Source organism: Hemibagrus wyckioides, linkage group LG20 (assembly GCF_019097595.1).
Source record: "Hemibagrus wyckioides isolate EC202008001 linkage group LG20, SWU_Hwy_1.0, whole genome shotgun sequence".
Classification (NCBI taxonomy): domain Eukaryota; kingdom Metazoa; phylum Chordata; class Actinopteri; order Siluriformes; family Bagridae; genus Hemibagrus; species Hemibagrus wyckioides.
This window is the reverse complement of record NC_080729.1, coordinates 11,174,222-11,317,877: the sequence shown is the minus strand read 5'-3', so window position 1 is coordinate 11,317,877 and position 143,656 is coordinate 11,174,222. Positions and strand designations below refer to the sequence as shown.

The 143,656-nt window shown below is 39.3% G+C and overlaps 8 protein-coding genes across 13 annotated transcripts in view; 6 read left to right on the top strand and 2 right to left on the bottom strand.

Moving 5' to 3' along the window:
• The window catches only part of pask (PAS domain containing serine/threonine kinase), a 17,233-nt gene extending 9,105 nt beyond the window's left edge, over positions 1-8,128 (top strand). For all 3 annotated transcript variants that reach the window (XM_058417947.1, XM_058417946.1, XM_058417948.1), the window contains 9 exons: positions 491-1,182; positions 1,434-1,603; positions 1,713-1,877; positions 2,010-2,135; positions 3,148-3,282; positions 3,414-3,613; positions 4,079-4,212; positions 4,811-4,954; positions 7,265-8,128. In XM_058417947.1, coding sequence (XP_058273930.1) covers positions 491-1,182; positions 1,434-1,603; positions 1,713-1,877; positions 2,010-2,135; positions 3,148-3,282; positions 3,414-3,613; positions 4,079-4,212; positions 4,811-4,954; positions 7,265-7,446 — 1,948 coding nt within the window. In that variant the 3' untranslated portion in view covers positions 7,447-8,128. The remainder of the gene's footprint in view (positions 1-490; positions 1,183-1,433; positions 1,604-1,712; positions 1,878-2,009; positions 2,136-3,147; positions 3,283-3,413; positions 3,614-4,078; positions 4,213-4,810; positions 4,955-7,264) is intronic.
• Positions 8,129-8,226: 98 nt separating this feature from the next.
• Positions 8,227-13,201, top strand: mterf4 (mitochondrial transcription termination factor 4). The gene is made up of 4 exons (XM_058417845.1): positions 8,227-8,309; positions 11,045-11,444; positions 12,239-12,423; positions 12,716-13,201. Exons 1-4 carry the CDS (start codon positions 8,280-8,282, stop codon positions 13,124-13,126), a joined length of 1,026 nt encoding a protein of 341 aa, XP_058273828.1. The 5' UTR covers positions 8,227-8,279; the 3' UTR covers positions 13,127-13,201.
• A 97-nt stretch (positions 13,202-13,298) lies between these two features.
• LOC131370525 (probable G-protein coupled receptor 148) lies at positions 13,299-19,562 on the top strand. Its single transcript, XM_058417846.1, has 2 exons — positions 13,299-13,586; positions 18,029-19,562. The coding sequence occupies exon 2, from the start codon at positions 18,084-18,086 to the stop codon at positions 19,050-19,052; it is 969 nt and encodes a 322-aa protein (XP_058273829.1). The 5' UTR covers positions 13,299-13,586; positions 18,029-18,083; the 3' UTR covers positions 19,053-19,562.
• A 713-nt stretch (positions 19,563-20,275) lies between these two features.
• On the top strand, positions 20,276-22,351 carry LOC131370523 (probable G-protein coupled receptor 148). The gene has a single exon (XM_058417844.1). The coding sequence runs from the start codon at positions 20,521-20,523 to the stop codon at positions 21,631-21,633; it is 1,113 nt and encodes a 370-aa protein (XP_058273827.1). The 5' UTR covers positions 20,276-20,520; the 3' UTR covers positions 21,634-22,351.
• A 7,756-nt stretch (positions 22,352-30,107) lies between these two features.
• Positions 30,108-56,356, top strand: klhl24a (kelch-like family member 24a). The gene is made up of 8 exons (XM_058418574.1): positions 30,108-30,348; positions 31,710-32,552; positions 32,941-33,056; positions 34,372-34,556; positions 40,005-40,123; positions 50,811-50,999; positions 52,806-52,994; positions 54,154-56,356. Exons 2-8 carry the CDS (start codon positions 31,752-31,754, stop codon positions 54,352-54,354), a joined length of 1,800 nt encoding a protein of 599 aa, XP_058274557.1. The 5' UTR covers positions 30,108-30,348; positions 31,710-31,751; the 3' UTR covers positions 54,355-56,356.
• A 6,591-nt stretch (positions 56,357-62,947) lies between these two features.
• On the top strand, positions 62,948-102,431 carry yeats2 (YEATS domain containing 2). 2 transcript variants are annotated; one of them, XM_058418095.1, is made up of 31 exons: positions 62,949-63,211; positions 63,960-64,078; positions 64,924-65,021; positions 65,570-65,662; positions 66,472-66,693; positions 67,009-67,121; positions 67,704-67,865; positions 69,199-69,310; positions 70,015-70,059; positions 70,546-70,756; positions 71,069-71,284; positions 71,628-71,777; positions 73,678-73,772; positions 79,090-79,272; positions 79,930-80,185; positions 81,282-81,443; positions 81,971-82,089; positions 84,289-84,432; positions 86,465-86,632; positions 88,691-89,006; positions 89,384-89,518; positions 92,359-92,436; positions 92,610-92,763; positions 94,213-94,289; positions 94,446-94,525; positions 94,698-94,899; positions 96,961-97,199; positions 97,317-97,391; positions 98,099-98,172; positions 99,952-100,029; positions 100,227-102,431. In XM_058418095.1, the coding sequence occupies exons 2-31, from the start codon at positions 63,979-63,981 to the stop codon at positions 100,264-100,266; spliced, it is 4,197 nt and encodes a 1,398-aa protein (XP_058274078.1). In that variant the 5' UTR covers positions 62,949-63,211; positions 63,960-63,978; the 3' UTR covers positions 100,267-102,431. The 2 variants fall into 2 exon arrangements, with proteins under 2 accessions (XP_058274079.1, XP_058274078.1); XM_058418096.1 differs by lacking the exon at positions 86,465-86,632 and having other exon boundaries at positions 62,948-63,211.
• Positions 102,432-102,777: 346 nt separating this feature from the next.
• map6d1 (MAP6 domain containing 1) lies at positions 102,778-130,702 on the bottom strand. Its single transcript, XM_058418101.1, has 4 exons — positions 129,380-130,702; positions 128,397-128,890; positions 115,635-115,863; positions 102,778-104,565 (listed from the first exon to the last, which is right to left on the bottom strand). Exons 2-4 carry the CDS (start codon positions 128,867-128,869, stop codon positions 104,488-104,490), a joined length of 780 nt encoding a protein of 259 aa, XP_058274084.1. The 5' UTR covers positions 128,870-128,890; positions 129,380-130,702; the 3' UTR covers positions 102,778-104,487.
• Positions 130,703-131,432: 730 nt separating this feature from the next.
• acsm3 (acyl-CoA synthetase medium chain family member 3) lies at positions 131,433-142,205 on the bottom strand. 3 transcript variants are annotated; one of them, XM_058418097.1, is made up of 13 exons: positions 141,756-142,203; positions 140,696-140,906; positions 139,127-139,334; positions 138,795-138,938; positions 138,442-138,598; positions 138,074-138,153; positions 137,133-137,256; positions 135,660-135,740; positions 135,405-135,506; positions 133,716-133,843; positions 132,795-132,894; positions 132,414-132,533; positions 131,433-131,746 (listed from the first exon to the last, which is right to left on the bottom strand). In XM_058418097.1, the coding sequence occupies exons 1-13, from the start codon at positions 141,987-141,989 to the stop codon at positions 131,660-131,662; spliced, it is 1,776 nt and encodes a 591-aa protein (XP_058274080.1). In that variant the 5' UTR covers positions 141,990-142,203; the 3' UTR covers positions 131,433-131,659. The 3 variants fall into 3 exon arrangements, with proteins under 3 accessions (XP_058274080.1, XP_058274082.1, XP_058274083.1); XM_058418099.1 differs by lacking the exon at positions 132,414-132,533 and having other exon boundaries at positions 141,756-142,205; XM_058418100.1 differs by lacking the exons at positions 132,414-132,533; positions 132,795-132,894 and having other exon boundaries at positions 141,756-142,205.
• Between the last annotated feature and the right edge of the window lie 1,451 nt (positions 142,206-143,656).

Here is a 143,656-nt window from a genome sequence, read left to right as displayed (position 1 = left end):
AACTGCCTCTGTGCCTGCATGTTGGAGCTACTGTGACTTGGCAGTAGAGAGGTGAGATTGAGATCAGGGTGAAAACCAGTGGGAGCTCTGAACTTTTCTGACATTTAGTGCATCATTTATTTAATCAAGTTTCTTACTACTGAAACTGTTTTACTGGCCAAGTAGCAGAGACGAGGATTTTCATTTTCTATATATAATACTTGTTTAACTGACCAAAGATGCAGAATTTAACAAAGCAGCTTTTATTTCCCCTATTTCCCCTGGCATTAAAATTGTTTAAGTCGGGTGGTTTGAGCTGCTTTTCCCTTACAAGGTGACGCACGGAATTAGACTACAGGGAAGTAGGTTGCCCGGTCAAATTTAAATCATGACCTAAGACAAATTTGAGAAGAATCATAGCAATGTTCTTCATTAGGCTCTGGTTCTAGCTCTGGGTTTGGTTTGTCTATCCTAGTTGTTTATTGATTGATAATGTTTTTATTTCCTACAGTTTGGAGGACACTACAGAGCTCTGCAATGAGGCAGCTGCAGCAGTAGCTCAGTGTGACGAGTCTGTTCCAGCCGATTCCACCACAGCTCTGCTGCACACCTTTGCTTTGCTTGAGTCCCAGGATTGCACAACCCGTCTCCAGAACTCCAGCTTTGAAGTGATCTCCCTTGGCAGTCGCTCATCCTCAGGATTCTGTGAAAAGTGGGCAGGCCTGGAGAAACCAGATGAGACACAACAGGAAGTAGAACTAGTAGATTCAAGCAGTTGCTTCCTAGACTTGGACGCAAACGGTGACACGATTGCACTTGCCTTTGGAGAGCTGGAGCTAAGTGAGTGTGACACGGCTGAGCTCCTGCGCACTCCGTCCCCTTGCATTGTGGAGTCGGAGTCTGAAACCGAGCCCCCTGACCTCCCAAAAGACAAACTTACTGAACAGGAACGTCTGGCTGAATGTTTCAGTCCATCACCGAAAGAGTTATCTATTTTAGAGGGAAATCCAGAGCAGTGGAACACGGAGTGTACTCCATTCTCAGAGCTCTGTAAAAGTGGGATGCTGTTTTCAAATGACAGACCAGCAACCTCCACCCCAAAGAGGCCACTGTCCACCCCTGCTACACCGCTCTGCCCACGCACCCTGATCCAGGAGGGCAGGTTTCAAGCCAACTGCTACCACAGAGATGGAACACCTATAGGTATAGGACTACACTCTATTCTAAGGACTACACTTTATTATTATCCAAAGGTTTCATAATGAATAAATGTTTTATTTTCAATCATTGAACAAAATTGTGTTCTTGTATTTAAAATTTCCCTTAACTTTTTTCTGTTACAAGGAAACTACTAATCACATCTAGGCATTTCTTTACACATATACAAAGTAGTACCTGTCTGGCAGAGTTTGTGTGTCTGTCTCTTACTGTATGCTTGTATTTTTGTCATTTAGAGGTGCAGTGTGATGTGCGCAGAGCTGCTGTCTCTACTGAAGGTGTGGTGTTCTGTGTGTGGTTGAGTGGAAGTCATCTTTTCCTCCACAAGCAGGAGACTCTGCAGAGCACGCAGACTTCCACAGCAGAGTCTTCCACAGAGGATGGCTTAGCGTCCCGCCTGCGAGAGGTGAGACCAAAGGATATCGCGTTAAAAGCAATGGTTTTAAGCTATTTACGTTTATATGGTGCTTGATTTGGTTTGCTTATCTAAAGGGGCTACTCTTATCGTTGTTCAGGTCAGTGAAGTAGACCAGGGTAAGGGTCTGCGCTCCTCCATGAGTCTGGAGCAGTCTGGAGCGTGTGAAGGACAGTTTGAGGCGGTCTACCATCCATTGCAGCCCATAGGAAAGGGGGCCTTTGGTGTTGTTTGGCTTGCTTCACGACGTCACGACGAACAAGAGGTTAGAATTTCTGAATTTCTGAATTTCTGAATTTCTGAGATGCTTAAAATTTCTCATCTGTCGCCTTGTCAATGTTCTCGTTCTTCCTTCCCTTTCCTTAATCTCAAATCTTGTTTTCTCTTTTTCTCTAAGGTGGTAGTGAAGTTTATCAGGAAGAGCAGGGTGGTGGAAGAGTGTTGGGTGGAAGACCCTGAGCTGGGTCAGGTCACTCAGGAAGTGGCCATACTTGCCCGATTGTGCCACCCCAACATTGTCAAGGTAGATTTTCAGCCAAATACCATAAACTGAAGTCCTTTTGACGAGTTTTAGGTACTCTTCTTTTTTTTTTTTTTTTTTTCTTTTTTTTTCTCTCTTTTTTTTTTTTAAATGGATAAGATTTCTACATGTATGCCTTTAGTGGTGATTTGATTTACACTGGATGGTGTGGTCTTTATAGAGATGAGTGTTTTAAAAAAGTTTAATATGTCCTGCATACACTTAATTTTTATATAACTTTTTGATTTATAAATGGCCAATGGGGGGAAAAAAACACCAAAACCTCATAAAAACAGTCTAATCTTTGCACCTTACATGCATTCCCTTAAAAAATGACTGACATAAGAGATTTAAAAGAGATTAAAACCCCACCTCACTTTGTAAAGCTAATCCAGGCCTGGTTTAAGATGGGCTGAGTGCTTATTTTAAAGTCAAGCCTTCTGTATATTTGTGTGTCCTGTCTGCAGTGCATTTCAGAAGCCGTGCACCAAGCAGGCATAACATTATGAGCACTGAGAGGTGAAGTGAATAACACTGATTATCTCCTCATCATGGCCCCTGTTAGTGGGTGGGATATATTAGGCAGCAAGTGAACATTTTGTTCTCAAAGTTGATGTTAGAAGCAGGAAAAATGGACAAGCGCAAGGATTTAAGATTTGAGTTTGACAAGGACCACATTGTGATGGCTAAAACTGCAGCTCTTGTGGGGTGTTCCCGGTCTGTAGTGATCAGTATCTATCAAAAGTTGTCCAAGGAAGGAACAGTGGTGAACCGGTGACAGGGTCATGGGCGGTCTTGGGCTCATTGATGCACATGGGGAGCAAAGGCTGGCCCGTGTGATCCGATCCAACAGATGAGCTACTGCTGCTCAAATTGCTGAAGAAATTAATGCTGGTTCACCCTCAACAGGTCAGGGCTGTTTTGGCAGCAAAAGGGGGACCAACACAATATTAGATAGGTCATAATGTTATGCCTGATCGGTGTGTGTATATAATCTGTTTTGTCTTTTGTGAAGGTCCTGGAGGTGTTTGAGAATGAGAACTTCTTTCAAATGGTGATGGAGAAACATGGAGATGGCCTTGACTTATTTGAGTTCATTGACATGCAACCCAGGCTGGACGAACCACTAGCCAGCTACATCTTCAGGCAGGTGCGTGTAAGCTGGTAAATGTGAGACCCATCATATTAAGAGTAGCTGCTGAAGGAATTATTTGAAAATAAAATAATTTAATTAATAAAAAATGGCAATAATAATCTGAAAGCATGTTGTTGTTTTAACAGTTGGTGTCAGCAGTGACATATCTCCGTGGGAAAGGCATATTGCACAGGGACATTAAAGACGAGAACATCATCATCAACACTGCGTTTCATATCAGACTGATTGATTTCGGCTCTGCGACCCTGCTGGAGCCAGGTTTGCTCTTCCATGCGTTCTACGGCACACTGGAGTACTGCTCACCTGAGGTGCTGCAAGGGAACCCGTATGTACACCGCATTCATATCTGTTCCACTACACATACTAAACATGCTCACACAGTATTGTCCTGCTTTTTGTCTAGTTTTTGGGACATCACATGAGTTTCAGTTAGTGTGACGTTTTTATTTATTTATTTATTTTATTTTGAAGATGGAAATGCATTCATGTTAATAGTATCAGATTTGGCAGCACTACACAAAGCCTGGGTTTAGAAACTGAGAATTCCCTCAGTGTAAAGTTTGGAATAATCACTGAACCATTAGACAAGTTGTGATTAAGTTACAGATGTGTTTTCTAAGCTCTTTCACTGACACCCAGAATACTTGTTAAGTCGAATTTATGTTAGTATTTACTTGTCCAATGTTTCAGTGATTTGAAGTTAACAACTTAACCCTTTGATTGTCATGTAAATTTTTAGTCACAATGTGCGAGATGCTTTCTAGTGAAGTTCTTCTCTTCTGTTGTGTAGCTATAAAGGACCAGAACTGGAGATGTGGTCTCTGGGAGTACTTATATATACCCTGCTGTTCAGTGAAAACCCTTTTTGTAGTGTGGAAGAGACCATCCAAGCCAAACTCAACATCCCCTGTGATATCTCTACAGGTATACTGTGTGTGTGTGTGTGTGTGTGTGTGTGTGTGTGTGTGTGTGTACACCTTGGTTAAATATATAGAAGCCAACCCCAGTGCTCTGTATGTGTGGGTAAAATTTTCTGGTAATGTTTGCCATGTATGAGGTATATCATATATCCTGCAGGTTTCTATAGATGCTGTTCTGTTTCTCCTTGGGCCACTTGAAAGGTCAAAGCTCTACTCCCTGTGTTCTAGACACATACAGGCATGCAGATGACCTCTAGTTTCTGTTGTGCTGACTGACCCTAAGTCAAACTGAAAATAAGGCACAGCAATTTCTTTGTGTAGATTTAAATAAATAAATAAATAAATGGCACTAGGTGGGTCAGGCACCCAAGTATGAGGAGCCTAAACGAGAGCTTTGTGCCATGCTGTGCTGCATTCTGGGTTCTGAAGAATCTTCCATGACGCTTGCGTGCCTAAACAGATAGTCATCAAGCCTGTTCATTAAAATATCACAGTCAAGTGTTGCGTGCTGAACTAACAGGCAAACATTTTGAGCAGTAATTCATTGGTTTAGCAAGCACTGACTTTATTACAGATAATATGGTGAACATATGTGTGTCCAGATTTGCGCAGCCTGCTGGCTGGTTTGCTGCACCCAGAGCCGACAGAAAGAATGACACTGGAGGAGCTCCTGCATGAACCGTGGATTCGGCAACCCATTAATCTAGCAGAGTACAGCTGGAATGAAGTGTTCCCTTGCAATCATGGTAAGCATTCTCTCTCATACACACACACACACTCAGAGCTGTGCTTTTAGTCCTGGTTTTATTTGTGATGCTTGTGGACACAGCAGCAATCTGAGCAGCACTGTCCTATGTACCTTAAGCACATCTGGGTGTTAAAAAGCAACATCCACTAGCATATCACTGACAAAGCAGGCCTGTTCAGCAGGTTGCCAGGTAATCCATTAAAATGTTTAGCAATTGGATGCCATATTTGTGCACCAGCCATTTTTCCCTTTTAAATTTCAGTCACTGTGGCCATAAGCTGCATTGCAAATTGATCAAATGTAAGTATGCCCTAGATCAGAACACAAAATAGTCCTTTGTGTTTAAAGAATATTTTAAGGGTAGTTCGGGAATATGAATTGGTAACCAGTAGGACTAATCTTTGTGGTGAAGACTGCACAAGTTCTACTTGCTTTTTAAACACCAACTATAACAGGAAATGGGAAATCTGATTAATAGTCAAAATCTGTACTGAATTATATACACGTGTTATTTCAGACAGTTTGTTCAGTCTGTTGCAGACTATATCACATTACACTCTACTTCCCCTGCTATTTGTACAAGTATATAGATATACACAATTCCATGTGCCAGATGAACACAGGATATGTGCAGCTGCTATTTCGTGTGCACTTGTTAAAAGTATTAACTCTGCTTGGCATACAGAAGATGTATGTGTGGGCATTTACTGAACCTAGAATACAGACTATTAGTTCAAAAACACTATTTTTAAAGTATTCGGGGTAATGGAGAGTGTGGGAAAGAGGTAAAGAAGCAAGTGCAGACAGGTTGGAATGGGTGGAGAAAGGTGTCAGGAGTTCTGTGTGATAGAAAAATATCAAGGAGAAGGTGTACAGGACAGTGGTGAGACCGGCCATGCTGTATGGTTTAGAGACAGTGTCACTGAGGAAGAGACAGGAGTCAGAGCTGGAGGGAGCAGAGCTGAAGATGTTGAGGTTTCCTTTGGGAGTGACAAGGTTGGAGAGGATTAGGAACGAGTACATCAGAGGGACGGCTCATGTTGGATGTTTGGGGGACAAAGTTATGGAGGCCAGATTAAGATGGTTCAGAGAAGGGAGAGTGAGTATATTGGTAGGAGAATGTTGGACATGGAGCTGCCAGGCAGGAGGCAAAGAGGAAGGCCAAAGAGGAGGTATATGGATGTAATAAATGAGGATATGAAGCTAGTGAAGTAAGTGTTGAGGATGCAGAAGATAGGGATAGGTGGAGAGAGATGATTCGCTGTGGCCACCCCTGAAGGGAAAAGCCGAAAGAAGTAGTTGTTCAAAAACACCTTTTTAATTTAAGCTCTATAATATTGGTGTTTTCTAGCAGAAGTGTATATACAATAACCAGCAGAACCATAATTCAAGATATTGGAATATTGGCTGCTCTACCACTTCACTGAGGCAACTTCTGTCAGCTAGACAGAAGACGGAATTAAGGTTGGCCAAAAAATTTAACAGCAACAAAAATTAAACTTCATGCTCCATTTTTTTTGTATCTATTATTTGAATTCTCATATCTGTTTAATTTATTCCATATGTTCTGTTTATTGTGTGAAAGATAATGCCTTTAAGAGAAGTCAGGTTATGAGAAGAAACTTTTATAGCTTAAAGCATTATTTAAGTGTGTTCATGTGCACTGTTTCAGCTGATTCTGTTTCAGAATGTAATTCCATTCATTATTGTCTGCTCGATTCCAGCTGTCAGAGTTTTTCTGTCTTTGCATCCTTTCCTCTTGTCCTTGGAGGCAGGAGCTAAGAAGCGAAGAAACGAGTGTAGTGTAGTTAAAGAAATGAGAAACATCCCAAACCTCTCCATTTTGAATGAGAATTGGTCCTTTGCTTGATGAAACGTAGACACGTCCCCTGAGCATGTAGTCGCATAAGACCCTTCTTCTAAGCACTATGATGTGCTACTGCTCTTGTCAGACATACACATACAGTATAAATGTAGATAAGTTAAATGTACTGTTAAAACACCATACATCTTGTGATTATAATAAATGACCTGTATCTGAGTTTTCAGTCTTCAAATGGTTAAGACTAGTTTTGTGGACTGTAGCTTCAGTTTCTGTTACAGTTCTGTAACGCTCTACCAGATCCTCCCCGTGAACTCTATCTGGTGTTTGTTTTCTGAGCGCCACTGCTCAGAATACTTTACATGGTTCCTCCTCTCTCAATTTGTCTTGAAAAATCATAAATACATTAAAAACAGCTTGCAGATTTAGTGTACTTATTGTTTTGTCCATTTATTTGACCTGGTTTGTCTTTTTGTGTGATTTCAGACTCCTCTGAGCAAAATGAGTCCAGTCCAGATGTGCAGCAGGAGGCCAGCCCTCACGGTGCTGCTGATGAGACTCCTTTGCAAGACGAAGATGATGAGATGGAGGAAGAAGAGGATGAAGAGCAGAGGAGAACTATGGCAGCACTGGAGTTTGAACTCCTCAAGTATTTAACAGATAACTGAAGATTGAAGAGCAAGGGAGATTTAGGACTGCTTTTGAACAGAGAGCTGCACTTGAAAAAGGTTAAAATGATTAAAAACAGAGGTGGGAAATATAAAAATAACACTGCTGCACTCTTTCTAATTGTTTTTGATGTAGTGCCAGACTACAAGATCCATGATTCCCTGTATGAACACCAACCGTCAAAATACATCCGTCTTCATTTCTCCACTAAATCCATGAATGGCATAGGAGGCAGAGAGAGATGTTAAAAAAAAAAAAGATATGGCTGTATTTGACAGTAGTAATGTGAATCCCAGATTAAAGAAGCATTGAATGTATGAATTGTTCTGCTCTTGGTTTCAGAACACTGTTTCTGAATTGAAGGTCAGCATTACTGTTCACAAAAATGAAGTCTTTTTTTTTTTTAGTAACTTATTCAGTACCCTAAAAGCAATTAGTTGTGGTCTGTGATCTACGTTTTGTTTTTCTAAATAATCTGTGTTGATTGTTCAAGGAACAGCCTTGAAATGCATGGTTTTAAAAAGACACAGTTGACACAAAAGACAACTAATTTTAAATTATTTTTTTAACTAAATTATTTACATTTTAAATATTATATAAAACTTAATACATGAATAAAATGTCTTTTTTTTTTTTACCTTTAATTTTTTATTTTATATTTTTAACATTTTAAAATCTTTTTTTGGCCTTATTCAAGAACTTTTTTTTTTTCTTGATATAAATAATAAATAAATAAATAAATAAATCAAAACACGTGTCTTGTCCTTTGGCATCCGGAACGAGGTTTATAAGCGGGAATGTTTTCAGGGGAACATATTTTGACGTCGGACCGATGAGTAGCCAAGTGCACACTGCTGTAGGGGTGAGTGAGAGACTTCAGAGAATTGAATAATTTGTGTCTCTGATTAATAAAGAATTGAGATCATGTTAAAAAGGGATGTTTCTGAAGTGTCCTAAGCGGAGGGAAGATCATCTGTAGCTGTAACTCGCGACAAGACAGCAGCCGAACCCTGAACAGGAGCTGGTGCAGGACACGGGGTGTAGAAGGGGTTATACTGGGTGTAGTGCTAAAGAGTCATTTAAAATTGACTCAGTGATTCAGTAAAATATAGGAATAGTTTCATCTAACTCGTTTAATCAGAATTTAAGCGATCACTAGATTCATTCCCGTATGATGAATCTTTCTTCAACAAAACGTAGTTGTATTTAAAACCCTTAAAGACATGCGGCAGCACTTCATTATAAATTTACATTCAACACTGGCTCATACTAGATTCGGAGGATTTAGGCTAATAATTATTACGTTAATTATACCTTGGGCTACCTGAATACTCGAATCTGATTGGCTGAAACAACTGTAACCATAGCAACATTCAGTTACTGTTGTATATAAACCGGGAAAGTTACTGTAAACAGTTCCTAATTGTCTTACCTACCGTAATGGATGATACATAGTGATCAGGCATAACATTATGTAATATACTGTAGTAATATTGTGTTGGTCCCCTTTTTGCTGACAAAACAGCCCTGAATACACTAGGTGAGCTGTGGTATCTGGCACCAAGATGTTAGCAGCAGATCCTTTAAGTCCTCTAAGTTGTGAGGTGGGGCCTCCATGGATCAGACTTTTGTCCAGCACATCCCACAGAAGCTGGATTGGATTGAGATCTGGGGAATTTGGAGGCCAAGTCAAATTCAAATTTTCTTGGTAACATACAAAATCATACACAGTGCGACATGTAGTGAAAGGCTTATTACGACTGTCTTACATAAAAAAGAAAGAGTAAAAAAGAAAAATAGGGGATATAGTTAAGAATATATAGGGAAAAGTAGGGAAAATTAAAGGGTAGAAGTCACAAACGAAAATAACTTGAATGTCAAGTGTCAGATATGCATATGCAAATATATGTCTATATATATATACACACATAGACATATATTTGCATATGCATATCTGTGTGTATATATATATATATATATATATATATATATATATATATATATATATATATATATATATATAATGTAGTATCTATAGCAGTAAATATTATAAATAATGAAAAATAATAATAATAAAAATAGTAACAAAATAGTAATATAATATATAATGTATACAAATATAAAACTGCTTTATAAAAACTAAATATAAAAACAAAAATATAATACAGTACAATATAGTGTGTGTGTGTGTATGTATGTATATATATATATATATATATATATATATATATATATATATATATATATATATATATATATATATATAATGTATGTATATGTATATATGTGTGTGTGTGTGTGAAAAATAAAACAATATATAAATAAATATATATGTGTAGACTCTAATATATAGAAGATACAGTATATGCATATATGTAGATAAAATGGTCAACTTTGAAATGGTGTAGCAAATGAATACAGTATGTACAGTGTGCATATGTAAGATAAATATATATGTAGATGTATATATAAGGCAAATATTAATGTCCAATTGAACAGGGAGTAAAGTGTCAGTGCAGTGTGCACACAAAGATGTACAGAAAAGATGTACAGTGAGTGTTATTGTGTGTACAGAGTAGTGCAGAGTACAAAGTAGTGCAATTATTGCATGTGCAACAATCAGCTGAGGTAGAATGTCATGTCATGTGGGGATAAGTCCAGAAAGTCCAGATTCTAGGTCAACACCTCAAACTCATTGTTGTGCTCATCAAACCATTCCTGAACCATTTTTTACTTTGTGGCATGGCGCATTATCCTGCTGAAAGAGGCCACAGCCATCAGGGAATAGCATCTCCATGAAAGGGGTGTACATGGTCCACAACAATGTGATTCATCAGACCAGACCACCTTCTTTCATTGCTCCGTGGTCCAGTTCTGATGCTCACGTGCTTATGGTTGGCACATTCAGCGATGCACAGGGGTCAGCATGGGCACCCTGACTCGTCTGCAGCTATGCAGCCCCATACACAACAAACTGCAATGCACTGTGTATTCTGACACCTTTCTATCAGAGCCAGCATTAACTTCTTCAGCAGTTTGAGCAACAGTAGCTCGTCTGTTGGATCGGATCACACGGGCCAGCCTTCATTCCCCATGTGCATCAGTGAGCCTTGGCCGTCCATGACCCTGTCACCGGTTCACCACTGTTCCTTCCTTGGACCACTTTTGTTAGATACTGACCACTGCAGACCGGGAACACCCCACAAGAGCTGCAGTTCTGGAGATTTGCATCTGGCCATCACAATTTGATCCTTTGTCAAACTCACTCAAATCCTTATGCTTGCCCATTTTTTTTATTATTAATTATTATTTATTATTATTATTATTATTTTTGTTATTTTTATCCTGGCAAGTGACCCTGCTATAAGCGCAATAATCCATGGCTAGGTATGCATTAGCCATGGATTTTTCCTATTTCTCCTTGTATATAAAAGTATATTTAAAATTTCATTTCCTAAATTAGCTGTGTAATTATGATAAATGACAGTAAGTAAGTCCCTACTACTAGCTAACAAGATTTGAATAAGACTTGTTGCGGTCATCTCCATTCATAAAAGAACACTGTTGTAGTTTACTGTTTTTTCGTATTTTGGCCAGATTCTACGATGGACGTGGAAGACCTGCTTACCAAAGTTTGCCCCTGTGAAAGAACTGACCAGGGCACCATTATTTCTCCTTCATCGACCATTCTGTTCATCGCAGCTGGTTCCACCCCTGCCCACTCCTGCTCAGACCATCCAACCAGGCAGGAGAGAGCTAACCATACAGTCTTTGGCTGAAATGGGTTTCTCTGAGAGCCAGGCCCAGTTGGTGTATGAAGCAGCAAATAAAAACCGCTGCAAGCATGACGTGCCAGTGTTAAGTGTCCTCTTCAGCCTGGGCTTAAACCCAGACAGTGTGCTGAAGATCCTGGAGAAATGTCCTGAGCTGTATTCTCTTAAAGAAGCTCAGTTGCAACAGCGGGCTTTGAATCTAAGGAAGCTTGGCCTGCTTGAAGGTGAACAGCTTTTACTTTCACTTACCGTTTTTACTTCATGTTAAATGGCTTTAGTTTATAGCTACTTAAATTATATTTATAGCCAGTTTCGACCTATTATGCAAACTGACATAGCAATAAAATGTCAGCAGTCCTTTACACGCCCAACCTCCAACAGCCCACAAGCTGTGAATGCAAACAAAGCCACAGAGGGATATGAACGACTGTTCTGACACTTATTTTCACGAGAAAGCAGGATTTCAGGATCAAGCATGTGTAAGGGGGATCTCTCCAGGTCAAAGATCATAAAGTGTGTACACTTACATCAACAAAACAATAGATTATGAGTGATTAAAATTATGTGTGTTAATTGGAGCAGAGCATTTATTCAGAAGCCTTTTCTGAGGAGAAATTATTATAGGTCTAGAAACATACTTCGATATAACAAGCTGTACCTTTAAATGTGCCTTTTAATCTTAACAAGGTGCATGAATTTGGACATGAATGTGGAAAATTAGAAACATCTCTGAGGGTTTTAATGTTCACAAATGTGTTGCATTTAATGCTGTCAGGACTAATTTTGCTGTAAATATATCCACAAACATCTTATTTGTACTTGAACTTATGTGTACCCATGAATTCCTTATACATATACATTCCTTATAACGACAGCAAAAAAATGTATTAATAATTTAATCACAGCAGTCATTATGGAAACAGTTATTTATGACTTGGGGATATTGGCTCAGGAGTTGTGAACAGAAACAGAATGGCTGAGTGAAATTAGCTAATAAACCCTGCTCTCTGTTTGTCAGGCAGTTTGCAGAGAGTGATAAGCCACTACCCAAAGATACTGTCATTTCCAGTGAAGAGGGTGAACGCTGTGTCTCGGCTCCTGAGAGAGAAGTGCCAGTTCACGGCTCAGCAGCTGGCAGACATACTCCGAGACTCACCACATGTAGTGGAAGAAGATCCTGCACGTCTGGAGTACATGTTTCAGGTAGGTAGACTTTTCCTATATTATTCCCTTTAGGTTTCTGCAGTATTGTCATGGCAGGAAATGTGCATTGTGCAGTAGATTCATTTGCTTTCAATATTTTCAACATCAGGTCAGATTTCTTACAAGATTTTCATTATTTTCGTCGGAGCCAGACAACAAACCAGCCAGTGTGGAGCAGACTGCACTTTGTCCTGACTTTTTGTCCTGAATTTCACTGCTTACTTTAGTATGCAGCCGATACCCTGATCTCTCTTTCTCTCTCTCTCTTTCTGTCTCTCTCCTCTTATTGCAGTACGTATATTTCCGTATGGGCTGTCGCCAGGCTGAGATGGTGAAAGCAAAGCTCTTCAGACTCTCCCTGGAGGAGCTGCGGTGTCGTCACAGCTTTCTGGAGCGCCGCGGACTGTTCCAAACCCCTGACAAGAAGGGCCAGACACTTATACTCAACCCTCGCCTCAAAGACTTTCTCAGCGTCTCCCAGGAACTTTTTCTCGCCAATATCGCCAATGCTACACAGGAAGAGTTTGATGTGTTTCAGAAACTTGTGGCAAGAGAGCAGGAGGAAGATGAGCAAGGTGAAGAGTACAGCAGTGATAGTGATGATGGTGATGATGATGGTGATGATGAGGCCACTGAGAGACACAATTCTTTCAACTCTAAGAAGAAGAAAAATCAGAGAGCAACGAAGCCACATAGAAACTAATCTCCAGTGCAGCTTCCTATTGATGCTTCTTGTAATATACCATATTAACATCAAAATAAATGTCGTTTTATTGTCTTTTGCATTTTATTGATTTGCCTCTGGTGTAAATTATGATAGGAGGGAAAGCAGGAAGTTGACATGCATCATAAAACTTTGTTTGCTCAAACAAATACCCAGTGATGCCAAAGCATAATGATACTGCCAGTTAGAGTTATCCTTTTATGGTAGATATCTTTGGTCACAGTAATTTGGGCTAAAAACGCTCCAGTGTAGCCATGGAGCGCATGGAGAGCTAATGAGGACGCGTGCGCGTTCCCGCGCCGGGTATAACGCTGACGCACGAGTCGGGTGCGCGCCAGCGTGTTTGTAGTGTGTGTGTGTGTGTGTGGTTTGTCTGTGTATCGATTCACACTTTGGTGTAACTGAAAAAGGACGAAATGGACGTGTAAGGGGGAAAAAGGTAAGGAAGTGGTCGTTATTTCTGTGGAATTGATCGGAGTGTGTGTGTATGAGTGTGTGTATGCGCGTGCGAGCGCGTGTGTTTCGCCTGGCTGAAAGTGATCTAAATCGATAGAACAGACGAGACTTTGACTTAATGACGCTTTCAGGGGACATCATTTTGACTATGTACACAACAGCATGTGGTGGCCTCAATCTAATCTTTTTTCAGTGTTCAGAAGCATAACAGGTCAGGAAGAAGGAAGAGGCTTTTTATACAATATATATATATTTATATAAACTTCATTCATAAAGTAGCTCTCTGTTCTTTCTAAATAAACAAATGAACGGATTTATTGTTAATGACCTGGGATTTATTGTTAATGAGCTGAGAAATGACCTCCAAATTTATTTGAGGTTTAAACAATATATCAAGACATTTATTGTGTATTGAAACACTAGGTTCAGGTACATGTAGAACACCTGCTTATTAAAACACAAAACACACACACACTAGAGCTTAAACAAATATTTATCTTCACGAAAATCTAACACGATATAAGTAAGTTGAAGAAATTAAGAAAGATAAGCCATGTAATCAAGACACTGTTATTTAACGTATACACTAAAAATGGCTTTCATATTACTCTATTACCACTTCTCCGTAATAGAGTCAATCAGACAAGATGTGCCCTACTATGTCTAATATTTAGGTTGTAGTAAGAACGCAATGTGTTATAAGACCAACACACGTGAGAATCAGACCCACCTTTACATCCGCATTTGCCGTAATTCGGACCATGTCTTATCAGAAGCGGATATTCAGGGGAGAGGAGAGAGGGTTAGTCACTTGAACCATATTGTCCATTGTTAAGGTCAATATACTTGAGATAACACAAGTCGCTGAAAGATCTGATATCTCAAACAGCATTACATTACATCTGAATGTTAATAGAGGTGAAAATCTGTTGTGTCTGTAAAGTGTGTGTGTTGTGAAGTCAGTGTTATACCAGACATAAAGAAGATGTTAACATGATGAGTGGCACTGATGAAGTGCCAAAGCAGGTGATCTACACAATGCGAACTAGAATAACAAATGATTTACTAATAACTGATTACTGTTAGTTTTTAAGTCAGCAATCTCCAGCAAAAATAAATCCGCCTTATAGACCTGAGTCTGCTGATAAGGCGATGTTCAAGTCTTCCAGCCCTGGTTTATAATTACAGTATCATATCAGACTCACACTATTTACCAACTGTAAATGTAAATAGGTATTTGATGAGGACAGCACACTGACTTGCACAGTATTTAAGAGTTCTACATAAAGGGCTACATCTATTCAGCACAATATCTACATATAGTGGTGCTTGGAAGTATGGAAACCCTTTGGAAATTTCTGTATATCTGCAAATATGTGACCCAAAACATCATCAATTAGACAAAGAGAACCCAATTAAATAAATAAGACAAAATAATTATACTTGGCAATTTATTTATTGAGGAAAGATTCAAGATTCAAGAAGCTTTATTGTCATTTCAACCACATGTAGCTGATGCAGTACTTAGTGAAATGAGACAACGTTTCTCCAGGACCTGGTGCTACATAAACATACAAGTTCAACACAAAAACAACACCACAGAGCTAGGACAGAAGTTTGTCTTAGCCACATAAAGTGCACAGTGTGCAGCTAGGTGCAAACAGAGACAGTGCAAAAATAATAAATACAAAAAAGACAACACAAAAACACAGGACACTTAGCGCCGGAAAAAAAAAGAAAAGAATGTGTAATGGAATGTAAGTGAAATAAAATAAGATAAAATGAAATGATGTAAAAAATATTGTGCAAAAATACAACAGCAGCGGTTGAGGTAGCGCAAATAGAAATAAACATAAATATAACTATAGCAGCAGATGACAGGTTGAGGTAGTGCAATAAGTAATGAACAATATAAATTGTGTGTGTGTGTGTGTGTGTGTGTGTATGTGTGTGTCCACACAGGTGAGAGAGAGAGTGTGTGTGTGTGTATGTGTGTGTGAGAGACACAGAGGTTTGTACAGTTCAGTCCTGAGTGTGTGTGTGTGTGTGTGAGAGAGAGAGGTTTGTACAGTTCAGTCCTGGGTGTGTGTGTGTGTGTGTGAGAGAGAGAGAGAGAGAGAGAGAGAGGTTTGTACAGTTCAGTCCTGGAGTGTGTGTGTGTGTGTGTGTGTGTGTGTGTGTGTGTGTGAGAGAGAGAGAGAGAGAGAGAGAGGTTTGTACAGTTCAGTCCTGAGTGTGTGTGTGTGTGAGAGAGAGAGAGAGGTTTGTACAGTTCAGTCCTGGGTGTGTGTGTGTGTGTGTGTGTGTGTGTGTGTGTGAGAGAGAGAGGTTTGTACAGTTCAGTCCTGAGTGTGTGTGTGTGTGAGAGAGAGAGAGAGAGGTGTGTACAGTTCAGTCCTGAGTGTGTGTGTGTGTGTGTGAGAGAGAGAGAGGTTTGTACAGTTCAGTCCTGAGTGTGTGTGTGTGTGTGTGAGAGAGAGAGAGGTGTGTACAGTTCAGTCCTGAGTGTGTGTGTGTGTGAGAGAGAGAGAGAGGTGTGTACAGTTCAGTCCTGAGTGTGTGTGTGTGTTTGAGAGAGAGAGAGGTGTGTACAGTTCAGTCCTGAGTGTGTGTGTGTGTGTGTGAGAGAGAGAGAGAGGTTTGTACAGTTCAGTCCTGAGTGTGTGTGTGTGTGTGTGTGTGAGAGAGAGAGAGGTTTGTACAGTTCAGTCCTGAGTGTGTGTGTGTGTGAGAGAGAGAGAGAGGTTTGTACAGTTCAGTCCTGAGTGTGTGTGTGTGTGTGAGAGAGAGAGAGAGGTGTGTACAGTTCAGTCCTGAGTGTGTGTGTGTGTGTGTGAGAGAGAGAGAGGTGTGTACAGTTCAGTCCTGAGTGTGTGTGTGTGTGTGAGAGAGTGTAGAACAGTTCAGTCCTGGGTGTTGAGGAGCCTGATGGCTTGAGGAAAGAAACTGTTACACAGTCTGGTTGTGAGGACCCGAATGCTCCGGTACCTCTTTCCAGATGGCAGGAGGGTGAAGAGTGTGTGTGTGAGGGGTGTGTGGGGTCATACACAATGCAGTTAGCTTTGCGGATGCAGCGTGCGGTGTAAATGTCCGTGATAGAGGGGAGAAAGACTCTGATGATCTTTTCAGCTGTCCTCACTATCCACTGAAGGGTCTTGCGATCCGAGACGGTACAGTTCCCAAACCAGGCAGTGATGCAGCTGCTCAGGATGCTCTCGATGGTCGATGATAGGATATTACATATCTATGACTCTCAAAAGTGAATCTTTGCCCCCAGTAGCTGGTGTAAACCTCTTAAGCACCAATAACTACAACTAAACAGTAATTGTTGATCAGTCCTGCACATCCCACCCCTTTTCTCAGTACACAAAAGCTCCAGCCCTAGGATATTGCTGGGTTTTATCACTTGCTTCTACAAATGTCAGGATTTGGCCATTCCAAAACATTAACTTATTCTTCTGTAGCCATTTTTTGGTGGAACAATTTGTGTGCTGTTGTTTTGCTGCATGGCCCACTTTCTCTTGAGATTCAGTACATGGACAGATGTCCTGATATTTTCCTTTAGAATTTGCTAATATAATTCATTAATGATGGTAACCTGTCCTGGTCCAGATGCAGCAAAATAGGCCCAAACTATGATACTACCACCACCATGTTTCACAGATGGGGTAAGGTTAATATGCTGGAATGCAGTGTCCTCTCCAAACATAGCGCTTTTCATTTACATCAATTTGATCTCAAAACATTTATCTAAAAGCCTTCTGGCTATGTCTACGTGGTGTTTAGCAAACTGCAGTTCTTTTTTCTAGAGCAATGGCTTTCTCCTTGTAACCTGTCATGCTGACAACCCTTTCATTTAGTACCCCTGAGGTGGACTCATGAATGTTAACATTAGCGTGAGAGGCCTGTAGTTCCTGGGTTCTTTTGTGACCTCACAGGCTATTATGTGTCTTGCTCTTGGAGTAATTCTGGGTGATGAAGGTCTTGAATCTGCCTGACTGTAGATTGGTGGAGTCCAAACTCTTTATAAATGGTTTTGTAAACTTTTCCCAAATGATGTGCATCAACCCTTTTTCTGAGGTCCTCAGAAATCCCTCTCTGTTTTGTTGTTCAGTTGTACGTGTTGTTCAGAGCAGATTTCGATTAGATCCCTGTTCATTAAATGAAACAGCATTCACTGACACCTGTCATCCCATTGATTAAAAACACATGACTCTAATTTCATGTCAAATTGACTGCTAAGCCTAGAGGTTCTCATACTTTCTCCACTTAGTTAAGCATTCAGTAGTTAGAATTGTCAGTGATGTGGCTTTCCCTTCAGCTCCAGTTCCCTTTAATTCACAAGGATATCCACTGATAGTCACTGATGCATTTTCATTTTCTATGCAAATGTTAACTTTCCTGTATCTGTCCTTTATCCTGCAGGCAGAAACTGAACCTGTTCATCCTGAAGGCTCCTATCTGAAAAGAAGATACAAAGATGAATTACACCTACCTCGCGAATACGTCTTATAATTGGTTCCAGATCATGCAAAGTGAAAGAATGAATTTCCTCCTCATCCCTGCTGTTCTCCTCACTACCATGACTCTGATGATAAACCCATTAATCCTCTTCTGCATCTTCTGCAGTCCATCTCTCCGACAGGAAACGCGTTACCTCCTCCTGGCCAATACACTGCTATCGGACGTCCTCTTCCTCAGCTTCAACCTCGCCAACATCTCCTGTAATGCGCTGGACATGAAAATTCCCTACATATTCTGTGAGTTCTTAATGGTTGCCACTGTGACTACATACTGTTCCTCAGTGTTAACTGTCACGCTGATGGTCACTGATACGTTTTTGGCTGTGCGTTGGCCACTGCGCTACAATGAAATCCTGCCCCCGACACGTGTAAAGAAGATAGTCGGAGTTGTGTGGGCCCTAGCTATGATGTATCCTCTCTCACTGCTGGTGATGATGGCGGTGGATAATCAGGGCAACCCAGAGAACCTGAGTGTGTGTCTCGTGCTGATCATTCTAGGATTACAAAAAAAATACAGCCTGCATATCTACTTCAGCGTGTGGGCGATTTTCTGCACCGTGCTGGTCCTCTATTGCTACATCCGTCTCTATATGGTCACCAGGAGCTCTGGGATATGGCGCAGTCGCTACTCACGAGCCCGGGTGACGCTGCTAGCACACTCTCTGATGTTGCTAATATACTTCGCACCCGGTTTGGTGTTTACAGTGGAGCTTGCACAGTTTGAGCGGTTAGAAGTTGAGCATCAGCACCTTGCTGTGTGGATCAATACAGTGAATCTGGCTGTGCTGATGGTTGTGCCACGGGCTTGTGCTCCATACCTGTATGGCTTGCGTTACCGGGAGGTTTATGAGACAGTTCGGCTGATGCTGTGGAAAAGATGGTTCAGCCAGAACCCCAGCAGTTCACCAACACCACCAGACCATTAAAGACAATAATAACACAAAAAACATGAACATGAATGGAATCTACTGGTATACAAAACAATGCAGTGGGATTCTTGCCTCACTAATTTCTACTGTTATTTAAAGAAAACTAGCCAAAAATGATCATGTGGCATTGAAAACCAGGTAGCGTTATCTGTGACTGCTTGTGGTTAGTACCAAACCATTTGCCTAAAAGCTATACACCAGGGGTGTCCAATCTTATCCAGAAAGGGCCGGTGTGGGTGCAGGTTTTCATTCCAACCGAGCAGAAGCCACACATGAGTCTACTGAAAGCCAAGATCAGTTGATTAGCCAGTTGGAATCAGGGGTAGCTTCTGCTTGGCTGGAATGAAAACCTGCACCCACACCGGCCCTTTCTGGATAAGATTGGACACCCCTGGTGTATAGCTTTCAATAATTAGCATTTTTAAGGAATGTGCCTCTTTATTTTTACCCCCATGGTAGAACTTCTCTTTTATATTTTTGTTAAGAAATGCTGCTCTCAAGTCTAAAGACTGTCATGTGCTATTCCGGACCTCATGTACTAAATGTACTTGTAATGATTTATAAAACCCTCTGTCTGGGTGGATGGCTTTCCTTTTGAGTCTGATTCCTTTCAAGGTTTCTTCCTCATGTTGTCTAAAGTTGTTTTTTCATACCTCTGGCTTGCTCATTAGGGATCGAAATCTATATCGGGATTTCTGTAAAGCTGCTTTGTGACAATCTGTTACAATTGTTAAAATGCTAGAGAAATAAAAAATTTCATTTAGGAAATTTGAAACAGTATAAGAATTTTTTTTTTTTAAATAAACTGATTACTTTTGGCTCTAATGGGGCCACAGGAAAATGTCCTTAGCAGACACAAAAATGCTTCTCTGAGTGTTTCAGCAGCATGTTGCCGATCATGAGGGGGGGAAAATGAATAAAAACAGAACATGACTACAAAGATAAACATTGAACTGACGCTAGATGTTGTCTGATGCTATTCATAGTCATACATTCACCTTTATCTGCTCATTTTTTTCTTTATTTTTTATCAGGAATGTTTAATTTTTACTTTAAGTTTTACTCTTCCTTTTTAATAATATGGATTTCAAAAATCTTTGCAGTAAATCTCATTGATATTTTATTAATTCCACGTCCAACAAAGCTGTATTTTAAAAAAAATTTCTCAATTACTTTTTTCTAATAAAGACTTGTCAACATCCTTTAGTTTATGTACAGAAGTAGATTAAGTTATACAACAGGCCTAGTTATGGCTAAGCTATCTTTTTTTATATCTCTGTGTAGTGAGAGAGTGCACTCTGCTCCATTTACCTGCAAAGTGATGTTTACCCTCATCTCCACCTCCATGGAAACATGACCAAAACCGTTCGATATCACCTAGCTCACACGCTTACCTGTCATTCTGCAGCGAGGAGAAGTGCGACCTGCCAGCGCTGAACACTTGCTTACGCAGATTTAAGTAGTAATGGAGGCTCTTCTGCAGGGGCGAACAGAGAGGCTCTTCATGGCTGCGGAAGATTTCATACTGTCTCTTTTGTGTACATTTGGTGACTGGTACAACAGCTCGGGGCAGGCGGAGCGCCTCGGAAGACAGTTTGCCCTGACTAACACCTCTCGTACGGCAATGGAGTTGTTTGTTCAAGAGTGGCAGGTTTTTCTCCCTCCTCTGCATATGAGGGTTTTCCAGATCTGCCCCATCCTAGGATTTCTGGCTGTATTTTTAACCACACCAATCATCCTGGCCCGGATCCTTTCCCGAGCTCACTTGCGGCAGCAGACACGCTACCTTCTCCTGGCCAATGCCTTGCTTAGTGACCTTCTCTTTGTGGCTCTCTACATGCTAACTACCTGTTTGAATGCAGCTACTGTGCTGATGTCAGACTTGGCCTGTGCTGCCATGCTGTTCCTAATGGGCATCTTTTACAGCGGTGGGATCTTCAGTGCCACTGCCATAGTACTGGACACTTCCTTGGCTATTTTAGCACCATTACGCTATGCTATGCTGTGGCCGATCTCCAGAACCTATGCAGCTATCGTTACTATCTGGGCCATTTCTATCTTCTTCCCCGCTGCATCTGTGGGTCTCTTCCTGTGGTACCACACAATGAGCCCCTGCGCCCAACACATCTGCTCTCTGCCTCTGGTGCTAGTTCTAACTGTTAGCCACTCAAAGCCCCTCCAGGTGTGCATGTTGCTAACTGTTACTGCTGTACTAATCACCCTGCTGCTGGTGGTCTCTGGTTATGTGGTGCTGTACTGTCATACCAGCAAGTCCGGAGTGTGGAGAGGAGAGCAGTCATCACGGGCTAAGGGAACGTTTCTTGTTCACTATCTCCACCTGTTCCTGTCTGTGTGTCCCATGCTGCTGCTGATCATTGAGTTGCTGCTGTACAGCTACAGCAGTGAACTACATCCTAGTGTAGGCCTTTGGGTCTCGCTGGTGCTCTGCAACATCCTGCTGGTTTTGCCCAAAGCCCTGGCACCCTACCTGTATGGGCTCAGGTACAGGGACCTGCGTGGGGCTCTGCTGGATTTCTTTAGGCTGAATAGACCAAGGGCCATCACACCTGTGATGTGACTGCTAAAACATTTCTAAAACAATTTTTTATGAAGATTGTGTAAAGGAGTTCATTTAAGTTTCCTTAGATTTAACCTTCTAAAGATTTCAGCTGCTGCTAAAAGTTGTATTTTATGCCTTTTAATGCCTTTTAATTTAATACATGATTCTGGACAAAGTTAAACATTAATATTAAACTGATTAACATTCTTATCCTGGGAACATGCACATATTTATAAAATGCTCCATTTAACACCCTTAGTACTGTTTGACTTATATTATATGCAATGGATATAAAGATATACGTCTACACGACGCTGTTAAAATGGCAGGTTTTTATGCTGGAAAATAAATGAAACCAATATCAGAAGTTTTCACGACTTTATTGTAAAAAATGTAAAGTGTACAAATAAAACAAAATAAAAAATAACCCCAGCCTGAAACAGATTTAGGGGGAGGCGAGACCTTCTGATTTTATTCCATGACTCATTCTTTTTGGGTAGGGGTCTTTTAGAAAGGCATGGTGATAATCTAGATCCATTAAATTGTAAGGGTATCTCCTGTGCACAGCCTGCTTCAGTCAGCACACAGGTTTTTAGCTGGATTCAGGTCTGGGCTCTGGCTAGAGTGTTCAGAAACATGGATCAAGTTGGATAAGCCATTCCTTTGTTGATGTGGATGTATATGCTTTAGTTTGTTGTCATGCTGAAAAATTCCTAAATCTAAAATTCCTATTTATTTCCAGCTTACCTGCAGACACCTGAAGCATTCAATTGACTAGTACTGTAATGTTTATGTGGTGAGGTTTTACTCGAGTAATCGGAACACATGTACATTTATTTTACTTTTAAAGCTATGCCATGGTGATGCAAGTCTCTTCAATAACAAACATGAACTGAATAGTCAGTTATTTGCATAACATTTTGATGCCAACAGATGACTGTGGGGAAGGGAATACAAGGTAAGACATTTCCATGAGGAAAACCGGTTCAGCATTCAGAACAAAGTATCTGTACATAATCATTATTATAAACATGACTGAAATGTAAATGTACATATTGAAATCTTTGTGTGTGTGTGTGTGTGTGTGTTTAATTCCAGTGTGTGGTGTCTTGTGGATTAAATGTGAGCACTGTCCAATAATATTATTATTATTATTATTATTATTCAATTAATTTGTATTGCGCCTTTTACAATGGACATTGTCTCAAAGCAGCTTTACAAAAGAAGAGAAACAGAGAAAGGAGAGAGAAAAAATAAATAAATAAATAAATTATTAAATTTAGTGTATGATTGCACTATTTTATCCCTATTTTGTCCCATATAAAATAATATTTTATAATATTATTATTCTTTTTATTAATTTTTTTAATTATTATTATTGTTGTTATTATTGTTATTATTATACTTTAGGGCTTCATCAGTGATGGTGCTGTGGAGTTTCTTTATCTCCAGGAGATGGCATGTGTTTTTTCGAGATTCCTGTCTATCGGCAGTACACACATGATAGGATCTCTTAGTACTGGTTGCTTTAATGTCAGCAGCTGGTTTCTGGTAGCTTTGCTCCTGTATTCTAACAGAGATCTTGCTTGAGATGAAGATAAAGACTTAGTTGATCTGTTGTAGTAGCCATTTTTGCTTTTAGTAGTGGATGACCTTTGACAAAAGCTGTTGGTCGGTGTTGGGTAAAGTTGTACACAGATGCACGGAGACTCATCAGAAGCTGTGTTGGGGATTTGAAATTGTCAATGGAGCTGTTGTGATACTCAAAATGACTCTATACTGAGGGCCATTATCTGATATAACAGTCTCTGGAATACCATGCCTTGAAACCTTGATGCAGGTTTTGTATCACAGCAGCAGACCTTTGTTCTGTAACGTTTGTCCAGCTCAAAATGGTGGGGATGTGGTAGCTCAGTGGTTAAGGTGTTGGACTGGAAGGATGTGAGATTGAAAAGTCCACCAAGCTGCCCCTGCTGGGCCTCTGAGCAAGTCCCTTAACCCTCAATTGCACAGTTGTAAAAAAAAAAAATTGATAAAAATTGTAAGTTGCTCTGCATAAGGGCATCTGCTATAATAATCAACTCTCACTAGATAGTGCTCATTGTTTGAGTTCAGTCATAAGTACAGCCTAACTGGGACTTTGTGTCTGATCTGCTGTGCTGCTGGAGGGATGGAAAGTGAAGCAGATTTTGCACTTGCTTGGCAGTCTTCTTTATTTCCCAAGCCAGAACAAGCCCCCTGTTTACATTTCTCAATGTCCAGGTGACTAGCGTGTATGTGTGACAGCATTTCATGTGTATAACTTCTTTTAATACCAAAAACTGTGGGTCATTTTACATCTGATTTCTGATTAATTCCAGCTTTGATTCACACACAGATAGGCTGCTGTAGACGCTGTGCACGTCTCCATGCCTTCGCTGAGGCTCAGATCCTGATATTTCTGGACAGTGTGTCTGCAGGCGGAATGTCCTTGCCTGGCAGATGTATAATTGTGAAGTAATACTTCTAGAGCTGTAGAATTGTCTGCTGTAATCTTAGGGGAACTGATGCCAGGGACTTTTGCATGATGAACTCTAGGGGTTTGTGGTTACTTTTTATGAATTTATATTGCTGAAAATGTTTGTATCTGAACAATATTGCAAAGAGTTCTTCTATTTCTGTTTATTGAGATTTTGATTCATGCCCAAAAGGTCTTCCTTCTTGCAGCAACACTGCCCAGAGATCAAATTTTGAGGCATCGACTTATAGCCTGAGTTTTCCAGAGGATCAAAATAGGCTAATACTGGGCCTGGTTCAGATGTGAGTTTATTTTCTTGAAAGCATCGTCATGCTGACTGTCCCCAACAAACTCACTTGATTCCTTCAGCAGCTGGTGTAGCGGTGCATTTGCATCGGAGAAGCTACATGCCAATTTGGAGAGGTCTCTTTTGTCTTCAGGTGACTCCATGCCTCTCATAGCAGCAACTTTAGACGTTGGGTCTGTTTTTTGCAGTGAGAAAGTAGCTGATAGAGAGGTAGCTCACTCTACCAGTTTGAAGGGGAGGTATTAGAAACCATAGCAGCTGAAAACTATATCGAATGTTGTCAGTCGTGATGATTCATGAGTGATCATAATAGCCCAATACCCTGATCTAGTATCCAAAACACTGAGGTAGTTGTCTCCAGCTAGCTTGGATGTTATATTTTTGAGTGTAGGTAATGAGTAATGAGGTTACTTGATGGCTTTGTTAAGGTTTCTCAGGCCTAAACACATCGTTAATTTCATTGTTCATGTCTTTTCAGCCACCAACATAGTGTTAACCCATTTAGTTGGCTTTGTAGCCTTGATGATGTTATCTTCCCTCTCCATGCTCTCAAGATGTTTTTGACACGTCTGCATAGTGCTAGAGGAATGCACCATGGCAGGTGAACTACTGGGGTTGCATGTGGGTTTAAATGTATGGTATGCTCACCAACTTGATGTCTCCATGACTCCATGACCAACAGAATAGGTGTGATGAGGCCAAAATCTATGCAGCCTTTAAGACCTATAAATGGAGGTTCATTTGTTTCGGATGTGTTTTTCCCTTTTACAGCTAGGCATTCACCACCATAAAAAAAACGGTAAGATGTCAGCTATAGAAGGCATTGGGGGCTCAATCTGTTGTCCAACTTGAACTCGATCTCAGCATGTTTTGGGCTATGTTAACAAAAGTCTGCTCTACATCTGACATCTGCCTATCATGTGACACTGATCTGTGATTTCTTCACTTGCATGCTTCCCTTTCTCACAGAAGGAGCAGCACATTTGGCATCATGGGTGTTGGAACTCCAGCGCCATCCGTTCTTGTCTTTGTAGTTCTTTTACTGTCACTATGTAATGCTTATCTGTTTTGTAATATTTTACTCTTATAATCAGGATTCTGTGCTTGAAACATGTACATTTATTTGACTTTTATAGCTATGCAGTGGTGGTGCAGGTCTCTTCAGTAGTCAGTTATTTGCATGATATTTTGGCACAAGGTTATGACCAAATAGACCAATTATTACATAGACTTCTAATGGTTTATGACCGACATTAGAATACTACAAGTATATTTAGCTATTCATGAATCCTGCTGTTCTTCTGGTGATGTACTTTTTTCCACCAAACATGTCTTATGTGAGATTGTGGTCACATTCAGAGAGTAGTCAGATATTCCTGTAGCTTCTTATGTTACCATTAATCTCTTGCCAGTCTTTCTGGTAAGTTTCTATCATGCATTATAGAGGGACTTCCTGTTGTTGGTGATGTTAATATGCTGCTCCGTTTACTCTATTTGTTGATGATGACCTGTACAGTATGTTTTGTTTTGAAAATTTGTTTATATCCATCTCCTGAGTGATACCTTTATGCAGTTGGATAAGACTAAAATGATATTAAGAAAATCCTTCAGAAACAGCTAATCTTTTGTTGGACTTAATCAAAATAAAAACTTCATGCTCTCTCCATGAGTTCTCCTTCCAGCTGTTACCCTGGGCACTGGGAAGCCATATACACAGATCAGGCATAATATTATGAACACTGAAAGATGAAGTGAATAACACTGATTATCTCCTCATCATGGCACCTGTTAGTGGGTGGGATATATTAGGCAGCAAGTGAACATTTTGTCCTCAAAGTTGATGCGTTAGAAGCAGGAAAAAATGGGCAAGTGTAAGGATTTGAGAAGGGCCAAATTGTGATGGCTAGACTACTGGATCAGAGCATCTCCAAAACTGCAGCTCTTGTGGGGTGTTCCCGGTCTGCAGTGGTCAGTATCTATCAAAAGTGGTCCAAGGAAGGAACAGTGGTGAACCGGCAACAGGGTCATGGATGGCCAAAGCTCACTGATGCATGTGGGGAGCGAAGGCTGGTCCGTGTGATCCTAATTCAACAGATGAGCTACTGTTGCTCAAATTTCTGAAGAAATTAATGCTGGTTCTGATAGAAAGGTGTCAGAATACACAGTGCATCGCAGTTTGTTGCATATGGGGCTGACCCTGTGAACCACCAAAAGCACCAACAATTGGCACATGAGCATCAGAACTGGACCATGGAGCAATGGAAAAAGGTGGCCTGGTCTGATGAATCACATTTTCTTTACATCACATGGATGGCCGGGTGTGTATGTGTCGCTTACCTGGGGAACACATGGTACCAGGATGCACTATGGGAAGAAGGCAAGCTGGCGGAGGCAGTGTCATGCTTTGGGCAATGTTCTTCTAGGAAACCTTGAGTTCTGCCATCCAGAAGGGTGTGACTTCAAGGATCTGCTGCTAAACTCTTGGTGCCAGATACCACAACACACTTTCAGGGATGTAGTGGAGTCCATGCCTTGACAGGCCAGGGCTGTTTTGGCAGCAAAAGGGGGACCATGGATAATGTTATGCTTGAACTAGAGACTTTAATGAAATGATTGCACACACTGGCACGTATTGCACATTTCCTGTCACACAACAATTCAGTATATATGTGTATATATATATATATATATATATATATATATATATATATATATATAAATATATATATACACTATATTGCCAAAAGTATTCATTCACCTGCCTTGACTCGCATATGAACTTAAGTGACATCCCATTCCTAATCCATAGGGTTCAATATGACGTCGGTCCACCCTTTGCAGCTATAACAGCTTCAACTCTTCTGGGAAGGCTGTCCACAAGGTTTAGGAGTGTGTTTATGGGAATTTTTGACCATTCTTCCAGAAGCGCATTTGTGAGGTCACACACTGATGTTGGACGAGAAGGTCTGGCTCTCAGTCTCCGCTCTAATTCATCCCAAAGGTGTTCTATTGGGTTGAGGTCAGGACTCTGTGCAGGCCAGTCAAGTTCATCCACACCAGACTCTGTCATCCATGTCTTTATGGACCTTGCTTTGTGCACTGGTGCACAGTCATGTTGGAAGAGGAAGGGGCCAGCTCCAAACTGTTCCCACAAAGTTGGGAGCATGGAATTGTCCAAAATGTCTTGGTATGCTGAAGCATTCAGAGTTCCTTTCACTGGAACTAAGGGGCCAAGCCCAGCTCCTGAAAAACAACCCCACACCATAATCCCCCCTCCACCAAACTTTACACTTGGCACAATGCAGTCAGACAAGTACCGTTCTCCTGGCAACCGCCAAACCCAGACTCGTCCATCAGATTGCCAGATGGAGAAGCGCGATTCGTCACTCCAGAGAACGCGTCTCCACTGCTCTAGAGTCCAGTGGCGGCGTGCTTTACACCACTGCATCCGACGCTTTGCATTGCACTTGGTGATGTATGGCTTGGATGCAGCTGCTCGGCCATGGAAACCCATTCCATGAAGCTCTCTGCGCACTGTTCTTGAGCTAATATGAAGGCCACATGAAGTTTGGAGGTCTGTAGCGATTGACTCTGCAGAAAGTTGGTGACCTCTTCACACTATGCGCCTCAGCATCCGCTGACCCCGCTCCGTCAGTTTACGTGGCCTACCACTTCGTGGCTGAGTTGCTGTCGTTCCCAAACACTTCCACGTTCTTATAATACAGCTGACAGTTGACTGTGGAATATTTAGGAGCGAGGAAATTTCACGACTGGATTTGTTGCACAGGTGGCATCCTATCACAGTTCCACGCTGGAATTCACTGAGCTCCTGAGAGCGACCCATTCTTTCACAAATGTTTGTAAAAGCAGTCTGCATGCCTAGGTGCTTGATTTTATACACCTGTGGCCATGGAAGTGATTGGAACACCTGATTCTGATTATTTGGATGGGTGAGCGAATACTTTTGGCAATATAGTGTGTATATATATATATATATATATATATATATATATATATATATATATATATATATATATATATATAAATATAAATATAAATATAAATATATACATACATATATATATATATATATATATATATATATATATATATATATATTAAATAACCAACAGAGGGCGATATGACAGGTAAACTTACACTTGCAGTGAGGTGAATTCCAGTGTTAATGTTTAACATATGCAGGTGTAGAAAGATAAATCTATCACTGTCAAAAACTACTGATGAGAAACTCTCACTTTCACATTAACTAGCCATCAAATCATATTTAGTCAGATGCATGTAATTTACCTTAACCTTAGTTAGTTAGTGAGTCAGTTAGTTAGTTGTTTATGGTCATTGTGTGTACACAGTAGTACAAAACTGTGGAAAGGAATGGGGTTAGCATGTCTTAAAACGCCTAATAACAATGAAAAACAATGAGTTACTAAATAGTTAATAATACCTCTAGTATAAAAGTTGAAAAAGACATTTGGTGTACAGTTGTTATTTGTTTGTTTTTTTAACTAAAGTCCTGCTACAGAATTAACAGCTGGGACACAAGATGGCAGCAGAAACACACCATCTTTTTTCCCTTGAACGTTTTATTCAGGCAAATTATTAAGTAAAATACTGTAAGTGTTTTCAGTGTTTCGGAGAGCAATTGTGATTCTGATAATTAGTTGTATTATTATTATTATTATTATTATTATTATTATTATTATTATTATTGTATATTCTGTCTGGGTTAATATCAGTATATTAAGGTTTTGCTAATCAACAGCCTACAGTATGATGTCATAAATTTCATCCTTCATTGGCATCTTCCCAGTGTTTCATGTAAACAGTAATCTAATCATATCAAATATATAGATAATAAATATAAAATATATTTATTTATAGTGTCACTGTTCTCTGAACTAGATTTTTAAGCAGTTGCACTATTTAAGAATAATCAACTGCTATCACTTGTATGGAAATGCGTCTAATCTGCTCGGTAATTAAACATGAATAATTTAGCTAGTTAATTAATTAATTAAAAAACATTTTAACAGTATCAGCGAAATCACACGCTGTTATGATGCAAATGTTATTCAACCTACAATTTAGGACCGTGGATTAGGTTTACATGAGAAGAAAGGTCAGGAATAAAAATAATCTGTAATGCCTCATATTAATAAATATGAAGGTAAATGATTGTATTGCCCACAATCTAGCCAAATCGCCTGCTCAATCTTATACACACACACACACATGAAGCCTGATTTATCTGAAAACATGTACAGGAAGCTGTATATCCTGACTCTCAGAAAGTTTCTCCATCCCGCTTGTTTTGCTACTGCGACACTACATGAACAAAACCCAAACCACACACGCGGTGAATGTTTTTATTGTAAATCGATCACGCTTTTAGTGTTTTTTTTGTGGGGGATGAGGGATGTTAATCATAAACCCTGACGAAATAATCCGCACTTATTGCAACACATGAGTCAACAATAAGTTTAAGTTAGCACGAGCTGGTCGGGGAGAGGAGGCTGTCCCTGTTTTGTTTGCAAACAAAGTCAGTCACATTGCCGACAAGAATTGTGGGTAATGTTGTTCTTGCGCCTCATTCAGCACGCTTAGCTGGTGCTTTGTAAAAACTACATTTCCCAGTTTCGCAGCGGCCAACAGCTGACCGTTGAGAGATTTGTCATAAAAACTCCGTGCGTTATTGACCTCAACAGACTCCTTTGTGTCAGAGCCGGTGGAAGATATGACGCGGGAAGTTTGGGACCGATATATATTTCGTACTTTTCCGCCAAATTAAACGAACTAGTTAGGCTTGAACACTCAGTTATGTTTCTCCTCTCTTCTGACATATGGACACGCCGTCTTTGTTTCTTTTGTTCATATAATTGTTAACATAGGAACTTTGCCTCTTTTGTTTAAGGTAAGTCCAGCAGCTCGGTTGGGTTTTCAGTCTATCTGATGGATAGAAATACAATATTTACATGATTATGGTTTATTTTTTATTATTATTACTGTTATTATAAGCGTGGCATCTCTTTGTCGGGTTCAAGAGCGCCAGTGTTTCTCAACAGGTGACTACAACGTGTTAGGTAGAAATTGCATAATCGCATCGTTACTTAATAACATCATAATAATATAAATATTCATAGATTTAATTTAATGCTAAGTAGTATAATGGAATTTGCAGTCAATTATCTTAATATTTCGTTCTAAATTTGTATTTGTATTGCACCTGTTGGAACCTGTAGGCCTACACTACTACAGATTAAACGTGCAGCGTTCACAGATCATTAAAAGTGGGTGACATTTGGTTTTCAAGGGAAGGAGAAGTGATGCACAGTACGATTTGTGCTCATGTTTTGGTACCAACCTTCCTCTTTCTTTGGGGTGACAAGCCTTTTGTTTAGATCTGTGTTTCTTGGTCACTAGTAGAATACAACAGCCTTGAATAGTGTACAAGTCCACTGTATATATGGAGGTAATGTATTCTTCAAAAATTTTAATATGAAAACTTAACAATCCTAGTAGTGACCAAGATTATGAAAGATTCTAAAGATCTTGGTCTCTACTAGGATTAAGTTTTTACTAATTGACAGCTAGATGATTAATAAAGTAGTGGAGATAAGACCTTTCCATTTCATCTATTCATTGACTATACCACTACTTATTATGATTGCTTATATATTTCTATCAACATTAGTAATATTACTCAGCATGTTCTGAATGTTCCAAAAAAAAAAAAAAACAACCCAAGGGGACAGTTTAAAAAAAAAAAAAAAAAAGTTGTGTAATTTGCCCTCAGTTTGTTCTCTCTCTCCCTCTGAATGAAATACAGTATTATGCAATTTTTGAGCATGTGTGTTACTGTGCTGAACTGAGGTAGAGGTGTGTGTGTGTCGTTGTAGTGATGCAATAAGCTGGGTGTCCTGTTGGCTTCTCCATGAATCATACACAGTTGTAATGAGTTTAATATTAAAAAAAAAAAAAGGATCAATGTTAGTGTTTCCCAGTATTAGCAGTGTACTGAGTTTGGTGTGTTAGACACTCAGTCCCTAACACTGTGCAGCTCTCAGGTGAGTACATAAGCTTGTAATGAAATTGTTTCTTGGATTGGATGTCAGAAATTTGGTTGTATTGGCATAGTGGTTGAATATTATTTTAGCATTGACATGTACTAGTAAAGAGAAGGATAAAGATATCAGTCAGTAATTAAGAGAAGTTGTCAGGTGTAGAATATTGACTGTTTTAGCTAAGAAATTGATGTACTTTATCACTACACAGGTTTTGTCAGTGATTGATCTGTAGTAGCCTCAGACAGCAGTCATGGTTTTGATTCTGGGACGACGTGTGAACCGCGAGGATCCGGCAGTGGTCCGCGACTTGCCGGCGGTCAAGCGTAAAGTCTTTGAGATGGACCCCAAAAATGTGGACGACTCCATGGATTTCTCTTCAGGCTCGTCACACGCCGAGGGCGTGCTGCACGTCTTCGACGAGTTCCGCACAAATCGTCTGTTCACAGATGTTGTGATCGGTGTGCAGGGGCAAGAGTTTCCGTGCCATCGCGCCATGCTCTCTGCCTGCAGCGTCTACTTCAAGGCCATGTTCTGCAACGACCACCGTGAGAGCCGGCAGACCCTGGTGGAGATCAGTGGTGTCCAAGCTGAGGCCATGGAAGTCTTGTTGCAGTATATCTACACAGGCCGTGCCACAATAACCACACAAAATGTGCAGTATCTCTTTGAGACTTCCAGCCTCTTCCAGATTGGAGCCCTGAGAGACGCCTGTGCCAAATTCCTGGAGGATCAGCTGGATCCGTGTAACTGCCTTGGTATGCAGCGCTTCGCCGAGACGCATTCACTCAAGCAGCTGGCCGGCCGCTGTCGAGGCTATGCGCTGCAGTATTTTCCAGAGGTTGCACAGCATGAGGAGTTCCTGGACTTGCGCAAAGAGGAGCTGGAGGGGTATATAGCGAGCGAAGAGCTGAGTGTGAGCAGGGAAGAGGTGGTGTTTGAGGCCGTCATGAGGTGGGTCTACCACAGCGTGGAGTACCGTCGGCCAATGCTAAAGGAGCTGCTCCAGCACGTCCGGCTGCCACTACTGCACCCCAACTACTTTGTACAGACGGTGAGTAGCATCATTAATGCTGCCATAAATCAGTTCCTCCAGGATTTTGTCATTTTGAAATGAACAATACTCAAATTGTTCTCATCTACTGCAGATTTTCCACAAATTTGAGCAAAGACACATCGTGTAACATCATCTTTTTACGGTTATGATGTATTATGACCTGGTTATAATTTCCCTGCTATGGCATCCTCCTTATCTCCTGTCCTATGCTTTTTGCAACCTTTTTGCTATGTGTAGCATTCTTTTCACAATCTTCTAATACATTTTTATGCCAATGTCACTATTGTAAATACTAGCTAGAATTACTAACATCACTTTTACAGTGTAATATCGATAATGTAGTGTCTGATACAACATTCCTGTTACAATCTCGTCTCTGTGGAAGGTGGAGGGAGATCAGCTGATCCAGAACGCTCCTGAGTGTTACCAGCTACTGCACGAGGCCCGGCGCTACCACGTGCTCGGCAACGAGATGATGTCACCTCGGACCAGGCCACGCAGGTACTGTATGGATACGTAAACGCTGCGGAGAGCATGATCCATGATCACATTTACACTGGATTGTCTTATCAGACGACAATTTAAGGGTATCGGCTAAAAGAGCTGTTCTAATCTCCAACATGTAACATTCTGAATCATCATGATGAGGTAGATAATGTGCAGCAGATGTTATCGGAGTTTTGTTATTTGGAGTAGAGGCGTTCATTTGTGAAACTGTGAAGAGAGAATGTTACTGACATTGTGCGTGTGTGTGTGTGTGTGTGTGTGTGTGTGTGTGTGTGTGTGTGTGTGGGTTTTGTAATGTACTCAGAGCAGTGTGGTTATTGTGGTAAGTGACACCTACAGACACACAGGAATCTTCACAGGAACCTGTGCTACCATAGATTCTGGCAGTGATTTGAAGTTTGCATTAGTATTTGCACTGTAGTCAGGCAGATCAACTGAAGTCATTGTTTTCTTGCTCTGTGTGTGTGTGTGTGTGTGTGCCTAGCCCAGGGGCAATGTCTGCGCTCTCTCTCTCTCTCTCTCTCTCTCTCTCTCTCTCTCTCTCACACTCTCACCCTCACCCTCTTGTGAGTATGTGTGTGAGAGAGAAAGAAAGAGAGAGGGAGAGAGCTGTCTCTCTTCTCATTTGTTTACTTCCTGACATGACCTTCTCCCCACTATCTTGGGCTCTGTCAGTGCCAAGTCATTTGTAGCTCTGCTGTCTAGATCTCTTTGGTTGTTTGTCCTTGCAGCATGTCATTAACTGGTGTGTTCAACTGTTCAAAGCACCCACACACACACACACACACACATTCTTTCTGCTGAATCAAACTCAGGCCATGCATGATCAGATTAAATCATGTTATGCAGGTTGCATTGTTCAGTTCCACTCATAAACCCCATAAGGAAACATTTGTTTCTTTTGCTGTTGGATCTAGAAGTGAATTGAGAACAACTAGTTCCCTAAAGTCCAACAGACAGTAACTGTACCTGTGTGTGTGTGTGTGTGTGTGTGTGTGTGTCTTGCTGTTACCTCTCTAGACGTTTTTCCCCATTCAAACCGGATTATCCGACTTCCTATTTGTTTACTAGGAAGTGCTCTAAATGGCATCAGTTGGTTTATGCAAGAAATTCTTAGTTGATTTTATTCATTTTTATTGCTCTTTGTGTCTTTAATTTATGTGGAAGATTAGCTGCTACTCAGGTGACCGCTAATGGAGATCCTCCTAACTAAACAAATGTCTTCTGTGACTCAACATTTTCCATTAGTCTTAATGATGCACTTGGCTCACTGGTTTATAATCTGACAGTCTCTCTGTCTCTAATGCAGGTCGACAGGGTTTTCAGAGGTCATCGTGGTGGTCGGTGGCTGCGAGAGGGCAGGAGGATTTAACCTGCCCTACACAGATTGTTATGACCCTTTTATAGGCGAGTGGAAGTCGCTGGCCAAGCACCCTGAGTTCACCAAGTCGGAGTACGGCGTTTGCGCCCTGCGCAATGACATCCTCGTCTCAGGTGAGCTCGCTGTCTGTGGGTGTGTTTCCATTCGTCCGACAAGAAAATTTTAAACTGGGGCTGCAATATTATATTATTTTATCAGTGCCTAAGCGTGCTATATTTTGATGATGTTTAAGAGTGTCAATTATTTTCCATCCTAGTTTCCATAAGGAGTATTATTTTATTAGCTTTATTTTAACATATTTTTTACTGAGTTTTTGGGGTAGTAACCTGCCATGATAATCAGCCTTGTGTACTGTTTTGATACAATAGTGCAGAGGTAGTGCTGCTGACTCACAGCTCCCCCATGTTCGATCCTGAGGTCAGGTTACTGTCCCTCTGTTCCATCCAGGATGTATTTACACCTCACACCCAGTCTTCCTGGGATAGAGATCAAAACTGCATCCGAATCTGTACCCTGAATGTGAGAAAGCTGAGCGATGGCCTTGTTATTCAGTATATCATGTATTTCTTTGACAGACAGCATTTTATGTGTCTGTTAATGCTGTTTAGATGCAAATTTAAGATCTGAGTAAAAGCAGGTGGACAATAGGAGTTCTGCACGAAGGGTCAGGTATTCTCTGTTTGTTCACTGCAACATGGGTAAATTTCTATTATGGCTATAACAAAAGAAAAGTCACCACCAGGTCTAATGCGGTGTGGCCGAGTCACAGTTTGAGCAGATTTGCTTTAACTTCCTTAACTAACAGTCAATTACATTTTAAACTGTAGCAGTCTAATGAATCACTATGCCTTTAGAACATCTCTATGAATATTCAGAGATTTCATCTTTATTCCATCTCTGGGAGGCTGTGTGTTTCCTCCGCATTGAAATGAGACGTCAGTAAGGAAGCACCTCTACCAAACTTAACATCAACCACTTCAAACGATTTTATTTATAGGCAGAAACTGCAACTATTTGACTTTATGTTCCTTCATTCAGCAGTGGCAGCACAGAACAGCCGTGCAAAGCTTTTCATCATATCTGTTATCAAATTCAGCCATCAAAACACACAGCTCTGCTCACGAGTTTAGCTCACCAACGTTTTTTCAGAAGCGCTACATTTGCAGAGGGATCTTTTCTCTGACAGGTTTCTATTTTCATACTGTTGACACAGAGGATTTTCAGGCACGTGCAGAACCAGTTTCTGGAAAAAAGGAAACCACATCTGTTTCTGTGAGATCAGGAAAGAGCTCCCTGGGAGTATTCCCTCATGGCAAGACCCATAGACTTATTGGTGTAGATGCAGGCTGGAGTTAACTCTGATTGGCTGTTCACGGGGTCAGTGGAGTTTGGAGTGGGGTTGGGGACGGATGGCCGATTCGAGTTCCAGGCCTCCTCCAGCACCATTCCAAGTTTCCTCTGTGAAAGTGTTTGGCTGCACATTTTGGAGAGGATGGAGCAAATGACATCATGCCTGCCATCCAGAGGTCAGGATTAAGTAAAATATAGCATTGTCCAGGAATGAGTAAAAATGTTGACCACGCATGGATTTGCATATGTTTTGTGCAAGTTTATTCTTAGTGATATTTCTGTGTTGCCATGTAGAAACACAGTGCGTTCATTATCAGTTCAGATGCTATAAAGATCAGTGCTGGCTACTTCATTTAACTGAAATAAATGTTTGAGCTCTGACTCACGGATTGATTGCCTCTGATATTTTTACCTGATTCATCTAGAAATATGAGGAAATCATTCCTCCTGGCATGATCAGGTTTAGATTTTCATTTCTCCAGAACACACAATTTCTGTGGAGCTTAACTAGTTACACCAGTGTGATTGTTGAGGTGTGCAGGAAAAACATGTTCCCTGAAATTCACTGAAATGCTAAAGAAATAAGGCTTAAAATGTTGGATAAAAAAATGTAGTGAACTCCTGTTTACAGTGTGTAAACCAAACCCAGTGTGCTCGTGCCTTCCAAGAACAGAGTTTCGGTGAATTCTGTCCCTCCTCCTGCTTTAGTGAAGTGCCTCGGGCACAGAAAAAAAAAACCCCAGTAAACCAAGTCAGGAGGTCAGCGTTTCCTTTATTACATATTTACAGTCATCTCTAACCAAAAATAAATGAATGCAGAATACATTGTTTACAATAAAAAGATGTTATTAGCATCATATTTTATATTTGTATAATTATTATTATTATTATTATTGTTATTAATAGTAGTAGTAATAGTAGTATTATTATAAATAATAATTTCATTTATTTGTTGGTTTGTTTTTAATATTATTTGGCAGCACAAACCCATACATGACGTTGACCTTATTACCACAGTGTGTCGCGTCACTACTGCATTCAGTAACTAAGAGCTTTATCAGCATAAATTGGTGAAGAATAATGTAATCTTGTTGTAGATAATGTAGTTTATGTAAAGTCTGATTCACACCAAGCACATAAAAGATACACTGCCATTTCAGTCCACAGCAACTCACACAAAACTTGATGCTATCTGGCTAGCTGTGGATTTTTTTTTGTTTGCTCTCGTCTGTGATGATTACATGGCCCAAAAGCATTTGCTGGTAATGATACTCATTTCACCAACCATCAAAAATACACACATGCTATTTATGCCACTGTCCTATGGTCTTTTGTTGTGTGTGTGTGTGTGTGTGTGTGTGTGTGTGTGTGTGTGTGTGTTAGTAAACTGTGTTGTAATTACAGGTGAGCCAACTTCTGCTAGTAAGTTTCTGCTAGGCTTTGCTCATATATGCGCTTACTTTTTCGTATTTCTTGAACGGAAAACTGGCATAGATCAGGTCTTCTGGTTATTGGTTTATGGAACGTCTTCTGTAAACCTAAATAATAAATATAACAAATATTGATCTATTAGTTTTACATAAGCTTAGCTGCATGCCTGGTGGTTACTTTAATTCTCTATATATGTTTACATTTACGGCACTTTGCAGATACAGAGCGAAGTATAAAAGCATCCATCAATGAAGCTGGTTTGCTCGATGAGGTCAAAAACTCACAGAAGTCTAAAACTTTGTTGTGAAGAAATATATCACACGATTTAGAGAATCAACTATGCTATACAATACAATACAACACAACAATTCCAATAATACGAAGCACAAAATTCAGAATGCTACCTTATAGAAGAGAATAAATTCAAGATAAAGAACTTTAAAGCAATACATACAGAAATATTTGGACAGTCAATCTATTTTATAGTTTTCCACAGTGGATTTTAAGGTGTGAGGAATTAGACCGTTAAAAGTAATTGGACAAACGAACATCATTATAATTCGAAGGATTATTATTTAGATGTGCAATATTTTTGTTTAACACCTTGAATTAAATCTTGATTGCGTCATTCCAAATCCGGTGTACAGAAGTAAAGTTTAGGAAGATTGTATCATCGTCCAAATGCGTATGGACCAGTCTGTATGTGCACACCTTTTACCTTAGACAAGTGACGTCTGAAAAGACGTCATACAGAAAATGACTATAGAAAATGTTGCACGTTTTTTACCCAACCCCATCCCTGAAGAATACACATTATATTCTGCAGCAGGTTTGGCTGGTTTGAATGATCTCTTTCTCTAAAATTTCTCTCTAACGTCGGTTTAGTGTGTTAAATAAAGTAATCTCACAGTAGGCAGCAATTACATGAACAATACAGAATAGTGGGGAATGCATTAAAATGAAACGTGTATTAAAAATATACTGTAATATTCTGTGGTCAACGTGGAATAAAATGCATTAGGCTGTAATAGGAAAATAATAAAGTTCAGAGTGATAACAGTAAGAGGACGCTTCACATCAGTTGAGCAACACTGCACACAACTCGAGCTCAGTCAGATCGATCGAGGTACTCGCATTAAGGCTTTCGGATCCATTTGAGCCATCGGTCTGATTACTAACAGATTATTTGGTGTCTGTGTTTTAGAGTCATTGCAGGAGACTAAAACCTCCTGGCGTTTCACCTCATGACCTTAAATGTTCGACACAAAGGAATTTCTCAACGCGTCACAATGATGATTGACAGGCTGGTGCTGATCTTCCTGTGTGTATTCTAGCTATGTTTTAAGGCCAGACAGCTACTCGGTAGTGACATGAAAAGCTTCTGTTAGAGTGTGTTTTGTAAAGGTCCTGAGACGGTAATGCAGTGTGTCTGTGTGGTCTTTTGTGTTGATCCTGCCGTCTGATGTAACAGACACTCACTCTGTCCTTACTGTCCATTTTTGGGAATTATCTGTGACAGGTGTCCATGATCTGAAAGCCCTGGATATAGTCGTCCAATCAGGTCAAAGCGAGTGCATCCGCTCGAGTTACAGATAATAATCTAACTGTGGGAGTCTCACACAGCAAATTGCAGTCAGATATTCAACTCTCGAAATGACCATTTGTGGAAAGACTGTGGGTTTTAAGCACTGTTCTTATTTTACACAATTTTTCCATTTCTTCTTTTCACTTCCTCGTTGCATATGCAATATTTCTTTGTTTTGTTTCTTTTGTTTCCTGTTCTCTGGAACTCCGATAGCAGTCATTCTATGCATGTCTGTTTTCTAGCTATCCAGGGTACATATTTGTGTACAAGAGAGCATAACAAAGAGGCATGAATGTACATATTTATAATACAGAGGAGAACGAGTGGCATGCTTGTATTTATTTATTTTTTTCTTGTTTCAGTGTCACTGGTCATACTGAGGTACTAATCAGATCAACTAACCTGTTATATAACCATCTTAATAAAATACTACACAAATGTAATGGTCTCCATTACATAAAATATTAAAATACAAAATTATTTTTTACACACCTATTGGATCTTAAACAATTTTCTGATTAAAAAAAGGGGGGGTGTAATTATATAGGTTCTGCATCTCTCTACCTCTATATGTAGAAAATATATTTATAGTGAATATAAAAAATGTATTTATTCAGGCAGCTTATTTTACAAATGAACATGTTCTGTAAAGCTGGAGCTGTTACATGAAATAGAAGTATTTGTATGTACTTGTTTACTTGAAAGATAAAGCATTAGTTATTTATTATGTGGTCAAGTGTTCAAATTTCATGTACAGTGATACTCTGGAAAAATAAATACAGACTGTGATCTGCATAGCTTATGTGTTTTCTGGAGGAAATGAAAGAGAACTGCAGTGGAAGAGAAATACAGAGAGGGGAAGTGTCAGGACATGCCTCTGTTACTGGGATTAAAGAATCACTCGCTTGGCAGGAGAGAGCCACAGTGGCAGAAAAACAGTACTGGGCATGCTCAGTCTAGAACTGCTGATTACTAAGAAGTACATGTGAATGTTTCATTAGGAATATTTGAAAGAGTGCTCGATATTCACATAGCATAATGATCTGCATGGATATTACGCAATCTCGACATGTTCCTAGAACTGCAGTCAAATCCTAACATATATACAGGAACCATCAGTGTCCTTTACTGAGGAATTTGTGATTCTTTTTTTTTTATATATATATTGCTGACCGCATCCTTTGTTGTTTTCCAGGTGGACGCATCAACAGTAGTTATGTGTGGATGTACAACTCTCAGCTGAACCTGTGGATCAGGGTGGCGTCGCTCAACAAGGGCCGCTGGAGACACAAGATGTCCGTTCTGCTAGGAAAGGTAAGAGAGGAACTAATAAAGGCTTTTCATTTAATCACAGGTCCAGAGAGACCAGATACATTTTTAAATAGAAGGCCTCAAAAAGGTTTTAAGTTCTGTAGAAGAAGAGAAAGACTCCTTGAGATATCATGTGTATTCTTAAGCTAGGATATAATTATTATCAAATTGTATTCCAGTTTATTGCCCTCCGGTATATTTCAGAAGTTGCCAGTGCATGCAGTATATCTGCTGTTAACTTTCAGTTCGCTTGAGCTGTAACTCCTCACACAGTTTGACCTGTCTGATGTGCAAGTTGCAGCTTTAAAGCCACTAGGATGTGGTGGAAAGTGGTGTTGGTCAAGGCTTGGACCACTTGAGTTCTTCCAAATCAACCTTGGCTAACCATGTCTTTATGGGTCTCGCTTTGTCCCTTAATTCTGTTTCCAACTGTGGCAAAAGTTTGGGGAAAAAGTTTTAGACTCTTCACTTATCTGTTGAACCCCTCTCATATAAACCACTCTCATTAAATATAGTTACAACTTATACACAGTGCTTAGGTGTGGAAAGAATGGGGAAAAGATGTCTTTACCATTACCACTAGTACCAGCCTGTTCTATTTTTTCATAACCGAATTAAAAACCCTTACTGGTTGGTTTGTGGTTTTGTACAGTACTATACGCATTATAGGTTGTGGTTAGATTCTATTATACTGAATAGATTTACTGTATAATTAAATGGATTTTTTTAGTGTTTGCACACAAACGCAAAGAGAATATGAAAAGGTTCTGAAATGGTTAAAGAAAATGTGATCAGATGTATTGTTTAGCAACCGTTGTTAAATGCTTAGGAGCAGTTGTTGCAATCCACCGCCTCTATGCCAGGACTCAAAACTTAGCTTATCTCATATGTTTGTCATTGTTCTTACAATTGTTTCTTAATTATTTCTGCTTTCACTCTGCTCTCTCGTTTTATCATAAGTGTTGCCAGAATGTAGCGTAAGTCTTTTGACAGCCATATACCCAACAGCTATTTTGAAATTTTAGTTCCTGGAAAGAGGCTGCTTTTGTTTTTTCCATAGATTTTTGTATCCAGCACTGACTCTAACACTGGCACACTTCTCCTGCAGTTTGAACTCATCTCCAAGTTCATACATCAGAAAAAGCAGTGTGTTTTTCGTGTAAAGGCTGTAAAACATGATGTGTAGCTTTGCCAGCAATGAGCATCTTGAGCTGTTAGAGGCCCCAACCAGTAAATAAAAAAAAATATGTAAGCTATTAAATTCATGGTTATGTTTGAGTTTAAAAGCAATGGACATGATGGCATTACCGGCTGCAGTGCTAGCTTTTACTATGGCAGGAATGATGTGGAGATGCAAAAGAGGAAAGAGAACTTTGGAATTGCACAGAATTCAAAGTCCATCTGAAACATCCTGTTCACAAGAAGCATGAGAGATATGAAACAAGAAACCGGTTCGAATACCACCGAAAAACCCTGTACCATGTCACCAAATAATATGCAGTCATGCGAGGTTGTATGCCGCTGCCCTGCTCATCAGATGCATGCTTGTGTGTGGATTAGCCGTGCTAAATCGCTCCAGGTCTGAATGAGTGTGTGTGCGCACTTTGATGGCTGTCCCATTCAGGGTGTCTTCCTGCCTCAAGCTGAATTCTCCTGGAATAGGCTCCACACCCCTGTTCATGATCAAATGGTTAGTGAAGATGATTAAATGGATGAATGAGATGTCCTCTGTTGATCCTGAGATGACCTTGTGGGTGACACTGTCTGTGTTTCCTGACTGGCATGTGGTGTTTCAGTGAGTGTTGAATATGTGAGGGAATAATTCCAACATATCTTGGAAAACTCGTCTTTCAGAATCTTCTTTGGTATTCGTTTTCATTTCCCTTCTACACATATAGTGTACTTTGTTTAACCTCTGACTGGTAGCGCAGGAATTTTTCATCTCACTCATTCCTCTGTTCTAAACTCCATAATGACCGTATTCTCTTTACTGTGGCTCAGTGAGCGCTGAGTATAGTGTGTACTGTGTCAAGTGTTGTACTACATTCCCCTTTAACCCCAGAGCTTCATCGTCTTTGAGCAGGACAGACATTGTGTTTCAACTATAGAATAATGGATAGTTGTCTTTTTCACCTAGAGCTCACATCATACATTATTATAATATAATCTCTATCGCTCTCTCTCTCTCTCTCTCTCTTTCTCTCTCTGTATGTATGTATGTATGTATGTGTGTGTGTGTGTGTGTATATATATAATATATAGCTCGGTCTCTTTCGCTCTTTCACTCTCAATCGATCTCTCTATAACTCTATCAATCGATCACGCTCTATCGCTCTTTCTCTCTCTCTCAATCGTTCTCTCTATCACTCTCTTTCTTTCAATCGCTCTCTTTCTCTCTCTCTCTCTCTATTGTTCTCACTCTGTCTTCCTTTCTCTCTTCCTTTAAAAAAAACTGTCATAAACAAATGTATTACTATTTTAACTTCAGATTTTTTTGTTGCAGATTCATAGCATTAGACCAGTTTGAACATGTTCATGCAAAAAAAAAAAAAACCTGAGGCAGCATAACAGTCAGGACAGTTACAAGTTTTTTTGCCTCTTAGAACTTACTGTATTTTTCTCTCTTTTACTCTGTCTCCAGTAGGAGTGTGAATCTTACTATTTCAGGCGATGTAATAGCTCCTCGATGTGTAGTGCGACATACGAGACAAAAACAGTGCACTGTTTTAACTCTTCATCCAGGGTTTCAATTAGTTCTGCATTCTGACTACATTAAACTGGGGGGTGTTGGGTGTCCAGCATGTTTCACTAAAATGCTAACAGCCTGGTATTGTGTAACTGGCTTTGTATCAATGTCTTTTTTTTTTTGGTAACAGTGTAGGGGAGCATGTCTGTGCAAATAAACGTATCCATTGCATCAGCAGGCTGTGTGTGGGGCCATGAGCCCAGAACAGATCCGTAGTGTTATCTGTTAAACTTCAGCTTCAGGCTTCGGTCAGTGTTTGCCCACAACACCCTCACATGTGTATAACATGGTTTGTGATGCCGTCTTACAGGTTTACCATAAAGCAGCACGTTTTTCAAGTCTTCCAGCTGAGCTTTTGGTGAAACCAAATTTGCAAAGTTTAGATTAGATAACAGAGAGCATGCAGCGATGTTCAGATGTCAGTAACGGATTTAACCGTTTTTCTCTTTTATTCAGTCCAGCTCTTGACTTGTAAACTGATGCTGATGCAGAGACCACTGATTATTTCCTCTATAGTCTTTTTGAATAGTTTTTTTCGTTACAGACCTAGTCTTTCTTGCTCACTTTATCTTTTTGTTTCTCTCTCTTTTCTCTCTCTGTCTTGTGTAGTCTGTAATCCATTCTCTCTCTCTCTCTCTCGCTCTCTCTCGTGTAGTCTAACTCATTCATTCTCTCTCTCTCTCCAGTGTAATCTGTAACTCATCCTGTCTCCCTCTCTCTCTCTCTCTCCAGTGTAGTCTGTAACTCATCCTGTCTCCCTCTCTCTCTCTCTCTCTCTCTCGTGTAGTCTGTAACTCATCCTGTCTCCCTCTCTCTCTCTCTCTCTCTCTCGTGTAGTCTGTAACTCATTCATTCTCTCTCTCTCTCTCTCTCTCTCTCTCTCTCTCTCTGTCTTGTGTAGTCTGTAACTCATTCTCTCTCTCTCTCTCTCTCTCTCTCTCTCTCTCTCTCTCTCTGTCTTGTGTAATCTGTAACTCATCCTGTCTCTCTCTCTCTCTCTCTCTCTCTGTCTTGTGTAGTCTGTAACTCATTCTGTCTCTGTCTCTCTCTCTCTCTCTCTCGTGTAGTCTGTAACTCATTCATTCTCTCTCTCTCTCTCTCTCTCTCTCTCTCTCGTGTAGTCTGTAACTCATTCATTCTCTCTCTCTCTCTCTCTCTCTCTCTCTCTCTCTCTCTCTCTCGTGTAGTCTGTAACTCATTCATTCTCTCTCTCTCTCTCTCTCTCTCTCTCTCTCTCTCTCTGTCTTGTGTAGTCTGTAACTCATTCTGTCTCTCTCTCTCGTGTAGTCTGTAACTCATTCATTCTCTCTCTCTCTCTCTCTCTCTCTCTCTCTGTCTTGTGTAGTCTGTAACTCATTCTGTCTCTCTCTCTCTCTCTCTCTCTCGTGTAGTCTGTAACTCATTCATTCTCTCTCTCTCTCTCTCTCTCTCTCTCTCTCTGTCTTGTGTAATCTGTAACTCATCCTGTCTCTCTCTCTCTCTCTCTCTCTCTCTCTCTCTCTGTCTTGTGTAGTCTGTAACTCATTCTGTCTCTCTCTCTCTCTCGTGTAGTCTGTAACTCATTCATTCTCTCTCTCTCTCTCTCTCTCTCTCTCTCTCTCTCTCTCTCTCTCTCTCTCTCTCTGTCTTGTGTAGTCTGTAACTCATTCTGTCTCTCTCTCTCTCCTGTGTAATCTGTAACTCATCCTGTCTCTCTCTCTCTCTCTCTCTCTCGTGTAGTCTGTAACTCATTCATTCTCTCTCTCTCTCTCTCTCTCTCTGTCTCTCTCTCTCTCTTGTGTAGTCTGTAACTCATTCTGTCTCCCTCTCTCTCTCGTGTAGTCTGTAACTAATTCTTTCTCTCTCTCTCTCGTGTAGTCTGTAACTCATTTATTCTCTCTCTCTCTCTCTCTCTCTCTCGTGTAGTCTGTAACTCATTGTCTCTCTCTCTCTCTCTCGTGTAGTCTGTAACTCATTCATTCTCTCTCTCTCTCTCTCTCTCTCTCTCGTGTAGTCTGTAACTCATTCATTCTCTCTCTCTCGTGTAGTCTGTAACTCATTCATTCTCTCTCTCTCTGTCTCTCTCTCTCTCCTGTGTAATCTGTAACTCATCCTGTCTCCCTCTCTCTCTCTCTCTCTCTCTCTCTCTTGTGTAGTCTGTAACTCATTCTGTCTCCCTCTCTCTCTCGTGTAGTCTGTAACTAATTCTTTCTCTCTCTCTCTCGTGTAGTCTGTAACTCATTTATTCTCTCTCTCTCTCTCTCTCTCGTGTAGTCTGTAACTCATTGTCTCTCTCTCTCTCTCTCGTGTAGTCTGTAACTCATTCATTCTCTCTCTCTCTCTCTCTCTCTCTCTCTCTCGTGTAGTCTGTAACTCATTCATTCTCTCTCTCTCTGTCTCTCTCTCTCTCCTGTGTAATCTGTAACTCATCCTGTCTCCCTCTCTCTCTCTCTCTCTCTCTCTCTCTCTGTCTTGTGTAGTCTGTAACTCATTCTGTCTCTCTCTCTCTCTCTCTCTCTCTCTCTCTCTCTCTCTCTCGTGTAATCTGTAACTCATCCTGTCTCCCTCTCTCTCTCTCTGTCTCTCTCTCTCTCATGTAATCTGTAACTCATCCTGTCTCCCTCTCTCTCTCTCTCTCTCTCTCTCTCTGTCTTGTGTAGTCTGTAACTCATTCTGTCTCTCTCTCTCTCTCTCTCTCTCTCTCTCGTGTAGTCTGTAACTCATCCTGTCTCCTTTTCTCTCTCTCTCTTTCTCTCTCTCAATTCAACTGAGTTTTATTGATATGAATGTTACCTGTCTCTTTATTGCCAGGGCACATAAATAAATGAAAAAAAAGTGTAAGTATGAGTTGTATCTGTGTTTATACAGCACACAGACACACACCATGGGTCTGATAGCAGTGTACTCTGGACTGGACGTTACTGCCCCAGTGCTCCAGATACTCACCTGTACTCTGTTTAATGATTTGGTTGAGTCAGTTTCGATGTTGGTGAGCAGTGCTGGTCTGAGACTGCTGTGTGTTATAGAGGATAGCAGAGCGTGATAGAGGTGATAGAGGGGACTGGTTTTAGGGTTCAGTTCTCGTGTGATCAGCCCTCTCTGTCTCATGTTCTCTCTATCTGACTCTCTGAGTGTCTATCTCTATCATTTTGATTCTCTTCTCCCTCTCTGCTTCCTGTTGGACTGGTTTTCTTTGTGATGGCCGAACGTGGACAAGCTGGCTGGTTTTTCTTTAGTTATCATTATATGCTCAATCAAATGCACAGTTAAGAGGAAAATATCAGCTGTGTGTGTGTGTGTGTGTGTGTTTTCAACAGAGCACTCAATTGTTTCTCTGCATAACTGAACACCCCCCCACACACACACGTACACACTCCAGTTTCAGGTAGCAGCTGCATAAGATGATTGTAGATAAGTTTGTTTTAAGTATAACTAAAAAATCGTTGAAATGAACACTTTCCTGTGAACAAAATCATATACATAAGACCAATTTAACAGACTCATTGCCAATTAATTCGTCAGTAATAATAATTTTATGCCTAATGTATTAGCAGATCACAACATATGCACTCACTGAACACTTTATAAGGACCTTTACACCTACTCATTCCTGCTATTATCTAATCAGCCAATCATGTGCTTAAAATTCTGCAGGTACAGGCCAAGCAGCTTCAGATCACACCAGCCATCAGAGTGGAAAAATGTAATCTCAGGCTTTTTAACCGTGACATGATTGTTAGTGCCAGAGGTGTTGGTTTAAGTAACTGCTGGTCAACTGGCATTTTCACAGACACGGGCTACAACAGCAGAAGACCCTGTCTCATGTCGGACAGCTGATTTTACAGTGGCCGTAGACTCTCCAAAACTGGCTAGTTGAAGACTGGAAAAATGTAGCCTGGTCCAGTGAATCTCGATCTCTGCAGAGGCACACAGACTGTAGAGTCAGAATATTTGTGCCAAGAGAATGAATCCATGGACCCAACCTGCCTTGTGTCCAGGCTGGTGGAGGTGGTGTGGGGAAGGTTTTCTTGGCTCACTTTGGGCCTGTTAATCAATCATCGCTTGACTGCCACAGCCTATTTGAGTATTATCTTATATTATATTACATATTATTTTATTTTATAGTGTAGTACAGTGACTTTACAGCATTTGCCAGTTGCCCTTATCCAGAGTTACTCTCATTTACACAACTGAGCAGTTGCGAGTTAAGGGCCTTGCTTACGGCCCCAACAGTGGCAACTTGGTGGTTCTGAGATATGAACCAGCTTACCACATACCTGGTCACAGTTTATCATCTCCTAATGGCTACATCCAGTATGATAATGCACCAAAATGTTACAAAGCAAAAGTCTCAAACTGGTTTCATGACCACAACAATGGCTTTAGTGTTCTTCTTCAGTGGCCTTCCCACTCGCTGGATCTGAATCCCATAGAGCACATTTGGGAGTTGATGGAACAGGAGATGACTGTGCCTGATACAATTTCATGATACAATCAGAGACCAGATCCATGCTATGGAGATTTTGAGAGCAAGGGGAGACCTACAAGAAGTTTTGGTATTGTGTTCCTAATAAAGTTTTTGGTTAGTGTAGATTTTATTGCTAGATAAATAAAGCCTAACATGTCTCCTGAAGCCAGAATACAAAAAAGCAACACTGTTGAAGCCAGCTAAAGGCATTGACTCTACATCTTCACTATAGCAGCTATAATGAGCATCCTATGATGCTGCTCTATTCATACTATATACTACATACTACACTTAAGAAGTCACAAATGCTATTTTATGTGTGTAATAACAGGTCTATTATGCTCAATTATAGAGCTATTACTTGTAGTCTTTTCCTGGCATGTCTTGTATACAGCACGTGATTTCCCATGAGGCCTTCTTGTTAGTCAACACAAATAGCACTTGTACAGAATTGTTAAAAAGTATCCAGTCCTCTTGGCCAGAATGCAACGTACATGGAAACTGGCCATTATTTTTGAGCTATGTTAGGGAGGTTCTAGGAGGACTGTGAATGCTGTGGTTTCTCAGTAATATGAGAGGCTGTTTTTGTGTTTTATTAGCTGCAAGAGAAAGACAAAAGAGAGGATGATGAGGGAACTGTTTATAAACACTGGAACACAAGTGATTACAGGAACTAACATTAGACCTGTCTATAAATGGATTAAAAAAGTATGGCAAGTTTAAAAAAAAAAAAAAAACAGTAAAATGCTATAAAACTAAGAAAACACTTGAATGTGCTGTTATAAAAAAATAATAAGTGATGATATACAGCACAGTTGGATTAACTGAAAGTTTTGCTGCCTTAATCTTAGCACCCTTGGTTCTTTAAGTGCAAAATGAAAAGGGTTTTAAGGCATAAAAACGTAATGCCTGTGTATCCATTTCTTCTACTTAATGAGTAGTGAAAAGAGTTTGGAGAAGGAGACAGCAAGTCCTCAGTGCATGTGTCGGCTTGGATGATGTTCTCATGAAGCCGGCACCAGGGCGACTAGGGCGAGGTCATCTTTGCAGCATTTTGACATTTTGGTTAAAAAGAGAGATTTACAGTTGTTCAGACGATTAGCATTCACTACACACAAATACCTGGAGGAACATCAGTGACTTGATGCTTACTAGTGTAAGAAACTTTCCTTAAGGTTATCATCTTGCCACCTTCGCCTCAGGCTTGCTCATAAATGTAGGGATAAATGTTAGAGATAAGTAATAACTTCATTTTAAACTTTAGGTTTCTATACTTCTGTAAAGCTGATACGAGACCATTTCTATTGTTTAAAGCGCTATACAGATCATTTGAATTGAATGGTGTGCTTACAGGGTTATACTGATCTGTTTCTGCTGCACTGAAAAGCACTGCTTTCTTTTCTTTCTTCATTCACTTTGTCTTTCAATTCGTTATTATTATGAACATTCACTTGGAATGCTCTGCTAAACTATCTGCAACTATTTTTCCAATAAGCCGGAGGGGGTTTGGTGTAAAACGCTAACTCATACCCCATTCATGCGCTCATGCACTCATGACTATGATCTCCAGCCTCCTGAGACTCCACTGACTCTTATCTCTAATGCATTTCATCTGTTCCTTTGTTTTCTGTACGTTCTTGCGTGCATACGCTCTGCCATCCATCAGTCTTTTACATATTAATCATGACACCATTATGACAAAAATAAATACAGTAAGTAATGTGAAAATTGACATCATTTTTTGTATTTTATTAAACCAGATCTGCTTCTGCAGTAAACCTCCAGTCATCTTGATATCCCTCTGCTTCTGGCATTCAAACACAAAGAGGAAAAATGCATAATCCTGACTGGTTAATCCTGTTTCGCACCACAGCAGTTGGTAGCCAATATAATGAGATTAAACAAAGTAAGAGATGCCTGTCTTTGGTGTTTGATGAAATATTTAAAGAATCATCACGATGAATTTGTTCAGCTCACATGGCCACCTTATCGGACCTGGATTTGATGTATTTGTGCTAGAATACCCATGAAGAGCATTTGAAACTGTCCTTAAAAAAAATTTTAGGGAGGTTGTAATCTGAAACGTGTGTGTGAGAGAGAGAGAGAGCTCTTATCAGGTGATGTACAGATAGGAGTGGAGTTCTGTGGAACTCATTTAAACACAATAGTAAGTGAGCTTGCTCTGCCATATATCAGTGAGCATGCCAGTGTGTAAATGTGAGATGACTATCTGGTTATTGAGGTTATGGCTTAAATTAGGGTTTATATCGTGGCTGCTGGTATTTTAAACAGCAGTTGCGAGATGTCACTCCTGTTTATTTTAATTATGATTATGTTCATTACTATAATTATACCACAGCATGGTTGAATTCAGATGGTGTCCATTCCTTTTCTGTAGCGCATGACTATTTAGCACTATAATATAAATGACAGGTTTGTTTCAATGTGCTCATACTAATGTAAGTTACTTTAACAGGGGCTTGTTCAGATGCTCCACATAATCTAAGCCGAGTAATTATATGGATTAAGAACATCTCGTTAACTAAGAAAGAGAAGCATTTAATCGTTTATATGGTGAAGGTGAAATCTTTTTAATGCTTATGAAAGAAATATCAGCCCGATTTTAGTCATCTCATTGAATTATTGCAGCTGTTCCCTTACCAGCCTGTTCTCTACTCTCTAAGAGACAATAAATAAATACAGCTCGTCATATCACAGAGAAACTGGAAAGTGCAGACTCGAATGCCCTGTAGACATCTGGTGGATGTTCTGTAATATTAAAAACTCTGAACAGTTAAAAAGTGTCGTTCATTAATCAAGTAAAAATTGTAATCAGTAGAGGAATGCGCTCTATAACACACTCTACAAACTACTCAAAGTTTTAGGTTTAGGTTATTTATCGTTTGTTTAATTGTACACTGATCAGGCATAACATTATGAGCACTAACGGGTGAAGTGAAAAACACTGATTATCTCCTCATCATGGCACCTGTTAGTGGGTGGGATGGCTAGACGACTGGATCAGAGCATCTCCAAAACTGCAGCTCTTGTGGGGTGTTCCCAGTCTGCAGTGGTCAGTATCTATTAAAAGTGGTCCAAGGAAGGAACAATGGTGAACCTGGCGACGGGGTCATGGACGGCCAAGGCTCTTTGATGGCCCGTGTGATCTGATCCAACAGACGAGCTACTGTTGCTCAAATTGCTGTAGAAGTTAATGCTGGTTCTGATAGAAAGGTGTCAGAATACACAGTGCATGACGACTGTTTTGGCAGCAAAAAGGGGACCAACACAATATTAGGCAGGTGGTCATAATGTTATGCCTGATCGGTGTATATTATTATTTTTGGAAATTGCAGCAGCAATTGGGGGATGCTGGAGCAACCTCAGCACCCCTGCTTCCCTTGGGTTTACGTGTAGCATAACATTAAGTAACTCCATTAACAATTATGTCAATGGTCCTCACAACGATGGTAAGATGTGTGTATGTGTGTTTGCAGGCATACGCAGTTGGAGGATATGATGGTCAAAATTGCCTCAGTAACGTGGAAGTGTACGACTCCTTCTCTAACCGCTGGACGGAGGTGGCTCCTCTGAAGGAGGCTGTGAGCTTCCCGGCTGTGGCCAGCTGTGCTGGAAGACTGTTCGTCATCGGCGGGGAACCCGACGAGAACAGCTGCACAGATAAGGTGAGCAAGTGTGTTACGGTTTAAGAGAAGTACATCTGCTTATGATGGCTCGATAACTGCTTATGCCTTTTAATAAATCCAAGCATCCGTTCCGCTTATCCTGGTCAAGGGGTCAAGGGTACACCCTGGACAAGATGCCAGTCTACTTCAGGGCACAATTGCACATGCACTCACACTCCCATTCACAGACCAATCAGCCTACAACACATGTCTTTGGTCCGGGGAAGGAAACCAAAGTACCCAAAGAAAACCCTGAAGTCCCTAATCCTGGAGGTGTGAGATTAATCGAGCTAACCATTAAGCCACCATGTCCACCTCTTTTTTTTCCAAGGTTTTTTTTTTTTAATTTTTTTTAAAAAACAATGTTAAGATTTTATTTAAAGGTTATATTAAATCTGTCTCTGGATCTGTAATGATTTGTGGTGATCTTGGGAATAACTGAACATTTGGGAACTCGAGAAGAAAGAAAGAGAGAAGGATTTAGAAGAAAACAGTGGGCATTGTAATGGATGGGTGGCTGATGGAGAAGAGCAGCTGCTCTACGCACTAATCTTGTTTGCCACTGAACTTAATGTCGTATTCAGAAAGAACCACTCATGTAGTACTCTGTACTGTAACCGGAGCTGTGCACCTCATTCTGAAACCAACGGAAATTGCCATATTGGGTCTAACACACAAACACACACACACACACACATAATGTGTCCATATTGACTTTCTCTGGTGTCAGGTGACCACTCACACAGGCAGCCCACTTGTGTGCATTGTCTCCAGGATGTTAAAGGCTCTCGCTGTGTTTCTCCTCTGCCCTCATTATTCATCAGCCATCTGCTGCAGAGAAAGTTCAAGAAGGTGATGGAGACAAGCAGGTGATGGAGAAAGATGGGAGAGATAAAGAAAAAAGAGGCAGCGCATGAAAACGGCTTTGCATTGAGCGTGGGGAGAGTGTTTACAGCATGCAAATATCAGTAATTCTTCCACAGTGTTCCAAAGTTTCCAGAACATTTCACCTTCCCTTTAAGTGCTCTATGTATGTTTATTCAAACTCAGAAGCATGTAAATCTAAGTCTCTGTGTGCTCACATTTTTGTTTAGCCTTAGATTAGAGCGCCTCTTTGTTCGCATGGATTCTCGGATTCACCATATCGGCATACTTCCTCAGTAGGAACCATAGTCGGTTTAATTTGTGTCCTAGAGTTTTCTTTGGAATTCTGGTTTTCTTAAGAAACAGATTATTGTTTGCTCAGTCATGTATCCTTTGATACAAGTGTGTTTGTACAAATAGATTGAGCACAAAGAGGCAGTGTGTAACTGACCTGTGCGTGTTGTGACTGTAAAAAGGCATCTGACGGTTATTTTAAAATGTTTGTGTGTCTCTGTTATAATATGAGCCAACATTTCCATTTGATGTTTATTATTGTGGGGTTGCACAGTAGTTTTGTGGTCAGCAGGTGTGCCTCATACCTCCAGAGTTGTGTGTTTGATTCCCTGAGTTTGCATGCTTTCCTCTGTGCTTCAGGGGTTTGATTCAGTTTCCTCCACCAGACCGAAGATGTTTTAGGCTGATTGTCATCTCTAAGTTGTCTGTAGTGTGTGAAAAGGGTTGTGTGTGTGTGTGTGTGTGTGTGTGTGTGTGTGCGCTCTGTGTGATGAGTTGGCACTCCATCCATGCCTTGTACCCCAGGATATGCTCCAGGCACCCTGTGACCCTATGTATTCAGAAAAGAAATAAATGGATTATTATTCTCCTCTATATGTGTTGTGTAAGGCTACGTAGATGTTCATCATGTGTCTGTGTGACTCCCAGGTGCAGTGTTATGACCCGGAGACAAACAGCTGGCTGCTGCGATCCAACATTCCCATTTGTAAGCGCAACATCACGGCCGTGTCTCTGAACAGCCTGGTGTACGTGTGTGGCGGACTAACCAAGTGTATCTACTGCTACGACCCGGCACAAGACTTCTGGATGCCTGTAGTCAACACCTTCAGCAGACAGGTACAAACACACAGACATATCATTAACACAGACTCTGAAACACGTGTCTAAAGATGATAATCCTGTTCATGGTTCTTTAAAAGACATGATACTTCACAAACGGACTCCAAATGTTGCAGCAATTGATCACAACAACATTATCAATGCATTAATAAAAATCTTGATTTTGTATTTCTCACTGACTGCTAGAATCAAAGAGGAAGTTGTATGGGGTGGCGTAACAGAAAAGTGTTCAGTCTATCAAGAGAGTAGTGATGTCTGTGATGGCATTACTCTCTCTCGTCAGTCAGAGCGACACTAGTCAAGTGTAGGCACATGAGACCTACTGTATGCAGGCTGTTCTCACTCCCAGTGTTCAGTCAACCTGTACCCTGTGTCAGACGCATGTCTCAGAGGAATCACATGCTCATGTTTACATGTTTATGTGAGCAATTGAGTTGTAAATAGGCATCCAAGCACTAAAGCTTCAGGAGCTCTGTAGTAATTGCATGGTTTCTTACCACATGCATTTTCAATTTAATGTAAGTTCAGCACACTGATTCAGCCCAAAAGTCTTGGCTTTGCCACTTAAACCCTGTAACCAGCCACAGTGGCCACACATTTCTAGCTATTTCTGTGGAATTGCTCTTAACAGTAGCATCATTCCAATTTTTATATCAATCATTTGAAGGTTGTGATTATTTCTAATTCTGCCATTTTGCAATGATTATCTTGAATTGATGAAAAAAGCAAAGTTTTGTTCTACTGACGCCAAAGGTAGGTAAGTTTAAGATCATACTCCGAGTTTGACACCATGTCAATCCGTAGTGTATATAAAAAAAAAAAACAAATAAAAAGGATCAACTTCCACATCATTATAATGCATTGTGTAGTACGTTGACCCATTAATCAGTGCTAACAGCCATGTTTGGCATTTAAACTGTTGGGATTGGTCACAGTGACACTTGGACTGCCACGAGAGCCCGAGGCACTAGAGTCTTGTTCTTTGCCAAAGTCATAAACTAACTAGCTAATTATGACTTATTAAGTGCAGAGCGAGAACCAATAACTAAACGTTTTTCCTAGGAATTTGTAGGTGCTGTTAGTGCAGGTTGTACTGTGAAAAATCATCCATCACATGACTCTGTATGTCCTGACCTGTGTACCCGTGTCTGTTCAGGAGTGCTGCGGCATGTCTGTGTGTAACGGGAAGATCTTCATCCTGGGTGGACGTGGTGAGAACGGTGTGGCTTCTGATAGTATCATGTGCTACGATCCTGCAACCGGCATACTGACCGGTGTCGCCGCCATGCCCCGTCCCATCTCCTGTCACGGCTGCATCACTATACACCGATTTGACGAGAAGCTGCACCGGACCTGAGAAAGACACTGACGCACACACACACACACACACACAATACTAACACAGCAGGATCTGTTAAAACACCCAGAACAACAATCTGGACTGTACACGTTAAAAAGGCTCGAGTTTGTGTGTTTTTGTTCTGCCGATCTACTGCTTTCACGTCCCTTACGACATTAACAAGTCGCTTTATTTTTACATCATTCTGTCATACACAAGTAGCCCACCTTCTCTACTTCTGTCTGATCTCGAGCTTTTCCGTCTTCCTTTATTTTATTTGATTTTATTTTATTTTATTTTATTTTATTTTATTTTGCTTATTTAAACCTGATGTGTTTTGTCTTAACACATGTTTTTTCTGTTCCAGTTTCACTCACTCTGTTGCAGTTATTTTGGTCATGTATTTTTCTCATTTTCATTACTGTAGCCACATCTGTCTCTCCCTCACCCTCTCTCTCTCTCTCTCTCTCTCTTCCTAGTAAAAGAATGTAAATCACACTTCTTTCCAGATCATTACATGCTGAGGCACTGTTTGCATTCCTATCATGCAACACGCAGCCCTATGCAGTAGTGTTTTCAGCTTCACACACAACTCTCCACAGAACAGTAGCAGCAACAGTCATATATCAGCTGCGTGGATATTTCTTCTTTTGTTTAAAGTTTATTTGTCTGATTTGTTTGTTAATTAGCGTCGTTTTATTACTATCACTTTTTCCTCTTTTTTTTAATTCAACAATTCATTTTATTTGTTATTCATTTATAATTGTATTAATACCATTTGAACTTTTTGATTATTTGTGTTTTATAATGACATTGTATTATGCAGTATGTAAAAGAAACTCCATAGTCTACAGATGAATATGTTTGACCGGTGTCAAAACGTGTGAATTTTACCCTCTTTTATTGACACTTGTATTTTTGTGCTTTCTTTTTTTTTTTACACACTTTCGTTGTGATAATATTGATTTTGAAACTTTATATAGGTTTCTTATTCTAGCTGATCGACAAAACGTTGCCGGACAGGACAGAGTGATTTGTTGGAACTGTATTTACTGTGGTCATGTGGTCAACACAGAGAGATGGACTGTTCTGAATCAGGCGGTGTATTTGCTGTGAAACTTTTCTTCTTCTTTTTTTATCTTTTTATTTAAGCGTGCCTATGTGACTATAACCATTGTGCCTTTGTGTGTGTGTCTGTACGTGTGTGTGTGTGTGTGTGTGTGTTTTAAAGAAACCCCAGTCATGCACTTAATGTCATGTTAATGTGTGTCATTGTCAGTGCTATGATGTCTTAATGTAAATACATTGTTTTCTATATGTGTGTATTTTTTATGTATTTTATTATTGGCATGTTTTATACTTCTGTTTGTACTGGACGCCATTTTCCTTGTATGTTGCCAGACCTAATTTTCAAGTGCTCAGTTTATTGATAATCAAGCAGCTTTAACTTTCCTCAAAATCAAGAGAAGTAAGGTGACACAGATCAATGGATTTCTGTAATGAAAGTGAATGATGAAATAATTCGGTCTGAAAATTAATCTTTTATAATGTCTAAAGTGAAAATAGTCATTACCAAAGCATCAGGTTTGGTTTATCCAGAGTAATCCCATTACATTCGTTGTCCTTCTTGGCACATGCTTTTGCTCCAACTTTGCGCTTAGCTCTATGTGTGTGTGTGTGTGTGTGTGTGTGTGTGTGTGTGTGTGTGTGTGTGTGTGTGTGTGTGTGTGTGTGTGTGTGTGTGTGAACTGAACCGAGTCATTAGGTGAAACCGAGTCATTGAGTGAATTGAATAGACGTCTGTGTTACGAAATATACAAGAATTTGCCTAATCGCTAGTTTTATTTTGCTATAAAGTTAGCAGATTTTTCTTCATGTATCAGAAAGCATCAAGAAAAAGAAAAGATCTGTTTCTGCCGATGGATTCAGTGCAACAAGTTTGATGGTAGTGAGTATAGAAATAATTAGCCTCAAGTGTGGAATGTGAATTAAATAATCCTTTTTTTTTTTGTTTTATATACATTCAGTACATATGAGTGTGTGTGTGTGTGTGGAAGAGATGGAAAGATGTGTTTCTGTATTGTGCTTGCACATCTGTTCTTAATAAAGTTTTTCTGAGAATGCCATCTAACATTGTGTCACTGGTTATTTGAAAGTGTTGCATAATCGTGTAATAGGCATATGTGTGGATGAGCAAAAGTATAGGAACAGGCTTGTGGTTGGTTGTGGGGGGTTTTTTTGGGGGGGGGGGTTGTTATTGATTGTCTGATGATTGACTTATCCAATTAGGTGTTACATCATCAGGCGATGAAAGATCTGTGAGCCTGTTCCATAAGCAACCCCAAGTCATGACACTACTTCTACCACGCTTGGCCTATCACCTAGTATGTTTTGGATCCTGAGCAGGTCCACATATTGGCACTACTTTGGCAGAGGTTAATTTTTGGCTCCAGAACATTTGTGGATCATCTGTATTTTAAATCTCTATATTTCTGCCCACACAGCCTTCTTCATATGGTTGACTGTGAGACGTTGGATTGTGTTGCTGATGTCACTGACTGTAGTTTTTAGTGTATTAGACTGTAGTCATCAAATGCTGTTGCTTTTTTTGGCTAACCTGTTCAATGTCTGGTTGTTCGTGCACCAGTGGCTACATTCCAAATTATTGTATTGGCCATGCCCACTGCTTGTTTAATGCTCAGTTAATGATTTTAGACAGTTCTCAAGTCTTCCTAATGATTTATCCTCTTTAGCAAAATAGGTAATACTCTGAGCTCAAGAGTAGACATTCAAAGCTATAAAATATTTAAACAATCAATCTATCAGGGCACATCTGGCTAACAAGTAACATCTGTCAGTTTAAAAAATTGCCAGTCGCAAAAATGTTCCAAAATTTCTGATCACTTTAGAAAATGGATGGGTTCGAACAAAAGATGTCATCTTCTACGTTGTTTAACACATGTAGGCATAAAGATCAGGAAACGAACGCTGAACTCCTGATAATCATCTCATATTTATGAATCTCAATCTCTTTGGCAGTGTACAGCAAAAAACAAATAAAGTTGCTTTGTTGTTCCAATACTTTTGGACTGTATGTGGAGTAAATATTTTTTTAAATAGTTGCAGAAATAAATAAAGGCAATGATACGCCACATCTGTACAGTATGCTGCAATATCCCTCTCTTAACCAGGAGTCTTACTCGATCAGTTCTAATATACTGCCATGGGTACTAAACTATTCTCACATTAGGCAATATTTAATTAAAATGTTTTGCAAGTTACGCAGTAGGTCTATGCCAGTATTTGTTTTGTTTTTTTCAGTGGAAATGGATGCCAGAGAGTTGTTACAAAGAATTTCAGTGATTCAGATAATGAGACTGACTGGAATTTGACTTCATCCACCTCGATCTACATTCTACTGTAAACAGTGTGATGCTTTATCTGCCTGATTCAACCCACTGCAGCACATTTAAAGCTATCTAAATCTTTATACACACGTTATCAGTGCTACCTTGAAAAATAAAATCACTAATCACCATGGGGAACATCTAATAGCACAAAAAAAGTCACATAATATCTACATAAAGAAGTATTTAATCAGTTTAATGCACCAGTTTGAGCAATCAGGATCACAATCAAATGCCGGAACGAATAAACTTAGCCAGGAACTGGACAGATAAACAAACTGCTTCACAAGAAGATTGTGAGAGGCTGGTCATCATTACCTAACCTCTCATGCTCTTGTGTGTGAATGGACATACATGTCAACAGCCCAGGTCTAAAATCTACTAGAAAGCCTTTTTAGAAGAGTGAAGGTTATAGCAGCAAATTGGGGACTAACTCCATATGTGGGACGTTTTAGATCAGTGGTTAAGGTGCTGGACAACTGCTGAGAATGTTGTGAATTCAAATCCCAGAATCCCCAAGATTCCACTACTGGGCCCTTCAGCAAGGCCCTTGAACCTCAACTGCTCAGTTGTATATAAATGTAAGTTGCTCTTGATAAGGGTGTCTGTTAAATGCTGTAAATGTAACTGCCCATGGATTTGTAATGGGATGTTCAGTGCTCAGGCATCCAAATACCTTTGGTCATGTACTGTGTTAAATCTTCTTCTTCTTTCGGCTTTTCCCTTCAGGGGTGGCCACAGTGAATCATCTCTCTCCACCTATCCCTATCTTGTGTATCCTCAACACTTACACCCACTAGCTTCATATCCTCATTTATTACATCCATATACCTCCTCTTTGGCCTTCCTCTTTTCCTCCTGCCTGGCAGCTCCATGTCCAACATTCTCCTACCAATATACTCACTCTCCCTCCTCTGAACATGTCCAAACCATCTTAATCTGGCCTCTCTAACTTTGTCCCCCAAACGTCCAACATGAGCTGTCCCTCTGATGAACTCGTTCCTAATCCTGTCCAACCTTGTCACTCCCAAAGAGAACCTCAACATCTTCAGCTCTGCTACCTCCAGCTATACTGCATATAGCATAGAGCATATACTGTGTTAAATAAATGAATAAAATGGTCGGAAAGGTGGCACAAAAGAAAACCTATGGTTTATGTACAAGGCTAGTCCAAGGTTCCTCTCCAACCTTAACAGAAAATCAAGAAGACGTCAAGGATGGAGGCGTCACCAAATATTAAACGTTGGTTAACATTAATGTGGGGTACCAACAAATGCACCACATCATGAGATTTGAGATAATTGTCAAAATTGTAAAAACTCAGTTCAACTCCCAATGTGTTTAAGCTTACAGTATCACTGTTTGTAGATGTTATATATTAATTTTAGTTTCATTAAAGGTGCTGTCCTGGTTTTTTTCTGCATCCGGGTTTTCTAGTCATCATTTGTTTGCAATTCTACTTTTTAGTCTATTTTTATAGTTTATGCCAGGTTTACAAGAACATTTATTAATGAAAACTGTGATTTTATCTCCAATGACTTACACTGTACTCTATTTAGAGAGATTATTATTAAAAATTATTAGTATTAGTAAAACCAAGAGACAGAACTGTTCCATATTCCCTGATGGAGCATTTCAGTCATTCCTCTTATATAAAACTGTATCATTAGTGTGTGTGTGTGTGTGTTATTATCTGGAACCTGTAATTTGGAGAGAGAATACTGAAGATGCAGGACAAACAAAATGGTTCACATGAAATTAAGAGACTTGTCATCATGGCAGGATGTATTATTATATTTTGGACAAAATTGTAAGCGACGTGTCTGTGATTTGTTCTCCTCCAGCTGATTTTACTGTGTGAGCAGGTGGTCGTGTGTGTGCTCATGTGACAGCGGGTAAAACAGACATGTGAGAGCTGTTGTAATTGCACAGGTGTAGAGAAACTGTGGGGATGGGTTACTGCAGACAAAACGTCCATTTTACCTTCAAAGCGAGTGAATAACAGCAGATAAAGTAAACATGTAAGAGCTGTCATAACGGCCCCAGGTGCAGAAATGTGTGTGTGTGTGTGTGTGTGTGTGTGGTGTGTGTGTGTGTGTGTGTGTGTGTGGCAGGGTGGGGGGACTACATACAAAATGGCTGTATTAGCTAACACATCAAATGAAAATAGTTTCTAGTCAATTTTTAATTAGTTCACCTAACATTAAAAACTTGAAGAGGAAATATATATAAATATATAATATATAAACTATACTGACACTCACACACATACGTAGCCCAAAGCTACCACAAGGTTTGAAGCACACAGTTGTATAGGACATCTTTCTAGGTTTTAGCATTACAATTACTCTTCACTAAAACTAAAAAACCCAAGCCTGTTCCAGCATGATAATGCCCCTGTGTACAGCCAAGGTAGGTGTGGAATAACTCGAGTGGCCTACACAGAGCCCTGACCTCAACGCTAATGAACACCAATGGGATGAACTGGAACTGCTGGACCCCAGATCCACTTGTCTAGAGCTCACTAATGCTCTTGTGTCTAAATGAACAAATCCTCACAGCCACACAAATCTAGTGGAAAGTCCTCCCAGAAGACTGGGGGTTACTATAATGGCAAATTGGAGACTAAACCTAAGATTTAAAAAAAAAACAAAAAACACATGTGTGTGATGGTCAGTTGTCCAGAAACTTTTGGCTATGTAATTTATTAAAAAGGGGGTTATTTTCTGTTCAACACTATCATCATATCACTGTAGTATAGTAGCTATGTCCTCACTTTTTATAAAATATTAGCTGTTAGATAAATAATAATAATAATAATAATAATAATAATAATAATAATAATAATAATAATAATAATAATAATAATAATGTAAGATACTAAAACACAACAACAGTTCTATAAAAAATCCTAGAGTAGAATACTTTATTATACATATTATGTTAGCTGAATTTTATCATAGTTGTTGATTTAATTTAATTTAATTTAATTTAATTTAATTTAATTTAATTTAATTTAATTTAATTTAATTTAATTTAATTTAATTTAATTTAATATGATTTTTTTCTTGTTATTCTTTGGTTATTTCTGTTTATTTGTTGTTAAAGAAAAAAGTAAAGAACAAATTTGCTATTTCAAGTGTTTGGGCAATGGAAATACTTATTTAGGAAAATATTATTAACTGTGTATTGACCAGGGCAGTTTGTCCAGATGACAGGAGCATTTAAAATAAAATGTGCTTGTGTAGCTACTGTGATAAAGAGCTCAGTTGGTTGTTTTATAATAAGTAAGTCCATGTGAGCCCCAGATGTCCGTCATTATATACATACACTATATTGCCAAAGGTTTTGGGACACTCCTCCAAATCATTGAATTCAGGTGTTGTTTTTTAGGGGTTGGGCTCAGTTCCTTAGTTCCAGTAAAAGGAACTCTTAATGCTTCGGCATATAAAAGACAATTTTATGTTCCTAACTTTGTGGGAACTGTTTGGGGATGACCCCTTCCTGTTCCAACATGACTGCACACCAGCACCAAATTTGGTGTGGAGGAACTTTACTGGCCTGACCTCAACCTGGTAGAACACTTTTGGGATAAATTAGAGTGGAGACTGTGAGCCAGGCCTTCTCGTCCAACATCAGTGCCTGACTTCACAAATGCGCTTCTAGAGGAATGGTCAAAAAATCCCATAAACACACTCCTAAATCTTGTGGAAAGCCTTCCCAGAAGAGTTGAAGCTATTATAGTTACAAAGGGTGGGCCAACTCCATATTAGATTCATGTGCATGTAAAGGCAGACGTTGGAATTCGTCCCGAAGGTGTTCTATCGGGTTGAGGTTGTGTCTTTATGGACCCTTTATGGACCAATATCTTGGTATGCTGAAGCATTAAGAGTTCCTTTCACTGGAACTAAGCAGCCAAGCTCAACCCCTGAAAAACAACACCTGAATTTTAATGATTTGGAGGCGTGTCCCAAAACCTTTCACTAAATATAGTGTATCAGAAAAATGAGTATTTATTAATAGAAGTATTTATTATTGTGTTGATATATTAGCCTGCTTGACTGGTGATTTGCACTGTATGGGCTTAATTTACATCTCAATAACTGAAAAACAAATAAGGCAATAAATAATGTTGGGCTTGTTCTGTCTGTAGAATAAAAGTTCAGGAATTAAAAGCTCAATTTTTTTTAAACAAACCAAACACTGGAAAAAATACTGTAGCAGAGCTAATCAATGACTTTTTAAAAAGATGTCTGCAGTTAAGTGACACAGAACAAGAAATATTTCAGCTTTTATGTAAATGATCTGTTTATGCAAATGATTCAGATGAAGACAGCCTGAGAAAGAGCAGATTTTATTTCCTTTACCCCCTCTGAGCTGCTCAGTGAAGTCCAGGAGGGGAAAATACTTAAAGATTAGACACAAAAGTACACTTTTAGTCTTCTTGTTTCAAATGTCTGTTGCTTGCTCCAATTTTCTGAGTCCACAGCACTAGTCAAAGTGGCAAAATGAAGCACCAGTGCAAAACAAAAATATAAACACTTCATATTGATGTGCCTTATTTATAGCCATGATCTAATCAATAATGGTTAGGCATTAACTATTACAGCATTTAGCCATGTTGGTCGCTTGCCTGGACCTTTAGTTACACTATAATGCCAAAAGTTTTGGGATGTCTGCCTTTACATGCACATGAATGTAATATGGAGCTGTCCCGCCACTCTTCTAGGAAGGCTTTCCACAAGGTTTAGGAGTGTGTTTATGGGAATTTCTGCCCATTCCTCTAGAAGCACGTTTGTCAGGTCAGGCACCGATGTTGGACGAGAAGGCCTGGCTCACAGTCTCCACTCTACTTCATCCCAGAGGTGTTCTATCAGGTTGAGGTCAGGACTCTGTGAAGTTCCTCCACACCAAACTCGCTCATCCATGTCTTTATGGACCTTGCTTTGTGCACTGGTGTGCGGTCATGTTGGAACAGGAAGGGGTCATCCCCAAAGAAAGTTCGGAGCATACAAATGTTCAGAATATCTTGGTATGCTGAAGCATTAAGAGTTCGTTTCACTGGAACTAAGGGGCCAAGCTCAACCCCTGAATTCACTGATTTGGAGGGGTGTCCCAAAACTTTTGGCAATCTAGTGTATATTCCCTATAATAAACCATAGTTGGTGATATTTGAGCGCCATCCTGTGGACTGTTCTTGAAATGGCGAGGCCTAATTCTCCATGCTGTTAGCACACATGGAATAATGCCTGCTGTTAGCCTGGGCTTTAGCTAGCGTCAATGCAAAACAAATCACTAACACTGCATATTATCTTCTGCATGCTGTCTGCGAGGCCATAATCTAAAGAAGCGGTACTATATTTGGAGAATTGCAGGCAAAATGAGCTCGCTGTGTGTTTCCTGAAGCGGCGAGAGCTGTAACTTTATCCGCGTTTACCCCTGCTGCTGTGTCTCCTGTAGTGTGACAGGTAACGTTACATTCACTTTTCTTTAGGCGTTTCATTAGCTGTGGTTATTTCACCTATTAGTTCTAGCCCTGAGTGCAGTGTGCATTAAAACCGTAATTTGTGTGAAATGCAAACTAACATGTCGCGCAATAGCTGAAGTGTTTTTTATTGGTTATTCTTCTACTGAATTGCAAGTGAAGTACAATGCTAACCAAACGCTAGCGCGAAGCTAGGCTAAGGCCTCAGACGGTCACCGAGCTTTCCTGAGACGTGTGCCTGCCCATATAGTGCGTTCTTCCGCGTGAACACTGTGCTTATAAGCTACGCTAAATCCTGGAAGACAAATGATGGCACTGATGTAACTTTACACTATTGCATTGATGTGCACAAATAAACGCGCTGGTAAATACTGAGCTTTTACATTTAACCGTGCTTATTATGTTATTGTGGGGTTTTTGGTTTGTTTTTACGTTTGCATAGAAAACAAATGCTGCATGCTAACAGCTAATTATGTAGCAAGCTAGCTACATTAATAGGGTCAGTGTGAGGGACAGTGAGCTGTCAGCTTATTAGTACAAAGCCATAACTTTTTCTATGCATTGCTATATATATATATAAATATATAAAAATATTATATATTTTATATATATATATATATATATATATATATATATATATATATATAAAAATAGTGTGTGTATATGTATACAGGTATATAGATAACAGTCATGTAAACGTGAAGCTGCTCATTGACCCCTGTTCATTGAAGTGCTTTCAGACCAGCTGAGATGTCAGGAATTAAACGGAAACTGGAGGATAAAGATCCAGACTATGAAGACATCACCCAAGTGCAGCAGAGCAAGAGGAGTAAAGTGCTTGAACAGAATGGTAAAACTTGTCTTTTTTTGCATTAAAAACAATGCAGATGGTCTGTGAAACCTGGCATGGCAGTGTGTGTTGCAGGGGTTTAAGTATGCCAGGCTTAGTGGTGTGTTTTGATCTTTTTCCCATTCCCGTCTGCTCCTGAAGGAAGTCCACAATCCGGTGTGCTCCCACGATTATCTTTCTTTATAACTGCCTGTGATGAGCTTAGTTGGTTCTAATGAATAAAAGAAACCCCCTGACACTAAGCAGAAGAAAGCGATGATGACTGCAACACATTAAGTCACACAGTGCAAGTGCTGTATGCGCTCTCGTGTTAATGAACATGGCCTATCTTTCTCCTTCATATCTGACCACCTTCAAGAAAACACACCAGGTCTCGCAACTCTTCCAGTTCAATCCCAGTTTTGATGTATACTTGGATTTTAAATAGCACAAAGTCACTGCTGCCTTGAGAACAGCCTGAAAGCCACATAGTAGTGACATGAAATGCTGTATTAAAAGAAGCTGGTGTGAAAATGAGTGACAACTGGAAATAATTTGTCTTGTGGATGTTCCACAACATTCATTGTAACTGTAAATGGTTTAAAATGATGACGTGTCAGTGGATTCTTTGGTAGAAGCAGAATAAAACACTTGAGGGTGTCTTGTGGTAATGCTAACTTTGCTTCTCGTTGGACTGCATCACATCACGTCATTATGGATTATTTTCTCATAACATCATATGTCATTATGTTATTCCTCATATAGAGTCTGTTACAGTGGCAATTTCAGTTGCTGTTGTGTATTCTCAGCCCATGATGCCCACTGCAAAGCTCCCTGTCTTATTTTGTTTTGTTTTGTTTTTTAAGCACGTGATGCTACAATACAGAAGATTGAAGCGATTATCAGAGACCAGTTTGCCCTGGAGATGAAGAACAAGGAACATGAGATTGATGTCATTGGCCAGGTAATACCCGTCTGTGTTGTCTACAGTCAGTCTTGGTTGGAGTGTCTTTCGTTTATGTTTATGTATTTATTTATAGTTGATGATTATCATCTGCCAAAGTGTAGCCTGTTAAAGACCTTGTGGTGAACTTGCTGGGCCATGTTAATCTATAACAAATTTGCTGTGTAACATTGCAGAAAAGTATCGATCAAAACTGGAAGTATGCTGAACGTGGTTCAGATGTGCAAAAGTATTGCAAAGTGTTTATTTATTCAAATTTTGGCATATGGGGGCAGCACGTATGAGTCTATGAGTATGAGTGTTTTATACAGGCAGATTGTTCCTAACTGCATTTAATACAGCCAGATGGTGCACACACACACACAAGAGTGTATCAAGTAAATGTGAATGCTCTTTTAAGGTTATGAGGTTAATATACTAGCAGATTTCTAAAAGAAATTAATTCACGGTTATGTAATGCAGTAGTAGCTACACTCTTTTTCAGCTGAAATCTTAAACAATAGGCATGTGAACTGAGCAAAATTCTACTAACTGTGTTTTCTCTGTAGCGTCTAAACGAGGCAAGGAGGATGATGGACAAGTTGAGAGCCTGCATTGTGGCCAGTTACTACACCAATGCGGGCCTGATGAAAGTTTCTGAGGTAAAACTGCGCTCACTTTCATGTTTGACTTGCCACCTGATATAAAGTTGAGTAAGCAAGAATGCCATTTTAAAGTTTTGTTAATATGACTTGATGTAAATGGTGGCTCAAGTGGTTAAGGCTTTGGGTTGTTGATAGGAGGATCGGGGTTCAAGCCCCAGCACCACAAAACTACACTGTTGGGCAATTGAGCAAGGCCCTTAACCCTCTCTGCTCCAGGGGCGCTGTATTATATCTGGCCCTGCGCTCTGACCCCAACTTCTTCAGCTGGGATATGCGAAGAAAATAATTCCATTGTGCTGTAATGTATGTGTGGTGATAATAAAGGCTTCACGCCCTCAGCTCTTTTTCTTAAATGTTGTAGGTCAGTTTGTGAAGGTCCATCTGCATAACTTACAAGGTCCAGATAAGTGACTAAACTGCTATGACAGTTATTTTTTAATGCTTAACCACTAATAGCTGTAAATAAGACCTACTGGATATCCACAGTTTCATCAGTTAGTTTGGCTTACACTCTGTGTTCATTTGTATCACTAAATTGCCTAAGCTGTGAGTGTGATTCAGATGATTTATTGTTGTTGTTTTGAGCTTTATTGACGGTGCTATTGGAATCGAATGTTTCGGGTCTTTTTACAATTATTTTAGGATCTCAGTCCAAAAATGCTGGTTCTCAGGCTGAATTTTGGTCTATTAACCTGTATCTAGTTGTTTTCAGAGTGATCAAAATCATCCTGTGGCAAAATACTTGTGAAGATGTTTGACTATGGAATATTTAATAAAATAACCACTCTTTTCTTTTCCTCCCCAAGTCCTCAATGAGTGATTTTAATCATCCAGCTATCAAGCGCTTCCTGGAGTCCCCGTCACGCTCATCGTCTCCTTTAAACCAGGGTTCAGAGGCACACTCTGTAGGCCACTCAGAGACCGAGTCCCTGAGCCAGCCAACAGAGCCAGGAGAGAGAGACAGTCAGGGTTGGAAAGAGGATGAGCTCAGGCAGCTGGAGCGCAGACCGGGACGCAATACAGGCAAGGTGAGGTTGCTGAGGTAGTATGTGTACTAATATCTGATCATTTTTTTTTTATAAAGGTTTCTCTTTTATTCTGTAGATATTTGAGTTAACAAAGCTATAAGGCAGCATGGTGCCATCTACTGTACTGCTGCTTGTTGACAATGTATTGTGTAATAGGGCAGTCGATTATCAGTATAAATGAAAATAAATAAAGCACAGGCCCAAAATCCTCAGAATGGCATGATGTCACATGAAACACAAGGCTATAATGATGTATGTAATACCTGCAGGAATAAATTCTTTCTTTCTTTCTTTTTTGGACATCTATCTGTACAGGACACATTTGGTGTGCCATCATCTGTAGACCATCACATCACATTCCACACTACGGGAGAAGAGGCATCACGACTCTATGTGAAGAAAACCATTGTTGTGGGCAACGTTTCAAAGTACGGCACCGTCATGTTTTCGTCCTCGTTTTGTTGTTTGTTATCCTGATTTGATCTTGTCATGTAGCTGTTCAGAAATGTTTGGGCTCTTTGCATACCCACTTGCTTCAAGCTCTGGTTTTGCTAATAGAGCTACTGATAACATGCATCAAATAATTATTATTGCAGAAATTCCTCATCTATATACAGTTTATTGGTTATTGTCATGCCATCAGTACACAAACATTCATGGGTTACATACATCTGCAGGAGCAACACAGAAGACAAAAGCCTAGTAGACACGACCATATTAAGCATTAATGTTCTATACAAGACTAGAAAGATGGGCTAAAGCACTGTGAATATCGCTGACAATTATCAATAAAATCATATATCAAATTATGTACATGCATTTTAATGGCTGCCTTCACACTAAAAATGTACATTTATTTGATTTATGCAGCTCATTTTCCTATTTACAGGTTTTGTTATGTACCTCATACTGCAAGTGATGGTATCATATCTCTTTCTTCTGTTTCAGTTGTCTTTGTCAAATTATCCATCTTTCATTTTTGTGTCTCTTTCTCTGTCTGTCTCTCTCAGGTACATAGCTCCTGATAAAAGAGAAGAGAATGACCAGTCCACTCATAAGTGGATGGTATATGTCAGAGGTTCAAGGAAGGAGCCCAGCATTGACCATTTTGTGAAGAAGGTTTGGTTTTTCCTGCACCCCAGCTATAAACCCAATGACCTGGTGGAGGTCAGGTAGGTGTTGAAATATTTCTGAGCATAACTTTTCTGAGCATGGAGAGGGTTTTCACTTCACTTACTAATAAATGGATTCTTAACACATAAATGTAATTATACACAGATCAGCCATAACAGCAGCTAAAACCACCTGCCTAGTATTGTGTCTGTCTCTTTTGTTCCGCCAAAACAGCTCTGACCCATTGCTCCACAAGACCTCTGAATGTGTGCTGTGGTATCTGGCACCAAGACGTTAACAGCAGATCCATTAAAGCCTGCAAGTTGTGAGGTGGGCCCTCCATGGATCAGATTTGTTTGTTCAGCACATCCCACTGATGCTCGTTCAGATTGAGATCTGGAGATTTTGGAGGCAATGCCATAAACTTTCTCATATTCTTCAAACCATTCCTGAACAATTTTTGCAATGTGGCATGGAACATAATCCTGCTGCAAGAGGCCACTGCCATTAGGGAATACCGTGCCATGAAAGGGTGTACTTGGTCTGTAACAATGTTTAAGTAGGTGATAAGTGTCAAAGAAACATCTACATAAATGCAAAGACCCAGGAGCATCACACTGCCTCCACCGACAGGCATTTTGTCTTCTGTCATTCTGGTGGCACCTTTGAATGCACACATGCTCAGCTGACACCTTTCTATTACAGCGAGCAATAAGCTTTTCAGCAGTTTGCACTGCAGTAGCTCTTCTGTGGGATAGGACAAGACAGACTGGCCTTCACTCTGTACATGAATCAGGGTGGCCTTGGGTGCCCTTGATCTTGTCCCTGTTTCACCAGATGTTCTTCCTGAAACCATTTTTGGAAGGCACTGCGTACTCGAACACCCCACAAGACCTGCTGTTTCAGACATATTCTGACCCTTCTAGCCATCAAAATTTGGCCTACACTTACCCAATTTTTTTTGTTTCCAACACCTTAACTTCAAGAACTGATTGCTCACTTGCTCCCTAGATAACTGATGTTATTCACGTCACCTCGCAGTGGTTTTAATGTTATGGCTGATCAGTGTGTATTTATAATTATTCATCACAATAAGTCTTCTGTACTGTGCAAGTTGGTTGTTTTGGGCTAATTTGTCATTTATTAATTTCCTGGTTTTGAGGGCAGTGTTGCAAGCTAGATGTTTTGGCCGACATTTATTTATGAAGTTAGCTATACCCTTAATGAGATCTCTACAAATACAACTATACAAAAAACATAATTGTGTTGCATGAAAATGTTACATAATTGAACCTTCCCTGTATGAGGTATCTGCGGGAGAAATACTCCTTTTCTCTCTGCGTGTGCTTGTATTACATGTACATATTTGTGTGTGTGACTGTGTACATGCAGTGAACCCCCATTTCATCTGACACGGCGGGGCTGGGGTGAGTTTCCTGTGCGTGTACAGATTCATTTTAAAGACCAGAGGAACAAACGCATTGATATCATCCATAATCTGAAGGTCAGAACACCTACTTATCTCTGTACTGAACTGTGAATCATTTTTCAGCTGTCTCTCTCTCTTGCTCTCCTACTCCCTTTAGTTCTTTTACCTTTCTATTACTTTTTTTTTTTTGCCAGACCAAGGTTTTTGTACATTAACTGAGAGTTTTAGATTTTTTTTTATTTGTCCCCATCGTACAACAGCTACCAAACAAGGAGGATGTAAGCTAAGACCTGTCTCATCAGAGACACACAAAACCAGCCAACCACCTTTTGTCAAACTCTCATGTATTGTCACAGGGTGGTGCAACACACACTCTGGAAAGCGTAATCTGCCCCGTTTTGCATACCTGAGCTCACAGATGCCCATAGTTGGCTAGTGTTGCTCTAATTCATGGGAGAAAGAGCATGCCATCCCTCTCAACAAGAGAGCACTACTAGCTGTGGATGGCTGTGGAATCACTGGCAATAGCAGATGATAAGATTATTTGCTATTGTAAAATTTTGATAATTTTAATCATTTATCCGCTAAAGTGAAGTTAAGATGGTGGAATAGAATAAAAGAGAGATAAAAGCATGTATATTGGTTTTCCTTGTAGAAACGTTCTCAAATTAAGCATGTTTCATCTCTGATTGCAACTTTGGCTTTTGTGGGTTTTTTTTCCAGGCTTTGTAAGCTTTACCCATGAGTTGCTGACTTTTCGTATTTCTGTGTTATCACAGCTGGACAGGACATACACAGGACTGCAGACTCTTGGAGCAGAGACGGTATGAGACCATAGGAAAACTCAGGGATAGCACATGATGATCATGTTTAATATGATGTGTCAAAATGTTTTTTATGGCTCATTCATTTCTTGTTTAATCCCGTGGCCCAAATCATCTTGAAGACAGGATCAGATTTTGATCCAGAAACATGTCCTACTTGAAATCACACCCAGCAACCTATGATAGGCACCAATGGAGGTGTAGAGCTGAATGACGGACCTTTTAAAGAGTGTTTAAATTCAAGACTTGTTGACATGGTCTGTTAATATGCCCTGTTAGCATGAGTCTTATCTGGGCTTCCTCTTAAATGTACAGAAATAATTGATACAGACTATTGGAGTTCTCTTCTGTAGCTATAAAAATTAGGATATGTAGGTATATATAAACATTGATGAGTTCACTGATCTTGCATTGAGCTTGCGGTCACATGTCTGCCTGATAGCAGTGGTGGTTTGATTTCATTTCTTCTTTTTTTTTTTTTTGTAGGTGGTAGATGTTGAGTTACACAGAAACTCCCTGGGTGAGGACTTCATCCCATTCCCATCTTCCTTCTCCTCATCATCATCTTCCTCCTCTCACCTGGCAAGTACAGCTGCCCCTGGTACATTGACTGGAAAATTCTCAAGTCAGAATTCCCAGAATTCCTGCCGTGCGGTGTCACCCTCTCAGCTGTCTCCTGACTCTAACTCAGAGAAAGGTGAGGTGATTAAAATAAGATGTCCAGGCTCTCAGTGATCACTGATGTCTAAAAGTATAGTAATCATCACACAGTGAAGCATATGTACAGCTAGTTTGTTTATCACTCTAATTAAGCACTTGCTCCTTACAACGTATTTGTTTTACAGTTGATAAACTTGGTTCAACAAACAAGTGAATATCCTTTTAATAAAAAGAGTTCTTTTAGACTCTGAAAGTGTTATTTTCTTAATACGATATTAATTTGAGTTCAGGAGGGACCAGTTAGCTACAGCATTCCTGCATTCATTATTTTCTCTATTCTCTGTCCCAGGTGTGAAGAGCGAGACTGTGCGATCATCATGTTCTGAGCGAACTGGGTCACAAGCCAAAGGTGTGGAGAAAATTACCCAGGGCTTTCATAGCAGCTCAGCATTTCAGCCAATCACAGCCAGCTGCAAGATCATGCCCCATGGACAGACACCCAGTCCTGCAGAATCACCTGGGAAATCCTTTCAGCCAATCACCATGAGTTGCAAAATTGTTTCTGGTGAGGCTCCATGGGAGGAGAGGTTATGTGCCATCCAGTGCCAAATTCCCATAATTTTGTTGAAAACAGTACCTATGTCAGTACTTTTGTGTAATCTTTTGTGATTTATTGGGCACTATGCAGTGTATAAGAACTCAGTTAGCAGCAGTAGGTAGTAGTAAAAGTGTTCTAGTAGCTTCTTGGCATTTAACCTATGCCTGTTAATTAACAAATAATTGTTAGTTTTCTGAGTTTCTATGTATAACCACCTTAAAGGTTATTTTATTTCTCACATTGCTTTACAAGTTTCACAGGTTCTAGTGTGTGTGTGTGTGTACCTCCCTGTGTGTCTTGTTTTTTCTAGGCTCCCCTATTTCTACCCCTAGTCACTCTCCCCTGTCTAGAACACCCACCTCTACCCCTGTACACATGAAGGCCAGCTCATCTGTCAACAACCCTTACCTCATCGCAGACAAGCCAGGTCAGGTGATGAGCATGACCACACCCACTACAGGTATTTCGTTTACCTCTAGTTACAGTGTTATTACTAAATTTTTTTTTGTTGTTAATCCTATATCTTTTAGTTGATTTTTACATAAACACATGTTAGGCTCATAATGTAAATAATGTATTATACTGGACCATGTAATGTAGCGCAAAGAAATCAAAGTTGAATAAAGAAACAGAATTGACTAGAGAGAGGAGACATAAATATAAAAGAAACAGAGAGATAATGCCTATAGTGAGAAGGTTGAGCGAAATTGGCTCAATGTAATATTTTCTTTCAGTGACAAGAACAAATAATAAATGTCACATCGGTCCAATAAACATTCATTAAACAAAAATCTGTATTTATATTTTCACAGCTCTTGATCCACCATGAACATGCGTTGCTATAATGACTAATTCATATGTGATGGCCAGGAGTCAGTGTTGTCCATGTGTATACATATAAGGTTTACAACCACTGTATATAAATTGGTCCAGGTCTTAATCCTTGTATATTTCTTTTGTTTCTGTTTTCCTTAAAACATTACGTTTCTCCTATCTACTCAGTAGTTTATATAGGTGATATACAGTCCCGTCTAAAACTATTGCAGCTGCAAGGTTAATTCATTTGTTCATTCAGGTTTCAGAATAAAACAGGCATTTGAGAAGAGTGCAGAATGAAACATAGAACAAAACACTACCCAGTTTTTAGACAAGGCAATAATATTGGAACATGTGACTGACGGGTGTTGCTTGTTACCCAGGTATGTCCTGTTAGATTGGTAGTTTCCACTAATAAACCTCTCTGAACAAAACTTTCAGTTTCTCCTGTGAAGACTGTATTTGTTGTTGGGAGAAATGGGAGAAAAGCATGTGTTCCAATAGTTTTGGAGAGAACTTTAAACTCACTTTATTAGGAAAAACTTGGTTCCACAAGATGTTGGACACTTTATCCAAGATTCTAGTCTATTTTTATATTATTGCATCTCAGATTTTTTTTTAGATGTGCTGCTGCAAATTTTCCCATTCTGCAACATCCCTAAAAGTGGTTGGATTCAGATCCGGTGACTGGGAAGGCCACTGGATAATAAACTCATTGTCATGTTCACGTTTCAGTGTGATTGTGCTGCATTATCATCCTGGAAGAAGCTATTAGACAATAGATTGTGCCCAAGAAGGGATGCACATGGTTAGCAAATAATACTCAAATAGGCTGTGGCATTCAAGCAATGACTGCTTGGTATTAATAAGCCCAAAGAGCAGCATTCCTAACACCATCTCCACCAGCCTGGACTGTTGACACAAGGTTGGGTCTGTGTATTCACGTTGTTGGCGTGACCCTACCATCTGTGCGCCTTAGAAGAAATTGCAATTCATCAGATCGGGGTACATTTTTCTAGACTTTTGCTGAGCTTGTTCCTCATCTGCCATGCTGTGTATTTTGAGATGCTTTTCTGCTCACCACAATTGTCCATGGTGGTTAGCCTTTCTGTCATCTTCAACCAGTCTGGCCATTCTATGTTGACCGTGTTCAGGCATTTCTGTCTGCAGTACTGCTGCTGACATGCTGTGTTTTTTGTTTTATTTCACACACAACTCTAAAGAATGTCGTGTCCAGGAGATCCAGTTCTAGAAATACTCAAACCAGCATCTCGGTCATTTCACGGTCCCATTTTCCCCATTTGGATAGTTGATGTTAACAATGCCAGAGTTACTGGCTTATATCTATATAATTTTATACATTAAACATTTGCCTTAAATTTGTTTTTATCAGTCATACTTGTGATTAAATTGTGAAATTTTTTTTCTGCCTATTCAGCCTCATTCACATGTAATGCATGTATGATGGCAGACATTTTGAAACTGTGGGACATTTTTTTTGTGTGTGTTATTTTATTTTTATTTTTATTTTGTTTGTTTTTTAGGAAGTCCATCCGCCAAACAGAGTGGCACTGCACAGGGTGCGCGCTCACCGGCTCCGAAAGTCCACTCGGGCAGCTTCCTCTCGTCTGGAGTCAAGGTAAGGGGGGTGTGTGAATTTTAAAGCAGGGATTATAAGAAAGAGAGATAAAAATGTAATTCTGCAATTGTATTTTGTTATTTTCATTCAACTTGGAAACTCGGTCAACTTTGTCCTATGAATTTACAAGCCATGGCCCATGTGATCCAGTTGAAAGCAAGTCACCTGGATTCTGTGATCTCTTGCACAACTAAAAAAAAAACCTGCAAATTGTTATGTAGACATCACATTTAATTCATAAACTATTTTGCATTTATGTTATTGACTGACAGCACAGGGTGGATCACGCTGTAAGTCACTATTTAATTTCATTCAGCAAATAACTTGAATATTTTGTTTTTCTATGTGGGTTGACAAGTTTCCTTCTCAGTACTAAAATAATTTTACGACCTTTTTGGAGTTAAAGCCTGTATAGTGGTGCTCAAGTCTACAAAAAAATTTCATTTGTAGCAGTGCAGCACCCCTTTTTTTTTCTAACTTATATTTGGTACAGCAACAGTCTGGTTTTCTCTCCGGATTTTCTCTCTGCCCGCTGGAATTTTATTGTTAGCATCGTTGGCCGGTCCACATAATGACAGAAAGAGAAGATGCATAGGTGTGTGACACTAAATCCCAATTGGAGCATACTGCAAGCACACAGTGTGGAAATGGGAGGGGAGAGTGTGCTGCAATATGCTAAGAATAATCCTACTTAGTGTTCTACTTCCTCATAATAGTCTGAAAAATCTGCTAAGATGCATGACAGAAAAAACATGTCACCAGCTGTAAGGACGGTGATGCTGTGGTTAGTAGAATGCTGTCTGAATGCCTGTTTCTGACATTTTAAGGAGGATAAATTGTTCTGTGTTTGATATTTTAGTTGACTGCGTCCATAGTTGTCCAGTACTCTGTCTCCGTCTGCACTGTTTGTGTGTATAGCTTTATAATCTGCTCAGCATGCACTCTGTTGTCAGTTTATTAGGTAGACCTTCCCTGGAGCTTCACTCATTGGACATTTTGTTAGGCAAACCTACCACTGTGCATCGAGGGAGTGAAATTACTGTAACCCATCTGGTGTTATGCACAATTTGTCAGACACATTCTTCTGTTGTCTCTTAGTGAAATGGGACCAGCACCACTAGCACGGATACTGACTTGGTAGCATGTACCTCACAGGTACGAGTGTATTGGGCACAGCACATTATAACTATGGCCACTTTATTAGACACAATTATATGTGAAATTGGCAACAGTCTAATGCTCTGAACTGAGCGTCAAAGTACAGTGTAAACCACATGCCGTTTCTTGTGCTGGTGGACTTTCAGTCTAGTTATAAGGTTATAAAATAATGTCAGAATCTTGCTCTGAAAATCACTGGACCATAATCCCTGCGGGATGTTTTCTTTTAGCTTCCCCTATTGTGTCGCCTGTTTTTATCACTGAACACTGAGTTACTCCCCTCTCTGTTCTTTCTTTCCTGATGTGCTGCTCTGAGGACATTTAGCAGTCATGTTGTTTCAGCTAACTACTTTGTGCACACTAGGTGCTTTACCTCTTGACCTGTGTGGCATGGAGTTTGCTAGCTCTGAACATAAGATTTAAGATGTTCAACACACCCTAATATCACTTTCAGACAATGAAATGCCTTAATGAGCATGCTTGAGCCGGTTCCAATCTCTAAAACTCCAAAACCGAGAGAAGCCATTTCTCACTGCTGCCCTGAATTAACTTGCTCCTCCCGGTATGAGAACTGTGACATTCACACGATCTGCACCTTCCTCCTGAGTCTGCAGTATGAAAGTTATTGGACACCAAATAGAACACCTTAGTAATATGACAGGCCTTACCATGCATGCGTTTGCCTGCAAAGATGATCATTAAACAGTTTGACTTGTTTGAGCTCTTCTGTAAATTTCTGACTTTTAAAAATGACAAAATAGAAAATATCTTCTTGCAGATTTAAGAGCAGAGAACATGCACAACTTATGATCACGCTTGCCACTGCACCTACTCCTTAAGTTAAATCGGCTCTTTCTTCTATTCCTATAAAACTGGCTACAATCACTCCAATTCTTAAAAAGCCAGGGCTTGACCAAGAGGAGCTTAGTAATTGCAAACCTGTTTCTGACCTGCCTGGCCTGGGGAAGCTGCTCCAGTGTTCGCTAGTAGCTCTACTCAAAGAACACAATCTGTCTGTAGAGTTTCAGAACATACATGTTCTTCTGGACGCTAACTTTCATTAAGTGTTGCATCATATTCCTGCACTGCACTGACCGTCCTGTTTATGTTCGGGTCTACCTGTGACAGACGGCAGTTATTGTATTTTTGTATTGTAATTCGAAGGTCCCTCTTCTCATATGGTGTTCCCCCAAGTTTAGTTCTTGGCCAGCTCCTATTATTTTTTTTTGCATGGTCTACAGTTCCAATTTTCTGCTGCTGATTTTTCATATTCACTGACCCTTAGTGTTTCACAGTCAGCGGTGGCAGCAGTATATGATTGGATTATTTTGTTTGCTCAGCATGCTCTCGATTCGATTCTTAAAATACAAAGTGAGTAAAGAGATTTTATTCTCAGAAATATTCTTTGTTAAAGATTCTTTGTGTAGTGCCAAATAAAGTTTTGGCCAAGTTTACATAAAAACCAGGCCAAAACTTTCAGTATTTGAGGTTTCAAGCAAGTTTTTCTTAGCACAGGTGAAACCAACATGCATGTTATGATCTTGTGGTCTGTCAGTGCTTGAGCCAACCATAAGCCCTATAAACACACACCCATAATAAAGGTCATTGTATTTATATCGGGTGTGTGTAGTAGTAGGCATTAACCTGCCCTTAGGGTGACCACTATGTGTACATCATAAAGACTGTACCATCTCTGATTTTTACAAAAATAGACAGCTTCCAGCAACATTAATTAACTGACATGTATGTATGTTAATAAATTGTTATTAAATCGTATCCCACTGACAGAACAACAGTCGATAATTGGCTAAATGAAATCCATCCCCAGCCACCCTCAAGAAATTAAAGCACTGCTTACTGACTTTATTACATCCACCTCAGCTCAGGTTAGAAGCTTTGGTGTCGGATGTTTCAGACTTGGTTGAACCAAGTTGTCTTGTGCCACAGCATTTATTTGTGAATGCATTTTCTTACAGATTGTGCAGCTCTGTTGATCCAAATGTAGTTAGTGAATGTTGGCGCCTGTGCTCCGATGCAGCGACAGCTTGTGTGACACCTGCTCAATATCAGAGTAGGAGTAAGTGATTCAGTCAGTGTTGACGTAGTACTGATGACCTTAATGGTGTGTGTTGATGTGCCTGTCGGTGTGTTCTATAATAATACTTCAAGAGCGTATTTCCCATTTTAACCGTAGTTCTGCTCTACAAAATGGTAACAAGAAGGACCTGACTTGGTGGTGGTTGAGGCATCCCTGCAATGGTGTCAGCATTGAGTTTGACTTGAGTTTCTCTAATTCCTTTATCCCTTGTCTCTTCGTTCCTCATTCTGTCCTTTTCCAGCTCTTTCCATTTTTTCCTTAGGCCGTCAATCCACCACAGCCTTCTGGCTTTGCGCTTTAGTGCAGTGATGGTTAGTGTAGATTAATGAATCTTCTTACTCTATCTGGGACAGGCTCAGAGGGTGTTGCAGTGTTTTCTGTCCCCTGGTGCCACAGGCTATTTTCACGCACAAAGATATTAATAGATCTCACCAGGTTAAGCAGTGAGCCGCCTGTAGCAGCTGTGTGTGTGTGTGTGTGTGTGTGTGTGTGTGTGTGTAAGGGTGAGGGAGGGATGGAGAGAGTGCATTAGAGAGTCTGTTAGTTCTGTAAATTGGACTATATGTGGCCTGATGTTCTCTCTGTGCTCTCTGCAGAAGACTGCAGTATTTTCCAGACATACTTGATACTGCACTTCTAAAGACCTCCAGCTTATTTTTGTGTCCATTAAGTATATTTGTAGAATTTCTAGATAAGAGTGTATGATGTGCTTATGCCAGTGCAATGAGCTGCAAATGTTAAAGATGGATTCAGGGATTTTTTTAAGCCACTCTTTTTTTATATTTCTCTGTATATTGTCAGCTGTCAGTACATATCTGCTTAGAAAAAAGACTCCAGGCAACATCCAACCAGCCAGGACTCTTCTTGCCTTTCAGTCAGATTGCATTTCTAGCCTACACAGCATGTGTGTATTTTTGGACAGAGCACTGAACTGAGGAGCTGAGTTTGTTTCTGTATTTTGAGTTTTTAAATATTCTATCTTTCACTAGCATCACTCACTTAAGCCTTTAAAGCCACAGAAAATCTTAATCTGTGTTTGGATTGTTTTTTTTTTTTTTATTTGGGTTAGTGCCGATCTTGTGGCACTCAATACGCAATATAAATTCTATAAATATTCTATGATCTCCCAGTGTCTTTATTTATTTCAGCAGATTTCTATGAAAATTGGGTCTTAATTTTGGCCAGCGTTTAAGTAAATGTCACCCTCACCTTTCATAAGGCTGAACTTCCAAAGTGTATTTTTTTTTTCCTCAAAGCTACCTATTCATACATAATTGGTCACTGCATTTAGCCATGGACAGAGCCGTGTAGCAATGACTGCATTTAGCTATGGACAGAACCTCTTGGAGACTGTCACGCCGTCACAGATCTGCCGTTGCATCTATCAGCTTGTGAAAGCAAGTAATTAGTGTCTGTAATGAACTCAGAAACTACACTGACCTAACAGTTCCTCATGAGCCATTGATTGCTCTTGTAGAAGCAATTTACATTTACATTATTTACTGTCCAGTGTCACCCAAATGAGGATGGGTTCCCATCTGAGTCTGCTTCCTCTCAAGGTTTCTTCCTCATATCATCACAGAGAGTTTTTGCTTGCCACCGTCACCACAGGGTTGCTCATTAAGTACAAAATAGTAATTTTAAGCTTTATTTTTTTTTTTCCATTCTCTGTTTCTAAACTTCAGTAAAGCTGCTTTGAGGCAATGTCCATTGGTTAAAGCGCTATACAAATAAATTCAATTGAATCAGAATAAGAATCGAAAGCCTAATTTACTGTGACAGTTCTGTCGCTCAGTAAGATGGGATCATTTGAGCAGTGTTTTATGTTACAATCTTGTTTGTTTATGAAATAATGCCGACGTTAATTGAAGCAGTAATTACCATATCATAGTTAAAGTTCTTACATATTGTTATGTGAAGGTTGATGCACTGCATTGTAGCAGGATCTTGTCTCATGCTGCTGAAAATGAATAAGATCAAGCTTCCAACTAAGTATTGAGTTTTTCCTCTAATGCACAGTTTGACTGTAATCACATCACACTGATATTCATTGTGTTGTAGGTGATCATTAAGCAGGAGCCAGGAGAAGTGACTACATCGACCACTTCACAGCAGCAGCCTGGATCCACAGCACCAGCGCAGCAGCAGCAGCAGCAGTATGTGACTATGAAAGGAGGACACATGATTGCTGTGTCACCCCAGAAAAGTGGGGTGGGGTCAGGAGGTGGAGCCACACCTACCAAGGTGACCGTTTAGGCAGTTTTCCATACTCTTCATACATCATATATTCGTTGAATAAGTGTTGATTATTAGTGCAGATGACTTGGATTCTACCTAAACTTGCTTCATTTTTTTTTTTTACCTTAAAAAATTCACATTTTAAGGAAGATTTCAAAACTCCATCAATCGTGGATTGATATCTTTGTGGTCTTTAGAAGGCAAGGGCTTCACATTTGCCCAAATGATTGAGAGATACAGTTTGTTTTATATGAATCTGTTGTTATTGTAGCCAGCCATTATTTGTCAGTTTGAGCCTTCTGCCCTCAAACTACCCACAAATTTGTATTAAAAATGATTTGTTCTGTACACTGGAGAGAATTACCAATGCACCAGGCAGTATACTGGTTTTCATCTATTATCTTTGATGGTTATGTGCCAAGTAACAATCTGCAATCATATGTGTTGTACATTATATTGCCAAAACTTTTGGGACACCCCTTCAAATCATTGAATTCAGGGGTTGGGCTTGGCACCTTCATTCCAGTGAAAGGAACTCTTAATGCAAAAAGACATTTTGGACAATTTCATGCTCCCAACTTTGTGGGAACAGTTGACTGTGCACCAGTGTACTTTTTTTGACTGTTTTCTTCTTTTTCTTTTTTCTCTGTCCTCTCTTTGTAGATGGTGGGGATTCCTGTTGGCTCTGCCCTGCAGTCTGCAGTAAAGCAGGTGGCCATTAGCAGCGGGCAAATCCTGGTTGCAAAGTCAAGCCCTGCTGTCTCCAAGGTAATGGGGCAGAAGCAGGTGGTGGCGCAGGGTGTGGCTAAAGCAATTGTCAGTGGGGGCGGAACAGGTACCAGCAGTGGGGTGTGTGTACAGCAGGTGCACTCTGGTGCCAAATCGACAGGAGGATCAGGAGGCAGTGGCAAGGGTGGAGGTCAGTGTTCAAAAGTCTTTTATGTCTCTTTAAAGCAATGTACAGTCATGTCACTCACACACATCAGTGTGATACTGTAGGGCAATAAAATATACAGTTAATTTTCAGAACTTTAATTTAAATCACATAACTGCTGAATATTAGCACAAATTGAAAGGAAATGGCTTATCAAAATCTGTCGAAGACAACCATTCAAACTATTTCATTCATTCAATCCTTTATAGTTTCAATTAAAAGAGTAGATTAGATGTAGAGATGCTGAGAGATGATGTAAACAGCTCTTCTTGTCATATTTATGAAAGTTGTGTGTGTGTGTGTGTATATATAGAGAGACAGACACGCTCTGTATTTTGGGAACAGACAAAGTGTGAATATGTGAGCGAGAGAGGAGAGAAAAAGACTAAGGGATGTGAAAAAGCTAAGAAATAAGGGAATGAAAAATGTGGGACCAGTGAGAGGAGTGTTGATTAGGAGAAACACTATCACACTGTAATATTGCTCATTCTCTGTGTAATGTCAGATGGAAATTGGATTACATTGGATAAATGTTTCTAGGACAAGGAAAGGGGTGTATTTGTTTGAGTAAATGAATATATGTTGGTGTGAGGAAAAAGCCCAAAATCTCTGTTGTATACTACTTGTTTAGCTACAAAATTATCCTCTTCCTCACTGGATCTGGCGTTATGTTTGTAATATTAGATATTTATGTATAATATTAAGGTTGACAGAATGGTGCAGTGTTGCCACCTTACTACTCTCAGGTCTATGGTTTGAATGTGTGCTTAGATTACTGTCTGTGTGAAATTTCTGTACGTGGTTCTCTTCATTCCTGTTAGGGTTTCCTCTAGGTTCTCTGATTGTCTTCAATGTCAGTTGGTGGATTGCTGGATAACCCTAGGTGTGAATTAGTGTGTTGTGTCTGTATGGTGCTGCAAGATGAACTAGGGTCCCATTGAGGGTTTAATGCATGTGTGCTGGGATAGGCTCCAGATTCTCTGTGATCCTTTCCACTGCTTACTGACAATGAATGAATAATAATGCATTCTGTTATCACAAACTTCTTTTCTTGCAATTGTGTTGTCTGCTTTCTCCTCAGTAATGGCAACGCTACAGTTACCGGTGAATAACTTGGCTAATTTGGCCAACCTGCCTCCAGGCACCAAGCTGTACCTGACCACGAACAGCAAAAACCCATCAGGCAAGGGCAAACTCTTGCTCATCCCACAGGGAGCCATCCTGAGAGCCTCAAATAGCGCAGGTCCGTGTACACACACATACACTTCAGTGCCATATTCTTTCTAACACTAATCCTGTTGGCTCTGTATTTATTCAGACTATTCATTTATTCACTGCTTTATTAACCCAGAATATTAGGAATTCAAAAGAGAGCAACAGAGATTGTGATTGAGTAAAGTCTACCCTCACTCTCTTTCATTTTGGGGGAAATTGGATAAAATTAACTGAAAATTTTAGTGGAGAAAAGTGAAAATTGAACGGTTTAAACACTTATGTTGTATAATTGGTGTATTTGACCCATTTTCTGGTCCTCTATACAGTATACTTAACAGAAGAAGAAGTGTGGGTCACTTTCTAGGTCCTCTTCCCCAGCAGTCAGCATCATTTAATTTTAGTGGAAAACCCTGATAATGAATTGTGAGATTGTTAGAGCTTAGTGTGAGTGATTATTAGAGCTTGACTTGACCTTTTGGCTGGTAATTCCTGTTAAGCTTGTGGTTCTGTGGTGAAATCATAGAACCAGCACTCAGTATTTTTTCTTCTCTCTAGGGCACCAGTCTCAGAGTTCTTCATCTGGTTCTGCTCAGTCATCCGGCAGCAGCTCTGGATCAAGCAGCCTGCCCACCAGCCTGTCCTGCACCTCATACATACTGAAACAGACCCCACAGGTGACTCTCACATCCACACTGCACATTTTAAATTCTAGTCTAGTGTTCATAATATTTATATTTGCAACATGATCTACTTTTATGAAACGCACATAACATGTTTCATTAAACTTTTGCATAAATGCCTCTTAAATGTCCCTTGTTTCTAGTTCTGTTTAAATGATCTATGATTAAGGGTTATGTGTGTTAATTTCATACTAAAAATATTAAGCCGTTATTATTATTTAGCATTATTGCAGTCACTTTTTGGTCTCCTGAGTGCTACACGGGCATTATTACATACAATCTATTATACACCTTTGCCATCAAACAGGTTCAGCCCTGTCTCTCGCAGACTTTGCATAACTTTGCGTTTCAGCAGTTCTTGCTGGTTTGTATTAAGCTTGACACCAGTGCAGCAGAGTGTAGCTCGGCAGTGCTGTCTCATTATTTGTCATGTAAGATCTTCCTGACTTCTCTAATGGCTGCTGTGGAGAGCAGTGCTCCTTGGCAGTCACTTTTGTATTCCTTTATGTCTAGCACGATCATTGTCAACTTGTAAAAAAAGTGTATTTTTCGTATACGCCCCATATATGCTAAGCGTATATGTTTCTGTGAAGCTGCTTTGTGACGGTGGCCATTTAAAAAAAACAAAAAAAAAAAAAAACAATTGAATGGAATTATTTTGAGGTTACGTATACTGTGGCACGTTTGCATTAGCATTTAAATTTATGTATGAAATCTTTTGGCACAACAATGAAGCTGTTGCCTTTCTCAGTCACACTAAAATTTGAGCTTAGACAGAGAACTATATGTGCACCTGAATTTCTATGCTTTATCTTAATTTTTGCTTGATTTAAATGTTCTGAATAATGGATATCAATACCAGTACTAATGTAATGATTCACACTCACTGGCCACCTTATTAGGAACACCATAGTAATACTGGGGGGGACCACACTTTTCTCTCAGCCTTTCTTTAGAAAAGCTGCATAGATTCCTCAAGGTGTTAGGAACCACGTGTCCATAAATAGATACCCGCCATCAACAATACACGGATAAAAAGTCTCATTCAGACAATGCTTGATTAATATCAAGTAGCCCAGTGTTTGCCTAGAAAACATTCTCCACATACCTCTACCAGCCTAAACTGCTGACAGACAGGTTGGGTCCATAGATTTATGACACTGACACCAAATTCTGACCCTACAATCTGCATGCCGCAGCAGAAGAGCGTAAGGTTTATCAAACCAGACAACAGTTTAATATCTTTAACTGTGTAGTTTAGAAGAGCCGGTGTCCACTGTAGGCTCAGATTCCTGTTCTTGGCTGCCCAAAGTGGAATCAGGTGTAGCCTTCTGCTGTTGTAGCCCGTCTGTCACAAAGTTGCCACCAGTCTGGCCATTATCCTTTTGGCCATTCAAATCAACCAACAGTTTCCGCCCACAAAACTGCTCCTCACTGGATGTGTTCTTGTTTCTCACACCATTCTATATAACCTATAGAAACTGTTGTGTGTGAAAATATTAGAAGATCAGCAGTTTCTGTGACACCCAAATCAGGCCATTTGGCACCAGCAAACCATGCCATTCTGGTTTTTGACCTTAACTGAACGTGTTGATCTACATGATTTTAAGCATTGTGGTGCTGCCACACGATTGATCGGAAAATTACAAGAATGATCATGTATACAGTTATTCCTAATAAAGTGGCTGGTGAGTGTGTTGTATATAATTCTATAGACCCGTTTTGTGCCGACATCACAATTATGTCAGAGCGCTAGCTGGCAGCAAAACAAAGATTGTGGTGTTGGTCGCCTGAATCGACAGAGTACAGGCGCCTATTTGAAGTTTTGTCACATACCTGCTGCCACTGCCAGACAAAGAAAAAAAAGATGACGAAAAACGAGCGGACTGAACAGAAACTATCGCCAGAAATTCTCGCATTTGCAGCGCATACTTCATATCAGATAAAGTTAAAGAAACTATTGTTTTTTTGTTGGTATTGTTTATGGTTTGGTTGCGTGTCTAAATATTTCGTATACATGCCCACCTGATCAGAAATTGGTGGACAAGTTAAATGATTTCTCATGTAACGCTAACTTTTCTCATGTAACATTCCCTCTCTTATACACACAAATACACAGACACAACCAAATGGCAGATAACATTAACTGTATGTGTATACTCTACTGAGTCCTTTTGTTATTGATCTTCCCAGGGCACATTTCTAGTAAGTCAACCAGGGGGTTCCGGGAAACAGAGCACAGCCAGTTCCACAGGTCATGCCGCATCTAGTCCCACCTCCGTTACACAGCAGGCCATTCGTGTTACAGCAGGACAGAAGGCGGCCATCTTGGCTCAGGTATGTCTCATGAACCAATCATTATTATAAAAGAGATATTGGGAGTGTTTTTTCCCTGTCCAGGAAGCAGAATGAAAAATACACATATGAGTGGAAGGCGGGTCAAATATTGATAGAAGCAGAGATCTAACCATGTGATATTCTTCATGTTTAGATCATTAGGAAATTTGGTAGAAATAGAAACCAGTCTATGCCTATTTTTTCAGTTATTCTGTAATAAGCAGCCCATTGGTGAAAGTAGTGTTAAACATTTAATATGGTATTTGTAGTGGTGGGCAAAAATACATAAACTACAATTAAGCTGATAATGATATTGTTACTGAGTTGATGAATGTTAGGTAATGTAAGGTACTCTTTAAAAATCACATTGTAGACTGCATTAATCTTAAAAAATGAAACAGATTTATTTGGTTTTGTATAACTGTGCCAGAATATTATATATTTCTCATAATTGTTGGCGAGAGTTAAACATTTCTTTGCCAATTTTACCCCCAGATTAGCTGGTAGCTTGAGTGAAAAGACTAATAAGTGAGCTTGCAACATCGTTTAAAACATTTTACAGTCATTGAGAATGACTCAGTTCATACAGAATTGAGTTGGTTAACATGCAAACCTTTTCATTTCCTGTCTGATGAGTGCTGTTCCACACACTTGTTAGTGACAAAGTATTTACCATATTTAAAAACAATGACCATAAAACCAAATACATTGTGATCAGATACCTTTTGTTCTAGCATTGTTTACTTGCAATACATATTTGAGATATTTCCCCTGTCCCTTTGGTGTTAGACTGGTTACACTGGTAATAAAATCTGAAAGTTTTATTGTTGGCAGGAAGTGTTTGCAGAAGCCTGGCTAGCAAGTTATTCATAATGGACATTTATAATGTTTGTTGCATAGTATAGGGAAGTACAGTGGAGGTATCAGGCTGTAGTGGTGTATAAACTCCCACATTCTATTTGCCTGTTTTCTTATTTTCCCTGACACTTCTGTCAGTTGAATCAGCTTATTGATCTTGCTTTCTCGTCCTCTCATTCCTCTCCCCTTCTTTCTCCTACGGTGTGCTTCCCAAGCTCATTCTCAGAGCTCGGAGTCTTGATTTTGTTCTTTCATTAAGTCATTAGTCATTACCTTATATTGCAGAAACCACTGAACTGACATTGTTACAGAAAAGCGAACATGCTCTTCTCCACAGAATAACAGATTTATTTTTTTTATTTTTTTATTCCTTGCTCATTGAAACATGTAAACATGTTAGATGATAGTCTCACAGTGAGTTGAACATCTAAACATGAGTGTCAGAGAGACCCTGACAAGAAATACACAAAGTGGGAAGAAGAAAGAAAATCCTGATCAAATGCCTTCATTTCATATTACAAAGTCTCTGAAATACTTTATTCTCTTTTGTTTCTATTCAGCCTGGCAGGGAGTGTAAATGAGACGCTGGTAGAAATTTGTCAAGCAGATCTGTTTCTGCCAGAAAGTGCTATTGGTTGCCCACGTGCTAATCATTATGGCTGTGGAGGCGCAGAGAGCGGCGTGTTGGCTGTATTTAAAGCAGTTGTATTTTTTCAGAATGTCTAAATGATGATCTGGGAAAAATTTGCATACATGACCCAAAGGAAAGTGCGATCAATTGTGACAGCAATGAAGCAAGGGTTGGAAGGTGATTTTTATGGAGCTTTATATAGGATGATTAGAACTTTAGCTGCTTTTCTTTTCTAATGACTGAAATTCTCACAGCCCCTGTGACAAATTCAGCAAGAGGTCAAAACCATACACAGTCAATATTAAATATATATATATTCTAGCAATTAGTGAGGTAGAACATAGACACACAAGTTATGACTATTTGCTGCCTCAACTGTCATTTCAGACTAACTTTAACATCACCCAAGCGTCACCCCCCCCCATTAAACTTTAAAATTCCAAAACAGACGCACAAGAACCAAGTTCATTTTCAGCACGTTTTTATTGGTTGAAGCTCCATTGAAACTGTCTGAGGTGTCATGGTGTGTGGTCTGATTGACAGGTGGTTGGTGGCTCCCAGGGCTCTCAGGTAAAGCTGTCTGATGGATCGGTGAAGACGGTGACTGCTGCACACCTGTCCAAACCAGGCAGTACCACTTTGAGGATGACTGGGGGGCTCATCACAGCCACTACTTCAAGTTCACCTGCTGCTACCTCCAGTTCACAGCAGGTGAAATATACACTACTCACAAAAAGTTAAGGATATTTGGCTTGTGGGTGAAATTTATGGAAAATGTAAAAAGTTCACGCTACAGTGATTATATCATGAAAGTAGGGCATTTAAGTAGAAGCATGCAATGGTGATTTCCTCATCTCAAACAATTTATTGAAACAAAAGCCAACAACAGTGGGGGGTACACCACAACAAAAAATATCAATGTCTCAATAATTTCTCATGTGCCCTTGACCATCAATTACAGCTTGACAACGACGTCTCATGCTGTTGACGAGACGACTTATTGTCTGTTGAGGCATGGGATTTCACTCTTCTTGAAGGGTGGCCCTCAGGTCATGGTTCTGGTGTGCAGGGTTACAAGCCTCTACATGGCGACTCAGCTGATCCCCTAGGTTTTCTATGGCATTCAGGTCTGGAGAAAGTGAGGTCTGGTACCCCAGCCTCCAGCAGCCGTTCCCTAATGATGCGACCTCAATGAGCTGGAGCATTGTCGTCCATGAAGATGAAATTAGGCCTGTGTTGTTCATGCAGGTGCACAATGACTGAATTAATGATGTTATTCAGGTAGTATTGGCTTGTCACTGTACCATTCACAAGATGTAGGGCAGTTCTGTATTGAGTAGACACACCTGCCCAGACTGTAACACCACCACAACAGTGGCTGATGCATAGCGCTCTCCTTGACGACTCCAACATCGACTTTCATCAGAGAACAGCACTGAGGCCCACTGGTCCCTCGTCCAACGTATGCAAGATGCCTGGTGGTGTGGTCAGGTACCCTTGCAGGTCGTCTAGCACGCAGACCACACTGATGTCAGACCATTCGAAACCGTTTACGTGACACTTGGGTGCCTCTCACCTCCATAAAATGTGCCTGGAGTTGAGTGGCATTCATCATCCGGTGTTCCGCAGGGCACTGTTCACAATGAAGCGGTCATCAACATGAGATGTGGCCAAAGGAAGTCCACTTCTATGCCTTTCTGTGACTCTTCCAGTCTCTCTGTATCTCTGTCACAACCTGCTGATGACACTCTGTGACACTCTAAGCTCAGTGGCCACTTCCCTCTGAGAACATCCTGTTTGAAGCCTCGCAATGGCGAGGTACTGTTGATCAATTGTTAGGTGTCGTCTTGGTCTCATGATGTCAAAATGTGAACAGCATGATGAAGAGGACAGTTTAAATACCAATTCTAATTGAACCAGAAAATGTATTAGTCGATTCATGGATCAAACACCAGTTGTGAATTTTGCCGTTAAGCACCTTGTTAGAGAACAGCAAGTTATTCAAAATGTACTGAAACACTGAACAGTTGGACATGTGCATTCAAAAGTGTAGAGAAGGTCAAATTAAGTTCACCTGTAAAGGTTATAGTGCAATTTAGGTGCATCCTGAAATTTCACCCGAAAGCCGAATATCCTTAACTTTTTGTGAGTAGTGTATGTTCATGGATTGGATGTGTGTTTAATGTGTGTTTTGCATGTATATATTAGTAGTGTTCAGAACACAGGACCCTTCAGTTTAAGTTAACGGTGGTTGTAGAAAAAGAGGAGGCACTAGAATGTGCTTTTGCTGTTTATTTTTGGCACTTATAAAATATGTCTGTGAAGATTTTCAGTCATCCAGGTGCAGTTATCTGGAAGTTGAATCATGTTTTACTACTCATCCAAGCAGCTTCTTCAGTCTGAGGGAAGTTGCTAGGATTCCATGAATTTGTATTGTACTAATGTTGGGAGTAAGGGGAGTCATATAGGATGTAACAAACACAGAGAAGGAGAGTAATGGGAGAGTACTGAAGTATTAGGGGTAACAGTCAGCTGGATGGGGGAGTCCTTAGGTGTGGCTTTCCTGGGTGGAGAAGCTGCTCAGATGAGTAGTGAAATGTTTCAGTCTAACTAGAAAGAAGTCCAGTTGACATGACTCAACTTCCAGATACACTTTTCATATACAATATTTTCATCCTTTATTTCCTGTGTTTTACTGATGTCTGTCTTCTATTGCATGTATTCATTCTCACTTTTTTTACACACTCTTTTTTGTGTTTCACCCTCCAGACAGCAGAGGTTGCTGGAGTGTCCTCTACTTCCTCAGGTACTAAAGCAGCTGCACAGCACTCTGTACTGATGGCAGCCAATCAGGCTGCAGTAATCAGTGCTGCAAAGAGCGCTAGCTCAGCAGCTAACGTAGCAAAAAACACAGGCGCTGTTGTATCGGTGTCAAAAAGTATCAACATGCCGCTTATCAGCCTGTCAAAGGGGGCGGGGACAACGGTAGTGAGTGTACCCAAGAGTGCCAGTCCCTCATTGGTCAGTGCTGCATCTTTAATGGGAGGAGCTACTGTCAGTGGGAAGACGGCGGCTGCAATTTCAGGTGACTGACGGTTTATCATCATCTAGATTAGTGTACAGGTGATGTTTGTGTAAAAATATCAAAATATATATATATATAAATAAAATACAAAATAAATGAATGTGTGTGTGTATATATGTGTGTGTGTATGTGTGTATATATATATATATATGTATGTATATGTATATTTAAATGAATTAGTAAAAAGTATACTATTAAAGACAAGGCAAGATGTTAATTGTTAAACTTGGACAATGATTACGAATCTTATTTCAAGTATAAATTTAAGATTTAAGTATAAAGTAAATTGTCTACTACTAAAAATTGCCTGTCAGCAACAACATTTTTTCTTGTGTGTGTGTGTACGGACATACCTATGTATTTTTAACACCTTGTAGGCATGTTGAAGCTACATTCTGGGCAGTCAGGCTCACAGCAGACAGTGCTCACGATTCCAGCTAACCAGCTTAAGCAGCTCAGCATCAGTGGAGCATCCACAGGGCTCCAGACCATCCTAATGCCGGTGGGAAAAGGTGATGCAATCTCCCTCATTCTCTGTAGTGTGGATACTGTAACCATCCTTGTGGTAGTTGCACATAAACAACGCACTAAAGGGAAATAAACTAAAGCATAGAGCACAAATAAGGTCTACAACCAACAAGAGAGACAGTAAGAGTTTTGGGTGACTTTTATCACTGTGTCTCATCACTGTGCAGTACAGTGCCTTTTATGCATTACTCAGTGATGTACTCCTGTCTGGTTTGCTTTCTGACTAAATTTCAGATTATTCAGAAATTTCAGAAAATTCAGACTGACAAAGAAAAAAAAGGGAATGTTTAAGGAGGAAAAAGACAGAATGTAAGAAAAAACTTTCAGTAACTTGTTTGCATGAGTGTGTGACTGTGACCGTTCACATTCATCACATTCAACCTCATGTTCAGAAGTAATTATCGTATACCTGCCATCACTGATGTAAATCAATAAAGATCAGCTGTCTCTGTAGGATTTTCCTGACATCATCAATGTTTCATTCGACTTCTAAAGCCATGGTCTGCAAATAGCTTACAAAGCATGTACAGAATCTCACTGTCAAAAGGTATCGATTAGGAGAGGGGTAAAAAAAAAAAAAGAAAAGAATTTCCTAAATATTAGATGTACCATCTAAGACCATCAATATTTCAGTTTCCAAAATATGAAATGACAATATGAAAACCTTTCAGGAATGCTGTCAAGAGACTTATTTGACAAGCTACATGTGACCATCACATGTCACAGCTACTTGTGACTCTCCTATTAAACAAATATGAATCAAATTAAATTAATCAATATGCAAGTTGGGCTGACCTTTTTTATTTCAAAATTGTATTGTATTGTTATCTGATGAGCCGTAATTCTTTTCATAATTCTAAAGATTTGTTTGGTACAAAAACTAAACAGCTTATCAATCTAAGAATACCGTACGCACCATGAAACAGGGCGATGGGTGATCTTCAGTTTGGATTGGGGGTTTGGTCAAATTAGAGGGAATGTATAATTTCAAATACCAATTTATTTTGGCAGGAAACCTGCAGGCCTCTGTTAAATATATGAGAGTCTTTAATAAAAAATCCAATTTGTAGACGGACAAAAACATTATTTTAGTTGTCTACCACAGTGTTTTTGAGTCAAATTTTAATCATGAATATGAGCTCAAAGTGTAGATTTTCAACTTGAGCAGTGTTGAGCACTTTTTGTATGTGGTCTCCCTCCCTCCTTTGTAAGGGACCGAAAGTAACTGAACAGATAGTGCTCAGCTGTTTCATGACCAGGTTTGTGTTATTCCCTAATTATTTCACTTACAAGTTTGCTGCTACATTCTTAAAAGAAAATAATACACTGGTCAGCTCCAGAACAACAGAAGACAAAATGGCGTAGACATGTACTGCTGCCAGCGAAATTGGTTTCCTTATAGTTATTGATGAAGTGAGTCAAGACAAAAGCAGGAGGATAAGGGGCTATGTTATCTGCTCAGATTCAGCCAAATGGTACATTTGAAGTCAGGTCCATTGGAGCACATTGCAGAAGGACAGTGTCCCAAAGCATACTCTGAAATCAACCCAAAGAAGTGGATTAATCTGTAATGATCAAGACTGTTTCTTGACCTGAATCCAGTTCCAACATGCATTTAATTTACTGAAGGCAAAACCGAAGGCAAATTGCCCTAAGAGCAAGCAGGAACAAAAGACGGCTGCATTAAAGGCCGGGCACAGCATCACAGCGGAAGAGTCTGGTGATATCTATGGGATCCATACATCATGGAAGGATTTGCAATAAAAAAAATAATAATTACAGTTTCATATATGATCAGTTACTTTTTCTACCTTAAAAAGTAGGGGACTAAATCTAAAAATCAAAGTCTGAAGTTTGTTTTTGAATTTGTATTATATAATTTCAACACTACACTGTGGTAGACCGCTACAATAGCAGCTGGTCATTGTCCAAAAATGTATGGACATGACTACACGGCATTATATTTCAGTTGGCCTTGTAGTACTAAACTTCCTTTTTTATAAACTTTTCCTTTTTCTTAAATCATCTTCATACCTCTTTAAAAAATATTATCCTCTTCCTTTATCAACTCTTATCTCTCTCTCTCTCCGTGTACTCATTTCTTTTTTTAAAAACCAGTTGGGATTAAAACTCACTTTGCAAGAGAACAGGGTAAAAATTCACAGTGTGAAGCCATCTTACATATTTAGTCCTGAGAATTATTCATCCTACACACTTCAGACTCTGCCCACATTCCCTCCAACAGCCAGTGAGAGTTTGCAGGTTTTAAGCCCACATCACTCTCTGACCCTATAAGACTAGAAGTTGAGTTGGAGTGTATGTGTGTGGTTGTCTGTATAATGTTCTCTCTCATTATTTCGCTTCTTAATTATTTTTTCTGATGAAAAAAACATTTTGGTCAGAAAATACCCAAAGCAGAAACTAGTGTACTTTTCTGTAGTGCTCTGGTTTGTGTTCTCCATGAAATGCCACTATTGAATCCATTCTTTTCCCTTCTCACATTCACCCTTTCATCTCTCCCTCTCCCTCACTGGCTGTAATTACAGTACAGATTGATTTGTTCCTCTGTCCAAAGGCAACATGATAGCCAGTTCTGACTCTGTGTGTGGGAAGGGCACATGAACATCATAGTGTTAGATGAGCTGTTTCCTGTAATGGCCCTCACAGTTGCCATAGTGATAAGGCTTAATAGAGAGTGTGGGGGGGGGGGACCGTATGTCATGTATGACACAGATTCATTGGAAAGCTTCTGAAAAGCTGGGACCTTCTAAAACTGTGCAGAAACCATTAAGACTTACAGTAATAACCTGTGTGTGTTGTACAGTAGTGCAATCTGGCCCTAAATCTGCATCCAGTGCTCAGAGTGGAGTTTCACCTTCTTCTACTGCACCTCTAGCTCAAGGTGAGACACACATGCAGTATTCTGTTAATTGACGGATTTAAAATAATTGATGTGTATAGAGTTACTTTCTGCTTTGCCTGCATCTATAAATCTGTACTAAAACTGATGGGTTTTTTTTTTTTTTTTTTTTTTAACACTCCACTGTGCCTTGTTTTTGTTTTTCTTTTGTGTAGTGAAGACAGAACCGGGATTGTCCAGCTCCTGCACTACCCCAGTAACGCCCACATCTACCCCTTTATCTGCAGTATCTACCCCCCTGCCCACAGCCACCTCTGCTACTGTTAAACTTGAACAGGGCGCAGAAACCACGACACATGAGCTTGTGAAGTAAGAACGGTCACAGGATTGCGACAACACATGAAAAACCAAGTTAATTAGACCCACGTACCAGCCTACAACACACAAAATCAAGAAAAACAGACACCAATCCACTTCAACAGTAAATGAATTGCTTTCAACACTTGTGTGCCAACAAGAATCTACAATTCATTTATTAGACAAAATCATTAACATGCCCACATACCGTCATACAAGTAGTCGTTATAGCAAGTTCTTGAGGAATGAGAATTCTCATCCTTCACTCGGTTCATGCATTCCTCGAGAAACAGAAATGAGGCAGACACTGACTCACCAGTACAGTAGCAGCTTTATGCTTGTAATAGGGTACTGTACAATTTGGAACCATTTTCAAACATGAATTTGATTTGTTGCAGCCCCTATGAGGAATCGGCGGTACCTCTGTTGTCAAAACATCGCGCGTTCATTGGGGCCGTGAGCAAAGCTTTCACTACTCAACTGCTCAGCTGAAAGCCTGCCTAGATTTAAGTTGACTGAAGTGGAGCATATTAAAAGGATCTACTATAGCATGTTCCTACAGGACAAGTAACCTGATGTAACATCCATGGTTTTAAAACATTACTTTCACTAGAGAGCTAGACAGTGGCCGGCTTGAGCTCACAGAGCAGTACCAGTGAGCATGTTCATTAAATTGAGCCTGCTATGGTATTTTGCTAGTACAGAGCAGTGTATGCAGAGAAATAGTCACACATGAGAGCACTTCACATCTGCAAGTACTGAGTCCCACGTGCTTGTTTTTGCCAGGTAGCAAGTTCAGGTGCATTTCATGGCATGTTGTGCACTTTTTCTTTTTTTTTTTTTTTTTTTTTTTTTTAATGCTGACTGATACTTAAGACCACCATTCTTCCCTCTATGGGATGCTGTATAACCTCTAATACATAATAGATGAAGCAACCACTGTAAACAGAGCTCAGTGACTCATGATGTTCCTGACTGCTTTATACTATGTAGGAGACTCAATTTGGTATCTGTATCGATGAGCACCAAAAACATACTCGTACTCTTAAAAATGGTATTGAAAGTATGCCTCTGTGTTTTAAAAGATGCTTAAAGTCAGTTCTCCCCCTCTCAGAGGTGTAAAACTCCCCCTCTCTATCTGTAAAACAATATTGCTCGATAATGTGTTGGCTACGGATAAATGCAGGTTATTGGCAGGCACATTGGCATAAGGAGAAAGTCTCTGCACACAGAATACATCAGCATTATTTTAGTGTAACAAAGAACTCTTAAAATGGATGAGCTACATCCCCAGAGCTGTTCCTTCAGTCTAGTGGCATTTACAGTTTTGTCTATTGCAATTAGAGTAAATGTTGATTAGAGTAATTGCTGTTTGTTTTTATTGCCTTGTAACAAGACAGTTGTTAATGATGGGCTCTTCTCCTTCTTCTCTCTCTCTCTCTCTCTCTCTCTCTCTCTCAGTACGGAACATATTGAAACCATGTTGCAACTTTTGACAGCTGCAGTGAAGAAATTTCCATTGATTGTCCCAGAAAAAAGTGAGCCACTTCTCCCCTTCTTGCTCATATTTCAACTCAAAGTCTCAATTGCTGTGCACTTAAGTGTCTATGAGATTCTGGGAACAGGTTGTGTTTTTTTTTCACCTGTCTGCTTTGATTTTATATATGAGTAATCATTTGTGTGCTTGTTCTTAGCTGAAGATTCCCACCCCTTCTGTGCTACCTCTGTGGAGCAGTACTATTCCTGGAACATCGGAAAACGCAGAGCCGCAGAGGTATTTTGTGTGTGTGTGTGTGTCAGTGAGAGAGAGGATCTTTCTCTTTCTTTCTCAGCTTCAGAGACATGACATTGCACTTTAATATGATTCAGGTCAGCATAATGTCAAATCTTTGCCCACTCTCGTCTTCTGTCTTATTTTGTGTGTGTGTGTGTGTGTGTGTGTGTAGCTCCAGAGGGCAGTAACAGTGAAACGTCTAGTTCAGGATATTTTAGACAGGAACCCACGACTGCAAGCCCTCAGCCCACCTAAAACCAGGGAAGTGGTCCAGTGGTGCCGTCTCCGTGGGTACACACCCCCTGACCCTGAACCCCAGCGAATAGAGGAGGACTCCATAGAAGACATTCTCACACAGATAGACAGTGAGCCAGGTCTGTGTCTATTTGTGTGTGCACACGTTTGTGTGTGTGTTTTTGTGTGTCTACATAGTGAAGGCCAGTATAAATGTGATATTTAAAACACACACTTATGATGATATATGTGATTGATGAGTACTGGCAATGTTATTAGTAATATGCTAATTTTTATGTAGCAAATTTTTAATAGTAACGAAAACCTGTTTATGTGATCAGTTACATACAGCTACATACCAGGTAAAATGAAGGCTGAATTGTGCTATAAAAGGTAAATTTGTCAAATCATATTAAACTGCTGCTCATGTCCTAAGGATGAAGATGTTTGGAGAGACACAACAGAGGATGCTAAGTAGCTTATTCTGTTAATATGAGCCTACAGAATTTTGTAATTGGCTAGTGCACTTCTAATTGCCAAGATAAGGGAGATTTCTCTTTTTCACCCACAGAGCATGTACAGTTTTGCCCTCTTTAACTTGTAAAAATTAAGATCTTCTGACCGTGTTCCCTGTGCAAGCATTTAACTCATGCTACTTACTGTTACTCATTTAGAATCTTTGTGTACATTTGCACGGATGCAGCCTTCACCTTTAATGTATGTTCTTGTTGAAAAACTTGACAAATGCAAGAACAGGGGAGGTAAAAGGCATCCAATTAACCTTTTGAAGCAAAACAATGTGGCAGGTTAATGTCGTTCGGTACAAAAGGCCATTATTTGCTGAGACAGACACTATTTACTACTCGACTGCCTGTTTAATGCAGCATACAGTGAATTTTGTCTGTAGAGTCAAGATTAAATCTGCTGTAACCGAATGGTCCTTAACACTGAGGTTAGGCAGCACAGAGATGAGAATGAGAACTGGGCTTTTCCAGTGTCCTCAATACTCATTAAATGATATTATGATTGTTATCTATGCAGTAGGGAATGCTTGATTCAATTCAGTTGCTGAATTGAGAGCATTTATCCTGACCTTCGTTCATTAACTAATAGCAGAGGCCAGTCTTTTTGAATACTGTGCAGCTTAGTGCCTGTGCATGTCTGTAAATCCGCATCTGTAGAGACATGGATTAATCAGTAGGGCTTTATAAAGCTGATGCTGATCCTCAAAATACATTTCTCCTATAATGATTAAATCTTTTTTCCATGTGTGAAAGCATGTGCATTTATTTTTTGTGTGCATGGAGGGTTTGTGTGTGTTTGAGTGTTTGATCCCACAGGCTTTCTAAATGGATTGAACCCCCCAAGTTTAGATTTGTAATATATTTAGTAGAAAGATTACTCACCACAAAGATTGGCTTTTAAAAGATTACCTGCCTCGTAACCATTTACTAACTTGCTGTTCAGTTCAGCTTACACTTTCTAAAACATTAAAATGACATGCATGACATTAAAGGCTGAGCACACGACTATTTTGAAATTCCATTTTAGTTTAATTTGTATAGCACTTTCAACAATATCATAAAGACAGAAATATATAAATTCAGAATATACAATTAAAATTGATCCCTAATGAGCAAGCCAGAGCCGATGGTGGCAAGGAAAAACTCCTTAGGCTTATAGAAAGAACCCAGATTCAGAAAGAACCCATCCTCATCTGGGTGACACCAGATAGTGTGATTATAAAACTAACTGCTGTACTACAATATTTCTAGGACCTAGGATGATAAAGGGGACCTTTGATATTAGCCTGTAGTTGGACTGCTGACGTGGGTCGAGGCCAGGTTTTTTAATTAGGGGATTGATTACTGCATGCTTTAATAATTAGGTACATAGCCACTGCTAAGGGATGAATTGGTTATTTCAAGAAGAGATTCAGTTGCTGTCTGTATTATTTGTTTGAAGAAACATGATTTTAAAGAGTAAAACATTCTAAATGCTGATCTGATACAGTGTTGTTATATACAGGGTGTGAAATGAAATTGTCTGGTTCATGTTCATGGTTGATGGCGTGCATCAACTTCGTCTAGGTGACGTAGGAAAGTGCTTCTAATAAAAAGATCATGAATGTGACGTAACATTAATTCAAGCTACACTGAATCATTATATAATCTGTAAGAACTGTGTGTGTGTGTATACAGAGTGTCCTTCTACTCTGACGGATGGTGAAGAACTGTGTCAGCGTCTTGAGCAGTTGCAGAGGATATTGAAAACTGAGCCAGAAGAGGAAGACACAGAGCCTGTAGACATTGTTGCTGTTGAAGAGGTCCAAAGCAGAAGGGTCAAGGTTAAGCAGGAGCAGGAGGAGGCAGAGGACGAGCCCAAATTCTTTCTGGGGTTATGTCCATCTTCCCAGTTTATCAGAGACACAGCAGAGCAGGTGATTAGCATTCAGACAATCACTCAATCAGTCTGTTCTGTTATTACTGCATCTGTCTGCAGGAGACTTCATTTAATGATCTAGGTCTCTCTTCACTCTTCATCACATCTCTCTCAGATTGGTGTGAGTTTCCAGCCAGTTGAAGTGGAGAGGAATGTCTTTGCTCCAGTAGTGGAAGCCATGATTCTCAAGGTACTGTTTTTTGTTTTTTTTTTTTGGAAAATTGGTGTTAACTTTTTGTGTAATGCTGAACAAATGAATCTCCAATATCTCTTCATTCTGTCTGATTAGTTTGTTTTGACTTCAATCTCATTAGTTCTCAAATCCATATTTGTTGTAGTAATGACACAGATGTGCTTGAAAGTGTGACAGTTATCTGGAGAATTCCTTTATTTATGAGCCAAGTTCTCTCATGGTTCTGAATATTTTTAGCACCGACACCAGTGACAAAATTGAGGATGATTAAGCATGATGTATTCAGTGCACTCGTCACCACACGCACTGCAGAATTTCCATTAGGCAAGATGTGACCCTGGTTTGCCTTCATGGTGATTTTGTTTCTTGCGTAAATTTGTTTTCACCTACTTAATCATAGCAGATCCTATTGCACATACATGTCCTTCTCCAGAGCCTCTGTGACATGACTGTGCTCATTACAGTGATGCTGCTCATTACAGTGATGCTGCTCATTACAGTGATGCTGCCACTGCCACAGTTGAATGACAGGAATCTGTCTGTCTAAATGCCCAGAGGACCCATACATTTTGAAAAAGACAGTCAACCTTTGAATTCTCGCTTGAGGAAGAACCCTAATTCTAAAAACTTGCTGAATAATGACCAGTATTTGATCTTCACTGGGCTGTGTTATAATCTGTATTAAAGCGTTTGTTTATTTCTAGGCCACACAACAGTTTGCCAGCGAGATACTGAGAGAATCACTAGCAAATGCCTATGGGAAGTCACCTCAAAACAGGTATGTGCGACCCTCTTGTATACTCATCAATCCAAGCATCATCAAATATATTTGTGTTCATTCTTATTGTTGTAGATATATTTCCGAACGATTGCAGTCTTATTTGTTCCTGTATCTAATGGTCTGTTAACCTAATGCTTATTGACCTGTTAAGGTGTAGTCGGGGAGGTCAAACAATTTTGGAAGTTGTCTCAGTATTCATAATTTCACTGTATGGCCAAACGTGAACACCTGATGTGTGTGCTTACAGCAAATTGCAATAAAATGAACTGGGATCCCAAGATGGTGGTGTCTAGAAGGAGAAGCTATGTATATAAAGCAGGAGCTAACAGAGATAAGCTTATTTGTTATTCAGGAAATGAGTGTAAAGATGGGGCTGAGTACTTAGTCTGCATTTCTGTCTGATCTCATTCTCAGGAGGAGGGTGGCTCACACACAACCCAGATTCTCATACATAGTCACACAGATCTCCATCTCTGCCTCAGTCGCTCCCACTCTCTCACACACACACACACACATACATCATCTGTTCGTTTCTCTTATCTCTCACACAACCAGGCTGTCAGCAAAGTCGTGCTGTTTTATACCTCTTAAATCTTCACTACACTGATTCCTGCAATTTATTTCATCTTATCACAGATCACTGATCGTATATCACTGCTAAATACTCATCAAAACTTAATTTCTGCTTACTTAGAGGTTATTAGATTTTGATTTTGGTGTATCTGTTTGTTTTTACATGGATATGTTAAGACAATTAACTGATTGTTCAGTAATCATAAAAAATAGTTTAATCTACTTGGAACATAAGGGATTCAAATAGTTTTGCTTCCTGTGCTGATGCAGCATAAATGCATAAATTACAAATACATGCATAACAATTAACTAAATTGACTTCATGGAGTGAATTAGTTAGTATATATAAAGGTATAATTATTTAAGACCATGTTTGCCCAAAAATTCAAAAGTCGATTGGTTGAAAATGACCAAAGTGGCTAAGATGCTATTTATGATAAGCTGGGAAGGTTGTATAAATATGCTAAAGCTAGAAAACCAGATAACAAAGCATGACGGAATACCCTGTGGTCAAATGATATGGTTCATCCTGGGACATAGCATTCCCACCGTTTCTCATGTTGGCCACAAGCGTTCCCCACGAGCCAAATTTTTACATCAGAACACAAATTATGCCATGAGGCCATCACAAGATATGCAATGGTCTTAAACATCTTGTTGTTTTTAGTACAAATATTTTATGGCTGAAATTTCCAAACATCACTTCATTAATTATATTATGTAAGATATTATGCAGACTACTTTTGAGGTAAGGAACATAATGAAGGCTGCTGAGTTTTGCACGTCTACTGAAGAAGGCAGAATCTCTAGGATATAAATAAAACTTACCCAATTTCCTTATGGAGCTGCACAAATTGTACCAAAGACTTCATTTCTCACATTTCTTTCCACTTGCCAGTACTGTATGTATTTCACATTCTTTAGAGATTTGTACTATTTTCTCTGGAAGGACATTGCTTGAATGAAGTGTCATGCATGCCAAAAGTAGAATTAGTATTTTACAGTGAAATGCCATAAGGAAATCTGTTTAGAAAAAACCCCCCAAATATATCCAAAACAAAAAGTTTTCAGTACTTATAATTTATCTTTGTAACTTCTAACTGCCTTTAAAAGCCCTGTTATTTTATGATTTTATAACATGTACATGTATCTTTATTTCTATTTGTTTCTCACCGGTTTCCTTCACTCCCTTTTTTCTCCCAGGGTTCCCAGAGAAATCTCAGCCATGAACATACACCAGGCTGTCGGCTCAATACCCACCTGCGATTTCCTCAGTAACAGGTACGGCTATCTTCCTTATTTTATTTCATGCAATGCTTATTCATAGCTTCTTGTGGAAGTCAGGCTAACAAGTTTATTTTGTGGCCTTTAAATATTAATAGTGAAAATATTGAAGAAATCTGGTTTAATGGCTGTACATGATTGTAAATAAATAATTCAGGGGATTGAGGATTTTATTTTTCCCCTCTCGTTGGTAGGTACATGGGGTTCCTGCTGAAAGACGGTGGCCAAGACTGACAGTGGATTTGGACTTCCAGAGCTGCAACAATAAACTTACATACAGATGCACAGATTACTGGCATGCCTACTGTAACCTTCCAGCAGTGAATCAGTGTGAAACGTACAGAGGTTAACCATTCCGACACGGACGTCGCATTAACAGGCGAAGACGTGTTTGGATGGAGTGAACCGGATGTGTCGAACCCTCTGATGGTTAAAGATCAGAACAGGAGTTATCACTGTCGAGTTTAACAAGATCTGAACCTGTTCAAACCGTCTTTCTCTATGTTACAGTATTTTGTTTGGCTTTCAACATTATCACAGTCAGACCTAGACTGCACTTGGTAACACTATCCAGCTCTGTACTGCATCTGGTCCTGTGTGACTGTTTCTCTGGCTGTTAGACCTACACAAGCAGAGCAGGGGAAATTCCCTCAAAGTGTTAAATGGGTTTCAAAGCAGAGGCACTCGAAATACACTCCATGGACCTGCTATGTTTGTCTAGTTAGTTAGTCTTAATCTCATCTTCATTTCACTGTTTTCTACAGAGACGGTTTTAGTGCATTTCTGAGTAGAGACTGCAGAGTAGCAATACTAGTGATACAGAATGGTTATGGTAGTGGTATCACTGTTGTACTTACGTATTCACTGGTCTTAATCTGTGGCTTACTGTTGTAGGAGAATCCACAGTTAACCAGGAGTCCAGTAATCACATGGTGTGTTGTGAGAGTCTCTACCATTCACTGTTTGTTTTGGGAGCACTGGGCAGCTGACATTAGAATGCTGGTTGGGTTTGCTTTTTGTCTATTGTTGTGGTCTATAAAGTCTTGACCATCATCTTCAGATTAAAACATTGCAGGATGTGTGTTTAGGAGTTGATGAATTATACAGTGAAGAGAAAATTCCAGTGTTGTAAAAAAATGTATTTTGTGACATTTGCTAAAGCATTTGTTTTGTTATGAAGATGGCTGGTACTTGCTAAGTCTTAATATTCAGGTGCTTTTATGTCATTGTATACACAAGCTTTTCTCGCACCTTGTCCTACTGTATCTCAGCATTGTATGGTTTTGTGTGATCAAACACACCTTGCTAGTTAGTCACTATATACGCTATGCTGGAGATAGAACAAAGCTAAATAAAGCAGCAGTTATCTTTCTATCACCAGAATGGCAGTTATGTGTTCAGGAGGAAAGATTCTGGGTGCAGATGGCTCATTTGTGCAGAAGGTGGTGTTGAGTTTTTTTAGAAGAGTGCAGTGTTTTGTAGGATGAAATTTAGCCAAACGTGATTATGAAACTAATATGGCAGTTAATGGACTCGGATGTGCCTGGCGAATTCTCTTGGCTTTCATTCCATTTTTGTTAACTTAAATAGCATTTTAGTCTAAGCAGTTAACGTCAGCATTACGGTTGCCTGTGACAGCTGATACATCGGAGTGCAAATTTGCATCGCTTTAGGAAAAAAGGGTGAAGTAAAAAAAAACTGAATAGGATCTCGGTTCAGAGGTTTGCAGCTCTCTTTCTGAATGTGATAAAAAGAATTGTAAGAACCTCTGTACCCACCCTCCTTTAGAACTACCTCCAGTCTCTCATATACTCTAACAGGATGTTGAATCGTCTAATATTTACCCCACCGCTCTTCCTGAGTGTCCAATCCTTGCCCATTTCTCCTTGACACATCTGTTATGAACTCTGCCACATGTCAGACACTGCCTTGTTCAGGTGGGTACACTGCGAAGATCATGGCAAAATGTAGACTTATTGCCTTTGGTTCTTTTCAGGTTTTCTGTTGATGTATTGTCTTGTTACAGAATACACTCATTTCATTTTTTTTTTTTAACCTTTTTGCACTCAACTATATCATATTCTACATTCTTCAATGTAGAAGTATTGAACCAGCAATGCGTCTGTCCAGTGTGTCCATGTATTTGTATATGTATGTCTAATTATTGGAGTGTGTGGGTGCCAAGGTTTGTTTGCTCTGTGACAGTTGTATATTTTTGTGTATGCACGTGCTCTGTGCACGAACAGACTTAACTAAACAGTCATTACCTGTTTAAACAATCTTAATGTATTGTAGACATACATGACCAATTATATTTTGCCTTGTTATGTAACTAAAATAATGACTATTCTTGTATTAAAATGGTAGATACGCCACTAAAAGTTTACTGAGATACTGTATGCAATGTTTGTGTGAGTGGTGTCATCAGATTTTCTCACTCTGAGCAAAGAAAGAGAGGATGATGGCGAGACCAAACATTGTTGGATGAGTGCAGTCCCAGTTTCTCTCTCGTCTTGCATTTGCAGGTTTGGGGTCATTAATATTGACAGCTTACTTAATTAATGATTGAGCAATGTCTAAAATCTTTAGCAACGTTTGTGTTTTCCAGGTCTTCGTGCTAAATGAATACCTGTGAAGATTAAGGATGTAAAGACTCCAGCTCTCAGTGCTTTAACTGCAGGGAAGAGATGTTCTTGGACAATATACTCACACAGACCTGGCATTTCTGTGGCTTTCTCACCAGCGTTCACACACACTGCATTTTATTAAGGCACAAATATAGCAATATTATAGATTTTATTTCAATAGTGCATTCTACAGTTTTTCATTTCTATCAAGAACTACTTAACAAAATAAATTAACATTGGTTCTGATTTGCTCAGTTGCTAAAAAAAAAATCCATAAATAATAAGTAAATTTTGATTTAATAAATGTTTAGCAGGGGTTGAACGGACGAAGCATATAGTGGAGGCATCGGAGGTACAGTTCCAGCAAATAACTGGCTCTACAGGGAGGTAAAGCTTAACTTGTACATGTAAAAGACATCTTTCCAGCCTAACTGCCACACACACACACACACACACACTCGTACATCACACCAAAAAGCAGCCAGTTGTCATACACCTGAAACAATTATTGTGAAACATGCATATTTGTGTTCCCCTAGTACATTATCTGCATACTTTCATTCCTATATGCCTCTCCCTGTTAAAGTGCCTACTGGAATTATTGGCACCCGTCATAAAAATGAGCGCAAACAAAAAGACATTATAGACTTTACACACAACAAAGGAACTATCACACTCTAAAAAATTGTCGTCATTAGGACCAAAAATAAGATTATTTTCTGTCAATGTATGAGCCAAAATTATTACAGGAATAAATAAATAAATGCACACATTGTGATTCTGGAAACATACATTATTAACTTGAACAGCTGTAAAATCCCTTTGTCTTTCATTACCATGGGAAACCCCAAAGAACTTTCAATACAAAATCAGATTAGAGAAGCAGTTATAATAATACTAAGCACAATTATGAACATAAAAAATAGTAGTCCCAAAGATGATTAGATTTACAAACTGCCATAATGTGTTAAAGTAAGAAGAGACCAAAATCAGGGTATATGGACATGCACACCATCAGCATGTTTTTGGTGACAAAATGGGACTGCATAAGCCTGAATGTGGAAAAATTCCGAGGAGGTTTAGTCTTGGCCATAAATAGAACTTCTAAAAAGAAAACAACCTAAAAATGATTAAAGAAACACAAAATCAGTTTTGATCTTCAGTGGTCTAAATTGAAGAGGGAATTCAGCATGCATAAGCCTAAGAATATGAGAGGAGCTTAAAACGTTCTGCATGGAGGAGTGCGCACAGTGCCTAAAACCTTTGTTAAACATTACAGGAACTGACTCCGTGCTTTTTTCTTGTACAGACCACAAAATATTAATTGTGCTGTAACTTAAAACCACTTTAGGGAAAATTGCATTACCTAACACCACTGTTGGACCAAAACAAGTTTAAATAAATCTATACACTGTGCCTATATGCTTAAGTGCAAAATATCATTGTAATGCAGGTGTTTTTTATATAGTAATGTTTTTGTCCATTTTCATGAAGGATGCCAATAATATATATGGAAGCCACTGTGTATCAAAATACTAAAGACTTGCATGAAATTCATGCTCTTGCATAGATTTCACACCAAGTGAAATTAGCCCTACAATTCTCCAGTGTTTGTACCCATGCTGAACTATGGAATGGTTTGGACAAATAGCATTGGGTGTTTTATTACATCATCGGTCATTTAAACCATCAGCAACACTGCCGATTCGGCCCGTTAAAGGTTGTTGCCTCAGCTTTTTGAAACGTTCCCTATAAGCTCAGTGAGCTGTGTGTGCATTGTATCAAAGTGAAATCCATGTGTGTTTTCTAGGTTAACTGGTCCACCGGGTCATATGTTGAAGATTCGTGATCCACTCTGGAACACAGCGGACGGGTTGGGAGACAACTTTGTCCTCACCAGCTGCTCCTGTCAGACAGAAATGAGAGGTTTACTAGAAATGAGAAGTCAGTTTGCTATTAACACAAATGCTCAATCATGCCTTAAACACACATCCCATCAATCCTACTCAGAAGTGTGAATGCTGGTAGAGCAGCATTTGGTGTGGGTTGGTTGATGGTTAGGTGACCACATACTTTTGGCCATATGGAATATAGAAGGTTGTGACTAGGTTTTAAAATTTATTGACTTGGAGATTGTGAGCTCAGTTGTCAGGAGAACCAGATATCCACTGTAGCGCTCTCTCAAGCAAAGCCTCCAACCTTGTAGGTACTTGTAAGTTACTTTAAATAAAGGTCTACCGAATGAATGATATGAATAGTCAAGAGCACCTCCATTATTGATGACCCACATTTCTTATCAATATTAATATGTGAGCATTTTATCTTTAAATATGTATTGCTGATGAAGTAAAAAAAGAAATATCTTGATCATGTTAAAAGATTTTAAAGCCTTTCACATTAAAAAGTGTTGTGGCAGTTCAAGAACAAGGCAGAGAAGCAGACTATTCAAGTGATGAGAGATGAAAGACAAGATGAAGAGAAAAGACGAGGCAATAAAGAGGACACTGGTAAGTGAAAGAAAATTTAATATGGGGAAAACCTTAGCCCTTGCCCTTGTGAACAGCACTGGATGAATTTTAGTATGAAGGCTACTTAAACTTTTGTCACTGAAGGTTGCTTCAAGCAGCATGGCTTGTCACAACAATTACTTGAACATCAAATCTAAAGAAGCTACTTTTCAGGCATTTGGCTGTGTGGGTGTACATAGAGGTCTTTGCTCAGCTGCTGATACAGAACAACCTGCAGCTTATGAACCCAAACCCTCCTACACACTCGATTTTTTCTTATCATGTGCACATGCTTAAACCTTGCTTATTTGCTCTCTCATAAATACATATATCTCATACACATACAATTGTACTCTTGTTCATGATGACCTCTTCTCCCAAGCCTATTAATCATCATAATCAATGAGAAATGCATCATTGCAGAGCAGCATACGTGAGTTGTTAAGCAATGGAGAAAAGAAAGTACACTTTGATAACTGTCAGAGTCGGTGCATCATAACGGATAACACATAACACAATGAAACGACTTCAGACGAACTGAGAAGGTGCTTGGTGAAGACTTCCACACTCAAGTCACTGGGCATGCTTATAGGTAAGCATAAGAACAAGACTGATTGCCATGGCATAATTTAGGCAATCTATACATCATGGTGACTACCACTCACTGGGCAAAAAGAGATTGGTTTTTAGACATCCAATTCATTATCCTGAATGGTCTCATAATGAGGGCCTTCAACCTGTGCAGTGCACCTGATCCAGTCGATGAGATGCGCATCACTTCTTCCTAAAAGCATAGAGGACCAACATATGGCAAAGACACTGTACTAGTAAACTAATGATGCGATGGAGTACACTCAGTTCCAGCTGGTTAATGAGGCTGATGTAATCTCTCTCAATCTGGCTACTGCAGAATACTAATCCCAAGAGGACCCATTTCACTGGAAAAACCTTTATCTCCAGCAAACTAGGGGCTCTGCCATTCTCACTGTGTGGTTTTTGGTGTAGAAGAGAACTATGCATGCACCATTAACAATCCAATCAACCTCAACCAGAGTCAATATTACACACTATCCTGGCTGAATCAGACTGGCAAACACAGTAATGCCTGCCACACCATGAGGTTAAATTTTTTGGTAATATTATAATATGCAATATCCTGTGCATCATCATGGGAGACAGGGCTGCTTGCTTACTTCTCAAAAACATCAGCAGCACTATATACTGGAAGATACTCAGCAGAAGAGATTATAAATGTATACTGTCATCTCTGAATGACAGCTTGCCTGTAGCACTGATCAGGTCAAAAGCTGTTATATTGAGCACATGTGGTCATGTGATGAGAATCAAGATAAAGATTGGAACTGTGTTATTCATAGCAAATATTGTGCTTCTTGGAAGAAAGAAACTCTCAGGTAACTCTCAGGTAATTGGCAGTTAGAAGGAGGGAAATAGAATCCTAATTAGATTATGTTTATTTCTTTCATCTCACTGTAATCTGTACACACAGTGTGTGAGTGTGGGTGGGTATGTGTGTGTGTGTGTGTGTTTGTGTGTGTGTGTGGTTGGCTGGCTGGATGTGGTTGATGTTCCCTTTGGAAATGGCCATTACAGCAGAAAAAATATCTAATCAGTTTTAGCCTTAGCCAGGCTTTGAGCTGGAAGATGAATAGACTGCTTAACTTCAGGCTTAATGCACAGGGCAAGCACACAGTTTCCATTCACTCTCTATGCTACAGGATTCTTGCATATTACTGTCACTGGAAAGCATTTCTACAAAGAAAAAATATATGCAGGCATTTTACTAAGCCAAAGAAATATGAGCTGGATCTTGGCTATTTTAATACAGTACCAAGTACCAAGAGCAAGGTCATCACTTTATGACGGTGCTCTCACATGACCAGGGCTCAAACAACATCATTACATTGTGCTCTTTGACCCAAGCTACTTTGGTCCACAATAACACTTATAACATTAGGTTCTACTTCCCTAAGTAACGAACCACCAGAACAGTTTCCTTCTGAACTAGTATTAAAGTCATGGGTTCCTGCTGCACCCTGCCGGATAATCAGATACATCTCATAAATATTGCAGATGCCATACTTTATTGAGGATGACACTCAGTATGTTGATTCTGATCTAGTAGTGAGGATGATCTGTATTGAGAATGACTCAAGTGCTGATACTCTTGTCTAGTGGGGAATTCTGATAGTCAAAATGCAGATTTTGTCCTCTGTTGTGGATGAAAATCACTCAAGTCTGGGAATAATAAAGATTTTGATACAGTACTCAGAGTAAGCCTAGAAGAAGATGCTTCTTGCTGACTACAAGGATTTCATTGTTAGTCTTTTACACTATAGCAAATAAACTTTCCATTGCTTGGATACAACTTGTGCATAGAAGGGGCATGTGCATTGATAAGTGTGAATCTGATACTGTGCATGGAAGTACACTGGGGGTTTTCTCAGGGGCCAAATGCATATTTTCAACCTGTCCATCTAGGAATGCTGGTCCTGTCTAATGGGTAGCGGGCACAGAGAGCTTTTTTAGTAACATTAAGCAGATGGATCCATGGGGGGTTTGGCCAGAATGGGGCTATTAACATACGGGTTGCTTGATTGATTGAATGATTAATCAGTAAGTGTTTTACAGCCAAATATACAAATGTTTACATATTCTAATTGTGTACAAAATTCAAACCAGGCAGATATCAAATGGCTATCAAGAATAGTTTCATTTGTATTAAATAAATTCATTTGTATTAAATTATACTACACCAGAATTCCTGCATTAATTCTAAAGAGAAAAAGAAAAGAGCCATGCTGGGTGTACTGTCAATACTTTTAGAAAACATTCATACAGTATATCTCACCATAATTAATTTGGAACATTTTATTTATTTTAAAATCTAGTGTGGGCTTTTTTAGAAAGATCATGATTTGTAAGGGTTAGCACTGTTGTCTCACAGCAAGAAGGTCCTGGGTTCGAATCCTGGGTTTGAACAGGTGAGGGCCTTACTGTGTCCTTACTGTGTGGAGTTTGCATGTTCTCCCCGTGCCTGCGTGGGTTTACTCCGGGTACTCCGGTTTCCTCACACAGTCCAAAAACATGTAACTTAGGTTGATTGGTAATTCTAAATTGCCCATAGGAGTGAGTGTGAGTGTGTGTGGTTGTCTTTCTTCATGTGGCCCTGTGATGGACTGGAGACTTGTCAAGGGTGTACCCCTGCCTTTCGCCCAATGTGTACTGGGATAGGCTCCAGCAGACCCCTATGACTCTGATTAGGAATAAAGTGGGTATAGAAAATGAATGGATGGATGATTTGTAAGGGACAATTCAACACTATGTTTAAAACAAGTGTTTGTAATTGGTATATAAATCTATTTAAGTGTCAATTAATCACACAGGAACTATGTTGAAACCCATAGTGAAATGGACATTAAATGGCCAGTAAATTCAGTAAAATCATCAAACACAGACTCAGCACACTCACAGGTAAGCCTTCTACGGACTACTGACACAATTGTCTAGAATGACTTTGTATTTTGTAGCATTCAACTTTACCTTCACTGGAACTAAATGGTCTAAACATGTTCCAGCACGTCACAGAACATCTAGATACACTGTATTGCCAAGAGTTTTGGGACGTCTGCCTTGCACATGTACATGCACATGAACTTTAATGACATCCCATTCTTAATCTGTAGGGTTTAATGTGGAGTTTGCCCACCTTTTGCAGCTCTAACAGCTTCAACTCTTCCGGGAAGGCTTTCCACACGGTTTAGGAGTGTGTTTATGGGAATTTTTGACCATTTCACAAGAAGCGCATTTGTGAGGTCAGGCACTGATGTTGGACGAGAAGGTCAGTCTCCGCTCTAATTCATCCCAAAGGTGTTCTATCAGGTTGAGGTCAGGACTCTGTGCAGGCCAGTCAAGTTCCTCCATTCATCCACCAACTCACCCATCCATGTCTTTATGGACCTTGCTTTGTGCATTGGTGTGCAGTTATATTGGAACAGGAAGGGGTCATCCCTAAACTGTTCCCACAAAGTTGGGAGCATGAAATTGTCCAAAATGTCTTAGTATGATGAAGAGTTCCTTTCACTGGAACTAAGGGGCTAAGCCCAACCCCTGAAAAACAACCCCACACCATAATCCCCCTCCACCAAATTTTACCCTTAGCACAATGCAGTCAGGCTAGTACCGTTCTCCTAATCTGAAGGCCACACAAAGTTTGTATGTCTGTAGCCATTGACTCTGTAGACAGTTGGCGACTTTGGCGCACTGTGACCCCACGCTGTGATTTTTTCTTGGCCTACCACTTCGTGGCTGAGTTGATGTTGTTCCTAATTGCTTTCACTTTGTTATAATAACACTAACAGTTGACTGTGGAATATTTAGTAGTGAGGAAATTTCACAAATGGACTTATTGCACATGTGGCAACCTATCACGGTACAATGCTTGAATTCACTGAGTTTCTGAGAGCGACCCATTCGCTCTCAGATTGGAACTCCTGTATATGATTATTTGGAGGGTGTCCCAAAACTTTTGGCAATATAGTGTATGTTAATAACTAATAACATGGCACCTTGTCTGAACCCACACAAGTGGTCAAAACATATTGGAACATGTGACTCACATTGAAAGTTAACTGAATGAATGAAACTAAATGTTCACTGCACTGTGTGGGCCATCAATTAACTGTCAGCGTCCTGCACCATGGTATTCACCCAGGCCTGCAGGCCCTTTCATATTGATCCAGTATGCCCTTGGTAATTGTTAAACTAGGGCAGCACAATATAACATTTGTCAGTGCTTATCACAATATTGGTCTATGCAGTATTATTTATTATACTGTGCTTTTAATACTAAACATTTTACAAGCACCAGATATTAGGTTTGAGTGCAGTGAATCTTCATTAGTATTCAAAAAATGTAACTAATAAGGTCAAAATAACTTAAAAAAGGTAATAAAACTTAATAGACACCGAAAGATTTATTAAAGACAGTCCTCTCTGATAGTATTGGACAAGCAAAGCTTTTGTTTTTGCTATATACTAAAGACATTTGGTTTGAGATCAGAAAATTTCAGTTTTTTGCTGATCTTTCCTGATTTTTAATGTGTTAAACAACTTATAACATGACTTCATTCATTTGAGTCCACCCATTTTTCAGGTAATAAAAAATATTATTAAAATGCGGGACTGACACCCTGTTAGATTGACTGGTCAGAAGTACAACCGCATGGTCTGTCGTGTGTTATTCCTCACATTAAGAATTTCACGTTAGTAGTTCTCTTTCCGTAATAATGTATTCCAAGTCCAGTAACAACGAGGAGTGAAATAATCCTAAACTAATCTCAGCTATACATTCTTAATGAATTAGTGCCTGTCCATTATAATCTATATTACTATGATTTTCTTTAATCCCTTGCCTAGATGGGAGATGGTTCAGGCATCTGGAGTGTGTCTCTCAGCTGGTGAACACATCACACATGTGAGCAGATGGCACAGTGAGGAGACAGGCCCATGGTATGTTTTAGACTCTTTAGGATAACAAGAAGAAACCCATCTGTCATACAAGCTGCTGTATGAATACCATGAATAACGAAAGTAACTGAAGATGCTCATGAACACAAAACGATGCCGAAACAGCTTCTGAAAATAGTGTTAGCAAGCTGAAGGCATTCGCTCTGTTTGTCAACTATTTTAAAGAATCCTTTTTTAATTTGTCGTATATACGTTACAGCACAGTGAAATGATTTTCTTAGCACATCCCAGCTTTTTAGGAAGTTGGGGTCAGAGCACAGGGTCAGCCATGATACAGCCACATCTGATCAACATAACTCCCTTCTTACTTCATAATAATATGGCAAAGATTTTGACTTTCTCAGACGCTATGTCTGATTAATTTCTTCTGATTTTCCAGCATCATGACCATCTGCTTTGGTGCCACTAACACGTCTTGGATCCTTATGCTGAGAGACTTCATGCACAAATGATAAATCTAACTTAATTCATTTAAGTTTCTTCAGCATGATCCATTAATAAAGCAACAGCTATGAAGGGGAAAAAAAAGTCCAGCCACCAATTTCTTTCCCCCAACTTCCCTAAGATGCCCTACTTGCATAAAGACTGTTCTTAACGGGTTATCAATAGGGCTATGTGAAATATAGGCTACATTTGTACTAAAAGTGTAACAATATACTGCTATGAAGGAGCACAATAATAAGGAAGAATTACAATGACATTCTCATTTTCTGGAAAACAGCACTTTAAAAACAAAACAGAATAACATGATGAAAATATGTGAGAAAACATTAATGGCCTAAGATAAAGGGGTGTTTATTTTAAAAAATATTCCTGCAATTTCTCAAAGCAAATAGCTGAATACTTGTACTGTTCCTGTAGCGTTATATGACACTTACCAACATTATCAAAAGATTGCAAAGCTCTAATCAGGCAGTGTTTAAGCATACGGACATTAAGTAGAATCATGGGGGTTTTCACACTGGCAGTTTTGTCTGAAACAGATCAAAGTCTGCATGAATAAATAACTAATGTAAAAGCTCTCATGTGGATCAGGAAATGCACTGTGGTACCGAACCCGAGACTTCCTGTAGGATATGGTGTGAGTTCAGTTGCACTGGAACTGAGCTGTGATTGCTACAATTGTTCAGAAAGTAAAGTACCATGAGTGGCAGGGGAATGTTGTGGGAAACAGAACAGGTGAAATGCCTAGGTGACTACTACTACTACTACTACTAATAATAATAATAATAATAATAATAATAATAAAGTTAAAAATAAGGTGAGTTGTGTCAGTGTGCATTTGTGAAGATAAGGTTCAACAGAATTTAGTGAGTCCACATTGGGAATAATTGCACTCAGATTCAGGCCACAGTGTATGAAAACCACCTATATATTTTAAATGATCAACTTTGTATAAATAAATAAAAGAAATAATTGAAAATAATAAAAATTTCTTGCGTTCACATGAATGATTCATCAGTGTGGTGTTGCACAGGTATATCTTAATTTTAATATAGATTTTAATTTTTAACTGTAATTTTTAATTCCTGTACAATGTCCATTGTTAAAAGAGCTATACAAATAAAATAAAATAAAATAAAATAAAATAAAATAAACAGGATTGATTTTCAGGCCATTCTCATTGATCACACCTCATCTTTTTTTTTAAGTCTAAATTCTTATTAACTGGCAATATTTTGGGCTGTACAGATGTAAATGTTTTTTTTTTCTGCAGTATCTATGCATGCTTGTGACCCCTAGGAGGTCCTAGCAAGTGGTTTATTTCCGACTTTCTCACCTGTCCCTTGTTTTCCCTTGATGTGCTGCTCTATATATGTTTGTCCTGCTGTCTTGGTCGGTGTCAGTCATTATGCTTATGTATGTGTCGACGTAACGGTGTGTGTGTGTGTGTGTGCCATAAGGCTGGACACCATGTTATCTAGGTTTTTATGCTTTAGTCATGTTTTGTTGAGGTTATTTAAGTCACCTTTAATGTAATTGTGTTAGTTTTGTGAAATAAAGGCAGTGAACGTACTGGATTCCTGTGTTTGGGTCTGATCTGCTAATTCTGGCGCTCGAGCTTGCATCAGCGGCATCCGCCCCGTTCATTACAGTCACATTATAAGAGTAGGACTGCAGAAACACTTACATAGCTCTCCAACATCAGAGCCTCTGCTATAGTCTGTGGGTAAAGCAATTTCAGTTGAGCTGTTATTTCCAACGTTTGAGCCATTCCACAAAATCACATCACGATAGTGATAAAAATACATTTTACCTTGCAACCCTACTACACAGCAACCAGACAGCAATTTTCAACAGCAGCCTTCCACTCAAGACACACGATCCATTATAACTCGTGCCCAGCATGGAAACTGGGGAATTACAGGAGTTAGGATTGCTGTCATGGCTCCAGCGGAGGCTATGGGGGAATGTAATCGTTTCTTTAACCACATCAACCAAACTTTTTAAAGGAGGATGTTCAGAGGCAATGTGCTTCATACAGATGCTTCTGATGAAATTCTAAAGCTTTCAAGAACTTTTTCCTTCATAGTTCTTTATCTTAAAGGACCAAGTTAGAGTACAAAATCTGGCATCAGGTGTCCGGTGTGTGTTAGATCTGTGTGGATGATGCATCATTAAAAGTACTTCTCAAATTTAAGCATTACAATCAATTATATTGTGAAAAGTGAAATTCATTTAAGAATTTAAGTGAATTTCTTGTGAAGCACTGTGTTTAGGACAACAATATTTGATTTCTAAATGGCAGCTAAATCTACATAAACAATGAAACTTTGTGTTTCATCTGTTAATATTCAATTTTCCATTACATGTTTACTCTGTGGCTTGTTTGTTTGAACAGTAAGTCAACAACGATCCTTTATACACTAATCTACATCATTTATTTATAATGCAATAAATCAGAGCTCAGATCAATACACATATTGAAATTAACCGTTCCAATATTGGGAATGTGTGTAAGGTTTCTTATCAAATGTCTTCTGTTCATTACACACGCATCTGTGTGAAGAGTGAAATGGTGAAAGGCAGCAGTGCTTGAGTCAGTGCCTCTCTCCAATTGAATTATGACTCAATTGGAATCATTTCCTCAATTTCATGCCACATTTGCAGTGAGTGTCCTGTCCTGTACTGTACTGAATCCAGTTACAGTCTGAAACACGAGGTTATCATTTCCTCCATACTCTTCTCCTCATTAATCAGACTTTTTCCAGTCACTGCCTTTTGAAAATACATTGTTGTTTACTGTGATGCTTTGAGGCAACAATAGAACATAATGAACTAAAGTTTGCGCCTACTGTAGCCTCAGATTCCTGTTCTTGGCTAATAAGCAGATGTGGTCTTCTGCTCTTAAAGCACATTCGCCTAACAATCTGCATGTGCTTTCCGAGATGCTTTTCTGCTTATCAGTTGTAAAGAGTTACTGTAGCCTACCTGTCATCTCCAGCCAGCCTCAACCAGCACATTGAGCACCAACAAGCATTACACACCATATTATTTATGATATAATTGCTGAGCTTTTTTTTTATCAAGCTGGATATGAAATTTATTCATGAATTGCTTAATAATTGCATGAATTACACAATAATTGTGGTATTGCTGAAAGTGAATGGTTTTCCACTCATGGTACATGTGTGTTGTGGAAACTATTGATGTCATCATTGGCTGAAACAAATGGGCAAGTTACTTTACTTCCTGAACCCGAGTATGAGCTGAGTCTCAGTGCACCCGAACTCACACCACCTCCTACACCTCCTAGTCTTGGGTGGTCTTGGGTTCGGTACTGAACAAGGTGGTCTCAGCCTCATTCCAAATGAACTCGGTTTGCTTGTGGCGAAAAAGCAATCCAGTCTGTACAAACCAACCTGTTTAGCAATGCATGATGGGAACTGTATTACACAGCGTGGTTGGTTGGATAATACCACACATGTATTGCAGGTCATCGTGTCTTATAGATCTTTGAAGATGAAGAATTGTGAGGGTGAGCATGAAATGGCATTTCAAAAACATAGTAATGAAACCACGTTATCTCAATGACACCTCAATTTACATTCGAACCGATAAATTATAACGACTACAGCTTAAAAGAAAGCCACAATGAGCTCACAGTGCTGCTGACTACCCATCTTGACGGATGATCGCTGAATACCTCAGAATATAAACATGCTCACTCGGACCAATAAGAGGTCAGTTTACTCACATGCATAACTTTCATAAACATATTTTGGTAAATTTTTGAAAATGCAATATTGTAAAATAACACAGTCTGCAATTAAGAAGGAACAGGCGTTTCTAGACTAGTTTGTTTGTTTTTTATCAGAGGATGGCAGCCGGCTTACAAGCTGGCTGTGCAACACATTAGAGTCAGCACTCTAACAATATGGACGCAAGTCAAACCTTCACTCTGAGAAATTCCTTTGCTGTTGCTGTTTAGTCATCATTTTGCCATTTACAGCTCTTGCTAATCTTGCTTTTTATGCACTTCTGTGGCTGTCACTAAATGTAAACACGTTTGATAATTTACAGATCGCTGGCATCCATCAACATGCACACATAAATACGAAGAAAAAAAATCAGCATTACCAAAGCACAGGCAAATCTACCAGAAATTCCTTAAAATAAATTCTTGTATAACAATATTTACACAGATCATTTGTCTTGTCTTAACACAGGCCTCTGGACTGCTGTATAATTAGCTTGCAGGTTGGAAAGTGCAGGGGAAACATTAGGGTAGGTTATTCATACTCAAATCTAGGACAGTCACAGCACAGCATAATGAAGTGCTGCCACACAAGTGATCCAACTCAGGAAATAAGCTTGGTAATTAGGTGAGGTATTTAATTAGGAAGAACAAATATGTGTTAAATTAGGCATGAAATCAACAACATGGAAAACCCACTTATGACACCGCACTCTGACTCACCTCTTGTCTGGAACTGACCTCAGCCCTGCCTGCCATCTCTGTAATGTTGGGCTGCGAGCGTGTGGTCATGTCCATCACACTGATGTCTGCGTGTCGGTGTGTGTCAGCACTGAAGGCGGCCTGGTAGCTGGTCTCAGGAGGAGGCTCACTAGTCGCCGTAGCCAGGAATGTAGGCCTTTTCTGAACAAGCTTGGATGGCTGCACCCCTGCCCAGGGCCTGTACTCCTCTCTAAATCCAGACAGAAATGAAATATTAGGCATTAGAACAGGGGTTCCCAAACGTCTTGGGCAAATGAACCCAAAGCGTGACTTCACAACACTTTTTCATTTATAATTCAGCTCTTGTTTATTCATAATGTGAAAACACACTCGTAGTTGAATTGTGACAGAGCTGTTGACTACCCATCTTGATGGGTGATCGCTGAATACCTCAGAATATAAACATGCTCACTCGGACCAAGAGGTCAGTTTACTCACATGCATAACTTTCATAAACATATTGAAATTGAAATTTTTGAAAATGAAATATTGTAAAATAACGCAGTCAGAAATTCTGCAATTAAGAAGGAACAGGCGTTTCTAGACTAGTTTGTTTTTTATCAGAGGATGGCAGCTGGCTTACAAGCTGGCTGTGCAACACATTAGAGTCAGCACTCTTTAACAATATGGACGCAAGTCAAACCTTCACTCTGAGAAATTCCTTTTCTGTTGCTGTTTAGTCATCATTTTGCCATTTACAGCTCTTGCTAATCTTGCTTTTAATGTGAAAACACACTCGTAGTTGAATTGTGGCTTGTTTCACTGTGACTCCCAGCAACATTTTAAAACAGTTGAAGATCAAATTTGGGTTCATATTTGATGTTCAAAATATTAAATTAGAATTTGTATATCAAACCATCCCACATTCCACACTGTGTGGGACCCCTGGAGTAGAAGCTGGTATGAGCTGCTCAGACAGCTGCAGTACGCTGCTTTACAGTACAAGAGGCAAAATAATTACTAATCCAGTCTAGTTTGTGGTACAGCATACAACAATACTCTAAAGATTTGCACTTCACCGAAAAATGATTATCCACCCATTACTCAGTGGATAATTTCCCCTGGATATTGTAGACATGTACCTAAGAACTTCTGTTTCATTACTTTCCTGACTTTTTCTTATTCCAGGAGTCTTATTTACAGTTTTTTCATACTGAAAATTATATTTCACCCCAAAAGAAGATGAGTACCCCTATGTGTTGAGTTCTCTCTAGGTTTCGTCCTCATCTTAGGGAGTTTTTTTCTTGCCATACTCATCTTTGGCTTGTTCATTAGGGATCAAAATTGAACTCCTGATTTCTATAAAATCAGTGTATTGTTAAAAGCAGACACAAATAAAATTGAACTGAACTGAATGATGGGATTGCGATGGACTGGCGACCTGTCCAGGGTGTACCCCTGCCTTTCGCCCTATGTGCGCTGGGATAGGCTCCAGCAGGCCCCCGTGACCCTAGGAGTCCTAGGAATAAGCGGGTATAGACAATGAATGAATGAATGAATGAATGAATGAATGATGGGACTTCTTAGATAAAAAAATATATATAATAAATTGAACTTAGATCACACCTGTGTTAAATATGTTATATGAGTATATGTTGTATGTACAGTAAGTACTTGTAATGAGAAGCCAAGCAGCATTAATGGTGACACAAAATGACAGCCAGTACCGGCAGCTTTGATGATCACTGGGTTGTGATGTTTGTGTTGAGATTTTTGTGTTTTGCTTCTGGCAACTCTGGTTTCAATCTTTGCCTGTATACTACGAGTTTGATTTGTTCCTTGTTTTTGGTTTGGCAGCCTCAAGTGTATATACTCCTTATATGTGTTGTTAATATTAATACATTGTATATATTCATCGGTACTAGGGGAGTGGCTGCCATTTTTTTGGGGGTGGGTATTGTCTTTGGATAAGGGAGGTTAGGGAAGGTAATTTCTTTTTTTGTGTGTGTCTAGGTCAGTTACTACCTAACCTCAGTGTGTTTCAGTTTGTTATTTTGGCTTTGGCTCACCCTGAAGTTTTCACTGTGCTGTACATATCAGTGTATCACAATAGTTCACTTCTGTGTTGTGTGTCTCAGTCCTGGTACCTCAGGGGCATCATATACATGTTCTTTTCTACTTCCCATATATATAATGTGCTGCTTCTCATGCTTTGAATCCCACCCTAGACTAGGTCTTAACAGAATTTGGTGCCAACAGCATGAATCCATGGACCCAATCTGCTTTGTGTCAACAGTACAGGCCGGTGGAGGTGGTGTAATGGTCTGGGAAAAGTTTTCTTGGCATACTTTGAGCCGGTTAATACCAATCAATCATCACTTCAATGCTTTGTGCATGCCTTCATGACCACAATTCTCCTAATGGGTACTACCAGCATGCTGATGTACCATGTCACAAAGCAGAGGTCTCAAACATTTCATGAAAATGTTCTTCATTAGCCTTCCCAGTCACGAGACCTGAATCCAGAAGAACACTTCTGGGATGTGGTAGAACAGGAGGAAGCATGAAAGTGCACCTGAAATATCTGCAGGAATTGTGAGATGCGATTATGTCAGCATGGACCAGAATGTTGAAAGGATGTTTCGAATATCTTGTGGAATCCATGCTATGAAGAACTGTGGCTGTTTTAAGAGAAAACAGAGACCCTACTCGGAATGGATGACGTACAATATGACAACCTAATATGAATGCAAAGATTAGATTCATCGATGAAACTGAGGACAAATTAGCTCTGCAATTAGTACCTCTGAATATGTGCTACGGTATCTGGCACCAAGATTTTTTTAAGTTGCAAGTCTCCATGGATCAGACTTGTTTGTCGAGCACATCCTACAAATGCACTGGACTGAGATCTGTGGACTTTAGAGGCAACGTCAACACCTTGAACTCATGTTCCTCAAACCTAAGCAATTTTTTGTAGTGAGCCAGGGAGCATTATCCTGTAGAACAAGGTCACTGCCATTAGGGAATACTGGTGCAATTAAGGAGTGTACTTGGTCTGCATCAATATTTAGATGTGTCAAAAAAGCATCCATATAAATGACACAACTCAAGGTTTACCAGCAGAGCATCACACTGCCTTAGAGAACTGACTCTTCACTTGCTTCATTTGCTTATCCCACCCATTGACAGGTACCATCAATATTACTCACTGCACCTGTCAGTGGCTTTAATGCTATGGCAGATCAGTGTCAGTCATATGAATGTGGCCTGACTAGGTCAACCTCAGAAAGGTTTGTAAGTTAAACAACAGACCAAACCAATTTACAAGCATACCTGGTTCACGATCCAATTGAAAAGCAAGCAGTAGTTTGACAGTTAGTTATAATGGTTTACTGCACTACGTAAAACATACTATATATGTTTTACTATATATACAAATTAAATATTTGCAAGGCATTTTTCCATATTGAAAAATATCATTTGAAGGCCATATAGCCCACCACTATTTGTGAATGAATCTTGTGTGTTAAAGTGGGAAGAACACTGACATGACCATGGAGGATGGGGTCTGAATAAAATGGTAGAAAAACACAGTACTGTAAATGTGATGTACAAGGCATTTAAAGTTTTATGTTAGCCCACTGGGGGTAGTGATTATGTGTAGGGATTACAGGCTTATGAGCAGTAAAGGACCTGACCAGGGAAACAGTGAAAAAAGTTAAGACATTGAGCCAGCCACCTTTTATTATCAGCTTCATAATGGTGTAAGTTTGGGGTTGCACAGTGAAAGAAAATGCTACGAATAACATTTCATGCAAGTTCATATTGACAGGACATTGTACCATTTGAGGCCATGCTTGAATTATTCAGTTAGTTTTACTTTGTGTTATTTATATTTTACATGTATGAACATAAAAAGTTGATCGAACAGAAAATGTTTAAGATATCAAGATATGATCAAGTTAAAATATGTTTCAATATGTTTGTTAGTACAATTTCTATTTTTAAAATAGGAGAAAAAGTAGTTATTGAGTGGGGGGTGGGAGAAAAAATACTGATCTGCTCTTATTTGCACTGACAATGCTGCCTCAATCAGCAAGATGTGAGAAATGTTGGGTCGGAATTGGTGGGAAATTTATTCACAAATCTTATTGGTCTTCAATTATATCCACTTATATCCAAATATTTAACCTGATATTTAACCTGGTGATTAACATATACAGAATTTCAGCAAGGCCTAAAATGACCTGGTATTCATTAAGTTCATAAGTGAAATTTTCATGCTTACAAGTGTACTTCTACTCACAGTGGAAGGTCAAGTCATTTAAATGTGTGATAATGATTAAGTGTGAAACTTTCGAATGAAAATCAACAGTTAAAGTATGAGAATAAATAGATAATTTACATCACCCTAATAAAAATCAATAGATGTTTACATCAGTCAGAATTTAAATGTGTAGGAATAGGTATTTTTGTCAGATTTGGGGTAATCACCATGTACTGATTTTTATTTAGAAAGATTTTCCCCACAACATAATTCCTGACAGTCAGGATTTAAGCCTCATCATAGCATTGAGATAGCACTGGTTAAAGCAGTAAATGACCTGTTACTGGCCTTTGCACAGGGCTGTGTCTTCTTACTGGTGTTGCTTGACCTTAGTGCAGTTTTTGGCACCACTGATTATACTATTCTACTTGATATGCTAGAAAATGTTGTTGGAGTTACGGAGGTCTTATTTTATTGATGTTATTGGTGTGTAGATGTAAACTGCGACTTCTCAATGCATATTAAGTTTGTTTCACAAGGTTCTGTTTTAAGCCCACTGCTTTCCTACTTATATATTCTGCCCTTAGGTACAATTATTCAGAAATATGATATTAGTTTCCACTGTTCCATGTTTCAGCAAATCCATATGAAAAGCACCAGTTTAGTAAATTGAAGAATGTGTAAAGGACATTACACAGTGGGTGCTTACTAGGGTGGGTGCATGTCCTAGGACCACATGCAGCCAGACGTAAGCTTTCTGATTACAGAACCACTCTCTTTTCTGTTTTATCATGTGCTGCAGTAAAAAAAAAAAACCTTTATTGACTCTTGTCTTTCATTTGAAGCTCACGTAGATAATATCTCTAGAGTATCCTTTTGTCAACTCAGTAATATTGCTAAGAATTATAAGGTCACTACATGATGCAGAAATACTAGTTCATGCTTTGTTACCTCTAGGTAGGATTATTGTAATTCTCTACTGTCTGAATGTTCCAGTAGGTGCATAAGCAAGTTCCAACTAGTCTGTGCAGCAGCTAGAGTGTGTTTATATCTGGAACCAGATAACTAGAACCAGAAGATATGAACACAATGCTCCTATCTTATCTACACTGCATTGGCTGCCAGTAAAAATTTGTATTGATTATAAAATACTACTACTGACCTATAAAGCACTGAATGTCTTGCACTACAGTACCCGAGCAAACCTTTTTTTTATGCTCCGCTATCCGCCATCATCAATCCAAAGGTGCAGGCTGTTTGTGGAGAGCTTTTTCTTACAAACTCAAGAACAGGATTCTAATTATTGTCGAGACACTTTTGTTTAGTCAGGCTTTTATGAACAGTTTTTCTAAGTTAAAGGGGCAGATCTGGAGGATTCATAGACAGTGTTTTGGTGAACTGGGATGCTTGGATGCTCATGCATTCACTTCTTGCTTTGTCCTTTAGTTATGCTGTCATGGCAAGTCTTGCGGGATCATTACATGATGCCTAATATGCCATGCCCAGAAAAGCATAATAACCTAACATTCTCTCTCTCTCTCTCTCTCTCTCTCTCTCTCTCTCTCTTTCTGTCAAGCTACACATGCTTCTCCTGAGGTCCTCGAGTTCCTGACTTTTCTGCTCTTCAGTCCTGCCTGATCCATCCTGATTTCCTACTCCTGGTTGAAGTCTCATCAGTTGGAATGCTCAATGCTGCTGAGGATGGCCCCTACGACTGCCTGGAGATATATGGGACTGCTGTAGATAGACCCACTTCAAACTGCTGTTGCCACAGTCATATCTCTATGTTTGAACATTTGATGGCTTCAGAAAGAAAGAATTTGTGTTAAATTTATGTTAAATCTATAATGAATTCAGAAATGATTCATACTTACAAGTTGCTCTAAAGCTCCTGGTTACACAATTTCCCTTGACTGTATACAGTTGGAGAAAGGGAATTATTTATAATCACACTCTGCAGTGTCACCCAGAGGATGGGTTCCCCTTTAAGTCTGGTTCTTTTCAAGGTCTCTTCCTCATATCATCTCAGGGAGATGTTCCTTGCCACCAATTGACAAAGTGAGGTGGGCTGAATAGGCAGATCACACAAGAGGGGTGTTCACTCAAGAGGAATGGGTATAAAATTAGAAGTGTGACTCTTGTTTTGTATGTTTTTGGTGTCTGATAAGTGTTTAATACTGTTTGAAGTATTTTTCCTTCTGTTTTGATTTTTGTCTTTTTTGTGATTATTAGTTTAGGGCTATGTGAGAGCTGTTTCTCCTCAAACTGAGATCCTGCCAAGCCTGGTCTGTCTGACCCCAAATCTCTTGCAGCGATTGCTGTAGGAAACCCTGTTTCTCCTATTGCCGGCTTTGGGTATCTTAAACACTACACTGATCCAGCAGCTGGACACTCCATTCTGCTAAGGCCAGCGTGCCACTCTTTGGTCTCTGGCTGTTCCATTTTAAATGCTATCTTTTGCACTTGAGATCATGGCCTTGTGGTGTTAGGTACTGTGGTAAATAGAGAGTGTTCGAGAAATGTGATGTTGCCTGGCTTGGGTGAGGGAAACATGCCAGAAGCCTTACATTAGGAAACATCTCATAAATAATTGAATAAAAGTGTGAGTAAATAAATTTCAGACATAAGGACATTAATCTATGAGAGTAAAGTCTAAGCAGGTGTATTGGAAAAAGAAACACAGTAATAAATATGTATTGTTTGCTGTGGTGTGTGAGTATCAAGTAGAGGATTTTATTGTGTCAGCAAGAACAGCAGTTGGAGGTGTTCTGAGAAACTATGCCTTCCAAGAGAATTGGTATTGTTGATATTTTGGACATAACTGATTTCACTGTGCCCCCAATCCTATAAGGGTCCCCACAGGGTATGAGAACACTCCTAAGAATTGGTTGTGTAGATTTTTTGGATATTCTCCTAGCTGCTGTCACTGCAATTCAAATAGAGAACCAGTATTTTTGAGTGATTCGTAGATCCTATTGTTTGATTGAGTGCTAAGAGCTCATTTCCTGCCAGCATGCTAATAAAATAAAACAGAGACCTAGATCAACTATAAATAAGCAATTTCTACAGTTAAGGAGGTCTCAGACTATAAAGTACTTGTGTGTATTTGACTTCACTTAGATCATTCATACACCTATATGGCATAGTGGTAGTTAGAGCTTGATCCATGCTGTGATTGATAGAAGATGGATTACATGGACCAACAAAATAATTGACAGTGCATCAGTTTTAAAACCAAGGGTGTCTTGGTCTTGAAGTGAGTGAAATCTCTCTAGCATTGAGAAAGGTAGGCTGGTTGAGGAGGGAAAAAAAACAGCAGAGGGGAGGTGGACAGAAAGATTAGAGGAACGCATCACTTTAAGAAGACTAATGGTAACTGTGATACCAAACAATGACAAGTGTCAGCTGCTGCATAAAATCTCAACAGGAAGCCCTAGGTTAAGAGGACAAGGGGATAGGAAGTGTGAATCATTTGTGTTCTTGTTCTGTAATTTTGGATGGAACAAAAGAGTAGAGAGCAAATGAGAGTGTGTATATTACATGAAACAAAAGCTATAAGCTCTTTACACTTCTGTAGTATGAAGATTTGCTGGGTAGGAGGTATCCTTTAACTGAGGAAAAGAAAAATTCATTGCTAAGAAATGAAAAGAGGAAGTAAATAGAGAGTGGCTGGATGTAGACTGGGCAGGAATAGGAAGAAATTGGAAAGCATCAATCTCGGGTGACAAACTTGTGAATTTAGCAGAGTCAAATTAATTGCATTGGATAATAATACCAATAAAAGCAGTAATGGATTTCTACCTAGATTTAGGAGAGTTTCAGGGATTTGAGAGAGGAAAAGGAGTAAGTGAAAAACAGTTAAACAAACCAGAGATTGAAGTCTTAGTACTTTTGAGAAGAGTTAGGGTATCAAAAAAAAAGCTCATCTCATGAAAACACTGCAGAGATTTTTGTGACATTTAAGCCTGACTGTAAAAAAATGAACCGTCTCCTAGAAATGTTAGTGTGGGCAGCTCCAGAATACAAGGACCACTCGTGTCAATCCAGTTGTGACCAATCGTGTCAATCTTCTCCCATAGAAATGCTTGCAGGCGCCAGCACAATTCGAGGGTATTAGCAAGGTACTATTGCCACAAGGGTACAGTTGGACAGATGATGACTTTTTTGGGCATGGCAGGCTTTACTTCTGACTGAATGGTAGACTATGCCATTAAAACTGGACCTTTGAGAAAAATTATGTGACAAGAAGGACAACAGAAATTGAATTGTCTGTTGAGACAGACTAATGATGCATTGGTTGCCTTTGAATCATTGAAAAATGAGCTGCAAACAGCCCTTGTGTTGGCAAATGGTGATTATATAAAACTATTTTACTGGTATGTAACCAACAGAGGACAGATATGTATCATATGTACTGATGGAGGAAACTGGTAGTGGCAGAAAGAAACGACCAATTGCATACTACAGTAACAAACTGGACAGTGTGGCCCAGGGCTATCCCCGATGTTATCAGAAGGGACTTGCTGTATCATCCACTTTCATTATGGAGTATCCAGTAATCATATAGATACACCAAAAAGTTGTTGAATTGCTCGAAAAAGGTAGATTTGTTTTGACACAAGCTTGTAGTTTGGCTTACTCATCTCTCCCCATTTACACTGACATTACCATTAGGCATGGCACCACAGTTAATCCAGCTGACATGATTCCCTTGGCATTTGAAGGCCAACCAAAGTCTCAACCATATACTCAATGGCTATTATTCATCTTTGACATGATGCTTACCTATCCCAGATACAGCAGTTGATTATTTTGTTTATGGATTTTGTTTTAGAGATCATTTGAGTATACATGCAGGTATACAGTGATGAGAAGACAAAATGATGAATTTCACAACATTGTGACCACCCATGTTCTGTACAATTAAAAGCTCTCACCACAGTGTGTCAACTGACTAAAATGTGGTTGCTAATATATACACCGACTTATGCTTGTGGTGTGTGTCACCTGTTTAGTGTCATTTAGGAACAGAGAACTTTTAAGAAAAGTGATATAACTCTTGTCCCACATGCTGACAAAATAGTTCAATTGATTGCTGCCAGGATGCCAATGTCAGGCTCACAAAAAAGTGACTTTATTAATAAAAGAAATGATGCTGTGAATTTAGAGGAAAAAAGGCCTCAGGATGCCATGAGGCAGCTATGGCCCCAATGGTCCTAATCCAGCCTGAACATGCTGATGATAAACAGATTCAGCAGATGGGTGGAAGCAACACCTTCAGCAGACCAAAACAGTATGACTTCTTAACCCTTGACCAGTTTCCAGAAAAAGCTGAATGAGATAGCTTATGAAGCTGGAATTAAAATGCACTATTAACTAGACAGAATGAACTTCTATGTATGCTATCACCTATAACCAAACTAATAGTAGCGCCTAATCCTTACCGTTATCAACAGTGTGCAGAGCTTAACAAATACTTTAGCCATCTGTTCAAAATTTTAAGACCCTTTTGTCTGGCTGAATGTTTTGCATATTTGGGAAATCCTTACTATCATTGCCAGTACAACACCACGGCATGGGGAAGATATTGTGAGGGTCTAGACATAACAATAGTTATGCATGAAAGGGCAGTACCAGAGCATTACAAAATAGATTACAAGCTAGAGTATAAGGGTTACAACAAATCTGATGGTGAGTAGGATTTGGGAGCATTTAAGGGAAGATGTGCATTTGAATGGAAATACGTCATAGAATGCAGAAACTTCAGGAAGGAAATCACATCAGATAGCACAGACACATAAGTAGAAAATAGTAAATCATGATGATGAAAATCAAACGCTGGCACTTCCTCAATTACAGCCATATGAAGAACAAATATGCAAATGCAATAGCGGAGTTCTAGGATGGAAAGTAAATATGTGCAAGAGTACAAAAGGTGACTTTAACTGATTGGGAGACAGACCCACTAAATGAGAGAGATTAAAGGAAAACATAATGAGAGAATATACACCAGATCCTAGTGTGTACATAGATTCAACAGGACAACCACAAGGAATCCTAAATTAGCATAATGCTAGAAATGAGGTAAAATCAGGCTTTGAATAACATTCTGTGTGAATGCTGAGTGGAGTAGAACTTGAGAGAGTATGTCACTGAAAATGCCAGGAGAGATAAGAACACTAGGAACTTGTTTGAGATAACCTTGAAAAGTGGGGATCCTAGTTGGTGAAAATGAGCATTGTGGGAGTAAAGTTAATTGCAGTGGGACTTGTATTCTGCTGTGTTGTGTATTTTTGTTGAAGTCCTTTCTGCTACAGGACTTAAACTTGTGTCTAGCACAATTACGAACACCAGTGAACTACAGGAAGAGCTTTATGAACTAAAGGATGATCCTTATGACTCCATACCAGGTCGGTCTTGTACTCTGGATCGGATTTCTGAGTATTCAAAGTATTCAGATTGCAGTACCTCAAAAGAGAAAGAGAAAGAAGTGTGATGAGCCATACCCTGGGTGTAAGTGCTAGCCTAACCTCTCCCCAATGGTGACTCTACCATTCACAAAGTATCTGGGTTAAAGAGACATCAAGGTGAATTATTGCTGTAGGATGGAGAAGTAAGCTGATACGTCTGTTTGCCTGCAATACTGATTGAAAACTGGTCTCGTTACATTTGATTTATTGTTGTAATCTGAATGATTCATTTATTATGATATAATCGTAAGTGACTGTATACAAATTTGATGCTGGATAATATTGTGGTTTTATTTGAATAATTAGTGTACTCTAGGATCTGTTACTCCTGCCTAGTCACATGTAATCTGTGTAATCTGAGAAGACTGGATGGTGAAATCAGTTTCTTGAGGTACGTAGTCCCAGAGAAGGAAAATATATAGAATATTTATCCTGATAGAATGCAAATATGGAGCCTAATGTTTAACCTAGTTATAAAAATATACAGAATTTGGTTTGAGTACAATAATTGTATTTTAGCAAGGCCTGAAATGATCTGGAATTTGAGCAATGTTGGATCACACTGTGGGTCACAGTGTAGAATATCGGGTCAGCATTTAATTGAGTGATAATGTAACCGTGTGAAACATTAAGAATGGAAATCAGTGAGAAGAAAATCAATAGATGATAACATCAACCAGAATTTATAAGTGTGGGAATAAATAGATGGTTGAATAATGTTATTTTTGAAAAATAAGCTGACAAAGCTCTCACCACATTGTGAATAAGAATAGAAAATGGGAACTAACTGTTGCAAGAGACCAAGATGTGACAAGAAGAAAAAGATGCTTAATTCTGAAACTGTATAAAAAGCTGGCTCACAATTCTTTTGGTTCAGACGATCTGCAGATGTCTCAGCTTTGTTGTTTCTCAATGGTTTGGTTTTTGGCACCATAAACCCCTTGACATCAGAGGTATTGATTTTTATTTAGAAAGATTTTCCACAACACTAGCTAGCTAGATGTGTCTAATGGCCTTGGAGATGTGTAGAACCTTAGGGAGAGCCTCTACATCCAGCAGTTTGACAATTATGCAGTATTAGTGTGCATTACACAGTTTGGAAGGCAGCCTTTAATTCACTCTAAGTGTGTGCACTCACAGGGCTGAGACTAATGTACAAGCAGCTTCTTCTTCTTCTTCTTCTTCTACTGCAAGTAGCTTGCAATAGCGTTTTTTCTAGAATCTACATAATCACAAACCCTGTAGCTTTAAAAGTGATTATTTAACAAGAAAAGGCCTAGTGCACTTTGTTAGCCATCATAACTCTTATGTAATCAGTGCAGGACAGTACAGAAATAAAAAAAATTCAGACAAGAAATTCAGTAAGCATAAATAAATTTGCTTAATTTTATGCGGATGCCTTTGGTGTCTCTAAACTGTAACACCAGAACCTGCTAAACATGAAAAAAAGATAGGACAAATAATCAGACCTCGTTACATAGGAGGAAGCAGCAGAACTCATGTAGGGGTGTTTGAGTGGTACAGTGAGTAACATCTGTGACACATCTGCCACATCAGCACCAACATCATCATCAACGTGCAGCTTCATCTCCCTTTTTAACTGCCCAGTATTGTTCAGTGAGCATTTTACAGCTGCGTTTGAATGACTGTGTGCTGATTAGATGTGCAGTATCGAGATGGATCAGAATCTTAAGTGTATCTTATCTCCTCGCATGGTTTATGACAAGTGAAAAAACCGGCACAGTTTAGTAGCTTACAGCGTAGCCTAGTATCTCACAGACTCATTATAAGTCATTATTAAGGTTTCTGTGCCTCGTTTTCATCACTCGCTTGGGGCACAGTTAATAAAGTGCATTACATAATAGGCTGCATTACATTTTGCTATTCGCTTTTAAACCACTGCAATGCAACAGCCCTTACCCAGGCGCGTCCTGATTTCACTTATACCCTGCTTTTACAAATAACTCTTCATTATTTATTTCAAGCTCATCACCACCTCCATCCTCACACTGCAAAACTGTAGCTCCGTCCTCGTGTAGTTACCTGTAAGAGCTTGTTTTGGCCGCTTCGCTCTCAGTGTGTTTCAGCCTGGCCGCGCGCTCCTCTTTTCCTGCCCGCAGTTGGTTCTGTGTTACCGGACTGCTTTTACTGACGCCGTTACTAATCCATGGAAAGTTGTCTTTTTTGGGAATGGGCCACGGTTTATAGTCCTGTTTGTACTGGGTCACGCTAGGGAACGGCGCGTCCTCGGCCGGTCTGTAACTCGGCTCCGCGCGCTTGCGATGCACTCGGTTGCCTCCGCCGTCCTGCGCCGCGGAAACGTCTCTGTGCTCCGGCGTGGCGTGACCGCGCTTCTGCGTTCGCTCTGCGGGAACGTTTCCGGTGACCGAGCGGATCTCCTGATCTGCGATATCAGAGTAGTTCTGGATGGTCAGTGGGACGGACAGGTCCGATTTGTCAAACTGGTTCCAGAACTGCGCCAGACAGCACACCCGGCTAATGCACGGCCACGCCATAATGATCGGAGAAAAATGTAACTAAAAGAAAGAAAATAAAACAAATAAACTAAAACATATGAATACAGAATTTGCTCGGTCACATTCAGAACGGTCTAGTGCTCCTAATGAAGTGATGAACAGGGCTGAGAGCGAACGCACACTCCTGACGCTCTACACTCTGCTTTCACGTGCTCCCTGATCTCCCATCGACGCAGAAAAATCCATAACAAATCCGACAAAGGGCCACGGGAAGCAGGGGCTCCTGCTGGGTTACTGAACTGACTTTCAATTATTCCCAGCGTCGTCATTTCGGTACAAGAGTTAAGAAAATCACATCCTTCCCGATATTCATAAACCATAACTAGTGGCCATATTTTTGGGGCTTGGTAACACTTTGATTAATTACTAATGTGTCAATAATTAACAGCAAAACTGTACAATGCAATACCTATACAGAATGCAAACACTGGTCAAAGTGACTAATTACTTAATATATATAGTAATGATACAGGAGTAGCATCGACTCACAGGGGTGTAGCCATACAGGTGTCAGCTCCAACGCCTAACAATCACGTGAGCTCTGTTTCACGCCTCCTAAGCTTTCTTCTTTCTACAATCTCGACCACACAGATGATATGGATCTACTGGTATCCTGTCCTCCAAATCCGGGGATAGCTTTGTGTTTTCAGCTCTCTCTGAAATAAAGTTCCTAGAGCTACCAATGTAGATACTTAATTACTTACGTACACTGGAGTATATAATTATTGTTATTTCATGCACAACAATCAAGTTCAACAATTCAGGCTTAAATTGACAATTAGCTTCGGGATTCGGAATTGCCTTTACATTTGTATCATTTGGCAAAAGACCTTCTCCAAAGCAATTTACGTTATCTAATTTTTATACATCTGAGCAATCGAGGGCTAAGGGTCCAGCAGTGGTGGACCTGGGATTCGAACCGACAACCTTCCGGGTATTAACCCAACACGTTAACCAATAAGCAACCACATCTTTGCGAAACGTTTAACCACAGTATAGTATAGTAGATCTGAGTTCAAACTATTTATTATTAGAGTTGATATTTTTAGTTGTGAATGTCTCCCCCTGCAGGCAAATATCACAGTTGCGTGCCTTAAAAAGGTTTCAGATTGCCTGGTGTGATTATTTCATTCTTCATATGCTTGAGAGACTGTGATCCCCTAAAGGCAATTTTCAGAGAAAACAACGAAAAAAAGTTACCCAAAGACAATCCTGTAGCCCACCTTCTGTACATTTCAGTGTTTTCAACTAGTTAGATCATTAAAAGGCAAACATTTACAGCACAAAGGGTATTCCAGGTCCAGGTTAGGAACCTGTGGATAACATAAATTGCTTTTGTTTCACTCTAGGTTTTAAGTAGAAATTCACCCAGTTATTTAAGATGATCTATGTTATTTATTAGTGTGAATTATTACGAGTATACTCATAGGCAATTAACCATGAACTTGTATCAGATTATTTAAAAGAATTTTGTTTGTTTTTCAACCTAATCTCTATCTAATATCTGGGTAGTTAATGGGTATATACCAAAGACAAGGACTCTTTTTTGATATCCCCCCCCAAAAAACCCATTTGCTGTCTCTCACTTATAATAGAAGTTGAAGGGTAGTTGATAAATTCTGTTAATGAGCATTAAATTATATGACTATATAATGTAAACTGGGTCACACAGAAGGTAGTTTAGGTTACTGTCTGTGTGGTGTTTCTCTGCATGTTCTATGTTCTTCCCATGTCGGTTACTTTTAGGTCTTCTGTCTTTTTCCCCACATCCAAAAAACTATGCCAGCTGGATTAGCTACAGTTAATTACCAGTAGTAATTAGGAAATGATGAGTGAGAGTGTGTGTAACTGGTTCTGACTGCAAGGCAACACTGACCAGAATAAGGTGATTACTAATGATGACTAAAAGATTGAATAAAGCAAATTTAAAGCTATTACACTCGGCATGAATGATTTATAGAGATTTTAATTTCTTTACTTGGTACAAGGAAATATGTTTTTATTTTTTTGTCTGTGGTTATCACAAATATACTGCAGATGAAAAAATATTTCTTTAATGCAGTTTAGGAGTACACATATCTTATTTAATAAAGCAAAGTATTACTTTGATTAAAATATTTATACCTGAATGAATTTATAGTTTGTCCTTATGTTTGAAACAGATTGTGATTAAAATTCAGACATCCAGGTTGATTCCTGTCCAGACGACACATGGCCTTAATCACTTGAACCTGAACTGGAATTAAAACTTATGTTCATTAGGGCACTTTAATAAAGGACATTGTGTGTCACAGTATGTTAAAAAATTATGTTGGGTATCCTATATTTACTGGTATCTTGTCCTAGGTCTGTGGATTATACGTTTTGAATTTGAAGCGTAAGCTTCAAAATTTATTTATTTTTTTTTTACATTTCACTTTATCTATTTTATTTCACTTACATTCCAGTACACGTTCTTTTATTTCTTTTCAGCGCTAAGTGTCCTGTGTTCTTTTGTGTTGTCTTTATTGTATTTATTGTCTTTTTTGCACTGTCTTGTCTATGCTCTGTTTGCACCTAGCTGCACACTGTGCACTTTACGTGGCTAAGACAAACTTCTGTCCTAGCTCTGTGGTGTTGTTTGTTGTTTAGTATTGAACTTGTTGTATGTTTATGTAGCACCAGGTCCTGGAGAAACGTTGTTTCATTTCACTATGTACTGCGCCAGCTATATGTGGTTGAAATGACAATAAAAGCTTCTTGAATCTTGAATCTTGTAAGCTATGATAGTTAGGGCAGACTCCATTCCTTCTTCCTCAGTTCCACTCTCCGGATTTTACCACTCACTGTCTTGGGAAGCTGGTTCACAATCTCAATCTATCATGAAATAGAAATTTCAATTAGAAAAACAGACAAAAATCTAAATGTAAATTCATTTACTTGAGTAGAGCAGTGGCCTGAGATGTATATTCTGCAAGGCTCACAATGGAGTTAATGGCAAGACAATAAGTCATGGTGGAGTAAATGGCAAGACTAATGTATTTGTATATCATAATTCATACACTGAGGCCACTCAGAATGCTTCACAATGACAGAGCTAAATATTTCAAGGCAACTAGTGATAAGACTGTAAGCACAATGTAATCGCAATAAGTACAAAAAATAGATAAATAGTAAGATAAATATTAAGGTAAAATAAGCTTAAAATAAAATAAAATAAAATAAAACAATAAATGCACTCTATTAGTACTTATTTTCTACGTAATCTTTAAAATGGTTAAGTTTGGATGGAGCTTGGGTCTTCTGGAGGATGGTCTATGTAGAATAAAAATACATGCAGCTTCTCCCTCATTTTCTTTGCAAAACGCACTTTTTGACAAATATGTTTTTCAACAAAGCACAGTATACACCAGCAGAATGTAACTTCCATGCTCAAAGAGCTTCATTTTGCAAACACACCAGCTTTGTCAGTCTTTTATGTATTTATTTGTTTATGTACTGATTGTGTGTTGTGTTGTTGAGTTGTGTTGTGTTGGGTGTGTACCTTGCGGGGGTATTTATATGGAGCTGTGACCTTTTTCACATGTGTCTGCAGTTCCCTGATTAGTTCATTTTGGTCTCTGTGTTTATATTCTGAAGTTAGCACAACAAATGCCTTCACTACCTGAATGACAGAAAGAAAGGAAAGGAGAGATAGAGGGCTATAAAAAGAGCTACAAAACTATAAAATCCAGGATTTTATAGTATTACTGGTAAAAGATCCCAATGCAAAACATAATTTTACGGTTCACACTTTCATATAAACTGTATTTGATTTCATGTCTACTTTCTTGTCTCACACTGGAAGCCTGTGACGTAAAGAATCAATAAAAAATAACATCCATACAAAATAAGTGATTGAAGCAGGCTGTTTTCAGTGCATTACCTCTCCTCTGACTGGGTCAGGACTGCTGACCACAGCTGACTCAGCCACAGCCTCATGTTCTATTAAAGCATTCTCTACCTCAAATGGGCCAATACGATATCTGAGAAGAAGCCAAAAGAGAATCAAAAGAGAACTGAGAACCCCTTTCCTGTTAATTTCACTGTAAGCTATTTTACAGCAGACTTTCATTTGAATTAATGAACAATAACTTGGAAGCTTAAGAAGTTAAGAGATGTATAATTTACATCAGCCTATAGTGATTCCTGATTCCTGTCAGTTTCGTACAAGGCAAGGCTTTAAAAAAATAAAAAAATCTGTTCTGATAAAAGAACAGTAATCCAAACTATAAAATAATATTAACATATGATCTGATATCTGTTTTAACTAAATGTATTTTTAAAATATGTAATAAAATATTACTAAAGCCCCACGGTACCTCAACAATATTTTGTCCATTATTATCCACCATGCCTTCATTTAGAAGGTGCAGGTTCTTTATTAGTACCTAGAATAATGAATGCTACAGCAGGGGACAATTTTTTTAAGACTGGTTCAAGGTGTCTTCCAAAAGCTTTAGTCTCAGAATGCCAATCAATCAAAACTGAGTAAATATATTTAATTCTATTTTGATTTAATGCTATTTCTATCTGCTATATTTAGCCTCCTGGTGGTCCAGCGGCAGGACTCTCCCAAGCCTGGATTAAATGGCAGGGTTGCACAAGGGCATCTGGCATGAAACCAGTACCAAAGCGAAATGCAGACTAAATGATCCGCTGTGGCGACCCCAAAACAGGGAGCAGCCGAAAGAACAACAACATTGTATCTGTTATATTTAATGATACATTAAAATCTGAGAGGAGAATGAAGGGAAAAATCTCACAGGGGAAAGTATGAAGTCATCTTTTTTGTCACCACTCTTACCCTGCAGACAGTATGACATCATCACCTCTGCCAACAAACCACAGATATCCATCCTCGTCCATTATCCCTCTATCACCTGTGAGGTAGAAATCTCCACAGAAACACTCTGCTGTTTTCTCCGGCTCTCCCTACAGACAGTATGGGAAATATCAGAACTGTAAAAAAATATATAAATAAAATAAAATAAAAAAATAACCAAAAGTTGTTTTAAACTGCTCATTTTAACAAAGAGGTCATATTTCTGTCACCTATTTTGTGTAAGCAACCAAGAAGTCATAAAGTGTGTCATCTGTTGGGAAGAGTACAAATGTAGACCAGTTTGAGAAACAAACTGAAGTAAAGCTCTTTAGGCATAATGTGTGCTTCTATTGCAAACGGTGTGTCAGTTTGCATGTATTTAGTTTTTGCACACTTAATTTTGTTAGAAAAAATTATTTAAACCAATAAACCTGAATAAAACGTATCCTTTTTCTACAAATTTATTTTAGAAAATCAAACTAAAAACTGATTTAGATAAGTATAAAGACCCTTTAATCAATTTTTTGTGCAATCACTTTTGGCGGCTTGTTACTTCTTGAGTACATGACTACAAGCTTTGCACACTTGGATTTGGACAGTTTCTCCCATTCATCCTTGTAGATCCTCTCATATTTAATCACACTGGTTCAGGAGTATCTGTCTAATGCCATCTGCAGGTCTTTCCACAGATGTTCTACAGAGTTTTGACTACAGCCACTCAAGTCTAAGCTCTAAAGTCTAAAGGTTTTCTTCAAGAACCTCAATGTATTTGGCTGCAGTCTTCCTTCCTTCAATTCTGGTATTCCAGACCTCCTGTTACATACTCACACGGCATGATACTGCCACCACCATGCTTTACTGTAGGGATGGTTTTAGCCAGTTAATGAGTGTTACCATTTTTTTTTGACAGATATCGTGCTTAGACTTTATTCAAAAACATTAAAGTATGTATTGGGGTTTTTTTTTGCTCTCAGAATCAGAGTCTTTTCCTCAGGAGTGGTTTCCATTTAGCCATAATACCATAACAGCCTGTTGGTAGAGCATTTCTGAGATGGGTGGTCTCCTGGAAGATTCTCACATCTGAGTGGAGAAGATCTGTTAGTGTTAGAGTGGCCATTGGATTCCTGGTCACTGCTGTGACCAAGGCCCCTCTAGCCCAGTGAATCCTAGAGAAATTACATTATATTCAAAGCAAACAGAATGCAACTGAGCTTGATTTGGAGAGTCTTAGTCAAGGGTATGAATAAATCTACTAAATGAGTTTTGTTTTTAAACATATTTACCCTTTGTCATTATGAATATTATCAATATTTTGTGTACATTAATGGACATTTAACCAATTTTAAATTAACTGTATAACACAATAAAGTGTGCAAAAACTGAAGGGATCTGGATATTTTCTGAACTCAGTGTACAGTTCGAGAGTGAATTTATTGCAGCTTAAATCACCAGTGCTTTGGATATATCTGTTCTGGCCATTTGCTGAAATGACACAATATGGACACCAACTGATATCTATTCAGATTACAAATGTGCTCAAAAATGTAATTAATAATGAATTTGTCAGATAAAGATTTTAAATATGGCTGTCAACAGAAGACACTTTCTCAGTATTTTTACCCAGCAAGACAAAACAGAATTTTTCCCCCTGTCAAAACAGAAAGTAGATACCAAGTACTCAGTGAAGAGAGAGAATGGTCTATCTGGTTTCACTCTGATTGCCAGATTTCCTTCTGTTCCTCGAGCAACAATATTTCCTTCTTCATTTATAACCTACGACCACCACATAAATCAGAACAAAGGGGGTTATAAATGCAATACAACTGCCCATCTAATTCATACATGTATATTAATTTCACAAATCAGACACAATAACATTATCTGAATAAAAATGATTAAAGCTACTTGTGTGGAAATTATAATTACCTGCACATCATAAGCTGGTGATGCTTTGCCAAAGGAACCAGGTCTAATTTCCATACCTTTGAATGTTCCAGCAATCAATACCTGAAAAATGACCAAAAAGACATCCTCAGATTTTATAGATACAAGAGACCCAACTCTGTTTCTGCTAATCTGTCATCTGGTAGAATTAGGTCCAAACCAGTTCTGATTTAATTCTGCTTTATGAAAACAAAGGATAATGTTTTTCTGTAGCTACTTTAATGACCGTTTACAGGGCATTTCATAACATTTACATTGGCACAGGCACATCCTGCTATCTGTAGGCAAATAAAATCCAATTTGTTTGTGTGTGTGAAGAGAGTGTTATCCTTTTTTCGTAACATACAGACTGACAAACAACAGTGACCCAGCCAAATCATCCAATACCCACACAACATTAAATTAGCAAAGCACACAAATATAATTAAAGCAAAGCAAAATCTGGCTCAAACTTCACATCTTGTTATCTCAATAAGATCATTTGTTAACTTTTATCTCCATTCATACTGAAGCAGGTAGCAACTGCTGACACTATACACCATTCATAAATCAGTACTTCATTTTATCTAAAAATATGTCTGATACAGCAAATATTTTATTTTATATTCATTGAAGTAGGTGCTTTGATTTGTTCAGCTGTGTGCTGCATTTGGTTTGTGTTTATTGGTTCGCTTTAGGCAGTGGGAGGGTTCTGAAGGGCCGTCAGGTGATATTTGCTATCATGGTTGATATAAGATAACATGTCTTAGTATTAACACAAAGACAAGCAGAGTAATATAGGCAGTGATATTGTACCAGTGCTGTTGTACTTAATATCAGCACTCATTACAACAGCAAACACTAAAACAGTGGACTGGAACTCTTTTAGATTATAAATTGTCTTTGAACACCTGACCATCACAGCCACATGTGCATTAACATGAAGTTGGTCCCAGCCTTTGCTGATATAATAACCTCCACTCTTCTAGGAAGGCTTTCCATTAAATTTTAGAGTGGGGCTGTGGGGATTTGCCATGTCACTCCTGTGAACACCTTTCGACTGAACTGGAACACTGACTACACACCAGGCCTCCTCACCGGACATCAATTCCTCATAAATGCTCTTGTGGCTGAATAATGAAACCCCACCACCATGATCCAAACTGGTGGAAAGCCTTACCAGACGAATAGAGGTTAATGTAACAGCAAAGGGGAGAATAAACCTGTAATAAAATATTCAGCAAGCACATGAGTGTGATTGTTCAAGTGTCCACATACTGTTGGCAATATAGTGTATTTAAACACCATTTAGTACTGTCAAAAATTCATATTATTTATTCATCATATGAATTGTTACAATAATTCTGGAACTGACTGTAATTATTGCTTGCGTCTGTTTGCTTGTACTGTAAAAGTACTCTCAGAAAAGCATTTCATTACAACAGCGATAGTGAAACATTTTCCTCATTCACTCACAGTCTCAGTCTGCCCATATCCCTCGTAGATATCAAGGCCTGTGAGCTCTCTCCATTTACTCATCACCTCAGGGTTAATGGGCTCTCCTGCACACAGGCAGTGCTCCAAAGAATGAAACTGGAACCTGTCACACACACAGCACTCTAGTCTAGTCCAATCAGTACAGCCTGATTCTGGTCACTGCTACACAGCACAGACTGGCAGTTTCAATTAATTTAAGTAGATAAAGTATTCAGGGTTAATCAAGCCAAAACATGGTATTAGAGTTACCCTAATTGCATTAAAATAAGACAATGCTTTGGCTAGACTAGCTCTCTTTGGTCATGCCAATAAAGCTACACTAGCTTGAAATGAAGTGATTCATTGGATGCTTCGGATAGAACCTATTTGCTGTGTCTTCTCTACTTTGCACACTTTTTGCAGTTTCATTGTGCTGAGACTTGATTAATCTTATATGGTCCTCTGAGGCCGAGGGAAAACCCTTGTCTAATGTATACACAGTCTGTTGTACTGTTAAACATAACTGAAAGTATAAAATAAAACCAAGCTGTTTCCTCCCTAATCTAAAACAAAACCCAGCACCAATCTTTGTCAGGTAAGGACACCACTAGGGTGTTGACAGAGGTCCTGTAGCTCGAGTTTGTGTTGCCTATTTCAGTGTTTCACCTGCTATTCTGTATAATCCCTCCAGGCCTTTTGTGCCATTAAAGTCTGGTAATTTTGCCACCCCAGTGTTCCTGCAATTCACACATAAACTTGGTGCTATGTACACCGCACCTTGGAGAGTGATGGTGTCAGTTAAGGTCAGCACAAATAGCCACCACAGTGTCTGGCCAATAAGATTACATTCAATCAGACAGACAACCTACTGAGACTGTAAAACAAGGTGTTGATATGACTTATGGTGAGAAATCTGAGGGAAAATTTGGTTGATGTATCACCTGGATGGATCCTCCTGTACTAACATCCGATAAGCTGTTGGTGCAGTACAGAAAGTGCTGATGGGATATTTGCAGAGAGTCTGAAACACAAAGACAATAGTGAAAATATACATTAAAATAGTGGTGTGTGTGTTTTGGCAATTAAACTAACATTGGGTGTTTTGGTTTGACATTTTTACAATATAATAACCTAACAGTAACACAGTTTCATAATATCATGCACACGAAACCCTAACAATCCTAACCAAGTTTATAGAATGCCTAAAACAGGGGAGGAAGGAACTGGTTCTATTATCAGACAAAAATAAGTATCTATTATAAATGCACGTGTTGCTTAAAACTATCATTCTCATTTATTCTAAACACACCTTGAGGACAGTGTTAGTGTCAAAGCGTGGCATATGGTGTATGAACACACATGCTCCCTGGATCCATGGAGCAAATACACTGCTCCATGCAGATTTAGCCCAGCCTGTATCTGAGGTGTTCCAAAACACATCATCATGAGTAAGATCTAACCAGTACCTGCATCAAGACGAACATAGACACATATGAAGTTCCACATAAAAATAGCATTCATATATCTGACACCAATAAATGATAATTATGATACTTAGTGTTACGGTATTTTAGTGTTTTCTCAGTTCAAACCCAATTCAAATCAGGTCACAGTCTGGATTTAATGTCACCTCCTGCAATTTTATCTCACACACACACACACCTTCCATTGACGGTGAGTCCTAGGCCATAGCTACAGTGGCTGTGAACTGTCATTTTTGGAGCCCCAGTGGTTCCACTGGTGAAGAAGATGGTCATAGTTTCATCACTACGTGTGTTCACACACACATGTTCAGCAGAAGCACTCCTGCAGATCATAAAGATGGCGTGACTTCTTACATCTCTAAAAGAACATGTTCTAGCCTTCACTCTCATATATTGGTATTCATTGGATATACACCAAAATATATGGTATACATATAAAAAAAAATATAGTATATACCATTATATATAAATTCTATAGAGTAAAGTAGATGAAATAATCCACACTCTCACCTCATGACTGCTGTAAGGTTGCCCCAGCCTGGCCTCTCCTTGTTGGAAAGCAGAAGCTTAGAGGTCAATGTGGGACACTGTGGAGTCACAGCGTCCATTAGTGGCGCCATGCTCTCATCTGTGATCAGACACTTTGCTTGGGAAACCTGCAGACGATGCAGGATGTCTCTGGCTGTAAGCTGGGATGTTCCAGGGATCAGAACTATACCTGTCGGGGAACAGAGAGTGTGTGTGGATCTGAAAAATTCACTGTAGGATTCAGATGACAAAACCTGTCCGACTTAGTCCCAGGGGTGGCAGGGGGTCGGAAAGGCACTCCTGATGATGCTAGATACATTTTTTTTATTCTGGTTAATTTCAACACAGAAAAATTGGAAATCCATTAAGTCTTATCACTTACTGGCACATACTGAGTCACTCATGTTTTTTTATTTGCTTGTTTTGAATACATTTAAAAGATATGCACAGAAAATAAATTATAAGCTCATTGAAGAATAACTCACCACTTTCATTTTAAACTTCATACATGGAAATAGCTTTTTTTTCTGTCAAGCTAAAATATAGTACTTTATTATACATACTGTATGTTTATAATAATCTGACAGTCCAATACAGACAAGCTGTGTGAAGCTCTGGCATCTAATAAATCAATGAATTCCTGCTTGGTGTGAATTGAAAGAATGAATACTGTGCTTGACCTGCAAAAATAATTCAGTTACTGCATTTTCATTTCGGCTTTCGGCACAAACTGCTTTAACCAAACTGCATGTAAATCCCTTTTTTCTCTGGTTTTTCTCCCCCCTCCCCCCAACACTTCTGGTCGCTAAAACAACACATTCATGTGGCCTGATTTTGGAAGATGTGTCACTTTTGTCAGGTAGATGATTGTCAGGTGTCAGACTAGCACACAAACGTGTTTTCGACAGAATAAGAATGAACGGCCCTGTTCCCTAGACGAGATCATGTCAAAGTCCTCGGTTCATGTCTAAACCTAATCCCCGTAGAATGTGGAAGTAATGAAACATTAATTTTGTTTAAGATCAGAAATGACAAAAAAAAGGTACAATACGGCTCAAGTTCATCTTTTTGTTACATTTGTTTATGAAAGTCACATTTTTTGATATTTATTGAAACTCTACTCTTAATAACATGTACTGCTGAAGATCAGAGACCTCAAACGTCAGGTCAATGAATTCTGTGCATTACCCAGAGTTTGTATTTAACTAGCTGACATTAAGTTATTATTTCATGTTAGCTAACACTTGTAGCACTTACGTTAGCTTAACACTAGTCATTTATGTTCTAGGTAACCAACACACGAGACAAGCACAAACTTCCACTTTTTGGGTTTTAGCCCAACACAGTGCATTACTTTTTACTTATGTTAGTCACTGTAATAGTAGCAAATTGCACGTGTTACATTTCAATTACTTTAATGTTCTCGCGCTTATTCGTTTTGGAATATCTTTGGGATTCATTACATTTTTCTGGACGTTTTAGCAGAGCCAGTGTGATGGTCTATGACTCGTGTGATATTCCGCATGCAGACATGATTGGGAGTGTGATTACCTGTTCTGATGCAGGCAATATTGACCAGCCACCACTCTGGGACTCTTGGCAGGATGAGAAGGACTCGATCTCCTCTTACCAAACGGCATTCATCAATCAAAACATTAGCTAGTTTTTTAGAGTAGAAGCCCAGCTCCTCAAAACTCCACCTGATCTCTTCATTCCGATCATTAACCCACCACAGAGCAGGCCAAGACGACTTCCCACCTGCCTAAACAACAGAAATGATTCAGCTTGCATTAATACAGCCGGAAAGGTGATATGCAACATGTACCAGTCATAAAGAAATGGATGGTTTAATCATTGTACACTCCAACATCATGGTATTCCCTGGTATTATTATTATTATTATTATTATTATTATTATTATTATTAATACAATGTCACAGTAGTTATCTTATGCCGTCATTATTGTTCTTATTGTTCTTCTTCTTCTTATTATTATTATTACAATGTCATAGTAGTTATTTATGCCATCATTATTATTATTATTAACACAATGTCACACTATTTATTTTATGCCGTCATTATTGTTATTATTATTATTATTGTTATTATTATTATTATTACAATGTCATAGTAGTTATTTATGCCATCATTATTATTATTATTATTAACACAATGTCACACTAGTTATTTTATGCCGTCATTATTGTTATTATTGTTATTATTATTGTTATTATTAATATTATTATTAACACAATGTCAAACTAGTTATTTTATGCCGTCATTATTGTTATTATTGTTATTATTATTGTTATTATTAATATTATTATTAACACAATGTCACACTAGTTATTTTATGACATCATCATTATTATTATTATTATTATTATTATTATTCATGTAAAAAGGAGCACATGGTCTCAGATTTTTAGGTTTAATCAAGCAAAGGAGAATTACATTGAATAATAAACAAAATTATGATTATTCTGTAGGGATGCAGTTACAGTTAGCTCTCTGTGTTAACTGATATAATGACTTAGTTATCAGTTCGCTATTCGCCCTGGATTTCAATCATTATTAAACAAACGAGGGGGGAAAACTTTAGTAACAGTACCTTTTCTTTAGTTTCCCAAACTTCAAGCACATGTTTAGCGAAGTTGAAGAGTGGAGGAATGTGCGGTTTGGGTTCATGGAGCAGACTGTGGTAGTCGGTGAAGTTTTTGGGGCTTGTTGTTTTGGATCTCTGAGCCTGCAGCCATTGTGTTCCGCTCTGTGTGTTTATCTCCAAGCAGCTCCGCTTAGACGCATGCGTTAAAGACCCTCGGTACCGAGCAGCAAGCAAATACATTATTTATAACCTTCACACGCGGACACCGCTGTAATAAAACACAGCTCTGACAGAGAACAGCAGGAGGAGGAGGTGGGCGTGGTTCACTCTGTTTCCTCACTCAATCTACAAGTACGTAAAACTGTACGGATCTTTAAGAAAACGTTTTAACGAGATCTCACTTCCTTCTAATAAAGTTTCTCGCGATAATGAGTCTTTACCTGTTGGTCTGAGAGGTTCAGGGAGAGGGGCGTTACCACTCGCGACCCCTCAGCCAATCACAAGCCCGGAGATTCAGGGCGGTCCAATGCACAAGAATTTGTAAAACTCTTGAGATTACAGGAAAACTTCAGCTCAAAACACAGCAACCAAGAGGCTGCTTAGGGCTCCGTGGCCACCAGGGGGCCCCCAAGAGTACATGAAATTACATCGTTTTCTTTTTTTTATATATAATGTCAATGGACAATGGTTATTATGCAAAATGACAATAATTAGTTATAATTAGTCATATTGGTGGCACAGAGGGGCCCCCAAATAAAATTCTGCTGAAGGCTTGGGCCGGCCCTGCCAAAACATCAGGGGCTGATTAGGGACAGAGGGTAAGCAAAAATAACACGTTTTGTAATGGCATTTTTTATGTAATATTGTTTAATCATAAACACGAATGAACACAAACAGTATGCAACTTTAGAACATTCCATCTTTTTTCTGACTCCTCCCATCATTTCAGAGTCTTGCTACTAAAAAAGGAGTTCATTAAATTCGTTACATCTTCTCTCACACAGGTAGGCCAATGCAATATTATCTTTTTCACAGCTTGTGTGTGAAGCAGTGTCATGTAGATCTTTTATTATTATTATTTTACAATAATCTATATTATACTTGCACCTCTTATTTCATTCCTCATTTATACTGGCGCTACTGTATGTATTATTGTTTGTTTGTTTGTTTATTTTTACAGCCTCTCTTCTCTTCTCCTGTTGTTCTCTCATCTCTCATTCTCTTACCTGTCTTGCTGCTTGTCTGTACCTTGTCTACGTCATGCTCTTGGTGACTTTTCTATCCTATTTCTATGAGGGTGGAATCATCAGAGAGTATCTCCGAGACTTGACTTGAGCAAAGTGGTCAATTCCCATACTAGTATTTATAGAGCTGAGAATTCCTTTTTCAATAGACAGAACAGCCGAATGATGGAGTCTGTTCTGGCCCATTGATCACCTAAGTCATGTCTGTATTTTAACTTAAATACTGCATTAGGTGAATAATAGAAAGTCATGATATTAAGACTGTAATGTCTTAGCGCTTTAACAGTTTATATTTTATTTATATATTTATATATTTTAGTTTATATCTATCTTTAGGATTATTTAATTTAAGACTATTGTACATCTTGGGTAGGGAATAATATTCAAAAGGATCCTATATGTCAGGGGTTTTCAGAATCAAAGACAGTGGGCCTCCTTTTTGACACAACATACATTTGTTAGCCTATGGGGGACTACTGTATTTAAAAATTTGCCCATCAAGGGATAAGACACAAATGACCAGTAGGAGGAACTGATTCAACAGGGGTTTCTATTTTCAAACATTCACTTCCTTAAACTCATCTCCCACTCTTACTCCCACTGTTACAGGAAGTGGACAAAGAGTTCATATAAATTCTAGTATCTTTATGAAAGTGAAAGAAG

What these genes read in the sequence shown, in the direction of transcription:
- LOC131370525 (XM_058417846.1), top strand. Translation starts at nt 18,084, where the DNA reads ATGAATTACACCTACCTCGCGAATACGTCTTATAATTGGTTCCAGATC.
- yeats2 (XM_058418095.1), top strand. Translation starts at nt 63,979, where the DNA reads ATGTCAGGAATTAAACGGAAACTGGAGGATAAAGATCCAGACTATGAA. An exon ending in ATATCATCCATAATCTGAAG is followed by an intron (nt 69,311 to 70,014) that starts GTCAGAACACCT and finishes GTGTTATCACAG; the next exon opens with CTGGACAGGACATACACAGG. An exon ending in TGCGATTTCCTCAGTAACAG is followed by an intron (nt 100,030 to 100,226) that starts GTACGGCTATCT and finishes TCTCGTTGGTAG; the next exon opens with GTACATGGGGTTCCTGCTGA.
- mterf4 (XM_058417845.1), top strand. Translation starts at nt 8,280, where the DNA reads ATGAGTAGCCAAGTGCACACTGCTGTAGGG. An exon ending in GAAGCTTGGCCTGCTTGAAG is followed by an intron (nt 11,445 to 12,238) that starts GTGAACAGCTTT and finishes TCTGTTTGTCAG; the next exon opens with GCAGTTTGCAGAGAGTGATA. An exon ending in GTCTGGAGTACATGTTTCAG is followed by an intron (nt 12,424 to 12,715) that starts GTAGGTAGACTT and finishes CTCTTATTGCAG; the next exon opens with TACGTATATTTCCGTATGGG.
- klhl24a (XM_058418574.1), top strand. Translation starts at nt 31,752, where the DNA reads ATGGTTTTGATTCTGGGACGACGTGTGAACCGCGAGGATCCGGCAGTG. An exon ending in CCTCGGACCAGGCCACGCAG is followed by an intron (nt 33,057 to 34,371) that starts GTACTGTATGGA and finishes TCTCTAATGCAG; the next exon opens with GTCGACAGGGTTTTCAGAGG. An exon ending in AGAACAGCTGCACAGATAAG is followed by an intron (nt 51,000 to 52,805) that starts GTGAGCAAGTGT and finishes TGTGACTCCCAG; the next exon opens with GTGCAGTGTTATGACCCGGA.
- acsm3 (XM_058418097.1), bottom strand. Translation starts at nt 141,989, where the DNA reads ATGTATTTGCTTGCTGCTCGGTACCGAGGGTCTTTAACGCATGCGTCT. An exon ending in TATTGCCTGCATCAGAACAG is followed by an intron (nt 139,335 to 140,695) that starts GTAATCACACTC and finishes GTTCCCCGACAG; the next exon opens with GTATAGTTCTGATCCCTGGA. An exon ending in GGACTCACCGTCAATGGAAG is followed by an intron (nt 138,599 to 138,794) that starts GTGTGTGTGTGT and finishes GTCTTGATGCAG; the next exon opens with GTACTGGTTAGATCTTACTC.
- LOC131370523 (XM_058417844.1), top strand. Translation starts at nt 20,521, where the DNA reads ATGGAGGCTCTTCTGCAGGGGCGAACAGAGAGGCTCTTCATGGCTGCG.
- map6d1 (XM_058418101.1), bottom strand. Translation starts at nt 128,869, where the DNA reads ATGGCGTGGCCGTGCATTAGCCGGGTGTGCTGTCTGGCGCAGTTCTGG. An exon ending in GCCAAAACAAGCTCTTACAG is followed by an intron (nt 115,864 to 128,396) that starts GTAACTACACGA and finishes GTCTGGATTTAG; the next exon opens with AGAGGAGTACAGGCCCTGGG. An exon ending in AGGTCAGTTCCAGACAAGAG is followed by an intron (nt 104,566 to 115,634) that starts GTGAGTCAGAGT and finishes TCTGTCTGACAG; the next exon opens with GAGCAGCTGGTGAGGACAAA.